The 144,179-nt window shown below is 41.7% G+C and overlaps 3 protein-coding genes across 3 annotated transcripts; 2 read left to right on the top strand and 1 right to left on the bottom strand.

The window, feature by feature from the left end:
• The first annotated feature begins 39,686 nt into the window (after positions 1-39,686).
• FAM180A (family with sequence similarity 180 member A) lies at positions 39,687-71,787 on the top strand. Its single transcript, XM_054197493.1, has 3 exons — positions 39,687-39,926; positions 67,598-67,698; positions 68,703-71,787. The coding sequence occupies exons 1-3, from the start codon at positions 39,851-39,853 to the stop codon at positions 69,042-69,044; spliced, it is 519 nt and encodes a 172-aa protein (XP_054053468.1). The 5' UTR covers positions 39,687-39,850; the 3' UTR covers positions 69,045-71,787.
• Positions 71,788-73,835: 2,048 nt separating this feature from the next.
• On the top strand, positions 73,836-100,097 carry SLC13A4 (solute carrier family 13 member 4). The gene is made up of 16 exons (XM_054197488.1): positions 73,836-73,934; positions 79,976-80,104; positions 82,701-82,837; positions 83,378-83,559; positions 84,305-84,359; positions 86,027-86,066; positions 86,714-86,791; positions 88,278-88,468; positions 89,766-89,885; positions 92,341-92,442; positions 93,585-93,686; positions 94,742-94,839; positions 95,971-96,101; positions 96,923-97,084; positions 98,611-98,748; positions 99,381-100,097. The coding sequence occupies exons 1-16, from the start codon at positions 73,836-73,838 to the stop codon at positions 99,516-99,518; spliced, it is 1,902 nt and encodes a 633-aa protein (XP_054053463.1). The 3' UTR covers positions 99,519-100,097.
• An 8,590-nt stretch (positions 100,098-108,687) lies between these two features.
• Positions 108,688-115,325, bottom strand: STMP1 (short transmembrane mitochondrial protein 1). The gene is made up of 3 exons (XM_054197495.1): positions 115,170-115,325; positions 111,522-111,575; positions 108,688-109,150 (listed from the first exon to the last, which is right to left on the bottom strand). The coding sequence occupies exons 1-3, from the start codon at positions 115,182-115,184 to the stop codon at positions 109,070-109,072; spliced, it is 150 nt and encodes a 49-aa protein (XP_054053470.1). The 5' UTR covers positions 115,185-115,325; the 3' UTR covers positions 108,688-109,069.
• Between the last annotated feature and the right edge of the window lie 28,854 nt (positions 115,326-144,179).

Here is a 144,179-nt window from a genome sequence, read left to right as displayed (position 1 = left end):
GATGTCTGCAAGAATTGAAGCCCCTGCTACCCACCGTGTTGGTTGAACAGCCCAGCTCTTCTTCCCTGGCCCTGGTGTGAAGCAGCCCTGTGAGCTGATGCAACCTCTCAGGTGGAGTTGAGGGGCTGCCTCTTGCAGTCACCTTTGATGGCTAAAGGTCCACTGGAAAGGCAGGTTGGTAACCAGGGAAAAGGTGCTATGGAAAAGTGTGTTTCTTCACACGAGCGAGTGCTGCCTACTGCAAAGGCCAGTCTTGCTGCTGGCCTTCCTGTTGTATCACCTGTGTCCTACACAGTCTTTCTTTCCTTGGGCTTGGGTAGGTACAGAAGAAAATCGGAAAGGAGAATGCAGTGCCCCAGCATGGGGAAATGACAGGGACTAGCGGTGTGTGCAGAGCTGGAGTCCAAGGGTGATGGGAACACAGGAGCTTTCAGTGTGCCTGACAGGTCCCCCGTGCAAGAAAATGAAATCTCTCCCTATCTATCTTTCCCCACCCTGAAAATAATAACCTTGCTGAGGAGGAAGCTCGCTTCTTGTGCTTGAGAGACAGGAGACACAATATTACAATCACATTCATTCTTTTATCTCTCCATGACTTGAATACATTTAAATCCCAAGTGATTAGAATGAAGAAGAGCAGGAAGGAAAGACTGTTTGAGATGACTTAAAAAAAACCCCAACAACCTCTCTTAAATTCAGGTACTGTGAAGAAAAGTTTAAAATGGCATCTTATTCTCTCCATAGCCACCATTCTTCTCCAGAGCTTGCTGGCAAAAATCATGTGGTAGCAGGAAAGTACCTACTGATCCACATGACCTTGACGCAGGTTCAAAGCAGGAGGTCATAAACTGTTTCACTGATGCCTGTATTAAAAGTTTGATCCCACTATTTATTTCCATTTCATTACTCAGAGGAAAAAATAGGTGTCCATAACTTCACATGCTCTTTTCTCTGGTTTCCATGACACGTCACTGTTTATTGATATGCTTCTTTCTCCTGGGTCTAGAAAGCAAGTGAGATAGAAACAGTAGGTGAGGGATGAAAGTATTCCTGAAATGATATGTGCAAGGTTCAAAACCATCTTCTGAATGTCCTTTTTTTTTTTAACTGGTAGCCGAAAGTTTTAAATGGACCTTCTCTCATCCCCACCTCTCTCATCTTGTCAATGAAGACTGGAAAAAGGAAGAAGTAGTCTGAGGTCTATGACCTCAGATCTGTTTTGAATACCTGGCTCTGAATAAGAGTCTCTAGGGATATGTCCACAGTGTTTCATCAGAGGATCCTCGTTCTCTGTTTTTCCATACTGCGTACAAGCTTGTTCACCCCCTGGTTGACAGACTGAGTCAATTTGTTTCCTTCAGAAGAAAGGTAGGGTGCAATTGGCAGGATCATTTTCTTCAGGTCCTTTCCTGTTAGAAAGATGAGTGTGAGCCAGAACAAGTTTGGTTTCATCTTCCAGCACCCTCCTGTAGATATGTGTGACCTCACAAGTGCCCTGCCATACATCAAGATACACAATGCACCTTTAGCATGCTGTGAAGAGAACCCGTTGGGTGCATCACCACCTTTTAATCACTTTGGACACAGGACTGAGAGCTTACATGCATACAAGGCCAACACGGGCAAACAAACAGAGGGACAATGTAGGCCAAAGCTTAGGCAGCATCATATAGCCAGTGTGCTCTAGAAGCCATGAACTCCTATTCTTCAAGAGCTTGGGCATAAGCCAGTCCAGTGTTGCTTTAGGGGCTGTGGTTTTCCTTGCCAATGGAGAGACAGGGCCTAGTTTGGTGAGGGTCTTTTGTCTGTGAAGTTGTCTCAGCTCTCCTCAGCTCTCCTGAAGAAAAAAGTCATGATTGGTCTGGAAGTAAATGCGTAAGCCAAAGCCGTGCAACAGAAGAACGGCTGGAACAGAGACAGACATGGAATTATTCAGTCATTTATAGCCACCCAAAGACTTAAGACAAAAACATCAACAAGAAAATCTATATCTATAAAATCCCAAGAAAACGCAAGCAGTGAGTCAGAAGATGACAATTTGGCAAGATCAAGGATTAGACAGTTCTATGGAACAATGAATAAAGGCCAAAACTTCCCTTTTCCACTGACTTCTGCCTGGCTGGCAGACTAGTGAGGGAGGGATGTTGCATCTCTCTTAGGCTGCTCAACAGTTATCACTCACCTCAAAAAAATATTCAGGGTGTTGTATGGCAGTGGCTCATGCCTATATAAATGCCAGAGACTATTAAAACCTGGACTGCTGACATCATCTTATCATGTGGGATTATGCACAATCAGTTGGTGGCTTTGATACTGTTTTCCATATTTGACCCTCAGTAGTCGAGGGCTTGAACAACGGGGCTCTTTAGTATTCCTTCCCGTGATTTTCCTCAGAAGGTCTTTTTCTATCTCATTCATATACTGATTCCCTTTGCATATAGATAGGCTAGACTGTGAATCACAATTACCATTCCAAAGCAATTGCTGATATTTTATCATTTTTTTCAAAACAATATTTTGGAAAGTTGACATATTTTTTTTTAACATTTTTGACTGAAATGAATAGCGTTGGTGTTCCCAAATTAGAATGTTTGGTTTGCTGAAGTCAGCCAAAACTTTATTTGAAGTCAATTCAAAGTGAACATACCTCTGCCAACGGTGCTGCAGGTCCCTGGCTTGCCACTTGCTTTGAGGTGAAGCTGCAGTGACCCAGGGGAAATACAGGGTGGGATAAAGGAGCTGGGCCTGTAATGGAGCATAAGAAATAAGTCACATGAATTCTGACATAATCGGATTTGAAGCGTTCAAGTAGAGCGTATTGCTGAATAGATGATTATGCCCTATAGTCATTCTGTCTGGGAGACAGGATCCACTGGCATGACAGGGGCAAAGGAATGGGATGTTCCCACGCGGGGAGGAGCAGCGCTGAGTCTCTGACAGTGAAACTTGCTGCAGCCAGTCGGCGTTGTTCCAAAAGGCATCCGTAGCAAACTTTAAGGAAGAAAAGACAAGTTCATGGTGTGCAAGAAAAAAAAAAACAAAAAAAGAAAAGAAAAGAAAAGAAAAACAATGCTACAAGTAGCACTGACAGTGAGCCTGCTTTTCAAAGTCTGTTATCAGTTCTGAGGGAAAAAAGACTTGCAGACAGTAGGAGGGTAGCTGATTAGCTGGCTGCTTCTCCCAGGTCCTTCTTCTCCAGCTACTGAACGTATTGATTCACCGTACCTATGCCCTGGGTAGGGTGATGAAGCATTAACTCCCTCTTTCTCTCTCTCTCTCTCCTTCCACCTGATTTGGTTACTATAATGCTACGTAGGAATGACATAGATTTATTAGTATGTTTATGATGCTGCAAGCATATCATAGAAAATATTACAGCTGCGTTAAAAAGGTAGGCTAGCGCAGCTTATTTTATGATTATTTCTATTAAATTGGTATCAGTGAGGTCTGTCTTTATTTTCTCTGTGCAACCGAATGAAACTGTAGTGCTGTTTGCCACATATTACAAACAGAGATATATGCCCAGCATTTAAGGAGTGTCTGCAGTAGAAGCATACCTTGCATTATGTTTAATTACATAATATAGAGACAGAGCTAAGCAGGGAAAAAAGGTTGAAGCATGCTGGTTGGCCACCTCTGTTACATAAAAAAACTAAAGAAAGCAACCAAACCAACCCTTCACCCAAGCATTTTCAGATAGATAGACTTTAAGACCTAAGATAGTTCTTTCTCACGCGACGTAATCGACTGTTTTTGAGAGGAGAAGAGGAGGGGAGAAACGCAATAGACTGTTTATGTAAGCGGAGGGGTTGGGGGATGTAACAGCACACTCTTGAGGACTGACACTCTTGCGGTGTTCTGTATTTGCTTTAACAGGACTACTCAATGTGCATGACTTTGATTAATAAGTTGTCCAGAACAGCATCAAATATTCACTATCCTATGAAACGTTCAGACTATTTTTCTCCCATTCCAAAGAGGAAAATGGTTTCTGAAAGTTCCTGTAGGGATTTTCGTGGCACTAGCACAATGCTTATTTTTTAAATTTTTAAAACTAAGCTGAGCCAGGGATTTTGCACTGTGAAGTTCCTTCCTTGGCCACAACCCCTGGGACATCTAAGTTGCCTAGCACACAGTCCAAAAGCTTATCTATGATGATACATTCTAAATTTTGTTCATGGGCTGGTTCAGAGTATTAAGGCAGAAAGAAACAACTCCAATGCATGCTTCATAACACAAACTAAAATTGCAAATCTATTTTTGTTTAAAGTAGAGCATACCTCCAAAAAAAAAAAAAAAATCCAGTGCTGTCAACCAAACCGTGCATAGATCATTTGTAAAAATATTGGATGACAGCACCTTCCTGTGCAGATTGTAACTAGTTTGTCAGTGAGCCTGGAGTAAGTCAAGTGCATTGCCAAAAATGGGAAATAAGAGATAACTGGTGGCATGCTTTGCACCAAACCAAACCCACCCCAACACCAAAAAAACCTAGAAACTAACTCCAAGTTTTCTACACGTGTTTTCATGAGAAACTCTCTTGTCTCTGCCCTTCTCCCTGTGCTCAGCATGGAGGTCAAAGTAGTCGCTTCATTGGACACCACGAATCCTTTTCACCTACAAGATGAAGCGGTCACCAAGCTAAAGGGCAAAATGTGTTCTTCAAGGATCACACAGTGCAGTTCAAGCCTGTGGGAAGCCTACCTTGTCATGGCATGGACACAGGTCCTCTGAGGGCTGGGAAAGGAAGCGATGGGAGAACAGGAACTTAGGAGAGAAGGCAAGTTTCTCTAAGGCAACTAGCCAGGGTAAATCAACTATGAGCAAAATAAAACAATGGACCTCTTCAAAGTGGGTTAATTTGCTGTATTACTGTCATACTCAGAAAGCATTACTCTATGAGTTTTATCATAGTACAGTTATCATAAGAAAAGTGTGCCATCTTGTGGGAAAATGCAGAAAATATCAAACCATGCCTTCACATATATTTTGCATACATTATGCAAAATGAAGGGCAGGTGCCTCCGTGAACAAATGTTTAGGGGAATATTCAGGAGGTCACTATCCAAAGGTAAGTCTCCAGCCAGAACACTGAAGATCCAAAACCTCCAATGGACAAGTTTGACTTTCTGATCTAAAGACTTACGTGGGCTTTGTAGTTCTAAGATTGAGAAGATACACTCAGCCAGGAGATTTATTACTGAAAAATGCCAGAGGGGAAAATTCTCACAGCCAGCTGCAGACTTGACAGCAGGCTAACTCTTACCCCAAATAAATCAGCGTGGCCCAGCTAACTCATGCCATCCTAACCTGTGATGTTTTTAAGGAAAGAATATGCAGGTTGATCAGAAGAGATGGAAATGAAAATCAAGGGAAAAAGAGAAAATCAGAACTTGCAGGACAAAACTTGTATCACCAAAGCCTCAGTCTCTGTGATTCTTGGCAAAGAGCAAGTCAGCAAGACTTCATATCCAAGAGGATCCAGTTATATTAGCAATATAAAATGAAAACTAGACAATAGCAACAAATGTCTTGGTCAAAGATCAAATGCTCTACAGCTAATCCTTGGCTTATGTATATAGTTCGGAAAAACGATGCTTTTCAAACAGACATTTGGACATAAGTATTACTGGGCTGCTGTTGCTCAGGCATCCTGCTGCGAGAGGTATCACAAGGCAGAGAAGATGAGAGAAGAGCAACATGCATCTGTGGGGTCAGGGCATAGTGTCAGAGAAGATAGATGGGGCAAGTTGTCCTCTGCCAAAGAAAAGACTAGGTAGTAGAAGTTTTGGGGGAAAAAAAAGCTGTGCTGCATCCTTTCCCTCCCTAGCAGCTGGAGTGAGTGCTATCTCCTCTGATGCAGCCCCCTCAAAGTCACCTCTTAGCCCCCTGTTCACAGCTGATTCAATAACTGTGGCACACAACTTCTAAAGTATGAGGTTAATGAGCTCTTTACAGCCGAAGCTGCTCAAGCTTCACAGCTGGACTTACCCTTTGACAGGAAGAAGTGTCAGATGAGTCTCATTAGGTGCTCTGCTTTCCCATGGCCATTTAAATAACGCAAAATATGGAAGAAAATTAGAAAATTCTACTGAGTGACATACAAAAGAAAAAAAAAAAACAAAAAACCAAAAACACAGGTTAGGACAAGATGCCTTGCCATAAAATCATATTTGGGACACACATGCTTTAAATTTAAAAATGACTGAGAGATGCTAGACAGTGGAAGGAAAAAGGATATTAATAATAAAAAGAAAAAAGACTGTCGGAAGTCTTAATAAGCAACAAAAAAGAAAGTCTGAAAAAAATTTTTTCTTTGGCTGCTTGTAAATCTTCCTTTGTTATTAACAGTCCCTTCAAATATAACAGTGTCCAATGTAGTGGGGAGAGAATTTTTAGTCTGGTTATTTGTTATTTGTTATTTTTACATCAAGAATGTTAGTTACAAAATAAGGAGAAGGTCAAGCATCAAAACAAACACCAAGTTCATGTGATATGTCCAGAGTGTTGGCAGAACCTATTTTGAGTGAGTGTAGGTCAATGGGAGTGGGGCAAGATTCACACCACTGAACTTGAAGCTCAGGGGCCCAAGTATGGAGCTTGATTGCGTTCTGTTCCCTGGAAGTCAAAAGAGAGGGACTCCAGAGAGAGAAATTAAGGACTTCTGTTCAAAGTCTGAAGATTGTCAGGTTGAATCAGGAATTTGCTGCGGCCATATTCACTTTAGAGATGTTTGGTTCAGGACACCAGACTATACCTGGTCCAAAGTAAAACTGCATGTAGTATAGTTAAGAGTGCCCCCAGCAGTGTATTCTTCAACCTATTGATCTGCCTTGATTGAGCCAAACTGTTGCTCGTGTGGACATTAGTGTGTGTCAGCAGAGAAAGTCAGCCTAGACAGAGTGCTGAGCAGACACTTACTGTCCCCATGCAGAGATAGCTCAGAAGATATTTTTTGTGGAGCTTCCCCTTTGCCTGGGATTGCTAGGAAGAGGAGGTAATGCCAAACATCAGTTACACTGTCCCTTTAACTTAACCAAAGCAGTTGTCCAACATGCTGCCTTGTGGCATGCAGGCTTACACACTTGTTGCCGTGCAGGAAAAGCAGGGCCAGTGTTGGCAACAAGGGGACCCACAGCTGCAGCCCTAATACTCAGGGCAAGCGTGAAGGCTGTTGCTTTTGATGGTCGGCCTCTAGTGGCAACAAGTCCTTCACGGCAGAGCGCAGCAGGGCTTTGGTAAAGCTGATGGAAGGGAAAGTGAGCCACAAAGGTGGGATCTGGCCTTCATATTGGGAAGAGAGAGAGAGAGAAGTAGTAAGGAGTCAACACCAGCATCATGTTCCTGTAGGCTTTTTTGCATGTAAAGATGGATTATGTAAACATATGCTGATCGCCTCGTCTGTTGGTGAGTGTCGCTTAGAAAGGCTCAGGCTTCTAGTTATATTAATTGGGGCTTCCTATGATGACAGCATCTTGTCCAGTGAAGGAAAGGGGACTGTATTTGAATAAAGGACTAATCAGGCCAGTCGCAACTTCATATTTGCACTGCTGAATGGCCTCCTTGTCAACTCAGCACAGATGTTTAATTGTGTCCTGGTCTCTTGGTTTCGTTTTTATGCATAGCCGGACGGGTGTCATAAAAAAAATTGCAGTAACATTCTTGCGTATTTACTCTGAATTCATCCCAGTTGTTTTTGACCTTTCTAAAAATATAACTTCCATCTGAGTTTTGACTAAGGAACATGTTTAATTCCTGCAGTCCCTGACTAGAACAGGACATTGTGATCATTCGTTGAACTTAGGGAGCCTGTGACAAGTTCTGTCAGTGCTAGGGAGCAGACAGAAAGCTCTTTGGAGGAAAAAGGATATTTGCAGGATGGGAATCCATCCTTCCTTCCATTAAGAGAAGCTGCCATGGGCCAGTAGGTGATATGCACCAGCTACACCACGTACCTCTTGTTCTTTGTTTCTCCTGGCAGTAGACATTCTACTGGCCCCTTTCCCTGTCCAAGCTATTCAACTTGAGACGGCTCCAAACCACAAAATTGGATCCAATTTTAATTTCTCAAAGCTTGGGATCAGGTTTTCATCCCATATGTAGTTAGAAGGTTGCTTCTCATAACAAAATAATTTCTTTCAAATATCTAGAATATACAAAATATTGCTGACAAGTCCATATATGACAGTATTTCAATGATTTTTCTTTGGTTTTTTAGTCTAGCCCAGACTCCCAAGAAGAACTGGCATATAACTCCACTGATATTTGTCTCCTCCGATTTTCAGCTGGATTTATTGCTTAATTTCCTCAGGAGCCTTGGAAACTTCCAGCCATCTGATTTTTAACAGGCTCACTTCTAAGGCAGATCATCTCTCCTCCCTGCCCCATCTCTCTAGGAAATCTCCCCTCTACCCTTTCTAGTGACAAGTTCTGCCTGCATAACAGGTTGCTTAAAAAAAACCCCAAAACAGCAGCAGCTGTTCTGCATGGGATGTACTGTATTTTCCTCCTTGCACACCCACACGATGAGGTGGAAGAGGAGGATATAAGGCCCTCATAGCCTTGCTCACAGTGCAGGGGAGCCAATTAAGGCCCCAGAAAGTAAAGGTGTGTTACTAATCGCCTTGGGCCAGAATGAGCCTAGAGCAACCACCAGCAGATGAAAGAAAGAAGTTATTGTATGGTTTAAAACCAGTCCCTGGAGGTTTTGGGTCAGAACTCCAAAACTCTGGCTGGCAATTTTTCATCATTTTTATTATTTTCCAGGAAGAAAAAGTAGGTGACCTGATTTCAGCACCTGAAAGTTTTAGCAAGCCACAGCACACTGTGTAAGAAAGCTTTTCCTTGCTCCGCACTGATGACAGCATCTGTTTTCTGAACCTGGATCTAGTTGGTGCTAGGCTATGTTATGGATGAATTACACAGGCAGTTTTCTGTCTCTGTCCTTAAAACCACATCGTTTTTAACAAGTATTTTTTTTGGCTGGAGTTTGCCAGACTGTCTTGAGATTTTGAGATATTTTTTTTTTTTGCCAGATATTGCTATCATGATCAGTGAAATTTTTCACTGCACTTATTTCCCTCCGTAAAGAAAGCAAACTCAGGGTCCGTGCATTTCTAAAGACCTAATGTTATGTAGGATTTGTGCTCAAAAATCTATGCTGGATTTATATGTCGTATGGACACTTTTATGATGCCACATGTCCACACTTAAACCTTTGCGCTATTAAGTGCTGTTCTATGCCATGCCCCAGACCTCCTCCGAGATCATGGATTATAGTATTTCCTTTATGTTCTCCTACCAAGAGATACACTCGCTGCCAAATTTCTTGCTTTCTGTCTAGATCTTTTTCCTATGGAGCCATATTTCTTCCACATGATGGTTCTTTGAGCCATATCCATCTATAGATGAGTAGAGGAAAGAAAAAAAGCTGTACAGCAGTGCTGCAACTGTTCCCCTACAAAGCCCCAAGACAATTAAAGCTAGTGGGAGAGCATTGTCTCCCTTCGTCTCATCACCCCAGTGAATGTGGGTGCTCTCAAGTTTCCCCTTTACATATCCATAACTTTGCTAGAGGCTGAGGTTTGGCCAGGAGTTGGCGTCTCAGGTATGGTTGAGCTCTGAGCCTCTTTGAGGGAGCCAGCAAAGAAAGATGCTGAGGACCAACAAAGAAGAAGCTACTAAAGGCATTGCTCTGAAGCACACGCTGCAAAGCTCTAAGGAGTGGGGGCACAAACAGGGAAACTCTGTGACCAGACACTTAGCAAAGTCACTGATGGACAACTGTCCTTTAAAACCAGGCCAGTCGCGTTATAGCTCCTCATTCATTACTCTTCCCATGCTTCCCGAGTGTTCAGGTCAGTCTGACTTATAAGAATAAATGCATTCAACTGTGCCTTCAGTACCACATATATAGGAAGGAGAGAAATGTCATAAAAATCCTCCTGCTAACTAATGACAAGAGTCAGAAATATTGAACGTCAACAGCCAGTCCAGATCAGGAGCTGGCGTAAGGGATGAATCTGACAGAAAGCTGCAAATAAGCTACACATTTAAACTGGAACTTACTTCAGAGGGAGTCTAGCCCAAGGAAGAGCTTCTGAATTCGGCCCAAGCAATTTAAATAATGCAAGACAGCTTTGTCAGTTTCTCAACTTGTAGCTAGACAATCTCTTTAGATTTAACCCAACTTCATCAAAAAACCTTTCTCAGCCTACTGAAAGGCCTGGTATTGGGAAATGGGATAGCAAAAAAATGCTTTGGGGATGTCCTCTCATCAAAATGACCAGTGATGTGATTCTGATTAACAAATCTCTAACAGACACTGGAAGAAGTGTCCATCCTTGTTTAGAGAAGACCCTGAGTCACCTGCTCTTGTAGCTGTCACCACTTTGAGCAGGTTGAACTAGGTGATCTCCAAGGATCTCCAAACTTAATTTTTCTGCAATTCTATGAATCTAGTGTTACAAGAAGGCTCTAGCACACTATTAGTCATTCTTTAAGTATTATTCATAAATTTTGAAAAATGATGACTACGCCATTTGAGAGCCTGTTCCAGGCTTCAGTACTTATGTGACTTCAGGAATTTCTGGAGAATCACTGAGTACATGAGGTACCTGCTCAAACTTCAGTGGGATGAAAGAATAGGCCAAGTGTATAGGTTACTAAACACTAGTTTCACATAACCATTTTTAATTTAACTAACATGGCCATATATAAAACATATGATTCAAAGAATATGGTCACATTTAAATGCCTTTCTGAGGCTTACCTGGCTTAAGCTCTTCTGGATACTTCATTAGTTATGAGAAACAGATGACAATAATAGTAATTTCCATGTTGCTTATTGACTTGACTCACTGTCCCTTTCACCAAAAATGAGACAATAAAAATTATTTTTTTCACATAGAAATGACATTATATCTTCTCACCCTAAGACACCCCTAAGCAAGTGATCTTATAAATGTTCCTTAACATTTTCACACGTGTAATTCCCCAATTTCAGTTGCAATGCCAATGTGCTGGATGTTTAATCTGCAGGATCAAAGACTTGAGAGTCATGAGTTGTGTGACAAATGAGAAAGAGCTCAAAACTGTTTACATGACTTCAGGCTGAACTTACTAAGTTATTCAGATATGTAAACATGCAGAGGAAGACCAAAGATAATTTTTGAAAGCCCCTCTATTGGTTAGGAACAAGAACCCGGGTTTTTAAAGATTCAAGTCCGCAAAAGGCTGTTGACGTATAAAGTGAAATTTAGGTACCTAAGTCCAAAACTTATGGCCAGATCAGCTGCTACCTGTTTGAAGAAGATCTAACAGAGTTTCCTGACAAGTAGGTGCTAAGGTACATACTGCACAATACATTTAGTCTTTTCTTTGTGTTGAAGGTGTGATTTTGCTTGGAATAACTGAACTATCCCAGGACTAGAGAACGACAGCAAACATTATTCCCCCACTGAGTTAAAGGGGGCAAAGTGAGCCCACTGAGGAAAAAACCAGATTTCCTGCCTAAAAGAGTGAATGCTGAATCCTTTTTGCTACTTTATAAAGGAATAACTACCTCATCAAATTTTCCTTAGGATCAGTGTGAAAGTACAAGCAGTCAGCTGGAAGAGATGAGGCTCCAGTTCCTAACCCCAGGATTGTTTCTGCTTCTTTTAACAGATTAAAGTCATGATGCCCACCCCTCGGTTTTTGGCTGAGTGAGCCGAGGTAAGGCTCTTCTGCCTGTGTGAGGGGAAGGGCACATGCCATCCATCTTCCTGTATCACTGGACGGCTGTCATGCCTGGCACACAATGGGGCTTTGCACCCAGGCCCAGAATAAGTGCCCAGCTCATATGCAAGGGAGCTGACTCTTCCCAGAAGTGTTGCTCTTGGACATGCATGCAATAAATCATCAGTCCCCGTGTTGAGGTTTTATTTATGGAAATGTTAACAAGCATATTTTTATTGGGTTTGCAGTTTAATTATTTACTGGTTTTCTGTTCAGTTCCTGGGGGAGCGGGGTTGTTTATTTTCTCACAGCTTAGTGTCACTGAGAAACTGCTGTTGTTGAAAACCTTATTAAAAGTCTTTTCTTATCTTTCTGTCTTTACTTATAACAATACTGACTGTAACAGTTAATAAGACAATACCCAATTAATGTTAAGGGCTGCTTTTTATTGTTGCTTCTTATACTACAGCCAGGCTAGCAATCCACATTTAATATCCAGTCCCTATTGTCTTCATTTCAGTAGTGAGAGTGAGTGAGAAACACCTGCCTTGGAGAACTGAGGTCTTTCACCTTATTTACAGTCTTACACAGACTTAGTAATGAGCAGTTGTAACAGTGAGGGGAAGCTGGGTTTTTTTTTCGGTAATTGTTGTTGAGGTACTATAAAGAAAGGAGCAAGGGCTTTTTATCAGTGAGCATTCACAAGGCAGGCTGCTGAGAAATGTGTGCGGGTTGGGGATTTTTTGTTTAAGAGGAAGCAGATGGAAAGTTCAAATATTAATTTCCAGCTTAATCCATGTCTGGCAGAGAGGTTTCAGGCTCCTGGCCTGGCTTATCGCCCTGCTGGATGAAACCTCACTGTTGCTCTTGTTCCTGGGAAAAGCAGGGCGGTGCTGCCATCCTGCATGGCCAACAGCACAGTAACTGGCACTGAGTTTGGCAGCTCAGGAACAGGAACTCTTGGGACGGGGGCCCTTGGAGGCACCACATTAAATCCTGTTAATGCTGCTGCTTGAGGAGCAGAGCGAGCTAAGCTCTCCTGTCCTGCTGCAGTTTAGACCAGTAATCATATGCTGCAGGTGGGAGGGATGCTTGTGTAATCACGTGAAAACCCAACAGTAGGAAGGGAAAATGTGACAAAGAATAATCCTCTGCTAAGGAGCTTGCAATTTAAATACAAGCACATTGTTTCAGGATTTAAAGAGATTAGTGCAATGTAACATGGACACCGGGCTGGCTAACTCCGGCCTTCCCAGCTCACCCTTCCTAGCCATCGCCTCACTTAAATGACCATGTGTGGAGGGGAGGCACCACAATTTTCTTGTGCTCTCTGACAGGTCTGTGCATTGCAGTCCTTGTATTATCAGCTACAGTTATCTCAGCAGGTCCAGCACAGGCTGAGCAATGCATTGCTACTCCCTCCAACAGCACTGAGAGAGATTTTCAGTAAGCAAATGGCCTCCCCAAACCAACATGTTCAGAATGAATCCCTTCAAACTAGTCAGTCTACGTGCTTAGATGACATCTGAGGACTTACACGTTCTTGCTTTTTGGAGAACTCAGCCTCTTCAGGCTACCTCTGGGTCACAACAGACCACTGCAAATCCTGTGCTCGCCTACCCCTCTCAGAAGACCCCTCAGCTTCATGGCCTTTTTGATGACTGATATCAGTACTGGCAGAGCAGATGTCACACTGTGTTTTGGTACGTGAAAATAGACTGTCATCCTGCAATTATCCACACACACTCCCTCCACCATTGCTGAGAGAGAACGTTTCTGTAACACCACATTTTTCCAGCTTATGTCTTTCTCACCCTCCATTAAGGCATAACGGCATATTCACACAAAAGTCTTTCAGTCTTTTATAACTTTATCAACCAAAACTGATGTACAGTATTAAAAATTGTCACACTTGAGTTACTTCATAGCAACTCCACGTCTGTGACGGTAAAAGTAGATATTTTTGCTTTTATAAAAAGATCACATCAGTCTGTTGACTGTTGACAAATGTTGTCCTGTTTACAGGAGGGCTCTGCTTAGGTAGGTGCTTCAGTCACTCATACTATCCAAGAAGCTACTCTTATGTGGAGCATCATGTACCATTTCTATGTGAAGCGTGGAAGTATTCCTTTCAGAATGTGAAAATGAGAATATTTATTTGTTCAGTTACATTTACAACTCTATGGAAAAAATCAAATCTTGCAAGAGTCGTTCTGTTCTTCATTTCTTCCCTCAATGTACATGTACATACTATTGTTTTGTATCTTTTTATATGAAGCAGTTATGGGTTATGTTTTCTGGATTGATTGTCTCAGCCAAAATAAATAATCTTCTTAAGTTCTTGTTCAAGTCTTTCCAGCATTCTTTTTCCAGATACTGGGCTTTCAGAATTTGTTTGCTCTCTAACAGGTGGAGTTAGTGCTCTGTAGTTATCTCCCCATGAAATTAGTTTGAATTGGAGTGACCACCCAGGAAAATACAGCAATTTTTATTAATAGTACTTCAATTAAAAGAATGACTATGTTCACTACTTAATGACTTTTTGTAACTTAATTACCAGCATGTGTATCAGCAGCACTTGTATGTCAGCTCATACCCTCAAGCAGGTGAGCAAGTCCTAGGAAGAAGCCCCTCAGAGCTCAGGTCCCCACCTGAGGTTCACTGCAAATTTGTACTGCAGCAAAGACAACTTTTCCATAAGACATCAGTGCAAAGAAACTTGTCCAGCCCATTAATTTCAGTGGATTTCTCTGTGTCACACAAGGCACTGATTATGACCTAATAAATAATTACTAAATGACTAAGTATATTCATGTATAGCACGAACACTTGCAATACATTGATGACACGTATATAGCAATTTATGTAACAATTAATACAGTGAATTACTTCTATATGTATAAAATAAATTACTAAGTATTAAAAGGTAACAACCAAGATTAGGCTTCGGTTCTTCCATGCAGGGTATGGAGATGTTATATCTAGTTTCATGCAAAAAGCTCATGTTGGACTTCCCAGTGTAAAAGTCAAAAGGTAATTGCAGAGTAGGACTCTATGTATGCTTGTATAATTACTTGAAATCAAGGACCTGTAAAGAACACAGTTATTTCCAGCTTTGTACTGCCTTCGCTTTCAGTGCTGATTGAAGACGACAGGCACAACATGTAAACATTTTGATAGCCACTTCAGGATCACAAGAAGGGGTGCCCTATGCTATTGTTGCAATGAGGCTTATGCATGCTTGACATCGCATAGCAGATATTTTATCTTCTTTCATTTTATTGCTTCATTTACTCAAACAAGAGTTTTATGAGAATTTGATATTGTTGTAATTGACCTTTCCTCCTGAAAACATTTACTACCACATTCACCATCGCTATGCCTTTCAGTGGCACCTAAATATAAGGAAAAATATATCTTTTATTTACGCTCTTTATATATTGATCTTTTTTTCCTGTTATATTTTGACTTAATAACAGGCTCTTTGAAGTGATCAGTAAACTACCCCTGTGAAAGTTACCATCTGGGAGAAGAAACAGACCTGGAATGAAGATGAGTCTTAAAAGAGGGGAAAAAAATGAGCATTTTACAAAACAGACCAACCAAACAAAAAAATATATTTTGTTTTGAATCACGTTTTTTTCATTCTACCACATCAAATACGAAAACGGCAGGCCTGGGGCAGTGGTAGCTGCTTTCCATTAAATGACAGAAAGGAGGGAGAACTGGAGAAGACACTACAATAGTGAAAGACAGCCACCTCCCTGTCACAGGAACATCATTTTCAGATTATTTGCCATACTGCCTCTGTGTTTTGTTCTAAATTTGTTGTGGAGTTTGTGTCAGCAAAATTTTCCCACTAAGACAGCTTTTTAAGACAGCATTGTCTGGGGACTTGAATCACTTCAAGAAGCAATAAGATGTTTTTCAACAAATGGTTTACAGGCTAAAATAAGAGTGGTTTTGAGGATAAAATTACACTTAGAGCTTAAGCTGATCTAATGACTCCCTACCACTGAGGTGGGAAGCTCTCCCTTTCCTTCCCCTGCCTCCTAAGCTGCAGCCCCCAGTTTCAGCTGCATAGTCTCAACCCCAGGCCACACCAGGGAGGTTTGCATGCCTGCTGGTGATGCAGAAGACCAGAGACCTCCTTTGGCTCAACAAAGGGTCCAGCAGGTGCCAAAGTGGTGGAAGAAGGGCAGCAAAGTCACTCACTCAGAAGCAGCAGTAGCAGGAGTCGGCCCTCCCCTCATTTCAGCCTGGAGTGAACTGTTGGCCTGACACAGCTATTCATACTGCATAATTTACGCTCGGGATTGTGATGCAGGAAATACTTATGCCTGCTGTGATTCAAGGTGATATGAAAACAAGCAAACTCTCTGATTTAAAAAGAAATAAATCACTTTAATCCTAGGCTACCCACTGCATCATTCTGGGAACAGTCTCTTTTTGTTTCTGAGTTTATGATGTTTCTTTTACATCACTGTAAAAGAAATGTTAGGCTGTCAACATGACAGTATGTGGTAGGCAACAAAAATAATCTTGGAACACTGAAGGACTATAGGGAAAAAATGGCCTCACTTGAAACTGGCTATACATCCTGGATTTCTGTCCAATTCGGTGGCATCTGAGACAACCCTTAGGAGGGACCACACTTAATGCTTTGTCATAACCTACCCCTGTTACAATCTGAGAGCCCTGACAATGCTCTTCACCCCTTTGTTTTCAGCAATTACTGCTATCACTAAAAGGCAGCCATCCCTGACATAAAGCACTAAGGCCTGTCTGTGCCGTAAAAAAAAGCATCTGCTGAGTGGTGGGAAAGGACAGTAAATGTTTGCTGTCGTGTAATAGCCCTACACAGCACAGTTATCCTAGGAATGATTGTAATTAAAAGCAACTGATTTACCCTGTGGAAAATTATTAAAAACATTTGTGCTTACCTTCAGCCTTATGAATGCTGTCATGCACTGTCATGATGAGAGTGCCTTTAAATATCTCACGAGGTTTCCTGTGTTTGTGGCTATTTCCCATTTTTCAGAAGCCATATTTCCCATGTTTCACAAGGATTCTTCTCAGAAACATAATGTGAATCATTAGTTATTCAAGGCGTATCTTGATAAAATGGGCATTTCCCAGGCAGGAAGCATTTAACTAGGAAATGCAGTCATTTGTTCTTCTTTGTGCTCATGTGATTCCCCTATAATACAAAAGTGTGTACAATCAAAAGATTTACCAAGTACATTAATGGCTAAAAAGTCAGAAAAATGGATATGTAATCTGACAGTTTAGACACTCTAAGTTGGATGTCTCCACATCCCTTGCCAAAAAAATGAGGTTGTAGAATCATGGAAAAATTCAGGCTGGAAGGGACCTTGGGACATCATCTAGTCCAATCTCCTGTTAAAAACAGGGATCCTTTCAAAGCTGACCCCAAGGGCTCATTTATTTAAGTTTTAAATATCACCACAAAGGGAGATTCCCGGCTTTTCTGGGCAGCTCTTCCAGTACTGTGCAATCCTTGGGGGAAAACCTTCTTCCTCATTTCCTACCAGAATTCCCTTTGCTGCAATTTGTGTCTGTGGCTGCTTTGAGGCCTCTCACTGAGCATCTCTAAGAGGTTGGCTCCATCTTCCCCATAACTTCCTTCTAGGGGCTTTAGAAGCCATTTAGGTTTCTCTAGATCCCCATTTAGGTTTCTCTTGACCAAGTGGAAATAGCCCAGTTTCACCAGCCTTCCCTCATATCTCATGTCCTTCAGGCCCCTGGCCCTCCTTTGGATTCTCTCCAATTTACTGGTTTCTCTTGTACTGGCATGCCCTGAAATTGGACACACATTAGATGTGGCCACACTGGTACTGAGAAGGAAATAACCACTTCCCTCTACTTGCTAGCTACTCTTCTGCTAATGCAGACCAATGCATCTCGTGTTTTTATTTCATACCATCTAAATTGGAGATCTCCTATTTGTGTTGAAGGCTGGTAATTCAGGCTTCTTTATACTGCCGTGAAGACTGCAGAAATGGTGTGAATTGATTTTGTTTTATTTTCGCAGTAAGGGATGCTGGATTCTCATGAGAACATTAGACCCTGGCAGCTTGTGGATTAGGGGAAGGCATTAAACATCTCAGATATAACTATCAGAGCTGGCACCAAGAAACACCTGCTGCTGTAGACCTCGTAAAAGGGAAAAACAAAAAGCACCTTGGAAGGAAAATGAAGTTATATATGTGGTTTGAAAGGTGTCGTTCAGCCACTGGGAAGGCCATTTGATCCAAAACAATATTGTCCCCTGATATGCTGGCCAGTCAAGCTGTTCCATGCGGGAGTGACTGTGTCTCTGGATCCTGACACAACTTCCCCTTGCTGGGAAACCAAAGAACATAACGAGTCTCTAACTTTAAAAATTCTTTTCACCCATTCTTTAGCCCTTAAGTGATGTTTCCTTTACTGGGAACTGCATCAAAGTGCCAGTACTCATCAGGAAGAATGAACTAACAAATGGAAAGCATAATATGAGGCTTGGTCTTCAGCCTAGCATAACAAAAGCTCTTCTTATCAATATAATGTCGCTTTTTCCTAGCTCAGAAGTGAACCATCTCATTTTTTACACAGGCAGCTTTACTGCCACTTACAAAGTATTTCAGAGCCTCAAAGGCAGTAATAATATAGTTTCACAATGACGCTTATGATGTAAATCAATACTGGAGCATCTGTTCAATGGAGGCACAAAAGGATGAATCCTTGTCCTCCTCTTACCTACCAGTATGCCACCTTTTCCATGCTCTAGCATACCTGCAGATCATAGAATCATAGAATGTGTTGGGTTGGAAGGGACCCTTAAAGGTCATGGAGTCCAACCCCCCTGCAGTAAGCAGGGACATCTTTAATTAGATCAGGTTGCTCAGAGCCTCATCAAGCCTGGCTTTGAATGTCTCCAGGGATGGGGGCTCCACCACCTCTCTGGGCAACCTGTGCCAGTGTCCCACCACCCTCATTGTAAAGAACTTCATCTTAATGTCTAATCTAAACCTACCCTGCTCTAGTTTAAAACCATTGTCCCTCATCCTATCGCTACATGCCCTTGCAAACAGCCCCTCGCAGCTTTCCTGTAGGCCCCCTTCAGGTACTGGAAGGCCGCTGTAAGGTCTCCCCAGAGCCTTCTCTTCTCCAGGCTGAACAACTCCAACTCTCTCAGCCTGTCTTCATAGGAGAGGTGCCACAGCCCTCGTATCATCTTTGTGGCCCTCCTCTGGACCCACTCCAACAGGTCCACGTCCTTCTTGTGCTGAGGGCTCCAGAGCTAGACGCAGTACTCCAGGTAGGGTCCCACGAGAGCAGAGTAGAGGGGGAGAATCACCTCTCTCAATCTGCTGTCAAGGTCTTCAGGCCGGGTGGTTTTCCATAGTGGTCATAGCTCTATCCTGTGGCTGTATTCATCCTGTCTTGCTGAAGAGTCCCAGGATAATAATGTATTAAAGGTAGGGTAATGTCATCTCTATGGTCCCAGTCCAGAACCTCTATTGCCGTAAAATAACTATTCTTCCCCCAACTTGATAGGTAACCTCAGTACAGTTTATCTGTGTTAAATCTACACCTTCTTCAGTGAGGATAGATTGCTACTAAGTTTCCTTAGCACATTTTTTGCCTTTCAGTTAAACTTTTTACTTTTTACTTATTGCAAAACACAAACTATAATTGCCACAGAAGTCCCAGTATACCAGAAACGCATGGTAAATTATCTCTCTGCTTAAATTGCCTTAGTAATTACAATGCAATAAGTAAAAACAAAATGCAGGCTCTTTTTGTGTATATGTTACCTAATTACAAGAACAGTTAATCAACTTGAGAGATTAAGTATTAAGCATTTACTAATTAAACAATGTATGTGGAAAGGCTAAAAGCACCAAGTGCAATGCTTGCTGACATTTCTGTACTGAACCATTTCTACTTTTAATTTGCCTGTATTTGGGTCAGCAATCAAAGCAGACATTTACACATTCCACAGCTAAATCATCCAATAAACCAACATGAATTCAACCTTTTGCACATCTACAGGAGCTTGTGATTAAGACAAACCCCATAAGAGTTGCTTACTGGAACAGCCCTGGGAGTCTTCATTTAGATGTCCGCTTTCTAGGAAACCTCAGCAATCTTGGGTTAAAAGATAATGGACAAAAGTGAGAATGGTCTTTCTAAAAAAGTAAGTCATTGTTTATCATTTTGTTCTTTCCTGTGTGGCTTCAGATTAAAGCACCGCAGTCTTGATAATGAGACAGTTTTATGAGGTCAATTAATCTCAGCTGCACCATCTGAAAGTACAGTAGTTGTGGTTAAGGCTCGGTTTGCTTTGCGTAGCCATAAAAACAGTACAAAGCTGGTGTAAGATATTATCCATATGCAGTGGCAAAGCCAAAGGCAAGAGTATGAATTCCTGTGAACTCAGCAGGTTTTGTGGTATTGAGCTCATCCATCCACTGCACTACTGTGAAGAGCACCTTACCTGTGCCCGTTAGCTGATGTGACTATGCTCTGCATCTTGGTGTCTTCAGACTTTTGTTTCAAATTAACATCCATAGGCCTATTTAAGTTCCTTTTAAGCAGTGATTTTGCTCATTTTCGAAAGGTTGAAAACTTTTTCATGGTGACACCTGTTTGGGTTGTATGAGATTCGATATGGCTAGAGATATTCTGGTAGAGGACACGTTCCTGTTATCTCTAGAGATGCTTCATTTTGGCAAGAATTTTTAGTTACCTGGAGAATGTACAGGGCAGCTGTAACAATGAGGACAATGAACTTTGGAACAAATTTAGAAAAGACTTGGAAAATTCACCATAAATTTGCATAATTTTACCAAGATAAGACTGCTTCCCAAACGTGTAAGTCAAACACGTCTTTGCTCAACGGAGCAAACGTGGAAATTACTGGATCCACATTTGTGACTGGTGCTTTTCCATAGCTCAGTTTTCATGACTTCCACAGTTCCTTTTGATGTTTTGCTAGAATGATTAAATCCCAGAATAAAGATGGACGTTGTAACACTTTTATTTCAGATCCTCATCCAAAGCTGTCTTCCCCTGCCACTCAGTAGTTTTGTCAGCCTCTGCGGAGAGATACAGCAGGAGGAATACAGCAGTAATGTTGTGTGGATGTGTTAAGTTTACACACCGACATTTCATACAGCGGCTATACCTAAGACACCCAACACCTGGTTGCACAACAGTATAGAGGGCATCCGAGAATATTTAGCGTTGCAGCAAAGGGCATGTTTGATCCAACTGCAAAGTGTCATGAGCCGTCTGGAAATGCAATGCTAGTCAATTAAGAATGGAAACAATTCAGTATTATTTAAAGTTTAGTTTTCTTTGTAATGACTGTCTTTTTAGCTAGTTTTCAGATGATGTTTATTATTTCCTTTTATTTCAGAACACACTAAATCTTCAAAAGCCTTAACGAGTCTTGTCTATAGCCAAATCCACACTTTTTTTTTTCTGTTTTCGTGTGACCACAAGGAATGTAGGGTAATTTCTTGTCTCCTTTAAATGTTTATAAAAGAAATCATACAAATCTGCAAATTTAGCAGAACAGATTTTTTGTGGTTCAAATGTCCAGAATGTATATCCAGATCTCATGACTGAGAAAGTATTTCAGATTAAGTCATTTTACATGTTAATTATGATATTTATTAGAAAGACTATTTGTAAAGTTTTTTCATGTTTTCAGAAAGTGTGCTTATGGTGGTGTCCCAAAGAATAATTCAAATAGCTTTTCTTCTTTGCTCTTTTTCTTTCCCTGTAGCTTCAAACAGATGTCTTAAAGCTTACTTAAACTTTGAAATAGGAAAACCAAAACTTGTTCCTCCTATTTCAAGAAAAAGCTAGAAACAAACTTTAAGGAAGTCCTAAAGTCCGTCACTATCAGAAGCTGGGAAATGCAGCATTCAAACGAAATGTGAACCTCAGCCTTGTCATCTGCACTTAAATTCGAAGTCCAGCCTCTTTCTTCAATTTCATCAGGCTTTGAAAACTTCAGAAAAAAAGTGAACAAAATATTAATGATTTTTTTTCTCCATTTTTGGGTAATTGGAAAGCAGATCTCTTTCTGGCACTGCAGAGACTTTGTTGACCAGACCCAGCTGTCCAGCAGTCCATGTCCCTCAGCCCTGTGCTGGGTTGGTGGAGACAGGAGCAGCCACAGACTCATGGCCACCAGGCAGGCCCCAGGGCCAGCTGGAAGGTCTGCCCATCTGTGGGCAATCTCCAGTCCCATGCCCCATATCATTCCTTGGATACAGACAGCACAAGCTCTAGGAGGGAGAGGAAGAAGTTGCAAAGGCTGTGGGTTCCTGTGTGATGTTTCCTCCTCCGCTGGTGTCACAAGATTCAGGTCTCTACTGACCAAGGTCAGACCTGAACTCTTAGAAGCGGGCGGTACCCAGGTAGCAACAGCAGCATTTCACCCTTTTTTGGTAGAACCCATTCTTCCTAGCGAGGCGTTCAGGAAATATTTTCCTAGTGCAGTGCCTGCGCACTTGCGTTGCACTATTTTCTTTCAACAACACAATTTGAGATCTGCTTTTATGATTTTTTCACAGTGTGTGTTGATTTCTTATTTTTTAACCTTTTGATTGCTTCTCCAAATATTGATCTGTACTCAGCAAATATTTTCTTTTTCTTCTGATTATCTGTAGCCCTCATGTATTTACAGAGACTGTCAGAAGGGCTTTCACCCTGTGGGAAGAATTTCAGTCTTGCAATCAGTCATATGTTGAAATTTTTCTTTCAGAAAACAGGAATTCTTTGCCTGCAATTGTGGGACAAGGCATTTTAAATCCAGGAATAAATGTTTATGTAAAAAAAAATAAATTAACAGCTGGCTTAAAAATAGACCTTCCAAATGTATTACAGAGATGTTTTCCTTGTCGTGTCTTTGAACATGCTTTATAACCATCTACACAGAAATAGATCCAGGCCCAGGCTAATGTTAATAAGGCTCTAAAGAACATGACATTATTTTTCTCAAGATAATTTAAACCAAGTGCAATTCATATCAAACAGCAACATACCTTCCTAGCTAGCACAGACACCAAACATCAATGGTCTAATTTTCTCACCACAAACCGCCAATTAACAGAAATAAAAAAATCTATGTAATGCTCCCTCATTAAGAACAAACAGTTCATTTAAATAAGACTCATGGCTTTCAGGCCAAGTTTAAGATCCTGAAAATTTAATTTCTGTGTGGGAGGAAGAAGTGTGTTTTCTTTCTTTGTGTAAATACAACTTTCCTCATTTTAAAAAGGGGCCTCCAAACCACAGTGGAACTTCTTCCTGTGGTGTCCCAGATGACCAACTGTGGTGACAGCAGGAACAGGTGCCATGTGTTCCCTTTCCAGGTATTACTGCGCTGCAGAGCACCTGTGCACAGCTAGCTCCTGCAGAGAGCTTCTCTCCCTCCCATACAGACTGTTTCTGCTACTGAAGGTTACACCCCTCCTTCCACCTTTGTATACCTCAGTTGCACCGTCAGAGGTGGGCCATGGTGTACAAGGACACAGCAAATGCTGAGCGGTTTGTTTTGACCCCCGGGTGTGCAATTCTCTGTTAGCCTACTACAGGTGTCAGCACCCCTCAGCAGCGCCCGTGGTCCTAACTCCATGTCTCTTACAGGGGGTGGTCTAGAGCGCTTTCCCAGCCAACTGCAGGAAAACTATTCTGCTCTTTGTGGGGACGGGAGTAGGGAAAGTGAACTGCTGGGAAAAGGCTGCAGATGTCCTTCTGCACTCATATAGGTTGGTCTGTCTCCTCAGAGCAAAGAGAAGGGATGCCAGCCCAAGCCCAGGCAGATCCCAGCGTGTGACCACTAGACATAGAAATCCGCTAATCCAGGACAGAGGCTGCTCCATGTGGGAGCCTGGTTTAACTGTGCAGAGAAGATTCAGGCTAAGACACAGCCACAAGCTAAATGAAACACGTTTTTCCTTTCCCTGTCACATTGATGAACACTAATTTTAAAAGTATGTGCACATCACGAGCCTGACAAAGAGCCCATTGGGCGTCTTCCTAATTACTTCAGTTGCCTTGGGTGGGGTCTTGGATATTTTGGTTACCTTTTTCTGCCAATGGGGTCAGCAGCTTCCTCTGTGGTGATGTGTGTGCACGTGGGAGACAGAGCGAGCGATGGGAAGGCATTGGCATGTACATCTTCTCTGCCTCTCCTGGAATTCAATAATGCCTCAGCAGACTATTTAGCAAGCCACAGGGAACCACAGAGGGTAGGCACTTGTGGATGTTATAATTAGGAGTAAACTAATGAGAGCATTTGGACAAAGAGGGAGGCAGAGTAAACAACCACAGGTAAACTGTTCAAAGCCACAAACTTGGCATGTAGCGCCTGGCTCCCAGCTCTCCTCTGCTCCTGCCATTCCCCCTACCCCAGGGGCTGATACCAGGAGGAAGCAAGACACTGGGTCACTGTAAGAGGAGACTGTGGAACAAGGAGGTAGAAAGAGGTAAGAACAACAGGCAGAGCAACCATGGCTGCTGGAGAGAATATAAATCTTCCCCACTTTGTGGCTGCTACTGGATCAACCCACTGGGGGAAGCTGTCTCTGCTTCAGCATCTGCATATCCTGTCTCCTTTCTGGCAGTCAGACACCAAATATAAAGTTCCTCCCCATTCAGCTGTCCATAATGACCTAACAGCTCTGTTGCAAATATTCTGTGATTAAAATGGGACTCCTGACATATGTACGGGCCCTCGCCTAAGAGGGTGTTTTAGGACCAAGCCCTAGTTTAGTAGGAGAAAATTAGAATAACGTCAGAGCTATTATCTCCCTGGGACACATGCTTGAACCCATTTATCTGCTAAGTTTCTTTCTGCTTTCCAAGTAAAGACAGCAGGACATGCACATCCCCAGAGGGAGGGGGTGGAGGGAATAAAAGGGGTTATTGTCACAGAGGCAGTAACCTGCAAAATCTGCAGAGCTGCCTTCATCTTTTCCCTTTGCTGTCCAATGTTTCAGAAACTTAGCTCAGCTGTTGGTGGTTTCTGTAAGGCTTACTGTCAAAATAAAAATAAAAAATGAAGATAGTGGCAGAAAGAGGGGGGGGGGAGAAGAGAAAGGATCAACCATCTTTATTTTATAATTTCAAAAAAGATTATGTTAAATGCCTTTTTTTTCTGCTTCCCCAGTTTGCTAACGTTCATGTTTAATCTCACTTTGATACTAACCAGCATCTGCTTCAGCATAATCTGTTTCCTTCCCTTATTCTCCCATTTTGACTAAAATGTGGCATAACCCTTAGATCCAGCTCTTAAAGGTACAGGGCCACATTTTACTTTTCCATCAGTTATGCTTGCAATGGCCAGAATTATGTGAGGAGACAGAGGGACCTTTTAGAAAGGAATTGTACATAATTTTGTAACACTCTGAGCATCTGGTCCTCTTGTTTTAGTTTAATGGCCAAGAAGTCATACAGATCACAAAAGGGTGTTACTTAATAACGACTTTAATAGTGATATAGACTCTACATTCACTGGGGCATAGAATTGGTCTGAAGAGGACTGTGTCTGGACATTTTTTCCTACCCTTTTTTTGCAAGTGCTGTTTGGTTCCTAAACCACCAGCTGGCACACACCATGCACAACACCGTTGTTATCTCTGTAGTTGTGCCCAGCTGTTTTCAGATAAAATTTATTGCACTTGCTTTCCGTATCCAACCAGCCCTGCATTCCCTTGTTAGCACAAGGCATGAGATCTGCCCTGGAGTGGAACCAGCTCCAGACCAGTGAGGCCAAGCTCTTCCCAGCTGCACCAGTGAAATGACCAGGAAGACAGACCAGTTAGGGGCCCAGAGTTGTAAGGAGGCTACAGGAGTGAACCATGCTGGCCATGCTGTCTTGGCATGGGAGCAGGGGAACCTCTCCTCATCCCCCAGCATAGCCTTCTCCTGGTGTCTAGGAAGGATGGGGATGTTCATGGCCCAATAAGTTCCTCAGTAAATCAGCTCCTGTAATAATCAGTGGAAACATCAGGCTGGGAATTCCCAGTATCCTGAGGTTATAAAGCTCCTGAGTCATGTTGTGACTAAATCCTCAGAACATCATTGTGCTAAAAAGGATTTTCTGTAATTTTTTTTTCTCATCTCCAGCCATGCTCTGCAGTTTGGCTCAAACCTTTGCTTCCATGCTACAACTGCACATGCATTTGTCAGGATTTTGCCTCTTCCATGTTTCTCCTCTTGTTTCCACATTTCTCCTCCTGTGCTCTCTTCTTCTTTTTGCTGTCTGCCCTGCAGCACCGCAGCAGTGGGGTTATTCCTTATCTCCCATTACACCTCTGCATGCTCTCCTGACCACCTCGTTTCTACATGAGAGCACTGTAAGAGCTTTCCAGCCTCTGCAGCAACAGTTAATCCCACCACACCAGTAGAGTTGCATAGCTGTCCTACTGTGGGATCCTACAACTGGGCACCTAGTACAAACAGTTGGATGGGTCTGCTGTGATTTTTCCCAGCTCCCATCATACCTTCGTCCGGCTCTGTCGATGGCACCTACCTTCTTGCAGCCTGTAGGCCAGATGCACTTGTCTTTCCTGCACTCCAGATAGCAATACCGATGCACCCTCTTGATGCTGAACTCTTCCAGGCAGATCCACATTATTAGAGACGTAAATTCTGCTTGATGAAACCTAATATCTGAAGCCTGGTTTAAAGACAGGATGTCACAGCCGTGTGAACACAGATGTATGAAAGGGAGACATATAGATAGGCATCTGGCTTTGTATTAGGCATTTGCATGTTTCTCCAAAGTGGATATTCATAAAACCTGTATCTGTAGATAAAATCCTACCGCTGCTTTCTGTGGAGCCTGACATAATGATTTGGCTCCAAGAGAAGCCAAACTGGAAACATTTCTTCAACTGTTTACATAATCCTTTTGAGCTTTGTGAGCTCAACTAAAAGAAGTACTAAATCCAAGCCATTCTTGGTTTGGATTTTAGTACCCAAACCTCATTTAATGAGGTTCATTAAGCCTAGTTCTGCTTATCATATCTCCTATTACAGAGGCAATTAATACTGAGTGGAAACCAGGCTTCCTGCCCTGCAAAAGTTTTTTCCGTTGTCAAAAATGGTCTTTCTGTGTTAAGACAAATCCAGCACCTTTCAGAGAAAGACAGAGGTTTGAATTCACCACTTCTTTTTTTAAAGTGTTTTCACGTTGTGTAAGTAATTAATTGTTAAGAAGAAGAGAGAGGAAGGCTGTAACCAGGGTTACAACATTCTCATGGGATGTGGAGGAGCCGAGTTGGGATCCCTGCCTCAGTTAATATTGGTTTGCTTGAAGGAAATGGAGTGCTTACAATGGAGGAGCCTGAAGGACTCTCTCCTCATGTAGTCAATAGACAGATAAGGCTCTTGTCTCAGATGTGGGAGTTACAAGGACTTGAATACAAGTTTTCCATACCTTGTAGCAATGCACTGTAAGATTTCATTCATCCACTGAGGACTGAATGCTCTCTCAAGTTTGACCAAGAGTTCCCTCTGGGGCTGAGAATTGTTTCCTCCCAGAATTGGTACACACATTTTCCCATACCTCAGCAAATTCCAGTTTCATTCAACTGATGTTTTCCGAGAAGAAGCTTACTTATCATACAGCTCCCTACCACCTCTAGATTACCCGAATATCATTGATTTTACTGCTTAGAAAAGGGAGACAGTCTCTTGTTTTAGCCACAGGTGCCGTAAAAGAAATGGGGTCGGTGTGGCCTGCATTACAGTTTTTTTCTATTGTGTGCTACACAAAATGTTGGAAACAATGCTAAGGGTTCAAACTCCTCTGAACTAAAGCAGCTTAGCAACAGGGAATTGTTCAGCTTACAGATAAAAGCTAGGTCTCTCTCGCTGCGGCCGTCACCATTAGTTCACTGCGGGTTTGGTGCAAGTTTGGAGCTAAGGAGACTTTTCTCTGGATCTTTTGGCACTAGATAGCACAGCCCAGGATGCAAAGAGCAGCTGCTACAGCTTCTGACGAATGACAAGTGCAAGCATCAGAGAGGTAAGGTCACTGCAATGCAAATGATTCCGTACTGCCATGCTTCACAAGTAAAAAAGACAGCTTTCCCTCTCACTAAGGGAACTGCTCTAAGCAGTACACTCTTTCCCTCCGTATGAATACACACACACATGCATATACACTTATATGTATAGTTCTTCAAGGAAAAAAAAAAAGAAGGTGAGAATTTGCTGGTTTTTCCATTACGTTTGCTTTCAAGCTTTTGTGCCAAGCTGAGGAAGGAAGAAAGCGAGACCACTTCAGAAAGAAACCAGCCCACACCCTTCTCAGCAATGAGAAAGGTAATTTCATTCTGTTGTCACCCATGCACTGTGCCATACACAATCAAGAAGTCTTGGCAGATAAGAACACTACGCTATTAACTTTGGTGGTTTGTGGGTGCTAGACACAAGAGAGGCAGCCTTTTCTGTAAGAGATCAGAGAAAAGTAGCAGGCAGCAGCACCACAAGCTAGATTTTCCCCTGAGGGAACACGTCTGACACAACTGGCAGCTCATTTCTTCTGCCCTTGGATGTGAGCTGCTTCTGAATGCCTCCCTTGTGCTAGGGCTGGTACTGAGCTAAATGTGGGCCTGGTGCCAATGATTACAATTCCCATTAGCTGGAATATACATTAACTTGAGAGGTTGTGGACATCTCCAGCAAGGGAATAGCCTGCTGTATGCATCCATTATTTGTCTGGAGGAGAAGGAACTCTGTTGTGTGCCTGTTATTCACTCTCACAATCTGATTGTTTGGTTTTCTTTAGTTTTTTTTTTAGGAAACTGACACTATTGAAAACAGTTTTATAAAGGCGCTGGGCCAGTTTCATCACCACACTGTAGCGTTTTAGGTTGTCAAGCGACGTGGCACTGGGCGGCCGCAGCCAGCTGGGGATGAGGACATACCACAGCAACAGGCGGTTCCTCGAGCCTGGCAGGACAGTTGGGAAGTTTGCATCTACCTCTGCCCTGCCACGTATGTACACACAAGGTGAGAGGATGCCCTGTGAGCTTGAGCAGAGAGAGAGGGATCACAGCTGGGAAGAAAGTCTCTTGAAAGCTGCAATGGTTCAAAGCAGCTGTGAGCGCTCTTTTGAATCCAGGGCATTACCCATGGTTTACGCTCACCTTTGCTCCTTTATCCTTGAATGCATCTGCCATCCTGGACAGATTTTAGCTATAAGCATGAGTTGTTAAATCAATGAAGTGTCTCTCCTCCTGAAGCCTAAGATACAGTCTAGGGCTTTAAGATGCTAATCGCTTTACAGCTGTTTATCAAGAAAAATCCTGGTTCACAAGTGGGAGAAGTTGTCTTGAACAATCATCCAACACTTCATGTGTTCAGAGTATTGAGTGCTCCTTTAGTCTGTGCAGCCTAGGAGATTTAATTGGTTCTGACCTTTTCCTCTCCAACCTCTGTGTTATTTTCCGTGCAGTCTGTAAAGCTGTGTGTCTCAGCTCTTATCATTATGACCAAGTTGCTGTTTCATAAAAGGGAGCTGAGGAAAGGCCTGGAGAAGTGAGGAGCTGGTATCTGCTGCCGCTCTTGGGTGTCCTCACACCCTCCCACCGCTGCAACAGATGTCTTGACTTTAAACTTGGAGAAGCTGGTCATTTTTTCGTCCCCTAAGGCTGCTAAACAAATCTGTATGCTAAATATCTCTGTTGGGTAGGTCATTTGGGAATGAATCTGGATGTGACCTGTTTGAATAAAAAAAAGGGAAAATTTCTTTCTATGTTCCCTTGTCTTTGGGGCTCAGTACAATCAGAGACACAGTATGGCGGATTGATTGAACCAGGTTCTCAGCAGAGGTGAAGGCTCATGTGTGCCTGGTATGGCACAGACAGTCTCTGGCCAAAAGATTTTACAGTCTAAAGAGATAAACAGGAGAGGAACAAAGGCAGCATTGTCTTCCCTTTTTTGCACACATGGAATCAAGGCAGAGAAAAGTCAACGGTTTACTCAGTTTTTTGCCTGAAGCCTTCATGACACAGAGAAAGAAATGGAAGCGTTCTTGAATTCCTCTCGAAGACCTTTGCCACAAAGTTTGTTTCATATTTGAAAACTTTACTGCTTCAGAAAATGATGAATTGCTTCTCTGGAGGTCTGACAGCCAAACATACTGGTAGCATGGAAAAGTAACTCTTGCATCTGTGAAGATCTGCACATTCTCAGTGGATCTGAGGGGTCAGGCACACATCAGGCCTCCCACTTTTTGAGGATGTTTTGACTCCCTGCATCCTCCCTACCTGCAAACTGGTTTAAGGGGCTTATTTAGGCAACTAGAAACTAGCAATATTTAATTTTGCAGCAAAAATGCAATTGCTTTGTGAATTCTCAATGTAAAAATGCTTGATGGGGTGAGGAATGCTCATTTTGCAGAGGGGAATGTTCAGTCTACAGACAAGAGTATTTTAAGGCTCAGACTTTGCTTTGCAGGTCACCTCTTTCATCTCTCATTGCTTTGCCCACGTGGCTGCCCAAAGAGAAAGGAAAAGCAGGACTACTCTTCTGCTTCCACCTGGAGGGGATGGGTTGAGTTGTCCTCTCATCTCACTCTTTTTTTAAATCACCCGCACTCCCCTGATGAGGCCCACCAGTGCTACACTGGACTAAGCAAGTGGGAATGTCAGTGTGATAACTGGCAGAAGCAATAGGCGGAAGAAGTTTTCAGGGCAGGAACAAGTGAGATCTAACTTCCATGCTGTGATTCCCATTGACTCAAGTTTTATCTCATGCCTTTTAAAAAAGAGCCCAGCTCCGTTCAGTTCCTGTGCCTGTATGCTGATGCCATAACCTCATCCGCATCTGGTCCTCATTCTTAATCCCTCCCCTCTTCTGTCATCCTCTTTGTAAGATCCAGCCTCATCCCATTCCCGGCTGACTCTTTACGTAATGCCACTGCATTACACCCCACCTCTAATACTATCACCACATAATCCATCTTTACCACGTCTCTAATCTCTCAGTTTTATAATTATTAGCCAGAGCCTTTGCCTCCCTCTTCACCCCAGGACAATTTTCTTCCATGATTTCAACAAACTGATGAATATAGGGTCATGTTGTAAACTAAAGCATAAAATCTGTAGAAAGCTATTGTCTGGCTGTTCTTGGTAACAATTTGTTATATAAGCTTATGTTTGTCATTTGGTGTTTCTCTGCTCCAGAGATGGCATCAGTTATTGGTTTTGTATTGTCAAGCTTTGGTTTTGTTTTGTTTTGGATTTAATATTTCATGGCTATATTTTTTTTTCTGCTGAGGATTTTATCATAAAACTCCCCCTATGAACGTTCACTGCTGTCATTATTGACTTTCTAGACTGAAGGGCAGGAAATTCTCTGCATAGCTGACCTTTCTTTATGATATTAGCAGTGATTTGTGACAGAAAATTTTTGTCTGCTTCATTTCAGACCTCATCCTACAGTAGCACTGTTAACAGCATTTTCTGTTCCTTAACTGCAAGTCATGGCCTTGGTGTTTACATTGGCTTCATGCCACTGGAGCTTACATTGGCGGCCAACAGGTTGCAAAAGCAAAACTGATGGAATCTTGGAAAAATTTAATTTTCCAAAAGGCTTATGCTGCATTACCTGGCAAGGACTACATGCTTATAAGCTGGTATAAATCCGCACGGATTCTCTAAGGTAGGTGTAGCTTTAGTGATTTACATCAGCAACTGCCCTAGCAGCCGCAAGGAAAATTAACAGTCCGTATTTTATAAGGTGCAGCAGGAGAAAGAAGTCAGAGTCCCATCAGTGACTTTCCAAGCTAGCTTCTGCTGACTACTGTATCTCAGTGCTCCTTCAGGAGGTGAGTAGCACCACCTTGACTGGTGGAACTTGAGGCACTGAACAAAGTACCCCTTGTGTATTTTCTTGAAAAAGTTGGGAAAAAAAGTGGCATCCTTAATGTATCCTTATATAGTGCGACACACATTTGACCAACGCAGCCTTACTAGCCCATTAGTTTTATGAAGTCTTGATTTAGGAGAGACCCTGGCTCAACATTGCTGGGCTTAACTATGAACATGCTTAACTTCGCCCTGAGCTGTATTCACAGCCCTAGTTTCAGTATCTAGGCTATCATCTGTACAATGCCTGGGGAGAAAGCCTGATGTCTGAGAATGATTCACACAATCCAGGCTAAAACAAAGAGACTATCTAAGCTAGTCAAGAGGAAATACCAAGGAGAAAGGGGCATATTAAATGTTGTCTCTTTGGAGCTTAAAGCTAGTGAATTTGTCTCTGCTCAGGTTTTCATTGTAAACATGAATGCTTTCCTGAATTTTTATATCTATAATAGGAGAGGGATCTCTTCTTATCTAACTAGTGTACTCAACTAGGATCCAAGAACCTGGATTCAATACCTCTTCTTCCTTAGACAACTTGAACTTTCATCTTCTATGTAAGTCTGATGAATAATGAAATATCAATGGAATGTATTCTGCTTCCAAAAAAAATAAAATGGGTAGGTATTAAGACCTGCATCTCATGTGTGAGTGCTGTGATCATGGCAAAAGAGTCATCCTCATATTCCTTCTCTCTGCCACAACGAATATTTAATTACCTCCTGCAGATAGTAACAGATTCAGCAACAGAGTTGAAAAACTCCATCCCAGAAGATCCTGTAATTCAGATCTTAGAGTCATCCCTTATGTTATGTATTCACATCTCTTCAGGAGGAGAAAGGATCTGAGCTAGGACACCTGATAAAGCAGGTGACTTCTCAAAAAAATCAAGTCACAGAGTAAAATATGTGCTCCACCTGCTTCCTGGTTAAGTGGAAAAAAACTGAAATGTGCAACATAGGACCTGAGGAGGGACATTTGCAGCCATATACTTTTGTAAAAATTAAGGCAAGTTTCAATATTTTGTTGGAAATATGAAATAGCATGTGAGTGACTCAGTGTTTTCAAGGCAGACACAGCGAAACAAGCATTTAGGCACACAAGGAATTCAAATATCTGCAAAGCTGCATGGGCAGAATTTAAATTTTTGTTATTTAAATGTAGATCTGTAAAGTATCAGCTCAGCATCTAAGTGCTCCTGTGAATGTGAGCTCTGGCAGCTAGGTCAAGGTAGCAAGGGAGCTCTGAGGCAGAAGGACAACTAAAAGATGCCTCAAAGTCCCTTTCAAATTACAACTCCATTACACTGTATAGCTATGTAAGGTTCATCCTGCCTGCTGTTGCTTTGAGGCTTGGTGAGATTCTGCCATCCAAACTGCAGCTGCAGGAAGCTGCAACCTCAGCTGAGGGGCCAGCAAGAGTCATTATGGATAATGAGGTTCAAATGCCAGTAGTCCAGTTTCAAAATAACTTCTTTTATTCTCCTGGGAGCTTGTGTACAGCTTTTTTTTTTTTTTCTTCTCTCTTTGTGCTCCTAGTTATAAGGGTATTGCTTGGCCTCTTGTGGAAGCTGCTTTCTCCTTTTTGCTGATGAGCTGCTGTTGTGCCAGATCGGGGCCTTATATTTTGGGCAAAGGAATGGATCATCTCTTCATTTCTAGCCACAGTCTACCATCAAGTCATTCAGTGAATGATTCACTTTGTGTCTATGCCTCCATTTATCCGACTCTATGGTGGGAAGGAGACCAAAGCCTGTGTCATGCATCAATATTGTTCCACTGTGCTGACATACTAGCAGGCAGATGCTGCATGGCCTACAGAGCAGGGCAGGGCTCTGGCTGTGGAACAGAGTTTCTGGTGCAGAGGAACTTCCTCCACACACACACTCTATTTTCAGATTAAACCAGGGCAAAACTAAAAAATATCTGTCTGTTTCACAGAAGATTTGCAAGGGACTCTCACAATGACTGAGGCATCAGGGCAGACTGAAACCCCGCCTTGGATTTGGCAGAAGCTCATCAAAGCCAAAGCTGAACTGACATCATGAGCTGGTATTCTCCTGTGAAAAAGAAATTAGTTTTCTTGAAAGATGCACAGGGTGCTGATCTTGGATCACCCGTTGCCTTGTTTGCCCTTCTATTCTCTTTTTAGATTATAAGTTATTTCCCACAATGAGCTACTAAAGAGGACATTGAGGCGCCTCACCTGAAGCACTGGTCACTCCAGAGCGCCACTTGGGAAATACGGGGTTTCCACACTCCCAGCCTGCTGAAGCTGTCCTTTCACCATGACAGCATCTGTGATGGGAAGGAAGGACAGCTTTGGAGTACCACTACAAGCCCTCTGCTCTCACTGTGCATGGGCTGCAAAAAGGCAGCTGGCAGCTTCCCTGTTTGGTCTTCACCTACTTCTTTCCTCCCTGCCTTATTTCCAGGTTTCTTAAAAAGACCGTGTGGGAGTAGCAGTGTACAGATGCTCACTGACAGCATCAGGATGGAGGAATCAAGTGGAAAAGCTGCTGCCTAAGTATCTAGTCACATCACTGAGAGTTGCATAAATGTCCATTTTCACCTCAAACAGCCTGCCAGAGGCGGCAGTCAGTCACACTTTTCCTGTGCCTGAAAGGTCTTGCAGATACTGGGAGCACTGGAGGACTTGCAGCTCCAACACCTAAATTTATGAGAACTGGCAAAACATAACTGCGACAGTGTCTAGCACTACACTGATTTAGGACCTGAATATCGACCAGCCATCAGAACAGCGCTCAGCCTCCTGGCTTCAGCAGCATGGTACCCTCTCCTGCCAGATGCACCTTCAGGATGAATTCTTCACCATAAAGCTCTTCTGCTTGATACTTCCAAAGCAATCTAGGGGCATTTAATATTTATAAATAGAGAGAATTTCTACCCAACTTCAGCATTCATTATCGTTGCAGTGATTCAAACCTCCAGCATAGGCATAGACTGCCTTGAGCTGAAACTGAGCAACTATCTAATAAAATATAGTCATGAGATGAATAGAAGCTGTATAGTTGAAGTGCCCTGAGCATGTTTGAAAGATTTATTTCCTGGCTTCATCTGGAGGGCTTTTTAATAGGGAGGATATAACTTTCTGTGTATATATATCTATATGGGAGAGAAAAAGTTCTACAGTTTTAAGGGGGAAAAGGGGCATTTACACTTCTTGAGGAGATGCCACGGGGAAAGCATTATTTATTTTACATGGACCTGCTATATTTACAGCTGCATTTCCTGCAAGAAAACAGATGTGAGTGCATCATTCACCGTCTTAAAGGTCAAATTTGCCCTACAGTTGCAGTACACACAGAGAGGCAGCCGAAGTTGAAACATCTGAAGACTGCGCTGTGGGGCCTTGAACCACAGATGGGGAGAGTTTGTATTTGAGCTTAGATAAGGAAAAGGCTGCTAGAGAGGACTCTGTAGCCAGACTCAGATCAAGGAGAAATAAATAATAATTTAAAAAATCACATATAATGTAGCTTCACATCAACATCCCCAGGGTTTGGAAAAGAAGAGTAATCAGCAATCATTTCATGCCCTCATATCGCTTTGACTTGTGTGCCAGTCTTACCACGAATCTCCTCTGTCTCTCTCAGCTGCCACTCCTCTGCTGTTCCCAGGGTGCTTGCTCCAGAGGCTGGAGGTGGAGAGGAAGATTAGGGAAGGAATCATAGAATCATAGAATCATAGAATCTTCATGGTTGGGGAGGACCTTTGAGATCATCAAGTACAACCATACACACGCAAAAAAAAAAAAAACCAAAAAAGAAAAAAAAGAAAAAAAACACCAAACAAACCACCCCAAACAAACAACCTACAATCTCTGCCACTAGAGCATGCCCTGAGTGCCAAATCTAGACGTTTCTTAAACACCTCTAGGGATGGTGACTCAACCACCTCCCTGGGCAGGCTGTTCCAGTGCCCAACCACTCTTTCAGTAAAGTAATTCTTCCTAATATCTAATCTAAACCTCCCCTGCCACAGCTTCAGACCATTTCCTCTGGTCCTGTCATTATTCACCTGGGAGAAGAGGCCAACACCCACCTCTCTACAACCTCCTTTCAGGTAGCTGTAGAGGGCAATGAGGTCTCCCCTCAGCCTCCTCTTCTCCAAGCTAAACATGCCCAGCTCCCTCAGCCTCTCCTAATATGACCTGGTCTCCAGACCCCTCACCAGCCTGGTAGCTCTCCTCTGGACACGCTCCAGAACTTCAATGTCCCTCTTGTACAGAGGGGCCCAGAACTGAACACAGCACTCGAGGTGAGGCCTCACCAGTGCCGAGTACAGAGGCACCATCACTTCCCTGCTCCTGCTGGCCACGCTATTCCTGATACAAACCAGGATGCTGTTGGCCTTCTTGGCCACCTGGGCACACTACTGGCTCATGTTAAGCTGGCCGTCCACCAGCACCCACAGGTCCTTTTCTGCCGGGCAGTTTTCCAGCCACTCTTCCCCAAGCCTGTAGCGTTGCTTGGGATTGTTGTGACCGAAATGCAGGACCCGGCACTTGGCCTTATTAAACCTCATACAGTTGGCCTTGGCCCGTCGATCCAGCCTGTCCAGGTCCCTCTGTAGAGCTTTTCTACCCTCAAGCAGATCAACACTCCCACCTAGTTTGGTGTCATCTGCAAACTTACTGAGGGTGCACTCAATCCCCTCATCCAGATCATTGATAAAGATATTAAACAAAAGTGGCCCCAAAAATGAGCCCTGAGGGACACCACTGGTGACGGGCCGCCAAGAGGATTTCACCCCATTAATCACAACTCTCTGGGCACAGCCATATAGCCAGTTTTTAACCCAGCGAAGAGTACACTTGTCTATGCCATGATTCGCCAGCTTCTCCAGGAGAATGCTGTGGGGGACAGTGTCAAAGGCCTTACTAAAGTCCAGATAGACAACGACCACAGCCTTCCCCGCATCCAGAAGGTGGGTCACATGGTCATAGAAAGAGATCAGGTTGGTTAATCAGGACCTCCCTTTCCTAAACCCATGCTGGCTGGCCCTGATCCCTTGGCTGCCCTGCACTTGCCGTGAGAGCTCACTCAAGATGATCCTCTCCATGATCTTTCCTGGTACCGAGGCCAGGCTGAAAGGCCTGTAGTTCCCCGGATCCTCCTTCTGACCCTTCTTGTAGATGGGCGTCACATTAGCCAACCTCCAGTCATCTGGTACCTCCCCTGTTGACCAGGATTGTTGATAAATGATGGAGAGAGGCTTGGTGAGCTCTCCCGCCAGCTCCCTGAGTACTCTTGGATGAATCCCATCCGGCCCCACAGACTTATGTACGTCTAGGTGCAGAAACAGATCATTGACTACCTCCTCCTGGATTATGGGTGGGTTGTTCTGCTCTCCATCCTTATCTTCCCGCTCAGGAGGCTGAACACCCTGGCAATAACTGGTCTGACTATTGAAGACGGAGGCAAAGAAGGCATTAAGCATCTCAGCCTTCTCCTCGTCATTGGTTGCAACTTTCCCCCCCACATCCAGTAAGGGATGGAGATTCTCCCTGGCTCTCTTTTTGTTGATGTATTTATAAAAACTTTTTTTGTTGTCCTTAATGTTAGTGGCCAAGTTGAGCTCCAGTTGGGCTTTTGCCTGTCTAATTTTCTCTCTGTATAACCTAACGAGATCTCTGTACTCCTCCTGAGTTGCCTGTCCCTTCTTCCAAAGGTAGTAAACGCTCCTTTTATTCCTAAGTCCCATCAGAAGTTCCTTATTCATCCAGACTGGCCATTTTCCCCGCCCTTTAGACTTGCGAGAAAGTTCCTGGCGTTCTTCTCCTTTCCATTTCTAGGCTGGATATATAAAGCAGTGACAATGAACGAGCAGAGGAAGTGTCCTGTTGCTGGCAGCCAGGAGGCAGAGCCATCTTTCTGCAAAATAGTTCCAATTCTGGTTTAGAGGGAGACAGAGCCTGTCTGGCATCCTTCATCCTCTCTTATCAGCGGCTATTTCTTCAGATGTAAACAATGAAATGATACAGCACCTCAGAAGAGCTTCCACCACTGAAAATGCATTCCTTTGTTACCCCACAGGATTTTAAGTTTTCTCATAATTTTCTTTCATTTTTCAAGCCTGGGATGCACATCCTAAGTGCTGCGTGTCCCTTGCCTACCTCTCATTGAAACATCTTGTTCATAGACCCTGCTGACATTAAGATTGTCATGCCAGGGTAGCTAGGCTGATGCAGTTAAGTTAGTGAAGCCATCTATACCCACTGTGTTCTCTTGCTAGAAGGTTTTCACTAAGCTGGTTTACTAAATTAAAGTGTATTTCCTCAAGCCATACCTACTGGTTGAAGTCTCTCTTGTAGGAAAAAACATACCACAATGTTTTTTCCTTAGTGGTTGGCAGATCATTACTCCCTTAATATGGTGCAACTTGCACCTTCTTGATGCAAATCATCTTGATGCACAACGTCTCAGAATTGTCCACGCTGACGACCGGATCCACCTCCTCCAGAGAGCAACTCATCCTGTCCTAAGTGACTTATCTGAGCTTGGTAGGAATAATCATCCTCTTGTGTTACCCCTCTTTCTCTCTCCCCTTCTCTAGGGAACGTAAAACTGGTTTACTCCAGTTCCATAATTTCCAGACAGACACATATGAGTGAACCCACTCCTAGCTTTAACCTGGCATCCAGGCCCATCCCTAATATGTTATGGTAAAAAGAAGAGTATATAGTGAGCGAGTTAGCCACCCTCTGCTTGAATTATATCTTTTGTCATCTCCTTGGCATGTAAAATACTGTCTTACATTCATGTGCTGTTCATATGGGAGTAACCTGACGGAGTATGAGCATAGGAAAATTTGTACGTGTAGGAAAAGAAGTGGAGTTGCCTTAAGCAAGACAACCTTATTTGACCCTCCTCCTTCCTTTACAGCTGGTGTTACTTGAAGCTGGGACAGAAAAGAATGAAGGGACTGAGGCTAAGGCCAGACTTTGGCATGAGGCAGACAGGAGTTGAACAGGTTTTCTCCACGCCTTCCTGCCAGTGCCCATTAATCCTGAGCCACAGTGCCCTCTGTCATTCCAGCTCTTGGTCCTTTCCCTTAATTCTTCTATTTATACTTTCTGAGCTGGAGTCTCCTTTCTTATGTGCCAGTTTTACACCAGTGTAAATTCATGGATGTCTGTGGGTTTGTTCCTGGCTATAAAAGAAGAAAATTAGACAGATGACTTCTAGGCACCAAATGGACTATGTCCTATCCCTCGATTCTGCTAAATACTTCTTGTGTTCCTATTTTTCATTGTTCTTTTCCAACACACAGCAACCTGCTGTTATTCCAGTGCTGTATTCCCACAAAGCACCTCACAGTGGTCCCCAGCCCTGTCCTGACACTGCTGTTGAAGCTGTGCCAGGGACAGTACATACCTGCAGCCTCCTCCATGCTAGGATAAACGCTTCCAATGTCAGCAAGGAGATGCCAATCAGTAGCCTTTTTGTTTAGCATCACCGCTCCACATTCAGCCTGGCTATTGTAGATTGTCCTTAGGATTACTTCGCGTTCCCCACAGTACTGTTGAAGAGAGCCAGTTAAGGATTTGGACCTTCCTGTTCTCTGCATTGGCCAAATGGAGGAAAAGGCCAGGACTTGTCTTGCAGAACTGAAGTCTAAGCGCGGCATTATATGTTCTTAATAAAGGAGTGATTATATGAATCACAGTAGCAAAATGTTCTTGCAGAACACATGCCCCACTCCCTGACTTAAGCGTCCAAGGGCAGCTGTACATCATTCCAGAGGAGGCTTTCGCCTTAGACATGAGTTAGCGTATAGCCCACTGCATTACAAAGGAGTAGCTACAGAGCTGGGATTCAAGTGTGTCCTTTAATGAAGTTACTTGTGGCTGTTTATTGGGCAAAAATAAATTCCAATTGGCCCATATAACAAATGAAACTCAACTACAAAAATGTAATGATATTTATTCACACAGCTGCCAGCAAACTCACATGCACCATGAGTCATTCCAGATGTGGATAAAAACAAAGTCTGTCTGTGAAAGTAAGTTTCCTGATCCCGAGGAGACTTGGTTTGGGAGAGGAGCCGCACACTGACTTCAGCTGTACCCAGAAGGACAGACAGGTTCTCCTTCAAAGGGGGAGGGGGAGAGGAAAAGCCATTTATTTATTCCTGAAAAGAAAGCAGGTAGGAAATTGAAAAGCTAATATACAGCTAGACATACTTATTTTAAAGAAAAGGATGCTTTGGAAGACTTTGCTGCTGCTGCTGTTCTATTACAGTGCTCATGCCACTGTGACCCACAGATGGAGCAGAGGTAAGATTTAAACATGAAAAACTATTTAAGAGAAAACTTTGAGTTGTTAGATTTGGTCTGAAATTATGTTGTATTATACATATATGTACATATATATACAGTTTCTCCCTCCAAACTCTGGAATTTTTTTTCTGCATTAAACAGGAGGTCAACTAAATAATTATATAGACTAATAGAAAAATACACATGCATAAATGCATAAAGGTAAAATTATATATTTATTCTATTATAATACAAATATATATACATATATAAAAAATATCCCAAGAAACAAAACTACATTCTTTTCTCACTTTTTCCTTTCTCTCTCCTTCTCCTTTTTCTCCCACATTAACAAAAATGACAGGTCATGAAACCTTAAAGCAAAATCCTTTGCAGTCACACGTGGCATATTCTTCTGCTCCACCAAGCAGATACCTGGTAATAGTAAACACAACAATGCCTGGAATGTGTGTGAGGTGCCTAGGAGTGCCTAAGACCCTACCCTGACAGACTGGTACATACAACATAGAGCAAGCTACGTGAGGTGTTATCAGGCTTCAGCTGCCAATATGGCAATATATAGTTGTGACATATTTGTATTCAAGCGTGTGACAGTAACATATGAAATGGTTTGGGACTATTGGATTGCATAGGAGATAGTTGCTTAAAAGCTAGTGATGATGCCCTTTCCCTTTTTTGTTTTATTCTCTCCTCCGGTATTTGGCACGGGTTCGGTAGCTGCTGGAAATGGAGAAAGGAAACACCTCCCAAAAGATTTCTTTGGTTCTGAAATTGAGATTCATAGATATTTAAAGGAACCGGAGTCTGCTAAAAAAATCAAGCATTCAGATGCTCCCCTCCCCACCCCAAACTCCCATGTCTTCTTCATTATAGCTGGTTTCTTTCTATTGTGCTGTTTGGGTTTAGTTTTGATTTTGTAGGGGATGCAATGGCTAAATGAAGCAATGAAGAGCTATGCAATTCTGTTAAAGCTGTATGAATGTTCAACTGTTCCTTACAGTTAGTGGGGACTCACTGACAGGGCATTGACCTGGGACTCAGAATGGCAGGTTCTTTCCCCACCTTTTCCATCAGCCTCTTGGATCATACTGGATGGAGTCATTATACCTGTCTGTACCTTACTTTTCTCGTACTGTATAATAGAGGTAATGACAGCAGTTGTCATCACAAAATCCCTTAATTCAGTAGATAAGTGTTTGTCTTTCCAGGGATGACACATAAAAAAGTGAGGAAATCAGTACTAGATCTGCATATATGAAAAGAAAAGCAACCCTACCTTTTGGAAGAATATCATCTTACCTATGAAATGGAAAAAGCAAAAGGAAAGGGGTTCATTTCCATGGAATAATCACTATGCAATTTACAGATGTTATTCACTTCTGCTAACATGCTAATTTTAATTAAACAACACCACCACAACCATAAAAGGAATCCATGCAACTATTAACGTCCAATTTTAATCACCATGAATATTTAAAGGAAAACATCAGAACTCTATTGTGCCTTTTGGGAAAGCAGATTGTTTTCAAGCTGGAAGCTCTAGAGCTATTTTTTTGATACTTCTGAGGGAAGAGAAGATACATTCCCTGTTGTGATAAGGAGTTCAGTTCTCACAAATACTGTATACAGACAGCTGCTGAGGAGGAAACCAGATTTCTTCTCTGCAGCTGCTGGGACTATTCAATGCCAAATATGTTTTAAAGGCATGACTCCTTCAATGATAGCTACTTCAGAGACCCCCGAGTCCCCTAAACTATCTATGTGTCAGCCCAACCAATCCCATCCTAATCTGCAGTATCTAGAGGGCCAAAGCACTGTCCTAATTTTTGAATTGCTTAGAAACCTAAGAAGAAATTTGAGTACCGAGGCTCGACACACCCTTTTGCAGACTCAGAGCTCTTCCCTCTCTCCACAAACGACAACTGACTCTTGTCTGGGTTAAACCTCAGTCACTTAAGTCTTATCCAACTCCTGATCTGAATTTTGCAACAGAAAAGCAAAGACAGATCAGCATCTGGTCTGATGGAAATGGAAGACAGATCTGCATATCATCTCCATGTTGACTAGTAGACCAGACTGTTTACAAAACAGTAGGATAAAGGATCCTGTTTTAGTTACCAACAGTTGTTGTTTGCAATAGAAATGAGCAGTCAACATTGGATAAAACAAGGTCTAGCTTTACCATTTTTTCCCTCGGGGGCACTGGGGCAGCCTTGGATGCCCAGCCCTTGTAACCAAGTATTTAAGCTTTGGCTCAAGAAAAAAGTCAGATGTGAGGAAAGATGAACATACTTGTGCTGACTGGTGAGTGGGAACTCCAGATTGCCACCTCCCTTTTCCCTTTGTTTTTTTTTTTTGCTTTTACAAGCACCAGTGAATGAGGAGGAAAAAAAAAAAAAAAAAAGCAGCAGTTCTGGCAGGAAAACTGATTGGGTCTTTTGTTTGTTTTCTTTTTTTTTTTTACTTCCTCAGCCATTTGCATTAAAAGTCTCACACACTCCTCATCCTGCTTAGATCCAGCTGTGGACATTGGTTCAGAAGTCACAGGCAAATCTTGGTCCCTAGGATGGACATGTTCAGAATAACACAGAAAAGATCCTTACTGGTGATGAAATAATTTACTTATCATGACCTCAGGTTTCCTTGAGCCTCTTGTAGGCTTAGCTGTATGGTATTACCCTCTCAGATTTTACGAAGCACCTGTCTAGGGAGAAAAGGTAGTTGGGTCTTTACTGACGGATATTCCCTATGTGATGTTAGAGATGGGGTCGTAATAATTTCTGAAGGTCCCAAATAAGAATCCCAGATCTTAAGAGAAGTTTTTGCTGGAGAAATCAAGGAACAAATCATGTTCTTTCACAACAAAGATAAAAAAACCCAAACATGCAGCTGAGGTAACCGGAGATGGTGCCACCACTTGACACTCAGTTGTTTTCATCAAACCGCTCTAACAAGTACCGATACATTGGAGAGCAGAAGTTAGCTTCAGATCTGCATTATAAGAATTTCCTGTTCCCTGAGGAAACCTTATTATCTCGTTTCATCTCAGCTGGCTGTAGTTTGTTTTCTGTAAGGCCTTCCTGATTCAAATAAACAGCACACAAACAGTAGCATGCTTGCTATGTGCTCGCTCAGGGAGTGAAGATGCAGTATGATCTCTTGTGGTTGTGGTTTCTTGGACAGTGGGGAAGCAGATGCAATGGTAAGTTTGCCCCTTAGTGGAGGGTGGAAAAGGAGATGTTGAAAAACACAAAATAAGAAGGTAAAACTCTCTTCACCCATAGGAGAGAAAAGGATATATTAGTTATATTAGCACCATCAAGGTTTCACATGTTTGGGGAATGGCTGTGCTGTGCCTTCTAGGCCTCAAAAGCAGTATTACAGTTACATCCAGGTCTATTTGGTCCATATGCATTATTTTGCACTCAGTCCGTAGTGCTTGGTGAAAGTCAAATGTTTTTTCCATAACAGCAAGGGAACAGTTTGTTCTCCTTAGAGGCTTTCTGCAGAAGGAATTACCTGGGAGAACAGCAGGCCTGTCCCCCTTGATTTTCCCACAACAGTGCAAACTTTTACTATTTGCTCTAGTGTTGTGGCAACTGAGTTGGTGAGTTTGATGGAGCAGCTGCTACATGAGCAACTTTTGCGGGCTGCTTCTGCTTGTGGGCTTAGCTGCAGGAGGCTGGCAGCTCTCCAGTGCCAGGAGAGGGAGGACTGTGTAGAAGAGAAAGAGATACTGGCTGTTGCTAGAAAGCCAGCCAGTCCTTTTATAAGGAAGCAGTGTTTGACATATTCTGTACTCTGTGATCATTTGCTATGTACCAGGTTGCTGTTGGTCTTGCCATGTGGGCAAAGGCTGAGTGCATGGGAGATCAGGGCATCCCCATGTCTTTTGACCTTATTTGCCTTTCTTCCCTCCCACCCCTCATATTGCATCCTTACAGCCAGGCGCTCCCTTCTTGAGCAACTTCTGGGATTCCACCGCTGACAGCAACATTTGTTTGACATGTTTTACTTGGACAGCACAAGCAAAGTGAATGTGGCCTGAACACAGCATGTAATTAGAACACAAATGGTCCAACACATATACATAGATATGCTCAGCAGGCCTTGAGTATACCAGGTTATGGTCTTATTTAGGACATGCTGAGATTTCCAAAGGTCTGGTCCAAGGGTAAAAAGAAGTTACACCAGATGGACCAGCCACAAGAATTTTTTAAAATGCAACATCTATTCAACTTCCTCTGATTTCCATAAAGCCATTGTTATCCAATTCTTAAAATATATATTCCACGTAAAACAATGACATATGAAATGTTATAAAACACAGCCAAGTCTGTCTAAGCCTGGATGTGTAAGGAATGTTTCTTCTTACAGAGAAAATGCAATATTTCCCTTTTCTCTGGTTCCCAACTGATCACTTGGAAAATTGCCTCAACTGTCCTAACTTACTTGCTTGCTGGACCCATTCCAGTGACCTGCCTGGAGCTGCAAAAGGCTTGATCAATCTTCTGCAGAGGTTTTTACCACTTGCCCCGAGTCTGTTCCATAAGTCTGTATCAGTTGCTGGGAATGCAAGTTTGTAGGACGGAGTCTCCTGATCTGAGGGTTTATTTGCCTGATGCGAATTATTGCCACACCAAATATCACAACTGTACCCGTAAAGAGAGGGAGGTACTGTCTGAAGGGCAGTCTGGGATTAAAATTCAGAGGAATTAGCTTTGCAGCTGGATGACCTGAAGAAGACAATTTATATATGTATGTTTTTACTTTCTGAATTCCTTTGCAAAGAGCTGTATAAAAAATGAGTATAAATGTACTTCATAGACCTAAAAATAGATCCTTAAAAAACAAATTGTCCTACATTGTAAGTAGTAGGAAAGAAGCATTAGAAGAATAATTTCTGCCTTTTAAGAATTAGAAGAAAGCAAAGACAAAAACAGATTTTCAAGCAGGTCTGGAAAATATTTGACAATTAATGAAGTAAGGAGGCAACTAGGATATCTGCATGGCACAATGGTGTGTGGAGCAGAGTTCACAGACCCAGGTCCGAGGCAAGCTGCCTGCCTTGCACAACACAGGACAGTGCAGGGACTGTAGCTGGTGTCCCAGCAGGGTGGTAGTCACTAGCATGGCGTGGGCCCAAGGGAAGGAGCTCTGCCTTTCAACAGGGATCACCTGGTTGGACCCAGTGCCGCACTGATATGGCCACACTGCTGCTGGGTCTGACATCTCCGCCCTGTGCTTTGCTGTGTAGCGCAGACGTGGCCATCCCATTCCTTGTGGCAGATCCCTTGGACATCAGCTGTGGTGACCGTGTGAAATATTAAACAAAGCACTATTGCAGGAAGAGAAGGGAGAGGACTGAAGAAGGGGCTGAAAAGGGATTAGTTATTACTACCCAGGAAAGCTGCGCAGTGTTGCGAAAGGTAGCTAGAATATAACGGTCTCCGAATGGATTTAACCTGCATAGGATAAATATCCAATAGGGTAGGGCTGTGACAGTAATCAAAATCCTTTCTAGCATGTCCCGATTCCCCAAATGCTCCTTTAGGGGAAGACTTAATTAATTTAACCTTCATGGAGGATGATCCCTGAATCAGAATTCACAGTGGATACTTGAAACTGAAAGACGTACAAAGGATGCTTAAAAAAATCAAAGTTTATAATCTCTTCTAGGGCAATGATGTGATGAGGTCAGAAGGAGGATAGATTATAGAAGCTTCCACATTTTAGTTTAGATCACAGATGGATATTGTACTCTATAAAAACAGTCATGCTGTTAGCAAGGAAGGATCTAAGTGATTCTGAGGTTCTTTTCACCACAGGAAGCAGCCAAAAAATGGCTAAAGCTTACAGCTCATACAGTTGTAAACTGGTTGACACAATCAAAAGTTAAGAGAAAGGAGCTAGGCAATTTTGAGGAAATCTGGGTAAGGAACAAGAGGAAGACACATGAGGTGAAGTTGTTTTCTCTTTGGTATGTACTAGACAAAGTGAGAACTATGAGCTAAAATTAACACCAGTAGAATTTTCTCACTGATCCCAGTGATTTTCTCACTGATTCCAGTACCGAGGACTAGCAAGTCAGTAAGACATTTGCTGACAGTTTAGTCATTTTTTTTTCAGCTTCCTGCATGCTGTAGTGTCCCATCTATTTGCCTCAGTCCCAGGTATAGAACCGTCATGGGACCCAGATCAGTTTGCACAAGGGTCCTCATGTCCAAACCAAAGTCCAGTTCTGAAGAACCTCCTGCCATTCAAATCCCTCCTTACACTGTCACATGGAAATAGCTCCCTTGACCTTACCTTTAACCTCCGCCTCACTGATCTTGTTGCATGCTGTTAAGCCAATGTTCCCTTCTATAGGTGAAGCAGCTCCGTTACGAATGAAATAACTCATGTACACATGCAAAGACTGTAGAGCACTCTGAGTCCCATCCTGATTATCTTATACTCGACTGCTGGTACCTGGCATTATGCAAACACACAGAGTAAAAAAAATAAAATTAAAAAAAAAAAAAAATCTTTCCTCCTCCAAAGAACTTCCAGTGTAATTAAGGAGAGGAAACGTTAGCATCCCTTTTCGTTGTGAGGCACAGAGTAATTAAATCATTTGCCCCATGTCTCTTCAGGATGATTGTGTGTGCGTAGTCTTGTATGTTGTTAACAGGAGTGATATTTTTATTTATTCTGTTTCTGGATCATAAAGTGCTTTTCTTGTTTTCTTGGGGTAGAGCATGCCAAATTCTGCAAGAGCGTAATGACTTCTCAGGCAGAAAGAAATCCTGTCAGAAGCATTGAATAGTACAATGTCATTGAAAGGAAAGTCAGCAGGTCTTAATGAACATCATCAGGCTGCAGAGGCTCTGATTACTCAAATGGTGACAGGCGAGATGTAAATTGCTGAGGTAAAGCACTGAGTGGTAGAGCAATTAACTTTGCACGCAGTGCTTGTGCTCGGGTTCAAGGCAGGGCAGGACCCATAGGGCCGGCCCAGGATGCTGGAGACAAACACTGGTGCTTGCCCGCACGCACAGCCTGCACCCACCTTGAACCGGGGCTCTGCAAAATCATCCGCTCTCCCTCTGCTCCCCAGTGGCTCTGCTGAAGGGAGATGAGTCCATCCAAGATGCAGAGAAGCTAGCTGCGTACGTGGACCCGGCTGCAGCAAAACAGGGAGCTGTGCACGTGTCTCGGCTTGAAGTGGGCAAACCAGTCGGCTCCTTGCTTTAACTTTTAAAGCACTGCAAACCAGCACCACTGAAGTCAATGGGAGTTTTGCCACTCTCAGGAGTTGTGGCCACAATCTCATTCACTATGTGGAACTGGGTCTCCTGGAGTAAACCTGAGTGTTAAGAGCTTCCAGCCGAAACACATTATTTGTTGGTTAAAGTGTTTTCAGCAAAATGTCACCGGCTTGGGTGAAGCTCATGCAGGTCAGCTACATGGATAGCTGATGGTGGGGAGCAGAGGAGGAAACATATCAAGGCATCACAAAAAGAAGAAAAAAAAAAAAGGCAATTTGAGGACAAGCTGCAAATAACTTGTGGAAATTGTGGAGAGACACATAGACAAAAGTCCCCAAAGGGTCAGTCATCTATGAGGTTTTCTCTCCCACTGGAAAGAAAGCACAGGAAGGGATCCTGTATGCTTCCATTGTCCCTGTGTCTCTCATTACCTTGAAATCCTGTTTTATTTGGCTATTGCTGCCGCAGCTTTATGCTATATCTCCCACAGCATACTTGCTAATACAGAGACATTAAACTAGCCTGAGTCTGCCCCACAAGTCACAGGGCTCCCTTGCCTACTCAGTAGCAACTCTTAGCTGGTAAACTCTTTTTATCCCCCCTGAGGTGCTCCAGGCTGCAGCAATAATGTGTCTCCTCTTGTCTCACTGTCGCAGCGCTGGGCTTGAGACTAAGACGAATGTGAGGAGGAGAGGAGCAGAGTTAAATAAGCTCCACTATTTCCAGTTTCCACAAACATTCCTTTCCTCTGGTGAAAGCGTATGTGGGGCCTTTCCTGGCCCAGTTTGCTGGTTAGATTTGGCAGCTCCCCAGTTCCCTTGAGATCGGCACGCATACCACTCGTCCTCTGGAAATTCCTCCCCAGCCACAGGGAAACAAGTCACCAGCCAGAAGCCGGGCTCCAAACTCACTGAGTCTCTCTCCGCTCAGGAGGAGCCAGGTGGGTAGCTGAAAAAAAGCCGCTGAGAAAGGGAAAAATAAGTCGTTCAAAGCTCAGAGGTTATTTGGGAGGAAATGAGACAGTGGAAGGGCAATGCTGCGCTGCAGTCTTGTGTTGGAGACCCATCCAAACGCACAAGGTCTTCTGTGATGCCTGCATCACCCCCCACCCCGGCATGGCTCTGCGGAAGCAGAACACTGTGGCTAGGTTTTGCCTAAATGTGAAGAGAGTAAACTTCACCAGACTGGATGTGGATATCTGCTGTGAACTAGAACATCAGGATTTCATCATCTCCATCTATTTGGCAGGTGGCGGCATGCCCCAAATGGAGCTGATGCTTCTAATCTTTCTCTGTCTTGGAAAGAGTACGGACTTTCCAGTGTGGCAGGGCTTATTTGAACCACAGAGAGGGAGACAAGAGAGACAAAGGCAAAAAGCAGAGATGCCGAGAAAGAATAGAGAAAAAGCTGGAGGCAAAATTGGCAAATGGAAGGAAGTAGTATGAATGAGAGGAAAAGAGGAAGAGAAAGGAAAAGTGGAGAAAATGTGATAAATGCCTATGGGAAAGTCTAAAGCACACATACGTTTAAGATTAGGGTAGAATTCACCCCATTGTCAGCATGGTATGCATCCCCATTTGAACCCTCCCTTCAGAAGATGTCCATCTGTCGCAGCTGGTCTTCATCTTATCTGTCTGCTTCTCAGGCTCATGGGATGGTTGCATTTCTCTGGAGCTGGCACTGCCTTTTTCTCGTGTAAGCAGGACTCGTGCTTGCCTCGGCCCCACCAGCCTCTCAGCACACCAGGATACTGAGATACAGTAGTCTGGGCATTTCAGCACCAGTCAGAGTATAAAAGTTAAAGTTACTTCTACCGAATCAACAATATGTCGAGGTATCTGCATATTTCTGTTTTGGTTTGGTTTCTTTTTCCCCTCCCTTTGAGCTTTCTAATCTACGTAGCTATGAAAAAAGTCTCTTCTCTTCCCACTGCCCAAGAAACAGCCTGTTTTATTCCATGGAAGATGCAAGAAATTTGCTCTTTTACAGGGCTATGGGGCTACAGCATTTCCCATTAATACCATCAAGCTTTCCCGTTAACACCAGTCATATTAACAGCGACACAGTTAAAGTCCCTGTTTCTCCCTATCAGTCCCTGGAGGAATGGATCAAGTTCTGCAAGCCCTCAGTTTCCTCCCTGATTTTCATAATGCTCACAGCCATGACATTACATTTTTGTTTATGACTGGCGCTGAAGAAACACAAAGTAATTGTTTATTGAATTTATTTATTAAACACAGATTTTATGTCTGGGGGAACTGTTTGTGTCTTAAGCCCCCTTCTAAAATGGAAGACATTTAAGGCATGCCTCATTTTTATTTACTGCAATTGTTCATGGCTTGGCATTGAACAAACTCCATTTCCAGTTAAACGCTACTTGTAGACGTCCTAATATAGTACAGCATGTGTTAAGTGAAACCATTAATTTGTCATAGTCGCAGCAGCTTCTGGTTTTCTGGATTGCCATGCCAGTTTGGCAGGAAGTTTTGGAAAGTAATAAGTCTAATGATAAAAATGTATATACTGCTTGTTTTGTTGCTTTCTACCACCAGGGTTTTTACTAAACAGCTCAAAGGGGCTGGCCTACCTTGACTTGTGCTTAGCAAAGCTAAAGATCAGTTAGGTCCTTACAGTGATACAAGGATGAAAAAGTACCCAAGGATTTTTCCACAATGAGGTGTCTCATAACAGGAATCAGATACAACCAATAAAGATCAGATACAGTTAGGCTCAAGTGGCAAAGGGCAGTGTGTGACTGCCACGCTGGACTCTCCAGCAGAAGGAAGATGATGATGTGGCCCTGCTTCCACACGGGATGTCTGGGAGAAGCCAGGGTGAAACAAAGAGGCAGCACAGTGTCTGAGCTTAGCTCAGAGGATCTCAATTTTTGTGAATGGACTATAGATACCAGGTCTCCTCTGTCAACCATCAAGAACAGCCAAAATCCACTTTTTGGCCGAGGCTCAGGGGTTTTAGCTGCTTTATCTAACTTTCCTGCCTTCCTGTACCAGGTCCCTGTCTCTCACCGTGCCCCATCTCTCCCCAAAACCAGCCCTGCTGCACAGAGGGAAGACAGCAGCCACTTGGCTGAGGTCTGGGCAATGCTGCATGCTGTGGATGGAGGGAATCCTCCAGGAATGCGGAGAGCTGAGAGGGGGATTTAGATGTTTAGCAACGGGACTGAGAAAGATGAGGCAGTCACAAGCTGGCAATCGCACAGATTAGGGGCTTGTCTCGCCGTGGTGCTGTATTTCTCATGTTCACAGCAGGGAAATGCTGTGGGCTCCAGCTGTTGAAGAGGTCTGTCTTTAAAGACTCTGCCTGGTAAATAGCTAAGTGTTAGGGATACCATAGGAAATTGTCTTTCCCTAGAAAGACACTCCTTTTCTAGCCAGAAATCGTGCTTAGGGAGTGGGCTGTTGGACACGCTGGGAATTTCTGGATGCCCTTCAAACCCTGAATGACTAACTGCATGTGCCACAGACCATCAATCCAGCACGTATCCAATTATGTCAGCCCTAATCTCCGTACATGCTGCGCCCAGCCAGCCTGGTCCAGCTGAGGTGAGCTCCAAAGCTGAACAACACGTGCACGTATATCCTCCAAAGGAACATATGGGGACTCTTAACCAAAATATCACCATCAAGGCAAAGAGCTCAGTTTCTACTTGCACAAATTTGTCAGCGAGGTAAATGTAACCAACTTATCACATGTCTTAAATACCCTATACCCCTCCCTCCTTTCTATTTACGTGATCAAAGATGGAAGTGTGTATCATGTCCAGCTGGCTTTTCAGACCCATCTACGATGTCCCTCAGGAGCTTTTCACTCCTGGTTGAATTCACGCCGCTAAGCAAGACATAAACTGTCAAAGTAGCAAATGTATCTCCCCTGACACCTCTGTATATGAATGTTGCTCAACCCGAGGCTGGACCTCAGCACCCCATGAACGTCTGCCCGCTGACATGGAAAAGAGCGCTAGTCCTTCTCACTGCAATGCAGCTGGGAGCAGATACATGAACGTATTGTGGTTCACTTATCTATTTTCAAAACCCAGTGCATTTCCTTATGGGTGCTTTTGTTGACAAAGTAGTGCATGCATTATTTAAACAAAGTTATAAATCGCCTTCTTGGTATCCCTTTCACAACAAACCGGAGCACTCAGGCCAGCCTCTCTCTGCAGGCCAACGCAATGGGTAACAGCTACTAATCCAGTGTGTCTGAGGAGCTAAGCCACAACAAGCTAGTTTGCATTCTGATTCATCCTTAATACCTGCACACTGCTCAGAGATCAAAACAGAACTTAAAGATTACTGGGGCTAGCTTTTAGAAATACAGATAGGGGGACAAGTAGTTCCCGCCTTATGTTTGGCCATGCTAAATGTCAATCTACACCTATAAATGATTAGATTGTTGTATTAGCATGCTCCAGTATCTCAGACAATGATTACCTCTTACCTATAGGCCAAAGACCAGTAATAAAATTCCCCTAATATAACAAAAGGAAGTCATATGAAGGTGATGTAAGATGAATGCCAATCACATGTTCATAATCAGATGACCTCTATAAGCTTACTTGGGAGATCATCATCACTACCAAGCTGAGGAAGAATTGTCATGCAGAATTATCACACGATGAAGTCTAGCTTTTGCAAGGAGTGCTTCTCCAGGCACAAGACGTTAGATGTCAGATTGACCAAAAGATTTTTCATTAGCAGCCTATAATGACAACCCAGGGAATGTACACATGCTGGCAAAAACTTTTCTAAGTAATTTTCTTATGCAAGCTTCAGAGTGTTCAAATTAGTAAGAAGAAAACCCAAATCCAGGAAAAGACAGGTTGAAGTTCACAATGTATCACAGCTGCTTATCTACAGTGCTTCTCCACAGTAATAATGTCTTCTTTACCAGCCCCCATGCACAGAGGAGTTAAATCAAAGAATAAACCCCCAGCTGCTTTTAGTCAGCAGCATGCTGGAGGTTTTTACTGGAAATCAAGTCTTCCTCCCTTTCTCAAAATTTATTCTTCCTAAGTTTAGAGCATGAGGTCATTAACATTTTTTCCTTAAACATTTACTTAGACTATTTTCCTGTAAGCCAAAATCTATTTTACAATTTCAGCTCAAAAGACTGCAGGAGAAAAGAATGTATGGTAAAGGAAGAATAGCACTGAATCAAATACAAGAGACAAACTGTCAGGGTCCTCTTGGGCTGGGAGCCATTGAGAAATGACATCTGTAGGGACAGGAACTGCAACAGTGAAAGATGCCGAGTTTTGAATTTCCATCAATTTCAGGAGCAACTGTCAGCATTTTGTGCCTTTCAGGTCCCACTACTCAGAAAAGGAGATATTTGGGTTATTTTGTTGGCTGTAAGATTTCTGTAAGCCTGAATTTAACCTTTGTCTCTTCCCTCCGATCCCAAGTGTGCCTTTCACAGCACAGGACTCTCTGTGACCTGGCTGCCCACAGAGCAGCATCACAGGGCTGGTGGTGCCAGCTCAGGTCATCTGAGGACCTTGTCCCCAGTGTCCAGCTGCCTTCAGCAATTTGCAGTACTCAAGGTTCTGGGCAGGGCTTTCTGTATGTAATGGTGAATCCAGTTGTACATCAGTCTCAGCTTTATTTCAGCTGATTGTGAAACCTGAAAGATCTAGGAATAGTCAGATTTCAGGAGAGCATGAAATAACAAGGAACAGGGAAAAAATGACAGCTTCGTAAAATGTAAATCCCATATGCATGTTTGTGAGGTGCGGAAGGCAGTTCTAAAAATAATCCATTTTGCATTCATCCTTCAGATTTCTTTGCTATGTTTCTGGCAATATCACAAAGATTGTCTTGGCCCACCATTGCATCTGCACACACTGAAATCCACCAATTAGGTTTTGTGGATACTTATATTTGAGTTCCATTAATTTTTCAATATTATTTTCATGCAGATGCAGAAATTAACATAATGGGGCCCAGACATTCGTGCAGGTGTGAACTTAACCGAAGAGATGCCTTCGCACGGTGACCCTCACTCACCACTCCAGGAGAGACATGTGGTTCCCACGCCTCTTAGCCAGGGATGCAGCACAGCTTTCACCCTTCATGTTCTGCTCAGGTGGCAAAACAGCTGTGACAGTCCAGTTCAGAAACATACCTGAATCCATCTGTAGCTCTGAGTTACTTTCTCAGGCTTCTTGTCTTTATCATCACTACTAGAAAACACACAATGTTTTGGAAAGGCATTGTCTCCAGAAATAACTCATTTCCTCACAAAAAGGACCAATATCCTCCTGCTTTTTGTTTATCGGGCAAGGCTGATTTATACTCTTTCTCCATCCAGAACATATTCGTGTCATTAAGAAAACCAGCAGGTGCACTGACATTTGGAGCTCAATGAACAGCTGGGAAGGCAGCTGGGGTTTCCCTGTTTTTGAAGAACAAGTGAAATCCCACAGCAGAGGAAGCAGAAAACTGTGATTTATGTATTCTCCTCCGAACAATTTATTTCAACTCAGACAGGAATTTGAAGGAAAGAGGAAGACAATGCTGGTTATTTCTAATCTGAGGGGGAAGAAATGGTCAATATAATGTTTTTTCCTCCCCAGTTTTGAGCTGCGATATTGATACCCAGTGAGTTTAAGGAATAGCTTGTTGTTTCATGTGTGTCTTACTGTATGTGGGTGAGCAATTAATACATGAATAATATAATAAATAGTTTGTTATCAGTTCAATAGCCATTCCCAGATCCACCATCAAACACTTGCATTTACTTGCTAGTTTAAACTATTCACATATGACTTAAGTGAATAATTACAGGGTCTAGGGTGTTTTTCTTCACCTCAACTAACAGCTCCATGATCTCAGTGGAAGAGTTCCCACAGGATAATTTAGCACAGGAAAATTAATCAACAATAACAAGAAACCGTCACTGTTTTCTCAATGTGCAGATTATATGGCTATAGATTTTAAAGTCAGAACGACCACGTATTTTTTCAGTTTGGCCACTTGCACAGAATTTCATGTGATCCAATGCATTGTGTTTCATTAATGCATATTTTCTGAAAAGGCAGACAGTTTGAACTGGAAGACATCACAATATGGAAATCTAATTCCTTTGTTAGCATGTAGTAGGGCATTGCCATTCTCCCAGATAAAAAGGCAAGGTAATTTCAAAGAGAGCTCCTAAATCTACATAGTATTGGTTGTTTAGATAAAGCACATGATATTGTTCCTAATCTCTGAATATACCTTTTACAGAACTAGTCAATGACAACAGTTAATACCTGGACTGAAAAATCTGAGCTGTCATTTGCGATAGTGAAATAAAATTCATACTGCCTCTGCTAGGTCTGTGGTTCAAACTGAACCTTTGATTCCTTTCTCACCATCCAGTCTTGGAATAAATTTTAGATATTCTTTGTGCCATTGAATTTACCCTGTTAAATGTTCAGGGGGGGTGTAAGAATAGAAGGGAAAGAAGTGTTTGGCAACTAGCAGTCCTGCAACGAATCCTCACCTCTAGCAGGAGCAATGACTACAGTAGTTGAGGTGGCCATCCACAGAAATGAGACCATGAGCCTGATGATTTGATCAAGGGTGTGCAGGCATGAGGAAGGGCTTCTGCTTTTCCTCTCCAGGGCTGACATCCATCCTTGTGTCATCTGAAAACTGGAGTCATCACCAAATATCCTAAGAGCAGCTGGACCACACTTGCATGGGAGTTTCTCACATGTAGGAGCGCTGCTGGCATAGCAACTGTGATGGGGAGTGAGACAGATAAAATCTACTATTCTTTTTTTTATTTGCTTTTTCCCTTCATTCATGACCAGACAGATCCCTGGCTTGGCTCACTGTGTGGCCGCACAAAGCGGCGTCAGCACAAAGGGAAGGAGGGAGAGCCGACGTGGGGCAGGCGCGCCGGACTGCCCCTTGCAGCTGCAGCTGTGATTAGGTCAGCCTCAGCAAAACCCTAGCTACTGAATCGACTTTGCCTGCCAGGAAACCAAGGAATCCCGACAGAAAAAGAAAGTACAACAGAGTGTAAAAAGGCCATTCTTAACTACTGGACATGTCTCCTCTGTGCTCAATGTCTCAGCCCTGCATAAATACATACCTGTGATGTGGTGCAGGGCTTGAGCCCACCTCTTTGGGCTCTATGAAGCTAATATAAAAAGGGCAGAGAATCGAAGAGAGAGATTCGGTTTCGAAGGGCTTTCCTTTCAGAGCAGTAATAGCATGATGCTTAGAGCTCTTGGAACTGCTGCAGCTCTGTCTTCTCCCATGAAGCAGAGCTCTGATTTCCATTCCTGTCGTTCCGTTGTTCAAGAGGAGAGTCATCCACTTCGCTCGGCTCCTAAGGTCCTTCCCCACAGCTCAACACCAAAACACCAACCTCCAGCTGTATGTCTCCCCTCTCTCATTCCTTCCCATCTCTGCTCCCTTCTGGGGGAAATGGAAGTAGATTGGATCATCATTATAGCCCTTCACTTGTTCATTTCTAAGAAACATTTTCAAGTGTGTTTAATTTAGACTTTTTTGTGCCTTCCCCTTGTATAAGGGCTGCTGTGAGCAACTCAGATAGTGAAGGAGATGTGACCCTGCAATGAAGACAGGGATATAAAGCACTGTTTCATTTCCCAACTCTGCCTGAAATTTCCTGTGTGAGGCTTATTGCTCCTGTGTTAAACCTGTGGAACAGGGTTGGTATTTCCTTCTTTTATTGCTGCCCTTCACTCATATAGTGTTCACCATAGCCTGTCCCAAGCTCCTGGTAATATGGCAGCAAACTGAAGGATAACAATATATTTCTCTTCTTCCTTCCTTCAGTTTCTCTGTGTGCATTTTTTCTCTCTCCACACCTTCTGCCGCATCTTTACTCCAACATGTAAAAGACCTCTCTTGGCTGACTGCATCTTTTTTGTGAGCATAAATAATTCCGGGTGGGGACCCCGTCCTTATGACCAAGGGAAGAGAAAACACAGCATACATTGCTTCTGTCTGGGAACATGTGAAAATGTGTCATAATGGAAATTCCACCTGAGGGACTAAATTCTCAGACTATTTCAGTTGGTTGATGCTAGTCATATCTTTGAAACAATTTCACTTAAATCATAAAAGAAAAAAATATCCTCTGCCTTTCACAAACACAGGCTCAGATGCACCATTTCCTTCTCTAGCAATATCCATTTCTGTAAACAGAAGATTTTTTTGGTCCTTCTAATACACCTTTACATGTCTTACTCATGTCAAGAAGCTAGAAAGGCTATTACCACTCTAGTTTTTATATAGAAACTCTGTTGCACAGTAATCTAATCTAACACCTCTCAGGACGTTTATGAAGATTTGAATGTGTTCTGTTTTATGGAACTGAGATACCCTTTCAGAATATGTGTGTTTCTTAAAAAGGAGATAAATTAGTAAAAGGTAACTTTGAAAAAACTAATTATGTGATGAACTAAGGAATTGAATACAATCTGTTATTAATTCTAAGTGGTTTCAACTGATTTTTTTTTCAAAGGAAAATGTTGCTTGTTGCCAGCTCTTGTAGGGAGATCTACTTTCTACATTCTTATTGACAAACTTAGATTTTCAAGAAAGAGGTTTTTTCTTTTAATCAGCCAACTGAGAGCCTATGAGACAGCATTAAAAAGAGGGCAGGGAGAGGTGACATTACAGTGGAGGTCTGCTGCAGGCCACCAGACCAGGAAGACTGAGTGGATGAGGCCCTCTATAGACAGATAGGAGCAGCCTCGCATTCACAAGCCCTGGTCCTCATAGGACACTTCAACACCCCGTTATCTGTTGGAGGGACAACATAGCAGGGCATAAGCAATCCAGGAGATTCCTGGAATGCGTAGATGATAACTTCCTTCTCCAAGTGATAGAGGAGCCAATGAGGAGATGTGCTATGCTGGAACCTGTTCTCACCAACAAGAAGGGGCTGGTGGGCAATGCGAAGCTCAAGGGCAGCCTTGGCTGCAGTGACCATGAAATAGTGGAATTCAGGAGCCTTGGGGGAGAGAGGAGGGTGCACAGTAAGCTCGCTACCCTGGACTTCAGGAGAGCAGACTTTGGCCTCATCAGAGATCTGTTTCATAGAGTATTGTGGGATAAAGCCCTGGAGGGAAGAGGGGCCCAAGAAAGCTGGTTATTATTCAAGGATCACTTCCTCCAAGCTCAGGAGCAATGCATCCCAACAAAGAGGAAGTCAGGATGAACAAGGAGGTCTTGGGCAAACTCAAACAGAAAAAGGAAGCCTACAGAGGGTGGAAGCAAGGACAGGTAGCCTGGGAGGAATACAGAGAAATTGTCCGAGCAGCCAGGGACGAGGTTAGGAAAGCTAAAGCCCAGAGAGAATTAAATCTTTACAGGAATGTCAAGGGTAATAAGAAAAGCTTCTACAGGTACATCAGTGATAGAAGGAAAACTAGGGAAAATGTGGGCCCTCTCCAGAAGGAAACAGGAGAACTGGTCCCCCTGGATATGGAGAAGGCTGAGGTGCTCAACAAAAAGGAAGACCCAGGGAACTACAGACCAGTCATTCTCACCTCTGTGCCCAGCAAGATCATGGAGCAGATCCTCCTGGAAACTATGCTAAGGCACATGGAAAATAAGGTTATTTGCGACAGCCAACATTCCATCACTAAGGGCAAATCTGTCTGAGAAATTTGGTGGCCTTCTATGACAGGGTTACAGCATTGGTGGATAAAGGAAGAGCAACTGACATCATCTACCTGGACTTGTGCAAAGCATTTGACACTGTCCTGCACGACACCCTTGTGTCTAAATTGGAGCGACATGGATTTGACAGATAGGCCACTCTGGAAGGAATTGGCTGGATGGCCATACTCAAAGAGTTGTTGTCAACAACTTGATGTCCAAGTGGAGACCAGTGACAAGTGGTGTTCCTCAGGGGTTGGTATCAGGACTGGTGCTGTTTAATGTCTTTGTCAGTGACATGGACAGTGGGACTGAGTGCACCCTCAGCAAGTTTGCTGATGCCACCAAGCTGTGTGGCACGATCGACACACTAGAGGGAAGGGATGCCATCCAGAGGGACCTGGACAGGCTTGAGAGAGGCGGGCCCATGCAAACCTCATAAAGTTCAACACGGCTGAGTGCAAGGTCCTGTACCTGGGTCAGGGCAATCCTAAGCACAAATACAGGCTGGGTGGAGAATGGATTGAGAGCAGCCCTGAGGAGAAGGACTTGGGGGTGTTGGTGGATGAGAAGCTCAACATGACCTGGCAATGTGCACTGGCACCTTAGAAAGCCAACTGCATCCTGGGCTGCATCAAAACAAGCATGGCCAGAAGGTTCAGGGAAGTGAGTCTGCCCCTCTGCTCTGCTCTCATGAGACTGCACCTGGAGTATTGCGTCCAGCTCTGAAGCCTCCAACATAAGAAGGACATGGACCTGTTGGAATGAGTCCAGTGGAGGGCCACAAAGATGATGAGAGGGCTGGAGCACCTCTCCTATGAAGACACCCTGAGAGAGTCGTGGTTGTTCAGCCTGAAGAAGAGAAGGCTCCAGGGAGACATTATAGTGGCCTTCCAGTACCTAAAGGGGGCCTACAGGAAAGATGGGGAGGGACTTTTTATCAGGGAGTGTAGTGATAGGATGATGGGTAATGGTTTTAAACTGAAAGAGGGGAGATTTAGATTAGATATTATTAAATATATTGGATGGGGCTTTGAGTAGCCTGGTCTAGTGGAAAGTGTCCCTGCCCATGGCAAGGGGTTTGGAACAAGATGATCTTTAAGGTCCCTTCCAACCCAACCATTCTATAATTCTATTCCTTTTATAACTAAAGAAGAAACAAATATCTATTTTCACTTTTAGCCAGCAGGCAGGAATAAAGAGAGACCATTGCCGCTATTAATTTTAGCCTTAGGAGCTAAGAGAGTAAGGATATGGAGCTGAAAGTAAAAAGAGGTGAATTCTCTTGGTAGCTGCTTTTAAAAATGTGCTAGTTCACGTTAGTTTGTAATTAAAATGTCTTCTCCACCCCACTGCTGTGTTCTCCTAAGGGGCATTGGGATTTAATATCCCAATAATGGAGATTTGAATGTATTAAAGTTGGAATGCACAAGCCTTTGCATTGCTCTTGTTGTCATGGGAGCTACTTATGTAAGTAACTGCAATTCCAGATACAAGTTTCAGAAGCTAGCCTATAGCACTGCAGTGTTTTTTCCTTGTCTTTCTAGGTTTTTGTATGTGTTTCCCTTATTTCATTCCTCTTAGTCTTTCTCCAGCTTCTTGCTCTTTTCATTTCTCCTGTGCTAGGCAAAGTGATCAATCATTTCTAATATAGCAGTTTTGATACAGAAAAGCAAAATGTCAGGAAGCATAGAGGAGCTATGCCTGAGCACACTGTGTTGCAGGGCTGGCCAGCCAAAGCTCAGGTTCTGCCCTGGCCACAATTGCAGGCCCAGGGCAGTATAAACACATTGCAGATGGTGAACACACATCTTTCTGGGGATAAGGCAAGGGCAGGACAAGAAGTAAAGAAGGATGGCATTACTGGGCATGAAACCTGTTCATCACTTATTAACACTGCACCTTTTGTGATTTACGTTCCTACTTTCACTGCCCACCACACACCTCTCATAGGTCAACACCACTTCACTCTGGAGGAAGCAATGCTTCTGGTGCCAAGATCTGCTGCAGGCAGAAAGCAGGTAGTTGCTCAGGGCAGCAAAATATTTAATGACTTTGACTGACTGTAGGATGGTAAGGAGAGATCTTTCACAGTTAGCCTGAGGCAGTAAACTGGTGATAGTGAATTGTTACTCCAGCAGTGGAGCATCTCAGCTTAACGATCCAACAAAGACTCGCCTGACAGAAATAAAACTTTAGGTATAAAATATACTTCTGGTCTGGTTGTAAACCCTCACAAGCAAGGTGATCAAAGAGGAATATGAAACAAAAAGCCTTTATCAAGGCTTTGATATGCAAACTTTGACACTCATGTCCTCTTCTCTTTTGCAGTGCATGGTCAAGGAGAAGTGTAGAGTCTGAGTTCAAAACGATGCTTCCTGTACACTATTAAAGAAAATCCTCTTGTGAGCTTTTCAGGCATTTGCCCTGAGATCCAAAGCAACAATGATTTCTAGGAACTTCCCAGCAGTCTCTGCAACAAAATAGGTTCAGCCAGCCTAGATCACTTATAATTTTTGCATGGCATTATAATGGTTGCTGCATCTGCCTATACAATCATCTTGTGGAAAATGCTGAGTTCATTTGCTTTGCAAAATGCTTGAATTCATCTTGAAGAATCATCTGGAGAGAGGAAGATTTTCCCTTAGTTGAGGAGGACCGGGTCAGAGACCACTTGGCCAAGCTGGACATTCATAAATCCATGGGCCCTGATGGGATGCACCCACGAGTGCTGAGAGAGCTGGCAGATGTTATCGCTAGACCACTCTCCATTGTCTTTGCAAGGTCATGGGGAACAGGAGAGGTGCCTGAGGACTGGAGGAAGGTTAACGTCACTCCAATCTTCAAAAAAGGCAAGAAGGAGGACCCAGGGAACTACAGGCCGGTTAGTCTCACCTCTGTCCCTGGGAAGGTAATGGAGCGACTCATTCTGGATGTTGTCTCCAAACACATAGAGGAACAGGAAGTTATTGGAAGTGGTCAGCATGGATTTACCAAGGGCAAATCATGCCTGACCAATCTGATAGCCTTCTATGATGTTATAACGGGTTGGCTGGATGAGGGGAGAGCCGTAGATGTCATCTACCTTGACCTTAGCAAGGCTTTTGACACTGTCTCCCATAACATCCTCATTAGGAAGCTGAGGAAGTATGGGCTAGACGAGGTGACAGTGAGGTGGATCGAGAGCTGGCTGAGTGACAGAACCCAGAGGGTTGTGATCAGCGGCACAGAGTCCAGTTGGAGGCCTGTAACGAGTGGTGTCCCTCAGGGGTCAATACTTGGACCAATTTTGTTCAATATATTCATTAATGACCTAGATGAGGGGACAGAGTGTATCCTCAGCAAGTTTGCTGATGATACCAAGCTGGGAGGGGTGGCCGACACTCCAGAGGGCCGTGCTGCCATCCAGCGTGACCTGGACAGGCTGGAGAGCTGGGCAGAGAAGAACCTAATGAGGTTCAACAAAAGCAAGTGTAGGGTCCTGCACCTGGGAAGGAAGAATGCCAAACACCAGTATAGGTTAGGGGCGGACATGCTGGGAAGCAGCTCTGAGGAGAAGGACCTGGGGGTCCTGGTAGACAGCAAATTATCCATGAGCCAGCAGTGCGCCCTTGTCGCCAAGAAGGCCAATGGCATCCTGGGCTGCATAGGGAAGACTGTGGCCAGTAGGTCGAGGGAGGTCATTCTTCCCCTCTACTCTGCACTGGTGAGGCCACAACTGGAGTACTGTGTCCAGTTCTGGGCTCCCCAGTTCAAGAGGGACAGGGAACTACTGGAGCGAGTCCAGCGAAGGGCAACCAAGATGATTGTGGGACTGGAGCACCTCCCTTATGAGGAAAGGCTGAAAGAGCTGGGACTCTTTAGCATGGAGAAGAGAAGGTTGAGGGGGGACCTGATTAATGTTTACAAGTATCTAAAGGGTGGATTTAAGGAGGACGGAGCCAGGCTCTTTTCAATGGTTCCCAGCGACAGGACAAGGGGCAATGGGCACAAGCTAGAACATAGGAAGTTCCGTTCAAATACACGGAAAAACTTCTTTACAGTGAGGGTGACAGAGCACTGGAACAGGCTGCCCAGGGAGGTTGTGGAGTCCCCTTCTCTGGAGATTTTCAAGACCCGCCTGGATGCAGCCCTGAGGGATGTGCTTTAGGCAACCCTGCTCTAGCAGGGGAGTTGGACTAGATGATGTCTAGAGGTCCCTTCCAACTCTGAAGATTCCGTGATTCCGTGATTCCGTGATCTTCCTCTTTCAGAGAAGTCAGTGCTAGTGAGAAAATCTGTTTTCAGGTAATCAACAATTTTTTTCTCTTGACAGGAGCCTCTGGGTGTGCTGAGATCCATTTAGTGCAAATTCCAGGCAGGTTAGAGAAAAATGTCATGACACAAGGAAAATTTCCAGCTCACTAGTGGAATCAGCATATGCGCCAGGCTGACTAACAGCAACTTAAAAGGGTAATGCATCTGGCCCAGGAGATGGCTTTTTTGACTGTTGCAGAAGCTGGAATTAAAAAAAAAAAAAAAAAAGGCTGAGCATGGCCACGGATTTTTTTATTTATTTCCTTTTCTAGTCATGTGATGTTTAGACTAGGAAAAAATTCACACCACTGGAGTATAAATCAAATGCTCTGTTTCTCTGGGCTTGTTATAGGACAGAATAAAACAACAATAGCCAATGAATTTATAAAAAAATGCTTTCCATACTTTAACCATGCCTTCATAAACAGTAACCTATAAAGTTTTACATTTTCGTTTTCCTTTCCTTTCATTTAGGGAGCAGCATGCACATTTGTTTCCATGCAGAAATGCACCCAGAACACTGAAAAACTGAACAACGCTTTTATTCCCTGCTTTGCCAATGAGATAAAGCCAAATAGGGAGAAATTGCTGTCATCATAATTTGGGATCTATTAACTTCTTTCTATTGAGGTCTAGGAGTCCTGACTTCAAAAGGTTTGAGCAGGAAAAGGAAACTTTTGCTGTGAGGGATCAAGCTGGATGTACTGCTGATCTGGTGGCAGTTTCTCACTACTAAGGGGTGGCTGTGAGCTTGCAGTAAAAAGGCCATTGTGGTGGTTTGAGAGGATATGGTTTTGCAGACGCTATTAATGCCTGCTACAACTGCTGGCGAACACATAAAGGAGTTCCAGGGATTGGTTTTCCTTCCTAGGTCCATCACTGAACAGGATCTGCTGCTACCTGTGCAACTGCTCCCTGCCTTATACTCCCAGAAATAGGGGGCTGGTCCCAGAAAGCCAGCGGTGCCCAAAGAAATGATTTCCATGAGTTTCTTTAGAGTCAGGCCCTAGTAATCTAAGACAGGAGGACACAACTGGCAGCCTACTGACTGAATTTAGCTTATAGGACAACTCCAGCTGGGCCACTGCCTTTCACTGTGACAATAGGTGTCTCTGCTTTGCCTTGCTTGCATGGGGTCAGGAGTTTTGGCCCACAAGTCCTTCTTGTTCCTCTGCTCCTCCTGTCCTTCATGAAAGAAGTCCCACTGACACAATGAGATAGCTCTTTTCCATGCCTCTGAAGTCAATCAAAATAATTCCTACTGAGTCATGACCCCAGTTAAATTATGTTCATGTCCTGGAGCCCCAGGGAGCTGTACGTGCTTTGGAGCGATGGCCTGCGCAGGGCCTGATTCATGCTCTTGGCTTCATATCTTTTTGTAGGAGAAGACAAGGGTATTGACGATGCACAAATAATTGAGCACTCCTGCAGCTACACTCTGTACTTACTGAGCAAACACATCACAGGCAGCAATTGGGAAATCATGAGCAGGAGCATGGACTGGAAAGCAAAACCAGGCATCTCTACCCTCACCAGTGAATCCGCATGGAAAACCTGTGAGAGGATCACAAGTGTTTATCATGTGGCTAATGGGGTCCTCCAGAAAATTCTGGCACAGTTCTTAACAAAGATGAAAGCATCTTTAAAATAAAGCTATTGTCAGCCTCAGCTGTGATGTTATGTTTCAACCGTAAAGAAATTTCTAAGCTGTCATGAGCTAAATAGTTAGAAGCAGGCCAACGAGTTAGCAAACACTGCTGCATCTTTTGGTTAAAACCCAGAGTAGCCCTTAAGGAGAAGCAGAGTTGAGTCTACAGAGCTGTAGGAGACCGGATGGACTCCTGCAGTGAGCAGTGCAGAAAACTCCTGAGCACATTTTGATGGGCATTTTTAGCCACCCTTAGGACTAGACTTGTTGGCTGCCTGCCATCTTCAGGCACAAGCAGCAATGCACTCCAGGGCACAGGAGGAGGCTGTTCAGGGTCAGGCAGGTCGGCTGGGAGTGGGTGGCTTGGCTAAGGCAGGCTTCTCCCATCCACCACCAGCCCTGAGGCCTCAGTGGGCAGCGAGGGAGGTCAGATCAGGGAGCATTCCTAAGGCCCCTCTGAAGAAGGGATTTGAAAGAGGATGAGTCTGATAGTACACAGACATATAATAGAAAGTGTTTTCAGTAAAGATAATCAAAACCTTACTTTTCCTACCTCACCTCAGTGGATCATAAGCTTTTTGTTATGTGACTGTTCACCCTTAGGACAGAAGCACCCACATGTCCCTTGGAGATGTCTTGACGCATTTGTAAGAGAAGTAAAAGCAATAAATCAATAGGTGTCTCTCCACTGATTTCAGAGATCATTGCATTGGGCTTTCTCCATCAACACTGGTTATGGATCTTTGCTCCTCAGACATTTATGGCTACCACCATTGAAATGAATTATCTGCAATATCACCGTAAAATGTGCACATTGCTCTGCATCTTTCTATGAAATAATTGCTTTATAGCCTTACAGAGAACTCCCTTGGGGAAGAAAATAGTAATGAGATGTAAGTCAGAGTGATACTCCTCTGATGTTCTTTACTACTGCCCAGCTAACTCATGTCAGAAATGGAAGTAAATGCAGGAAGAAGCAAAGTCAGCAGAAAAGTTTCAAGTGGAATTTGGAATCACTAAATGCAGAAACTGGCTGTAAATCTCCCTCTACCTCAGCTTTTGTGCCTAACTTACACGTGTGTTAAATCAGGGTAATGAAAATCAAAGAATGCTTGCTCTAAATGCTCATACAATCTCAGAGGAACTCATGAACTCATGGAGAGGACTGTGGAGGGAGTGACAGTGGAAGGATTTGACTTGTGCAGGAAGAGAGAGAAAGGGAAGGACCGAAATAAAATGTGGATTGGGAAAATCAGATCACCATGACAAATGAGCTCTGAACGAGTAGAGTCTGTAAGAACTGTAACAAAGTTTGATATGTTTTGGGAACAAGATAATGAGATCAGGGAACCAGTGCTAGCCTGGTCCCTAAAGAGCATGGCATGCTTCTGATACGCAGGCAAAGTCCTTTCTCACAATATAGCAGCTCAGGTTCTTGTCCCTTTGAATCTCCTGATCTAATCCCTGTCATCCGGGGAAGAGCTGGGTAGAAAAACCCAGCTGCTTTCTGAGCTGTTACCTGTGATTCAACAAATGGGTCAGTACTAAATCAATAATGCGGCATTCATTTTTGTGTGAGCCCTTCACTGAGGCTTTTCTGGGTGAGTGGTGATGGGCTGAATCTCCTAACTCAGCTCCTTGGTAGGAATCTGCACTTGGCCTGAAAGATAAATCGAACAGTGTGATGACAATAAGCGTGACAGCACTGAAGCAAGATGCCATAGACACCTTTTCCATGGCTCAGGGAATATTTGAGATGTAAACCATCTGCATATGTAGAGGTATTCCGCACTCTGAGGCCATTTCCACTGAAAGGGCATCTAAAAGAGATAAAAATGAATGGTCATCGTTATGGACTGGATTTCTGCCAGCTGCCTAGTAATTAGACTTTTAATTGCCCGGTAATAAAAGTTTTAATTACTCAGCAATTAGTGCTTGAAGTTTCAAGTGCTTCACATGCACTTGATTGCATTCTCGAATTGCCAGAGCGAAAGATGGATAGCTCCAATGTGTCTCAGCAAAGCTCTGAGCAAGAGGGGTGAACATCAGTAACGGAGCAGCAGGAGAAAATGGGTATAGCCCCAGTTGCCTGGGGTCAGCCAGGCAAACTCTCACAGAGCAGAACCTGCAGGCAGCCTGTGGTCTTTCACAAACTCACCACCTCCTCAGCTGGGCCAGGCAAGATGCTCGGGTCATAAAGTCTTCATGCTGGGGAAAGGCTAATGCAGAGACCAAATAATTTTCAACACCTCTGTTCTTTTACTTCGTGCATTCAATCCTTCAGGCTTTTAGTCATATAACCTGCAAGTACTACTTGGTTATTTAAACAAGTTTTAATCTAAACTCTCATGGATTCAAGGAGAAACACTTAGCTCTGTAGGTGGCTTACCAAAATACTGAAACCCATCCCTGCAGGATGCATTTGGAATTAGTAGTACCCAGCTGCAGTATGTTTATTGCAATTCAACAAAATATTTTACCTATACTATATTCACTAGCTAATTCAAGGCCGAAACATCCTTTGTTGGGTCAAGCATTAATTACTTCATAGCTGGTATTATCCCAGTTAATTTTCTTCATGCTAGATAGTAAAGGTCCTAATTAACATGGTGTCTGAGGGCCTGGTTTCTTTTTCCTTGCATTACTTGAACTTAAATATCATTGACAAGTCAAACTTTAACAAAGTCTAAACTGTTTGCCAAGTTTATCTATTGGTAAATAACAGCTACAGTTGAGAAGTGAAGTTTATGAGGAAAGGTACCAATAGTCACATAAATACAGCTTTAAAAAAACACTTCCTGTTCCTGATTATTAGAAAAAATCCAACAAAGCTAAACTATGGTTCCCTAAACATCAACATCTGAATCATATACCTTTAACATGAAACAAAACAGGGTTTTTCCTCTCTGCTCTGAAAGGAACCTACACCTTTTAATAGTACCTAGTTATCTGGGTAGTAACCTAATTAGTAACTCAAAGCACTTAGGTGGTCTGTAATGTAGCATCAGATGTTTTCTATACTCCGGACTGTACAGGTCATTGATTCCACAGATGATCTACCTCACTGGGGTGTTGAGTTCAGGGCCTATACTTGTGTTTTCTGTCTCATTTCCCTGAGACAATATCTGTAGTGCACTTCACAGTGGTGAATAAATACCTGATCATAGCACACTTTGTTGTTTCTAGCTATAACACTGTGAAGTATTAAAGTCATAATAAATTCAGATTCACCTTATTGAATGCAGCTGTCTTGTCTAAGCTGGTAACAGGCTCAACAAGTACACATAGGCGTCTCCAAAGGGTGGGTCACTCCTTCCAGACATATATGCCCAGGACAGCTGAGGTGATCTACTCTCTGGAGGAGTTGTTTCTACCAACTAAGCAGAGAGACAGCTGAAATCAGGAGAAATGCAGGGTCTTAGACGCGTGTCAGTAGGTGAATGGCCTGAAGAAAGTAGTCTGTGTTGAGGGTCAGTATTGATTTCCCCCTGCACAGACAGGAGAAGAACATGTATTTCAGGCAATGTTGATGTTGCTGTTATCATTACTATTCCTTACACTGTGGCTGCACCTCAGAGTCCCAGGCTTGGATTATAAAGCATTCTCTGTTAGATATTGTATAGATACAGACAAACAGCTAACCTCCATCCCTAGTAGATTATGGTCAAAGCAGTCCATGCTGCCCATTTTATTTACAGTGAGAAGTCACTCTGTACAGTAAGTCTTTGCAACAGGTAGTTCTTTGGTTGAATCTAGTATTGAAACGTGCTTCCTCTTTTCTCTGCTGCCTTATGGAACTCCTCTTTTCCCATTATTATTTTCCAGCCATGCTTTTCCCAGCTGCTCAGCGATTCAAGAGGTCCTCAGCTGCCTTCCTTAACCCAGTGCTACAGAACTCGCTGGAAGATGTGGTCCTGCTTTATGAGGTTCAGTATTTGGGAGAAGATGGTACCTTAAGCCCTAACCAAGACAGGGGTTATTGTCCATGTTGGGGCTAACCATTATGTGTCTTTTACTCATCCCAGCAGTAAACCCATTGCTGACCGTGTAAAAGCTCAGCAGAAGGGAGGGAACAGGCATATATATATGACAAACTCGGCTCTTTCAGCACTTAAGCAGGCAGCAGTTGCTTGCAGTACCTCAAATGTGGGTTCTAGCTCATTGACAGGCAAAGTGAAAAGCAGAGCAAATGGCATTCCACTGAAAGCAACTTTCTTCCAGAACAGTTATGTATTAACAACACAATGCATTTAAATTCTTTGGTCTAAGTCTCAGTTGCAAATTATTTGTTCAAATCATTAAGGCCACAAGTATCAGTCATTGCAAAGTAATGAGAAGGGCATGACTGTTTCACTTGAAAATGATTCCGGTCCTCTCTTTCACAGCAGTGGAGACTGCAGATGTAATGCACAGTCTGGAACAGTGTCATAAAGGAAAGTGTCCCACCTGAAGAAGGTGCGTGGGTCAAATCTATCTATCCCACGCCTTCCAAAACTGGGATTGGATATCCAAGCAGGGGAGATGGGCTGGGAAGCCACTGCTGTGCTCTCTCACACAGGGCTACGCCACCACCGCTATCCCTAGCAGGGTAAACGACCTTTCCCAGATGTGCTGCTGCCTCCATCTCTCTAATCCCCATGTGGCACCAGCAGGAACCCCTACTTGTTTTGGACAACAGAAGACTACCTGCTTTTTCCTTTGCCTCCCTCCTTTCCCCATAGCCTGTCTCTAATTTTCCCAGGTAGGTAACACAGGAGTCCAGCGTTCACATAGAGGCTTTCTGGTCTGCCTCAACTCCAGCCAGTGCAATGAGTTTTGTCGCCATTTGACCTAAAGTAAAGACCTAAGGACATGTTGTTAATTCACATTTACTCTGCCTAGAGTCTCTTGGAGAAGATAAATAGCTTTCTGTGTTCTGATTTTGTACCAGTTTCTTTTAGCTGAGCTTGACATTGACAAACATCAGAGGATCTCCATCAAAGACGAGGAGCTCGCTTCACTGAGGAAGGCTGCTGAGTTTGACACCATCTGCAATGAGATTATCCCCAAGAGCATCACAGAGATCCGCAGGCTGAGTAGCAGGCTGTCTTCCTACCCAAGGGTCCTCAAGAAAGAAGACTTTGAAAGGACAGTGCTGACCATGGTCTACACGGCCTACAGGGCTGCTCAGTCCCAGGGGCACCAAAAAGACGCTTGGGCTGAATCCTTTGTCAGTCTTTACAAAGCCCTGAAGCACGACTTGATGTTCCCATACAACGAAGAGCCATCATAGTGGGAGACTTGATGCAACGGCAACTCAGCCACCTTTTCTGGTCGATAAGGGACACATGTAGCACGTCCTCCACTTTCTTCTGTAAAGATTTTAATAGCCTGCTTCATGAAAGATTATTTGAGATTATTTGTTTTCTAGCTCCCTCTTGTGGAATCCACTTTATAGTTCCATGTTAAATGGGGAAAAATGTTATCTTTGGTCCTGGGAATTCGATTTTTGTGCTGGCTTGGAGGCACATTCTGTGGCAGGCAAAGAAGGGAGTCTGATGTACACCCCAGACAGACATGCCCTTGTTTCATCCTGTGGGTTTCCAATAAGCAATACATAAGTATACTATGCTTATGCTCACATACCTATGAGTATGTGCTGGAGAATGCTGCTTTCCTAGCTGAATCAAGTTCATATTTTGGCTGGCCAGTAAAAGAATATAAATAATAGAGAGATGCAAAGGCCTTCTGTAAAAGGAAGAGGTTTCATAACTGTCAGCCTTCAGAAATTATGCCAAATATTATTCATTCCAAATATTCTTGTAACTAGGCACTGTCTGATTCACTTCATTTGGCTGAGCCAGATTTTAATTGCAATAACATTTGCAGAAGACAAAGGGCATTGTGAACACTAGCAGCAAACAATGCCTGTGAATATATTCCCCATTTACCTAGAGACACCCTCCCAAACAGTCTGCAATGATTCTTTCATTATTTGCACATGACTCTGTTTCTGCTCCTTGTTCTTGTGAAGGGAACATGGATTTGTCCTCAGCAGAGTCAAAGGCAAGACAAAGGCCCTGTTTAATTTAACAATGACACATTTTTCCTGGTTCTATCACTTGAACATCGGTCATCTAAACCCATGCTTCAGAATCCCCCTGAGGCAAAGGAGGAAGGTGCATTAAAACATACCTGGTGCTGAATTCAGCGGTGTGCCTCATTTTTGGTGGTAAATTATATATTCACTTGTGTATATGTATGTATATGTTCATGCATGTGTGTCCACGTAGATGCTGAGTACATGGAAGAATCCTAAATTGTTCAGTCAGGGAGCAATTACACCCGACCACTTAGCAGAAAAGGCCATTCACCAATCCAGTGGTGGGAATTATGAATTTGGGAGCAGTGCAAAAGCAGTACTTGTTTACAGCAACAATTTATTTTTTTTCTTCAGAAACAGTGCAACTGATCGTTATAAACTGCAAAAATACCATGGACAGAAAAAGGAGATATATCTTGTCAAACAGATGACTAGCAATGAAAAATCCAAACTCTTCTAAACCAAATCCCCTAATTTTTGTGAACAAGTTATATGAACTTTGTTTCTCTGTTAATATTAGAGGTGCTTCTACTTCCAGAGCATGGGAAAAGAGATGAACATTTATTTAATCCTTTCATACCAGGACTCCCTATCTCTCTATTTGCATAATATCTTGAGCAGACAGGCCCAAATCACAAATCCCTGAGGCTGTAAAAGAGAATTCAAGATTCCATCCCCAGTTCTGAATCATGTTTAACTGCTTTTGCATCACTTGGGCAAAAGGAATGAACTCTTCGGTGTCCCTTAACAGGGATACTCCAAGGACTGGAGCTGAAAAGATCCATCCAGCAGCACCTTGTTGCAGGACATAGCAAATAGTGCAAGCAGACAGAGCGCGCTGGGTTTGGCAATCACCCGTGGGAATGCGGAACCACAGCAGCCTTAGGGGCAGGCTGGTAACGCCATAAGCAGCTGGACAAAGGGCTTAAAAAGGACAGAGTCAGTCTTGTTTCCCTCAGCAGTTTCTGTATGTGTATGCATGAGTGTGCATGTTCGTGTTTAGACGCGCATATGTGTAGGTGCACTTTTATACCTGAAGATCTTTGTTGGCCATCTTCGAAGCCTGGCTGGCATATGGCCAAGGAAACTCAAAACCTCAACCACAAAGCTATAAGCCACAAGTATCTCCGTCTCCTCTACTGGCACACAGAGCTCAGTGTCCACAAAGCAGCTTTGGCTACAGACCACATACCCTTGAAGCCTTCAGCATAAACACTGACGACCCGTTTGTGTGTTCTTCCCACGCTACACTTTATAAACACATGCAGGGGAAATGCGAAGGAGTGCACTCCTGCCTTTCGAGCTCTGCTTCTTCTTGGCTCCCTGAAGCACCACTTGCTGGAAGAGCCTGGAACCAGGGCAACTCATAAATCCCTTACAGTCAATGACTCCAAGTTTGCAAAGATAACAAGAAAGAGCACCACAGCAAGTATTAATTACTAGCAGTTGCCATCCAGACAAATACCTCCCAGTCACTCTTCTCAACCCACAACAGGCCTGTCCAGCAGTCAGAGTTTACTCAACAGTAAGTATCCCATGGAAAAGAATTACAGATAGTTTTGAATATCCAATCATTGCCTATGGCATACATACCTTCCTGTACCTTACAAATTGGTAATTGAAACCTTTACCTCCCCAACAGAAAACAAAGTCTTTCTGAGTTTCTTCCCCTCCTCCCATTACTGTGTGTAGTGTAGGAAAAGAGATTTATTCCTTGGGAATGTGCTTGGACTGCCCAGGTTAATTTAACAGAGACTGTCAATGTAATAATAAAAATATTCTACATAAAACTAATTGCACTGTATTGATTTCAGCAGCAGCAGATTTACTATTTAGCAACTTGCAGCCTGGGTAATTGGTTATCTTGCTCTGCAAAACTCTTCAAAGGAACAACAGTACAGGAGAGAAGGGGGGACAGCCCTTCCCTCTAACAGGGAGGAGGAGGAGGTAATAAACAGGAACAAGTGTGCCTCCTTTTTCCAGAGTTCAAGTGGGAAAGAGCACTTTGCATCAGGACATCTCTTTGGGCTTAGGGCAGCTTCCCTCCTTCAGTACTGCTTAAGACACAGGCGTAGGTTGCCTGCTCCTAAAGGAGGGAGAGAGGAAAGACTGTTAGCTCTCCCTAGCTCTGTTTCTGTCTCATTCCTCCAGACTGAGTCACGTTTATAGACAGTTCTCTCATGGTGTAAAGAGACATTGCCTCTAAATAGTACTTTTTATCCACCCTTTGATTTTACAGATCATAAAAAGATGAAATAAAACGTAGATTTTTTTTCATTTAGAAGAAAATATATTTTAATTTTGTTAGGTTTAGTTTCTTTGACATACTTTTAGTTTCTGTGAAACAACTGACAAAACAGATATGAATTGGGATTGTACTGGCCAACATAAAATCTTCACATTAGCTATATTTTTGCTTCCAGAACTAATTGCTAAAGAAGATGCTGTTGTTTGATGGAAATTTCAAGGTATAGAAATGTTACACAGTCTTAGATACAATTACTAATTTCAGGAAGAATTCATGCTGTACATCAACTTCCTCTGCACATCTGCCTTTGCCAGTTCTTCAGGACTCAGTGTCCCAGAGGCATCCCAGTTCAGTCTGGGAAGCTCAGTTTGTGTCTGACCAGCAGAGTGTGGGTAGATGATAGACAAGCAAGGTTTGGGAGCATGGAGAACCCTAGGTGTGTATCTTCCTACGAGATACAGGGCAAATGGATGTCTATCTACAGGTCGTGCATGCAAGCAACCAATAGATTCAGTCCTAAATCTCCAGAAGTTTCTGCCCTACAAAGAGCATTAATAATGGCAGAGTTGTAGAAATGTTTCTCCCCTAGAAGACTAGAGTGAAAGCCTAAAAATTCTCAATTTCAGTCTGAATCCTACTGTTACTGAAGGCACATGAATCAGCACAGAGATCAGCCCATGCCTTATGAATAAGTGATGTTCATGGATCAGGATGGAAGAAACATGAAAGACAAAAGACACTGTTTAGAAAACAATGATTATTTGTTTACCATCAGTACTGGGACCCTGAAACAACAACACTGTTCAGCAACTAAAAAAGATCTTTTTGTCTGTTTGTGTGTGTGTCAGAAAGAGGAGGCTGCTGATTTTCTCAAATGTTCTGACTGGGTTTTGGATAATGGGTGGAGCAACTACTACCTTCCACAGTCCTCATTGGTGAATTAGAGTTGCATGGAGCTTTTTAACAAGTTTTTATCTTGAGACCAAGTATAATCTGTGTTGGAATTGCTGCCTTGTGAATTCCAAGCTCAGGGCAAAAGTAGGGTAAAGGTAGATACAAAGTAGAAGCTGAAACTATAGAAAAGAGACAATATCTGGAGAAGTTGTAGATGGTTTAATTTTTTTTTTTTTTTTAAAGACGGAATACCTGCAAGTTTGTTTCTCTGCACTGAACAAGAGATTTTTGGTTTTAATAATTTTCCATCAGAAAAGAAATTTGTATTTGAGACATTCAGACCATCAAACAGGAGGAAAAGAAGCAGCCTGAAACATATCTTACCCAGTTAACAAAAACAGGAATTACATTGCTGGATGATGGAAGAAAAAAACCCTTCTAAAACATGGGGATAAGAATGCAACATATCTATACCTGTGATTCTGAATTAAAAAGAACAATTGTCAAAAGATCACTATGCTCCAACTTGCAAACCTCTGTGTGTTATGGTGTGATAATAACTTGGATGTGCTGGTGAGCCCTACTTAAACTGAGAGTCTTTTTAATTGAAAAATCATTAAGGTTTCTTTTCAAAACAACAGATTGAAGAATAAACAAATTAAGAAAGCTACTTCAGGTGACTTGGGTTGGGGGTGGGGGGAGGATAGGAAATGAGGCAGTGAGACACCTTTCAGGGAAATCTGAGTATAGGTGAAGGAAAACGTGGAGTGGAAGTCGGAGTATCTGAGGAACTGGAGAAGCAACCCAAGGAGAAGAAAGCCACCAGAAAATAAAGGAGTATGGCAGTGATGAAGGAAATTCTCAGATCCAGAAACCTCTTGCTCGTTGTTCTCATTCCGCTTCTGCTGCTTCCTCTGCCACTTTTATATCCCAGCAGCGTAAGTACATTTTTATTTTCTATTTAACAAAGCCTCTGTGTGCAATAGGTAGTCATGCTGGATAAGTATGCAAAAAGAAGTGTTAAGACCTAAATATGCATTGGTCTTAGAAAAATCAAGGACTTGAATTTGAAGGACTGGGAAGGTCACTGAGAAGTCATCACAGTAAGAACCAGAGATACCTTGAGTCTTGTCACAAGCAGAGCTGAAGTACCAGGCGAAGCTACTAAAGCACTACTTTAAAGCAGAAATACTGTACCTCTTCTTTTTCTACAACGATGTGTGTGTGTAAGGGGGAACAGAACAAACATATCCAATAAAATTTTCTTTAAAGATAAGCCTTTAAAACGAATACTTGTAGTATCTTTAGGTTTTAATAATAAGTATACATGGAGGAACTTTCAGTTTAGTCTGGGTTTAAAGGATAGCAATTCAAGTGAGGCAGGAGCTAAGACTCAGTGACAGACATGTAGGACCCCATATGGCATCCACTATTCTAAAGCAGGTGTAGGCATCTCTACTGAAACATTGCAGCTCTGGCAGTGGCTAATAAATGATGGCTCAGAGACATACACAACAATACAAAGGAGGGAATAGTCGGTGCTTTAACAGGAAGACCAAGGGATGGGAATGAATGCAGCTGATTCCTGACGCTGTTTTGGAGCTACTGAGTACCCTTGGCCATGTGATTATCTCTTCTCTATGCATGCCTCTGCAGTTGTAAACCATAAAATAACGTTTTCCTAACTTACAGAGATGGTGATGTTTACCTTATCAAAATTTGCAATGTATCAAAAATTCTGCAGCTGGTGCTTCCATAGCACCAGACATAAATCTGGCCAAATGGTGCAGCAATTTCCATTTCTTCCTCTACCCTGCTAAGATTAATTCTTCCTTCTAGTACCAGAGGATTTATGAATACTACTACTTTATCAAATAGAAATGCAAAGGATTAGAAAATGTGTAGCAGTTTTCAAAAATAAAACTCCAGTTTTTTGTTTGGAAAGAAAAACAGGTTCATAGAAAGGAAATGTTCCTACACCACTGAACTGTATGTTGCACTTTGAATGAGTTTTCCTTCTCTGAACTTAAATGTATATCTTGACTGTCCTCTTATAGTAGTTTTCCGTCTCTCTCAGGAGGGAATGAATGACAGACAACTATGCTCTTCTTCAGAGAACAGCAAGGCTCACCATTTCGCAGAGGCTTGTTTTAAAAAAGGGTTTAATCTCCCCCAATGTCACTGGAAGGGCAACATAAGAACAGATACTCCCTGACATTCCCCTATGGCACTGTAACTGCAGCATGCTCTATGTCCCTTGAGAAACTCTCCTAGGAAACATGAGATTCACTGCACTAAAATTTGTCACTCATGTTTGTTCCCTACCAGATTCAGAGGCACAGGATGCAATAAGGAAACTCTAATAACCAAGAGAATTGTAATAGCATCATATGGGTGCTAAAACAGATGTTCACTGTCAGTGTAGCTGCAAGAATTGCTATTATACAGTACAAGCTCCTCTGCGCTATTACTCTGCACCTCATGGTGTGGCTTTACTGCAAAGTGATATGAAAAGCCATCAGATGATGTTTTACATCCACTTTATATATACATGAATGACCACAGATGGCAAAGTATGGCCGTGATTCTGACTGAGTTGGACTAATGTTTATAATGCTATTAAGAAAACATCTATACCAAATAAACTCAGTTGACAGTACACTATTCAAGTGGTTTAGTGTAGTATTTACTTTGTTACAACCCATTGACTATGATTACTTCTTAAACCTGAAGATTAAATTTTTCACCTGCTGATTTACTTATATTTTCATTTATCAGACAACTATATTAGTTTTCTGTCTGTCTTATAAAGCTCAGAATTACCAGGTGGTTTACTTTTGCATTTCTGCAGAACATCAGCTTGCAGCTTCTTTGATGATATTGGCACAACTCTGGAAATGTCAAAGGAGCATTACATGTGTAGTGGCAAGAGTGATGAAAGGGAGCACAAGGACTCAGAAATTTTTTGTAGATAGAGCTTATGGGAATAATGTCCATGTCTTCTTTTCTATTATTTTATGACAAGAAAAGTTTGGGTAAAAAATAAACCTGAGAAAATATGCTTGAATTCTTCTTCCCTTTCTGGAGTTTATATCTGAACTATGATTTGTACAACAAGTTTGGGACACACATATGTGCCTTTCAGGTCATGACATGTACAGAAAAAACCATTGTGTCCTTTACAAAGTGTGGATCTTTTTCTTCCTTTCCTTATTTCCCTCATAGTTAACAGTGATATGGGAGCAGTTTGCCTCTTTTTTTTTTTCCCCACCTTTTTCCATAAAGCCACCAGTGACACCATAAAGCATCCACGTGAATCCAGTCAGTTGTGGCCAGGGTCTCCTTTGACTGCTGATCCTGCGGCCACACTGAACCCAATGAAGGACACAGGGATGACTCCTCAAAAGTCAGTAAGGGTTGCTGTAAACTGTGAGACCTGCAGCGCCAGGTGATGTTGACACATTGACACGCCAAGTCAGCAGAATGGACCTTAAAGCACAGAACATGCCCTGAATAGCCACGGATGGCATACTTCCATTAACCTTTGGTTTTATTTACACAAGCTGAAGGGAGGGAATTATAGTGTGATCCCACCAGCTCAAAGATGATAGTCCAGAGGCCAGACTACCTCTTCCTTGCACAGCTTATCCACATGCTTGCAAAGCAAGGTATACAATGGACATCCATAAGTGGGAAAATCTCCAACACAGTTTATTCTTTTTAATCATTCTGAGATCCTCAGATGTTTTAGTTACAAAAGTTTTATGCATGACCCTTACTGTGGAATTTTTGAGCCACAGCTTCCTTTTAGCTCCTTTTTTCTTTTCCCCAAGGGAATGACTGAAGGTAGGTGTCAGTCCCTCCCACCTTCACATGTTTTCCTGTTCCTGCTTCAAGCCCCGAGGTGGGCTTAACAGTAACGTTCAGCTGTACAACATGAAGTGAGAAGGGTGAAACAGTTAAAATAGTACAGCTGCTACTTCAGTACAGTACTTAGTAGCTCTGGTAACCATTAATTAAATATATAAATTCAGTTCAATTAAATAGAAGAGATTAATATGGTTTGTCTTGGAAACAAGCTTGTTTAAAGCACTGAGAAAATGAAGAAAGTTGCTAGACAAGCTGATTAAGTTTTTAGTAGAGATTATCAAACTTGGCTTTCCTAGTACTTGTGACCCAGTTTTATACGATTTAAAAGTGTACTTTATTTGAGTTTTGTTTGTAAACTGATTACAGCCTAGAGTATAGGAAACACAAAGGCTCAGTGCCCATCCCAAGCTAGGTTTTGATAGAGATGCAACTTGCCTTTGCTCTATTCCATTTCCACTATCAGTCTACTTTATCGCTACACACAGAGGAGCAATAGAAAATAACGATCGATGCTCAAAGAAATTACAGAGAAGTATGTTTTTGGAGTGAGAACGTGGTTTGGAATCAGGTTCAGATGAAATTAATTTTATGAATTTTGGCAAAATATATGTCTTGGATCTTACATATGCACTGCTTTAAAATAAAAATCAATGTTTTTTCATTAAAAGGCATTTTTATTTTTCTCCTCAGACAACTGCTGGATATCATAGAGAGCCCATGCAAACTAGTAGTTTGTTAAAAGAAATTAATAAGTTAAAAAAAAAATAAATATCTCAAATAGTCGCTAGGTCACAAAAATGATCGTATGCTCTGTTCTCTGTGTAATGTTAACCATGAAGTATAATGTAGTTAAAGATGACTGAGCAGCAAGTTGGCTAATGTTTATGAGCCAATCCATCAGCAATGTGACTCTCATCTAAAATAGTTTTGTCTTCCTAATACAGATTACTAAAAATCTCTAATGTCTGTCATCTCAGTTTTTAAATTATTTCCATCTTTAAGTCAAAATTATTTGTTTCATTTTTTTACTGAGTGATCACTTGAAGTTGTTTCAAACTGAACACCAGTCTTTGGAGTTACAAACAGCATAGCAATTCCATTTTGTACAATGCCTGCATCATAATCCATGAATATTAAAACTCCACCTCTGATCTCATCCATTCTAAGCCAACCTTCTATAGCCTCTCTTATAATTTTTTTCTTGGCAGCAATGAAGCTACAACTGCAATACAACCTTCTATTGTAATATTTTGCTGAAGGACCTGATCACAGAGTACAGTGAAACCTGTACTGGAGAGCTAAAAACCTAAACCACTCTTCTATAATAGTTAAGCAAGAGAAACAAATACGCACATTTCTGTGTGGTTCAGAGTACTTGTCCATCCATAAAGGATGCTAAATTTCTCTGACAGCACTTCAGATACTCTTTATCATCTCTAAAATAATTGGAGTTTATCTGATTCAAGAAAATTATTTTTACTGGTAACCTTATTTCGGGTATTTGGGTGGCCCTGCTTACTTGAATCAAAACTGTTTAATGTTATGCTTTTCTGAAATAGGAGTCAGAGCAAGGTCTGGCAGTTAATTTAAACCCAAGCTTGGCTGCAATTTTTAAGCAAGCAATGGAAATGGCACATAGCGATCTATCTTAACTTTTTCTCTGGGCTGTGTTCTGCCTGTTATTACTATAAGCTGTACTAAAAAAGAGGAACAGCTGATTGTGGCTCTTTGTTAGGGTAATGTAAAAAGGACACGTATGAATATGAATTTAAATAGAAGCTATTGATTCATTCCATTGAACCCACATTCCCATATAGTCTTACATTAGACTTTACCACCTTGTTCACAAAACTGAAGTGTAATACACGCTCGTTGATTTGCCCAAGGATCTGTGGGAATTCCTTGTGTGACTTCTTGAAAGCTGCTTAATCTGTGAGTCATCCAATGAGGAAACAAAAACAATGAAATTATATTTTAACAAAGTCAAATAGCATTTGTGAACAGTGAATTTTCTAAACAATAGCCATTGTGACCTGTGAATCCATATGGCTCAATAAATTCATACAGAACATCCAGTGAATAATGAAGAACAGGTAGATTTATAGCTGGTGTAAATCATATTTTCGATATAACTGCCAGTTAGACCCAGAACAGGAGCTGGTTTCAAATTTGAGAGAAGGAAAGGAAAAACCTTTTCCTGAAGATAATTTCCGCAATTGTTTGCAGGAAATATCCCCATGTTTCTAAGCATAACAAACTAAACCTAAGGAGAACTCCACTGAATGCCACAAATAAAGACATACCTACCTAAAAAAAATGAACCAGAAGACTTCTGTGGACTCGCTGGGTTTTCCTGTAAAAATATTTGGCAAATAGCACCTTTCTCCATCATATACCAGCTCTCCATGAATGCTGAGCATGGGGTTGACATGGCTTTCTCTACCAGAACCTTGGACACCAGCAAATGTGTTTGATTATCTCTGTTAATCGATTGCCTCTAAGCCCTTCGGGTCTGTGGCCTTCTCCCAAGGGTCTGTAGAAATCACCTGAGAAAATAAAATCAGCTGACAAAAAATGTAGGTTTGCATGCTGTTTAAAAAACCGGATCTTTCAGAACATCTCCCAAAAGAGCCACAATGTGGCTTTGTCCATGCTACGGCAAAAGTGAACATTCTCATCTGATCCTGAAAATTATGAGCTCCTGTTCTTGTCCAATACTGTAGAGATAGCTGTGTAGAAATATCAGCTCCATAGGCCCAATCTGAGGAGTCATAGTTGAATGTTTGGTAAATAGTGGATTATGAAATTCTAGCAAAACTGTAAATGCACTTGGAACCATTATTTTGGTGATAAATACATTTATGCCATTGTTTTGCCCTAGCTAATGTGCAAAAGCTTTCATTAGCATCATCTTCTGGAACTGGCCTTTTTGATCATAGCCTAGATTCAGACCCAAACAGCTGTGCCTTAGGAGGTCCTCATGCAGTCCTTGTTGAGTTTTTCAAGTCCAGGCACCCACAGTCTGATGAGTCCTATGAACGTGTTCACAAAGGGTTCCACAGCAGATGGTGTGACCGTAACGTGTAACCTCCATGCTTTCTGCCTACAGGAAGCCTCATGTGCCTACGTGCTGATCGTGACGGCTGTATACTGGGTCTCTGAAGCGGTACCTCTTGGTGCAGCAGCCTTAGTTCCTGCTTTCCTATACCCGCTATTTGGAGTCATGAAGTCCAGTGAGGTCAGTATGCACTTTTTTTGTCATTTAATCTTCTCAGTCTCAGTTAATTATTTGAATAAAACTAAACTTAGTGGAACAGAAAGACTAAGAAGTGTGTGAGGAAGAAGCGTACACCTTGTAATGTGTAACTTGGGCCGACCAGCTCTTTCTTTTGCTGAAGACACATATAGAAATGGCTATATTAGTCAAGAAGGGTGTCCATCCTGTCAGCTATGACATCACCAACAATTTCCAAAACCTGTTGGGTTAAAGGATCCCACCTTTCCCCTCCTCCAAAAGCATGTAAACAGCAGTTATAGGATAAACTGCGAAGTTTCCTTCCAATTATATTTATTATAGATGAGGTATAAGGCATGAGGCAAGATATTCTAAAAAGAATTACCATATACTGTATAAGGCTGGGTAATTTTGTTATCCATGTGAATGTCTAGACCTTTTTCCAAGCTGTAACCTTAGTGCTGCCTTGTAGCCATGAGTTCTAAGGCAAAGGAGTAGCTGTAGAAAAAAGTCTCTTTGGTCAGTTCTGAATTTGCTTACTTGAGGTTTTGGTGAATGTTACTTTCTTTCATGATATGCCAAGAATTTATTTTATTTCACCAACAGCTTCTTTTTTTTCTTGATTTTTTTTCTATTTTTTTGGGGGGGGCGGGGGGTGAGAGGGCATCACACTTGATTTATAAGGGCCAGAAATTCATACAGGAACACAGAAGAATATATCACAACCATAAAATTGTTGAATTTCTGACACAATCTGGCACTGGGCATGCCCATAAACGGATGGAGTGAAGCACAAACCAAGAGTTTTATGACCTGCCTTATTTCTCCCAATGGTGTAACAACTGTGGAATATAATCAGGTCCATTTCCATACCAATACATTTAAATATTTTCAGGATTTTTTTTTTTTTTCCTAAAATAAAGGTAAAGTAGTTACTCATTTTCATTACAAAATTCTGCAGCATATTGAAGAAGGAAAATTTAAGGGTAGGCTGACAGAAATTCAATACAATATCAAATGAAATGGCAGTGGGACTATTGCAGAGAATTTATTATTTGCTTTAGGAACAGAAAGAAACCCCTGCATTTTAAAATAAACAACTCTGATGCTGCTGCAGTATTTCCAGTCTGCTGTTCTGGAGCACCATAGAAACCCAGGGCTCTTGCCTAGCAGTTTAAGCTACAAATAACTCACAGGGGCTTAAGAACATGAGCCAGCGTGTGGTATATGTGTACGTGCGTATTAATAAGAATATTAGTATTCACTTGTTTCTCCAAAATGACTGTGAAAGGAATAAAGGAAAAAAACAGATTATTCGTGCTCCTAGCTTGATGGATTTCTTTTATTCAGTTCAAGATCTTTTTTTAACAAGGTAGCAGGAAAATAAAGTTAATGAGAAAGAAGGCAGTGGAAGAAAGCCAAAAAAAGTGATATTTAAAAGTTCTGGCACACAACTATGATGGCCAAGTCTATTTAGGTCACCACAGGGATTTGTTAAATAAATATAATTAAATACTTGCTGCAGTTTTCACAAAATAACATTAGTGTCATTCTTGCACTTATATGGAGGAGCGTTAGCATAACTAAAGACAATGGAAAAAGTACTGCTTGTACTGATTTTAATTGTTTTAAAATGCTGACGCCTACATTTGGTTAGAGGAATAGCTTTAAACTGAAGAAACTATGGTTTTGGAAAAATATTCCAGCAATGGTTTGGGAAGGATTGCATCAGACTGAAATGAAAAATTTAGTCAGACTTCAAGCATTTGTTTATAACTTCTCTTTTCTCCCATTTTGTATGCTTTCACATGAGACAGAGAGAATGTTTTGGTTTGCTTCATTCGTTATTTTTGCAGTCACTTCACAGAACATCTTCTCATATCTTAGCAAGCCACACATTCAAGAATGCCATTTTGGAGGACCGTGCATGGTCTCTGAATTTTTTCCTGAGCCAGCTGATGATTTTTGCTCATCCCCTTAAATTAAAGTTCACTTTTCTGAAACTTTGCCCTATTTTCATGGTACAATGGAGATGGATTTCCATTGTGAAAAGTTCTGGCACAGGGTTTGTGGATCATCACAGCTATACCCCAACCTTTCTTTATTGCATGCAGACAGCACGTCCCAAAGGACTTTTCCTGTAGGTTCTAGGGATGCCACATTTTGCCCAACAGTTGAGCAAGACATAAGAAAAACAAACAAGACAGACAATAACGTCTCCAGAAAGCAGATGAAGCACATATATTAGCTACCTTCAGTGCAGAGGTTTGTCTGCGGCAGTTTCAGTCTGGGTTTAGCTGAGCATCATCAACTGCAGGCAGTGAAAATCCTTCTCGAAGTAAAATTTCTCTTGATCTCTTCAAAGCTGAGGAAACTTACAAACAAGTGCATATAGAAATTTGTTATTTGTAAATACAACATGAAAGAGATTAAAGAGAACATTTTGACTTATGAATTCTTCATGTTCTCCAGCTCCCTGTCATTCTTTCTCTAGGGGGAAAAAGTCCACAGTACCATATGTCTTCTCAGTCAGCATGCTCTCTGTTTAGGGTAGTTACTGCTTTTTTAACTGACTGTTTCCCCGTTGCCCTTGATGCAGGTGGCTGCTGAGTATTTCAAGAACACAACTTTGCTCCTCATGGGTGTGATCTGTGTGGCAGCTTCTGTAGAAAAGTGGAATCTCCACAAGCGAATCGCCCTGCGTATGGTCATGATGGCTGGAGCAAAGCCAGGCATGTGAGTGAACCTTTGACTTCAGGGCAGTCTGAGGCTGATAGCAGCATCTTGAAAGAGCAAATAACAACTCCAACTTTCCCATCCAGGGACAAAAGCTAGCTTGGTTTGGGTCTCTTTTCCTACCCACCTTTCGTTTCAGAGTTTGAAAGCTTACAAATTTTCCCATCCTCTTTTTGCCACCTCCTACTCCTTGGCTTGTTGTCCCTTTGCTTTCTCTTTTTTAGTGATACTGATTTTCATCTCTCTGTTCCTTCTTTGCCTGTTGCTTAGCAAACACAAAAGGATGTTTAAATCCTGGATATGCTCTTATGTCACATGCTGATCTCTAGGTGGGGCAGCAAATAACTTCCAATTATACATTGTCTTATGACAGTTCTCAGCACAAGGCAGCATTTTATCTGTGCACAGCATGGTATTTTGGCACCCACAAAAAGGAAAAGCCCCCATGTAGTTATCAGTTGACTAATGAAAACGTCAGGCAAGGAGGCCTTGAATATTTCTGAAAGTGCCTCAAGAAGGTTTCCCTGTGTTGTACTCCAGGTTGCTTCTCTGCTTTATGTGTTGCACCACGGTGCTCTCCATGTGGCTTTCCAACACATCCACCACAGCCATGGTGATGCCAATCGTGGAGGCAGTGCTCCAGGAGCTAGTGAATGCTGAGGAGGAGCACGAGGTCATCAGTACTGCAGGCAGCACAATTGTTGAAGAAAACGAGCCAATAGGTATTTGTCAATATTGGCCATTCTTTCCTCATTTGTTTATCAGTGATAAGACTTGTTGATACACATGGTTCTAATTCTATCGAGGTCAGAACCATCTGACTTGAACTGCCAAAGATGCTGATCTGTAGTCTGTCTTTGTGTATTCTGATATTTCTTTTGAAAAATGAAAGTTACAAGGTGTGATGGGAGAGCTGGAGTTGGGAAACTATTTATATTGAATTAGGGCATGTACTGGAGTTTGTGTGTGATGAGCTCTTAGATCATAGGACTTTACAGGGTTGTAAGGAAACATCTGAGAAAAAAGTCAAAGAAATATAGAAGAGGCCCAAAAGTGTGCTCTTTGACAATCCTACGTTTGCTCATTCTACCCCTGCCCTTTGAGGCTGCCCAGGTCAGAGCAGGTGCCACAAAAAAAATAATTATAAGACCTCTAAGGTTTGTTTTGTTCATTCCTTCCCAGAAAGAAAGGATTTGGGAAGAAAAGAATCTCTCTTTTGTTTCAATTTACAGTTTCCAGGCTGAAAATGATGTCATCTAACCTTTCCTATTATACATAGTCTTCTAATTGCCAGAGGCATGTGATCAGGACAATATGACACAATAAAACGCTTCATAAGGGCCACAGGGTACTTGAGGCGGTTTGGACAAGCTTTTGTTTGCAATAGCTCCTCCACATTCAGTGGTGTGGCCCAGGGGCTCAGGTCAGTTCTTACCCCAAGGTCTGCTTTCTCTTCCTTTGTCGCAGGTCTCAGCGAAAAGCATGGCCAGCCTTCACTGGAGCTTATCTTCATCAATGAGGAGTAAGAATGAACCCTGTACATCACGACTGGAGATTTGAGCCCTACACAGGTTGCAATGAAATGAACCTAGGAGTAGAGACAGGAAGGGCAAGCAGAAGCTTACAAGTTAATGTTTTAGACATGACTGACAAGGAAGGCTTATATGAGAAATGGGGTTAATGTAATGGACTGGATCTCATTAAAGCTTCTCAGGGTTCACGTATTTTTTAACACTATAGCCATTTTAGAGAGAAGGAAAACATTTCTCAGGGTTTGAAAGATCTTCTTTTGAAGTCTGTGTTTGTGCTGTATAAAAGAGTGCTGTCCACAGATTTTTATTTCTGTTCTCTGAAAGAACAGTAATAGAGAGGATCCAAGCACAGTATGGAGTGCCCACAGGAGATATCCAGAGGGAAAAAAATTACAGAGGATTCCTAAGGAAAGCCTGAACTGTCAAGACCATTCAAGAGAGAGAGGAGAGAGGGGCAGGGGGGGAGGGAGGGAGACCAATAAAACACACCCCTCCCCCCCCCCCCCCAATATGTACAGTATTTCCTTTAATATAGACAAAGTTCTTCAGAAGTCTGAAACATTAAGAGTTTAAACCAGGTTTCTATTTGGGGTAAAATCTAGTAAACTGAAAAGGGAAAATCAAGGAAAGGATTAATTCCTTTGTCAAATTATCTAATTAACCATCATTTCAAGACACTCAGGAGAATACGCAAAGTCATTGTCCTAAAACTATGTTATAGGCTAAATACCGAGGAGCATCTTTTCACAAGGTGTGAGAATAAATTGCATAATCCCTTCTTGAACTCCTATTTTGTTCACAATTATTCAAAATAAAAGAGAAACAAGTTCTTGTTACACCTTTAAAAATTTACTTTACAACAAACATTATCATTCAAACAGCACATGTTGATGACTTTAAGTTAACTTGCAAGATCAAAATAGCTTTCTCATTAGTCGGGAGACTAATGGGTTCTCCAATATTCCCTCTGCTGCTATCCCTTTTTATCCCTGCCATATTTTCTGTGCAGTATAGAATCAAATTTTCAGTCTGGCATTGTGCCATTAATCCCTTTAAGCCTTATTGAAGAGTATGTGTGGGATATTTCATAACAGAACAATTATTAAAATAGCATTACTTGAAAAAGAGCTTGAAATTTGATGGGAAAAATAGCACATCTGGCATTAAATATATTTTCAATGTCAAAGCAAAATTTCAGTGGATTGTTTGCATGGTCCACGTACCACAGAGGACAGATTTTGGTGAAGGTTTTAATGTGGTACAGGTAGGTGCTCAGAAACAGCATTGGAGAGGCTGGTGGAGGAAGAACTTGAGTAGAACAAGATAGCAGTAACACTGTATTGCCCAATGATTCACTCCACTGTGAATTGAGTCCATTCCTAGAATGGGGTATATACTACCTAGAATACATATTTTTTCTTTCATGGAGGTGGAACCTCATTGCTCTACAGCTAGAGACAGAGCTGTGAAACATAATGAAGACTTATATATCTGGTCAAGACACCACATAGTAGGTACAAATAAACGGTATTCTTCACCATTTCAGTAGGCACTAGTTCTCCTGCAGATGTTGCCCCTCCTACCCATGATGTGTGCCTTTTGAGGGAGCTGGGTAAAAAGGCATTTTTAAAGTATATTTTCCTTTCTTTGTTTTTAGTGCTACTACTACTGACTTCAGCTCCTTGATGCACTCGAAGGTATTGTCATAGGTAGTATCTTCTGAGCTACACTGTCTTCTAATGCAGGAACCGTCAGAGCAGAGTCCACAGAGCTCTGCAACAAACTGCTGTTTCCTTTATTTCAAACAAGCAGTGGTTGTTGGCAGACAATGTTGTATTGCCGAATGTTCTGCTTGGTATTTAACCTATTAGACCAAATCAAGTTGGGAAACACTAACTCTGTAGTGTTTGTTGTACTTATTACTGGAGATCCTGAGATGAAGTCAGCAAACTAACAATTCCATATGGTTTCTAGCAAGTTCAGATATGATCTTTTATTTGCAGTTTTTATTGCAGGTGAGACACCTCAGTTACTAGAACAACCTACACATACCACAAAGTCATAGCCTCTAGCAAAGGATCTGTTAGATTCTCCTACATGGCAGAAGGAGAATACCTAAATTTATTATAATCTGACTTTTAAGATCACTTTGAATCAGGTTGTTGGGTTTCTTCAATTTTTTTTTTTCCAGTGTAAAGTTTACAGCTGAAATTTTAGTCGGTTGTTTTGGTGTTTTTTTTCAAAAGCCCACTTCCCATGATTTTTACAAAGTATCATTAATTGTAATCTAAGTCCCCCTAGGAACAGAAGAAAGGCTAATCCAAAGGCATTTGCTTCCCCACAGAGTATGAACGGTGTGCACATGATAGCCAACCCTATTGGAACGATGAATCCTAAGAGCAATGGGCAGCACCTACCTCAGGTAAGCAGATTGTTAGATCCAGGGGATGAATGAAAAGGGAGACGTGAACATCACCCGCTTCCCACTGTCTAGTACTTGTTCCTTGTGAGCTGCGTTACATGGAATCATTCTCCATCATCTTACAGCAGTCATTGCCCTTTGCTAGTTCTTACTCACATTTAGATGCCCCCAGCACAGGCATTTTCAGAAGACCCTCTCCCAATGGCTAGTACATTTAGCTTTACATTGTGATCACAAGTTTCCTTTCTTATTCAGCTGTCCTACCCACTTCATTTTTGCAAAGCCTCCTTGGAAAATAGCCCAACTCAAAAATAACAATCCCTGACACACAATATCCTACTCAGAACTAAATCAGCAGTGGGCATGGACCCTTCAACTGTTCAGCCAGTTCATTAGGTAGTCTTAGTATCTACCTCCTTTTTGTCTTGCCAAATATCCACCTCAAAAATCTCCATTACATCAGTCCATTGCAGTATTTCTACTTCTCTTAAGTGGATCCAAGAAGTGATTGCTTTTCGGACGACAGTTATGTAGTATCTTAATGGCATAAATTGATGTCCAGGAAAGATTAGGCTAAAATCAACACAAATTCACATTCACAGTTCAAAAGAATCTGAGCGTATGTTTCCAAAAAAGGCTAATGCACTGCTCCTGATACTTAATTTCTTCTAATACCCATTTCCCATACACTTTCCGTGGTTATTTTATAACAAATATACACACGTCACTTTTAAACTACAGAGATTTTAGCCAGGGTATCCTCATGATGATGATGAGCCTATAGCATAACTGATTTTACTACATAAACCCAAATCCAAATTCATGCATTTTGAAAATCTATCCGAACTGCTTTCTGCCTTTTTCCTGATCCTAAATTACAGCCTTGAGTTGCATGTGAAGTGCTTTGAAGTACTGTACCTCTTTTTTCCAGTACAAGAATTTGATTTACCAACATGGAGACTTTCCTGCTAAGAAAGTTTCTTTTGCAGCAATATTTTCCTGTAACTTTTTGTTCCGTATTCCCATTGCCCAGACTTTTTCATGTCATTTCTGAGACACCTAGGACTCAGCTCCTAATTAGAGGCCCTGAGCTAGTATAAGTGCAAAAAGTCCACTAAGCATTTGTCTGGTGTCTGCTCATAAGCCTCAAGTATTATGGGTTCCTACTGCTGCAGTGCTGGCATGCCACCCCTGCAGACCACAAAGGTTTTTGGTATCCCACTGAGATTCCAGCCAGAACTGGAGCTGGCCCAAACCATAGCCAGAATTCCGATTACTGTTTGTCCTACATTTCTGCCACAGACCAGGCAATTTCAGGCCACTGGACAGGTTTCAAGTTTTGATCCCAGTTAATCCCTGTGAAAAAAACCTGCCCCTTCTTATGCAAACCTGTTGTTTCTCTGGGACCAGTATCACCATGGCATTAGAGCAAGCTGGGCTGCTGTTCTGATCACCTGCTTTCTTTGGTGAATGTATCCCCTCACAGGCTCAGATACTGGTCCTGCCTCCTAAGCCCTCAGAACTCGGCTTGAGCACTAAGTATCGGTATCAGACAAGACATGACCACATGGTCTGTAAATGCCTCTCACTGAGTATCTCCTACGCGGCAACCATTGGAGGACTGACAACCATCATAGGGACCTCCACTAGCCTCATATTCTTAGAGCACTTCAACAAGTAAGTGATATTGTGGTTGTGTGAAAGTGGTTGTTGGGTCACTATCATCTCTGTGGCTTTCCCCATTTTCCCCATGGGTTATTTACTACCTCAAGGACAGTACAAGGACTTACAAGTACCTTGTAAGACAGTCTCCCTGAAGGCAATTTTGTTTCGTCCTTGACTGTAATGTTATTACTAATGGTTAGTGCTTGAAAAGGGGAGCTTAAGTTAATACACATCCCTGTCTTTCTCCCATGCAAAATAAAAATTCCTCAGCAACATTTAAGTTTCTTCAGAAACTTCTTTTGGTTTAACAAACTGATTATCATGAAGGCAGCAGACACCCTGGAAAAGTAAACATTAAAGCCATGAAGATATAGCAAAGAAGACAAAAGAAATACTCACAAAAGAAGAAATGTCATAAAATCAGCTTCAAGTTGTTCTGTGGATTCTTAGAAAGTGAGTTTTTATGGTGAACCTAGAGGCATCACTAGTGGTACTTGGGCTGTTCAACGCATAATGCAAAAATAAATAAACGTAGAAGTGTGGCCTTACACCTTTGCTTCAGAGAAGATGGGAAACAGCTCTCTGATCAGCTAAGAATTTCATTTATCATATATGCCTAGGGTTCTCAAAGACATGAATGTTACTGCTGTCAGAAGACTGGTGGTACTTTTCACGCACAGGTATGCGTCCAAGCTCAAACCTGATTCTGATCATCTGCTGCCATGGTATACTTCATTTCTCTCTCTGGAATGGTGGTAGCAAAGAAAACTAATTTCAGAAGCCATCCTTAACCCAAGGATTTGGATTTTACAGAATTTCCAAAGATCTTGCTGTTACAACAGTTCCATCAAATGCACATATCAGACACATTGTCAGAGCCCAACAGACTATAGTCATTATTTGCGTTGTCCACAATAAGACATACAAAGATACTCCAGGTGAAATCATGCTTAAGTCTGCTGACACTAAAAAGAGTTTTAACAAAAAAACACAGGTAGGGCCAGAATTTCACTCCTGGTAACTCTATGGGTTTTTGAAGCTGGCTAGGCAATCCAGACCATCTGGTCTTAATGGTGTGAAGTGCTATATGCCTCATCTGGTGGTCAAGCGTGGTCAGTGATCGACATTCTTTGGCAATTGGTTTCACTATGCACATGCGAAGCAGCTGTTGCAAATACATACTGATGTAATTTTTCTTTCATGCCATGACAAATACATATACACATATGTGTGTGTGCATCTATGCATATTGGAGGTGCCTGTCCTTTTACCATACTAACTTCCCTTGCATCCTTTCTTTCCTTTGCAGCCACTACCCAAATGCTGAAGTGGTGAATTTTGGAACCTGGTTTTTGTTCAGTTTCCCCATCTCCCTCATCATGTTGGTCCTGACTTGGTTCTGGATGCATTGGCTGTTCTTGGGTTGCAAGTGAGTGCAGGTTGTTCAAGGTGCATGGATTATGAAAGCAGGGCAACTGTGGCTCCTCTAGAACACGTCTCATAAAGGCGTTTCCAGTTGCAAATGACAAAAACTAAGGCACAACTTCCTTCTTCTTGCCAGAACAATTACCAGAGGAAATCTTATTGCTTAGCTGTGCTGCATAGACAGCACTGTACAGTATCGCGGCTTGAGAGTGAAGTGCCTAGGTATTGCTGGTGGAAATCCTTATGGTGCATTCAACTGATTTTTGACTCTCACGACCATGAGGAGTGGTGTATCTAAAATCTTGTTAAAAGTCCTTTTGGAAAAGTACAGCTTAAAAGATGAATAGAAAAATAGCTGCAAGTGAACAAGTCACTTTTCAGATCTGCCCTCAGCTCAATGAGCTCAATGATGTAAGACCAGCTAAAATTAAAGGTAAACAGACTCCATATATATTTATTTTTAAAGTGGAAAGGACTCACAGCCTAAGAGATGAATACCTTTTGATACCAGTAAGTCCCTTAGCCTCAAAATAAGAACAGGGCTCAGTCTCCTGTTCATTTGTATCACATATTCTCTTTGCAGAGGCATTCAGCAAAGTTAATGCAAATTGACTAAATGTGTGCACTTAGAGTGGATTAGTTAATCTGCATTAAATTGTGGTGCAGACACATTTACTCAGAATTAAAGTGGCTTTAATTTGATTTAGTTTACTCTTAAAAGTAAGATGAACTGACATCACTAATTTATTTTACCTAAGACAATGAATAAATGATAATGACTTCTGCTTGCTGTTGACCTTGACTAGATTTGAAGAGGTAATTTAGAGGTGAACAGCTCGGTGTCCTTCTCTCAGTCAGTCTCCTGATCCTTGTAGTTTCAAATTAAAAGGCTAAAACAATTCCTTTTTTTCTTTTTAATCTTGAGAGGAAACAAGCCCCAACATGACCCTCAATTACCTTTTTTTTTTTTTAAATAAAATATAATTGAAATTCCACATTACATCCAAGACCTCATGCTGATTAATGTTGTTCTAAATAATACCAGAAACTGAAGCATTATGGACTTTTTGAGAAGTACTGGTTGATTCTGAGCCTCCTTAATCTCTGACTCCTATTCACTGCAGCTCATTAAAGAACATATTATGTTAGGAGCTTTGCTACAACACTCTGCCTTCACATCTTCCTAAGCCTGGAAACACTTACAACATGTTGAAACAGCTGCCTCTGCATAAGTGTTTACCGAATTCGCATAACGTTCATGTTCTTTTCCTAGGAATCATAGTGTCGTCAATCTGGTTTTACTTGGCCCAGTTGGAATAACATGTCAGACTTGCTTTTTAGGCTCTTGACTAGGTCAAAGGGGAAGGATAACGGACCCACCAAACGATTTTTGCCAGCAAAGCACAGCTAAGGGTAAAACTCTTCCTATAGAACTGGCCATTATAAATCATACAGCTCTTCTCTTCCAGCAGCTGCATTACTGCTGGTGAATTTTACTGGAGTCTAACAGCAAGGATTGCAAGGAAATTTAAATACTTATAGGTGCAGGGCAGTGCTAAGTGTGCTAAAAACAAGTGTCACATAGATGCCCATTTACGAGTTAAATGAAAAGCCTGTTGAAGACTTCTTGTTTAAATATATTCAGTTATGAAATGGGCTTGTGCTTGTACATCCCTGGCAGAAGTACAGACATTTTTCACCAGGACAAAACACTAGGATGATTGCCTTGGCCTCTGTGGCAGAGGCGATTTGATGCTACACTGATCACGTCTGGTTTAGAAACAGCTACTATTAGTAGAAGCAGACCAGTCATGGAAGGTATTGGGATCCTCAGCACAGCTTTCCCCCTTTACTTACAGTGAATCCTGAATATTCAGGTCAAACCTGGGCTCAAAAGCCAGACTGGGCCCCATATGTGTTGGATACCCCTAATCTGACTGGATGGAAAAGCATATGGAAAAGAAAAGATGGAAAAGAAAAACATGTATGGAAAGCATACACTTCCCCCATTAAAAAACCCTATTGATAGCTCGCCTCTGTCACGGTCTTTCCATGTGATGATAGAAATTAGCCATAGTGGAAATGAAAGGTTTGGAGGTTTCTAGCACCAGAAAAATCTGGCCGCCACCAGCTCTTTGAGGAAGCCTACACAAAGGGAGCCCAGCCACAGCTCGGGATGGCTCAGTGATACCAGTCAGTATTCGTCTGAGCACCCTGAGGACATTCCTACTATGTCTAGGATTGATTCTCAGAAGATCTGGAAATTCGACTATGCATAGATCACACGTAATAATTTCCCTTCCCACTGCCATGAAGCCTTGCCCCAGTCACATCTTCTCACAAGTCTAGGAGCCTTTGGCAACTCTTATTTTCAGTTTGCCTCATTGCTATCACTTTTTATTATTTATTTTTTTAATATTTGATACCCTTGTCTAATTTTACTGTGCTATCTACCTCAGTTTTAGAGAGACCTGTTCTGTGAGCAAGAAGAAGAAAACCAAACGGGAAGAAATGTCAGAGAGAAGAATTCAAGAAGAATATAAGAAACTGGGAAATGTTAGGTAAAATGGAGCTGCCTTCCTCAGGAATTTGCCTTTCTAGGCAGGACCATCCTCTCTTCTTGCCCTCCACGTTGCCTTTGGCTTATGAAGATTATGCTTAAACTGTCAAGCCTTCCTCTTCCTTCCCAGAATAGGAATAGAACTAAATGCAAAAATGAACTAAAATCAAAGATTTTGTTACAAGCATGCATTTATTTAGTCATTTATTTATTTCTAAAGAAAAGGGAAATAAAAGGAAGGGTTCAGGTTTATACCAGGGTCCAAACACCATCTGAGTCAAGGTTTGTCTCTGCCTTTGAACTAAATCATTAAACAACCCCCTTCCCAGTTCAGGCACGTACTTATTTTGGTGGATAGAGGTTCACTGTTAGCAATGGCTTTGCAGCAACCTCCCACATTGTGAGATGTCCACCCTCTCAGTTGCCCATAATCTTTATTTATGGTGGCAAGAAATCTCTCTTGAAAAGATTATTTTGCAAGATTTTTAATTTTCAAAAGGGATGATACCTCATAAAACCCATTCTTCCCAAGACATTTTTGTGCTGTTCAACTGAAATTTTGACAGACCAACTTGCTGTGATCAACTCTGAATCTAGACTGTTGTTCAGACTGTGCTTAAATATGAAACTATACTTAATTTAAATCTATCCTGAATTAAAATTCAGTATCCCCAAGTCACTTTTAATCTTATATTTATTTCACGTGCTTAAAATATTTGTGCTAATCTACATTGCCATTTGCTCTTATGCTTTCTACACTTTTAAAACATGCCATAGAAAGTGTTTACAGTGGAATAGTGACATAAGCTCTACCTTGTTACCACACTTTTAATCAGATAATAATGCAAATACAAAACAAGCATTTATAAATATTTTCATTCAGGTCTTGCCCGTGAATGATTGAATTGCAAATACAGGCTGAGATTTTTAGCTTATTTTTTAGTAAGTTTAGATGGTCCTCAGCTGGGAGCCAAATGTAGAATTCTTTAGTTCAAACTAATCTTCTTTTCTAATTTGCATACGTTTTTTACCCTTTTTGTTGAAACCAGTTTCTACTTTCTTACTTCTTCTGGCATTTGCTCTCAGGTTTTCAGACCGATGTTGGATGGAATTCCTAGCTTTTTTGTTTGTTTTTATTTCTAGCTATCCTGAGATGGTGACTGGATTTTTCTTCGTTCTGATGACCTTGCTTTGGTTTACTCGTGAGCCTGGCTTTGTACCAGGATGGTCATCTTTTTTTGAGAAGTAAGTGAAATTCCCTAAACAACTGCACAGGAATATGGCCTTGCATCCTCTGACTTTCTGCAATAATTTTTGACCATAAAATGTCATCAGCTGCTTTTAACAAGGTGGTGAAAAATGAATTAGGATTTTTTGCTTTTAAAACTACATCTGTTCACAGGGTGGCAAATTGTATTCTTTCTTAGTAAGCAGAGTGAGTTAACTAGAGAAAGTAAAATAAACATTTCAAATGTAAAAAATAGGAGGGTCAGATTCTGAAATTAAAACATTTTAGTGCATTCATAGAGAAGCTACCACTGGAACAGATGGCAACTACAATTCAAATTAAAACTTAAGGGTTATTTTCAATTTTATTTTGAAGATAAATTTTGTCAAGAAAATTATCATCTCAATTAAATACTACTCAGAATGGTGACTGAAGCAAATAATTTTTCTTTTATTTTTAATAATTTTGAAACAAAGTATATTAAAAGAAACTATAAACCACAATGTATATCAAAGAATAAGTGATTTAAACTTAAATTTTCTTGAAGTTTCTGCTGCATAAATTTTTTTTCAGCCTGATTTTGACAGAAAACCAATTTCTAATACTGGGATTTCCTGAGGATCTTGAATTCAGCACTCCTCAAAATACTTTTTCAGTCTGAGTTTTAAACATTTTATTTAAAATCAATCTACAGTTCATTTCTGAAGGATCACTTGGGTTTGACTTTCCCCAGAATGTGTTTACTGTTTCTCACTTCTGATAAACACACTGCTTTTCCGTACTTCTGAGTTAATAGATTTGTAAACCAAAAGGAATTTCTTTTTTTTCAACTGTATTGTTAAAAATTGCTGAGCAGTGATTGAAGTTGGCTATTGGAGTCAGTTTAATAAATGGGAAAAAAAATCAAATCTGTACCCTTGATATGCAGACATAATTTTCTAGTGGATTGTTAGTAAGGTTTCAGATGTGGAAATAGAACTTCACCTACAACAACGTGCCTGGAGCCATGCAGCTTCTTTGGAAATGTTTCTGTTTATGTGTTCTTGTAATAACTCCACTGTTCCTTTCCTAGGAAAGGTTACCGGACTGATGCCACTGTGTCTGTATTTCTTGGTTTTCTCCTTTTCCTCATTCCAGCAAAAAAGCCACATTTTGGAAAAAGGGAAAAAGGTAAGGAGGATGTAGGAAGAAAGAGACCTGGCACATTTTCCAATGCTTTAATGATACTTTTCTGTTCTCTGTAAAACTTTCCCAAAAGAGATTTTCATTGTGGAAGGTCAGAGTTCAGTTTCTTCTCTGATACCAGCCATTTTTACACCAAACCCCTGGGATTTTGTTGCTTTAGTTCATATTGTCTCATCCAGCAGATTACAAACAGACCTTGTACCTGAGGCCACCATCTCTTCTGTGTTTACAGAGTTATCAAAATTTAGGACTGAGTTTTAGGAAAGGTTGGGATGAAGTTCCATATGGAGAACTATAATGCAGATGTTTGCAAAATCGGCTGAAGATAAGCTCTAGTAAATAACTTTGTCATCACTTATACATCAGAAATCATTGATCGAGTAAACATGAAAGAGGTCAGTAAATGTCAGACAAAGTTCCAAGTTTGGGCAATGCTTCTCTCACGGTCTTCTTGATAATAATAATGATTGTTATTTCACATTCTGGTTTGGGTAGCACTCAGAGATATTGATTAGTTTGCTGTGATAGGCTTTCAGCAGTCACGTATGAAAACAGAGATTTTCATATTTAGAGATTACAAATGTACATAGATATGTTTATTTTTCTTACTGACATATATGCAGCATTTAGGAAAAATAACACTCTCTAACTCCTACTTCAAGAAAATACTCAGGCATCTAAAAAAATAATGTCCTAAGATAAAAACTAGGGACATAAATGCACTTTATGAAGCTTCATGGCCTACCAGAGAGAGAAAATGTCCTTCTTTGAGAAAATAATCACGTCGTAACTCCATCTTTCTAGTCTACAGATGATTTGCATACGTGTATACGCAACAGAGTACAGTCCCTCAAAAAGCTACAGAATGAAACACAGGGGTTTATAACTATTCACATCAACAGAGCAGCCAAGGGGAAGTCAGGACATTTGGAATTATTATGCTGCATTTTCTGAGGCCAAGCTAACCAGAGAAATAGGTTCTTCACCTCTTTCACACATACTTCTCAAGATAACTCCCATGGATATTATATTATTCCTACGAGTGTGAAAAATGTGAAGATTTTTGCAAAAAGGCCAACGTAATAGTGGTCACACATTTGCTTTATTTTGATATAGGAGATGGTGAAAAGTCAGCAGACATTAATGCATTGGATCCCATCATTACCTGGAAGGACTTCCAGAAGACCATGCCTTGGGAGATTGTAGTATTGGTTGGAGGAGGTTATGCCTTAGCAGCTGGATGCAAGGTACTGATTGAGATTTATCCTCCTTTCTAAAAAAAAATTATAAACCTGGACTTTTATCCCTTTGTATGCTCCCCACTTTGGATATACAATGTGGATACTTTCGAGTTTGTATATAAGCTAGTCCCTGCTCCCTGCACTTAATTGAGAGCTTTCTAGAGAATAAAAAGATGGTTAGGGCTCAAGTCAATTGTGTAAGCATCCGCCATTTCTGATGCTTTAGAGTATCTAGATATTCCTTCAAGGCTGGCAGACACAACACAGGATCAGAGGAAAACCTCACACTTTCTCAACTAACAGTTAACCAGACAGAGGGGGAACTTCTCAGCTGCCACTGGATGCTCCTCTTTTGGCAACTGAGTCAAGCTCCTAGTGCTGACTAGACAAATCATACTCTAGGCTCTGCTGACTATATCTACACTCAGTATAATTCGTCAATACACATCTATGTCTCCTATAGACTCCTATGTGTAGAAGATTAAATTTGTGTATTTTAATCTCAGAATGAATTCTACCCAGACTGTGCAATCCTTCATCACCAATTTGCAATACTCTAGTTCACATGCTGAAGAAAGAGGGATCAGCCTTGGTGCGTTTTAAATGTTATTAACTGCCAAATGTATCTCTTTGTTACTATGGACAGCTATTAATTAGGCACTGCAGTGAAATCCAGTTTACTGAACAAAAGGAAATGCAGAAAGCATTGACCTAAACTCTGTTTATTTGCTGGTGGGATTCTCTGACGCAAACTGCCTCAAAGAGAAGAATCTGCTTTACAAGCCTACTAAGCATTAGTTATTCTTGTGCTTCTGTCCTTTCCCCAGACCTCTGGCCTCTCTACATGGATTGGACGCCAAATGCTCTCCCTGAGCAGCCTTCCCTACTGGGCTGTAACTCTGCTGGCCTGCATTTTGGTGTCCCTGGTAACAGAGTTTGTTAGTAATCCAGCAACCATAACCATCTTTCTGCCTATTTTATGCAGCATGGTGAGTAAAACCAATGACATTTTCAGTCCGTTGTTTCCTGACAGCCTCGTGGGAATGTTTCAGGATGTCAGGGTATTGGCACTCTGACTGCATGAAACCCAGCCTTGTTTCCCAAGCTACTGTCTGTAGCAGATCTGCAGTCTTGGATTCAGGAAAAACAACAAACTCAGGCAGCTAAAAGTATATTTTAGCACCTCTCAGACAAAGTGAAAACATTGCTCCTGCACTGGAGGACTCACAGTCTAAGGACAAGAAAAGGTAACGATGCAATCAACAAGATAGGTGAGGTCCACATAAAGCTTGAGATACTCTTATTGTTATTTCACATGTGCTGTTCATTAGTTAGTAGTCACCTGGTCACTACTTGTAAAAAAAGACTGTAGCAGTTAATTTTATATCAGATTTAAATGTGTTCAAGGGGGTCATTTGGTAAGCATACTATCATCCAGCATGGAAAGCAGAGATATTTGTAATGGGTAGAAAAAAATTAGGAGATTGGTGACAAAGGCAGAGAAAAGAGATACGAATTTCATTCTACATTGGAACAGCAGTTACAGAAAACTGTCTTATTTCTTTTCTTTTATGTAATGTGAAGCTTTTCTTACCAAGAATGCAAGTCATTAATCGAGTTTCCCTATTATATCAACTTTATGGGATTGTCCCAAAGTACATTTTGTGATGAGCTCTGAGGTAATATGAAGATATGGTCAGATGAGAATAAGTTAATTATGTTAGTATGGTTATGAGTTCAGATTTACCTCTGCTCCATGCAGAGAGGCTCTCCTAAAGAGAAATTTAGAGCAGTAATCCACTTTTAGTAGTCTGAACCGCCATCTTAAGGTAGTCTCTCTTTTTTGACTATAAAAGTAACTTGTAGACACTTCTCTCTCCATAATGAAGTTAGTCTTGTAGCCTTTCCCTTTCCCTCTGACATAAAACTAGGCCATAGAAATGTAAATGAAAATGCAAAATTTCACCACCACTGAAGGCTGCAATGGAAGAACAATTCTTTAGACCACTGTAAAGAATATTGCATCATCACTGTCTTCTCGCCATACGAGTTTGGACCATGAACAATTAGTTTTCTTAACCACTGTTCAGGAGGACTTTATTTAAGGCTCTCAGTAGCTTCAGCAACTGAAAGAAGTCAGTTCTTCATGTCAACCTGTTGTGACTTCTATTGGATGAAGTCTGAAGTGGCAGTCAGTGTTAAGATCCAGAAGACACAACACAGAATGACACAGAGAACAAGTGGGAGAAAGAGCAAAGGAGGCCTAATAGTAGCAATCTCCACCCTCCCTCAGTGTGAAATATCTCAAGAGAAATCCCTCAAGCATGACCAGCTCCAAATTATAGCACTACTCAAAAAAAAAAACAACCAACAAACAAAACACCAAAAACCAAAAAACACTTCCACAATTAAGTTTAGAAACCAAGGAGATTTCACATAAAGCAGACAGGGTCTTTTAATCCTAATTGTGAGCAGTGGCTTTTATTGGTTAAGTGAAACACCTCTCTCCTTCCAGTCAGAAACGCTGCTTATCAACCCTTTATACACCCTGATTCCTGTCACCATGTGTATCTCATTTGCGGTGATGCTACCAGTGGGTAATCCTCCAAATGCCATTGTCTTCAGCTATGGGCACTGCCAGATTAAAGATATGGTGAGTCTTGAGATCGGGTATATCCTCCCATGCTTCATGCAACTTCGACACCTTGTCCCCACATCCAGCAGCCAATAATAATAATGATGATGTTGGTGTAATATAAAGTCATATTGATCTGTACTGCTGTTAAGCAACCGAGCTGTCAGGTTAAGAACATCCACATATCTGCTGTAGGATACGCACATTTCTCATCTTTATTTTTTATGAATGCAATGGTCTAAAGAGGTATCAAAGAACAGGAGTATACAATCCTTTGCACTGACCTGTTAAGACAAGCCCAGGAGAGTATGAGAAATTAGATTTATCACGTAGCTCCCCACTAAGCCATGTAGTTATCACCCTGCTATGTGTGGTATAACACCCCAATCTGACTACATGATTGAGAAGTTCAAGTGATAAACTGAGCAGTTTTCCAATGAGCTGCATCACTCCTGAATACTCCTACAATGTATGCTCTAATAGATAACACTCATTGTGCTTTTTTTGGCTCTAGAAATCAGTATACATAATTTATCACTATATATGTCAGTATACGTACATACATATATCCTACTGCCTTCTGTTTTCCATGTTAACTGTTTTTGATCAAATTGTCATGGATCATACCCTGATGCATTTTGCTTTTGTAGGTGAAAGCTGGCCTGGGCGTAAACCTGATTGGCCTGGCTGTTGTCATGGTGGCAATCAACACTTGGGGAATTAGACTTTTCCAGCTGAATACTTTTCCAGAATGGGCAGCAGTTGGCAACATCACTAGCCAAACATAATCTCTAATGAAAAAAAAAAAAAAGAAAAAAAAGAAAAAAAAAGAAAAAAGAAAAAAGTGCAAGACCAAAGCGAGTTGGGACAAAATATTAAACTTACATTGCACATATGAAAGAAAGGAGAAAACTTGTGTATACATAGAACCAGGATCCATAGCAAAACCATGAAGAAAATCCACAGGGAGGTCTTCCGTGTAAGCTCTTCAGTTGTGAAAATCAGCATGAGTTAAAAGGCGAGATTAGCTTTGCTCTATTGTTTCGTTTCCTGGGATATCATAACTCTGAAAAAAACCCTCTCCTCCAAATTCTCTGCCTATGGCTCTTTCATGCCCTAGAACAATTATGTAAGACTTGTAAAATAGGGGATATAGGACTCCAGTGACAGAAGACAAGTATACATACACCGGCGTACTCCGTAGTAGGATATCCAGTCCTAGCATTGACTCCTAGAATGAATGAAGGGTGAGTCTAATTCCCAAACCCAGAGCTTTACAAGCCTACTACTTTTAAAGGCAAATTATTATTCCTCTTTTGAGGTCACCCATCACTGTATTGGAAAAAAACACTTTCCCACCTAGCCCATATGGCCTGGACAGAAATACAGCTACCAGCTACAGCACTTCAAAGGGATAATAGAAACCACCAAACAGATAGGAAGAAGTCTCCTGGGAAGAAGAATATTTTTTTTTTCCCCACAGCACTAGTATAAAATTTCCAGTATTGCAATACTTGCGATCTCTACTTTGGAAGGAAGAAGTTCAGAAACAGACAGAAAGTTTTGTTCAATGCCTTCTTTCCTTATCATTGTCCTGCACTGGGAGTTTTTTCAACAGGGGAAGCTGTGACCAGCAAAACCTTGCCAGGTCGACAGACCCATTGCTCTCCTCTCTCTTTGGCTGCTGTTTAGATAGTTACACAGTTACGATTCCCCTGAGAGAGAAAGTACAAGATGGCACTCAGTGCTGCTCCATGAGTAAGAAGGGAGAGGGCTGAAGTGGAGTGGTGCTGGTCTATCTCCTCATCACGTGCGTTCACTTGAACATCACACCCACCTGCTCTCTAGCAGCCCAGAGAACAGGAACTTCAAATTTAGGAAACTGTGACATACAGCAGATAACTACCAAACCAAAAGGCCAATCTCTTTATCACCTGCAAAGTGAATGCCCTGTTTTTCTGACTGGATCCCTGCGGTACTCAGTAAACCTTCTCTTGTATTATGTCCTGTTTTTAATCATTTCTTTAACGTCAATGCATTTAAGCTGTACATTAGGATGATTGGATCTCATGTAATCACACTCTTTATATATATACTTTAATGAATTTTTATGCTTTCCATTTATAATCTAGACTCTCTAGCTGTTAGTGCGAATGTCTATTCTGCAAAAATAAAATGTCAATAAAATAAATTATTCACTACTGCATATTCTGGTGCTCTATGAGAATATAAATAGGATTTATTTCACCTCATAACCCACCAAGCCCTTAGAGAAGTAGTGTTGAGACAGTAGGAGGTGTTGGTTTACTGCTTCTGTCAAAACAGAGGGATCCCACAGACTTGTTTTGGAAATAAACAGATACAGTAAGAGGTCATAGGTTTGCAGAGGGCGAGCAAAATGGGAAAATCACAAAAGCATGTCTTAGCCCTTGTACCAAAAGCAGAAGGCAGCATCCTTTAGCAAAACAATTCATATTCATAGTTGTTCCTGTAAATTTGGTTTTGAAAAATGAAATGTTCCTGTGAACCAATGGCTCAGTGCATCCCCATGCCCTCCTAATCCACGAAACACGATCTCAGCCTCATTTTTTCAACTTTTCTCACCTCCCCAGTTCCTGTGCTCCCCCTGTCATAGCTTGCTGCTCTGCTGCACCCCAGCATAAAACCTCACAGCTGCCTCTGGGATCCAGATCCTCCACACCACTCCAGCTCCCCTCCCTGGGTCTCTTCCTGCTCCCCAGCAAGCGGCTGCTGCTGGGCACAGATCCTGACATGGTGCTCAAAGCAGAGGTGCCCCGGCCTCCTGCCCGGCATGAGCTGCAGTCCCCCAGCAAGCTGCACCCAGCACCGAAGCCGCTGAAGCAGGAGAGAGGGGCTGCAACACCCGTCCACCATGGGCAACTTTCTCCAGGAACAAGCACTTCAGTGGGTGGTGGTATCTGCAGTACCAAGGGTCCTGTCCCCCTGCACATCAAGCAGGACATCTCTTTCTTTACAGCCCTCAAAGTTAGTTTCAACCATTCTCCCACTGCCAAGAAGCTCTCTTTCTGGCTTGCTCTCTTCCCAAGGCTTTAGCCATGCTGTGCCTTTTACTGAGCACTCATCTTCTAAACCTTTTTGCTTCACACTTCATGCACCACCATCATCATCACCACCTTCAAATTGCCTAGCTGCTCAGCAGCAAAGCTACCCTCCTAATACTTATTTCTCAGCTCAGCTCCCATCAGGCCTTGCTATCCCACACCTTTCCCAGGGGATATGAACCCAGGATAGTCTCATTTGCAAGAGAGACAAGCAGCTGGCACGCCAATCAACTTTAAGGAGATCTAGAATTACTCACAAATCAAACAGGGTGGCCACCAACAGCACTAGGTAAATGGAAATTGCCTGATGCTGTGTTGTACATCTCAAGCAATATTTCTTCAGGAACATTTCCATCAGTACTTCTCTGGCAGAGTTTATATCACACAAGATTAGTGCAGAGAAAATTGGAGTTTTGGGCAAGGAGCTTCCCCAGCAGCCTTCCTTTCTGCTTCAGTGCTCTCAGGACACAGCTGCTGGCACTTGTCACTGCCTTGTCCCACCAGGCATTTTCAGGAAGGCAACATGCTGTACTGGCCCTTTTTCCATATCAGATCAGACAGTGCATGCACCGCAGCCAGATTCTGCCCTTAGAAATACATACATGTTATCCTTCGTTTCACTGAAGTCATAAGAAAGTACATGAAAAAGTATGTAGTAGCAGAATCTGAATATCACAAAGGAAAATTGCAGCAAATGAACTACAGGATTAGGGCTGGGAAGCTGCATGGCTCATAGGGTGACAACAATGAGTGCTGATTACTCCTCTTTTTTTTTTTTAATGAAAATAAATGGCAAAGAGAGACAGAAAAGTGGGAAATTTTCACTGCTAATTTACTGCCACTCAACTTCAGATTTGACTCTACCAATAACCAAAGCTGAAGTCTTTTCTTCAGAGGGGAGATAAGCCTGATTTTAAATTAAGTGATTTCCAGATGCTTTGAATATTTAGCACATATATCAAGTCCTAAAACCAAAAGTTTTACTTTCAGACCAGAATTTAAGATTCCTATCCAAAAAGTATAACCATATTCACTAGTAGCAGTATACTATTTTATCTTACAGTTTTATATTACCTTATACTAGAATCCTACTAAGGCTACATATATTTCTTTTCACAGTGATATAAAACCTGAATAATTTCACTGAAGTAAACTGAGTGATTTATACTGAGAAATTTTTCATTCTGTAGCTGACAGTAATGTTTTATTTCTCAAGAAAAAAAACAGAGCATGATAGATGTACTTAATACTTACACAAGGGTTGTTCAGTTCTCTCTGATAAGCAGAAAATTTGAGTAACATAATTTAAAACAGGCCCTTAATAATTTTTTTTCATACACTGATTAGTATCTTACTACTTGGGTTGCACCTTTGGACCCAAAGGTGCAGCTGACAAAGAAGGGCTCTAATCAGTGTGATAAAAGGTTGCAGAATCCCTGTTTTCACACAGAAAACCAACAGTATGTTCCACTCCAGCATTTGGGCTCACAGGGTAGGAAAGTTACTTGTGTAGTTATGGTTTGAGTCTGTGGTTTACAGGAATGGAGTATTTAGATATTTTCCAGGTGTATTAAAGACTAAAGTCAGAGTCGATTTTGGTGGGAACATCTATTCTGAAGGTAATTTATGAAATTTGTTTTGTTTTTCAAGAGAGTAAATTTGACCATCTGTGATTAATGTATGTTTCAGGTGAAAAAGAAAATAACCTCCACAGCTATTTTTTCTCAGTACAAATTCAAGAAAAATGACCTTGGCTGAGGACTTTGTAAAGTAAAGGTTAGCATATACCACAGAGAAATACAACAAACAGAACTAAGTATCTCTTTTTTATTCCTCTGAGGTAAAAATAAAAAGAGCTGTCCAGGAAATTTCTCTATGGAGTTTACCAGTAACGTAGGCACTCCAACACCTACCATGACTTCCTAATATTGAAAAGAATTCTGCATCACATACAATGGATATTGGTTTTTACATAAAAATACTCATAAATTCTAATTTCTTCCTTTGCAACACTTCGATTTCACCAGTAATCTGAGGGCCATCTGTAATTTGGGCTGACAGTAGTCTGGGCCCTTCAGAGCACGTATCCTGATGCTCGGCACGTATAACAAATCTCTCCAAGAAAACACGCATAGAGGAGTTGTAACAGCTGTCAGTGCACACAGCTGCTAGCACCACAGGACAAAGGAGAACCACAGAGAACCACAGTGGAAAATTTCTTCTTTCACAAAGGCAATAATATTTTTGAGTGATACTATAACTCCCTGCAGTATCACCACTGAGAAATGTCCTGTGCTGCCAGATCACCACTACGTTACTTTGCTCATCAGAAGTCACTGTGAAGAGTGATGCTCTACATTCACAGGAGTCATGTATCTTTACCTAAATTCATAATAAATTTTTCTGATGTAGATGATGCTACCTAATGTAAAACCAAGAAGAAAGAGAGTTGGCTTCATTAAACTTTCCCTGTCACTGAGTAATTCCTCTGCATTATAACTCATTTTTACAGAAGGTGGCTGGAGGTACTGGTGATTTAACTGGCTCAGATGGGGTTAGGAAAGCCAATGCCAGGACCCTGGCTAGGCTCACCTGGGAGGCCTATAGAGGCCCCTCTTGCTACAAAATTGGGAGCCAAGGGCCTCAACAGGCACACCAGACACAAAAGGAAATCCAAAGAAATGCTGAGGGAGCTGGACAAAGGCATTATGAGGCCACTCTCTAGGGTCTTTGAAAGTTTATGGTGATCCAGAGAGGCCTCTGAGGACTGGAAGAAAGTAAATGTCACTCCTGTCTTCAAGGAGGAAGATTTGGGGAACTACAGGCTGGTCAGTCACACATCAATCCTTGGGAAGGTGATGGAGCAAACCCTCCTGGGAGCTGTTATGAAGGACATAGAAGAAACATATGAAGGACAAGAAAATGATTGGGACTAATAAGCATCAGTTAATGAAGGGGAAATGATGCCTGACCAGTCTGACACTTGTACAACAAAATGACTAGCTTGGTGGATGAGGGGGGAGCAACGCATGTTGTTTGGCAAGGCTTTTGACATGGCCTTCCACAACAACCTCAGAGACAAATTGAGGAAGCACGGACTAGGTAAGTGAACAGTAAGGTGGATCAAAAACTGGGTGAAGTGCTAGGCTTAAAGAGTTGTTGTTGGCATCACAAAGTCTACCTGAAGGCCAGTCTCGAGTGGTACACCCCAGGGGAAAACACCATGGCCAATACTGAATTATTGAACGCTGGTGTAGTTATTAATGGCCTGGACAACAGAACAGAGTGCACCCTTGGCAAGTTTGTAGACAACACAAAATTGGGAGGAATGGCTGATGCACAAGATGGCTCTGTTGTCATTCAGAAGGACCTTCACAGGCCAGGGAAACAGACCAACATGTATCTCATGAACATATCAACAAAGGGAGATGCAAAGTCCCGTATTTGGGGAGGAATAATCCCACACACTAGTACAAACTGGAGCCAACTAGCTGGAAAGCAGCTTGTAGAAAAGGACCCAGGGGTCCTGGTAAGCATGCTGAACATGAGCTGCATTAGGCAGAGCATCCTCCACAGGTTGAAGGATGAGGTGACCCTTCCTTTCTTCTTAGCCCTAGTGAAACACATCCGAAATTCCATGTCCAGTTCTGGGCTGCCCAGTACAAAAAGCACATGGGCGTACCGGCACAAGTCCTACCCAAGGGCCAAGAAGATCAAGGGATGGAGCACATATCATGAGACACGGGGCTGTAGTTCTCTGACATAAAATGGCAACGCTGAGCATTCATGTTAGTGAAGTCCCGTGACTAAATCCACTGTCTTTATTTGAACTCTGGTGCCCAGTAAGCTAATAATTACCTTTCCTATGTGGCATTTCATATGTTTTCAGTATTAACTCTTTACTGTATTCAATGGAAGGTAGTCAAGAACATTAGGGCAGCATTTTCCATCACAAGATAACAGTCTCCATCCACAGTAAATATTTTAGAAGTTTGTTAGTAGCTCATAAATTCCTTTCCTCCCCTTTTGCCTTGAACCTTCAGCTCCTAGGACATGTCTCAAAAGAATTAATACATTAAAATGGATACAACTGCATTTATCCTAAGAGCTTTTACCAAAGGAAGGAAAACTGCATGTTTTATCTGGCAACTCCAGTTATCCACATAGGCATTTTGAACATGCAGAAATTCACAGTATGCATGTTAAGGGGGAAACTTGCTCGTAGGTATCTTGAAGGTGCATCCATCCTTTGCAATCTGCTATGACACCACTGCATCCGCAGCCCCCTGGGACCTCAAAAGCAAGACATCCATCAAGCAGTCATCACCTATGTGTACTTTCTGCCCTCTGAAATACAAGGTTAACTTTTAGTATCATCTAGATAGCTTCAGAGTGAATCAGTTAGGTAAAATGTGTTACACAATAGTTGCAAATTTGACACGAAGTGTGTTACAATGTTATCCAGCCCTCCAGTTTACTACCTGCGACAAAAAAAAAGAGACAGCTTGAGCTAAAATGGAAAGTGTTTCAAACAGTGAGAAACACTTAAGAAGTCATGTTTTTCATATTAATGAGCATATATTGTTTCTACAGCACTACAGCTGTAGCTGGATCACTTCATAATCTGATAGGAAAAAAACCATAACATCTACTTGGAATGCTCAGCTGAAACTGTCAGCTCCAAATTACAGTTTTAGAGTAACACAGGCCTGTTTGGCAACAGAGATTTTGAATATTATTTCCCCTCTCATCTCCGTATAAAGAAAGGGAAGAACATAAAGCACGTTTGAGGAAAGAAATAATCCAAACTTAAACACTAGCATAATTTTATATGACAAGCAAAGACATATGAATGGGTTAGAGCCAGTATTTTTCAATACTCTGCTCAAAAATAGGAAAGAGAACGGGGGGGTAGGGGGACAACAAAGGGAAGCTGGGGGAAACTAAGTTCATCACATTCGTGAAAGCATTAAAACAGCTGTGCAGTGCTGTCTTGCTCTATGGAAAAAATTTTGTCTGGAAGACAGTTGCCTTCATTTGAAGTCTGTGAAAGCCAAACTATTACTCCAGTAATAACTAAACATGGCTGTACTTTATTTGTGAATTCCCTTCACCAAGCACCTTACAGAGTTGATAGGACTCTTCTATTTTACAGAAAAAATCTAAATAATTTTTATTTGATAGATTGTTGAATTAATAAAACTTACATCTCTTCAAATTACTGCAATACTTTCTTCAGAATTTACAACAGAACTTTTGTAAAACTATGGTTTCTAAATGCAGAATTTGCTTTCCATTCAAACAGAAGAGGACAGTGCTACATGATGTGTATTCTTTCATATACCAGGGTTTTTAGTGGCAACAATGGGTGAATAGAGTATACTGGACAGACAAAAGGAGGGACAGCAGACAACTGGTTCTAATCCTAAAAAAATACATGGTAGACAACTGAACCAAATGCAAAGGCACTGGACTGAAGACCACGCACAGGAATGAGAAACTACTGGGAATACCACAGAACCGCAGGGGTTGGAAGGGACCTCTGGAGATCATCTAGTCCAACCCCACTGCGAAAGAAGGTTCACCTACACCAGGTTGCACAGGAACACATACAGGCGGGTTTTGAATATCTCCAGAGAAGGAGACTCTACCACCTCTCTGGGCAGCCTGTTCCAGTGCTCTGCCACCCTCAAAGTAAACAAGTTTTTCCTTATGTTCAAATATAATTTCCTGTGTTCCAGTTTGTACCCATTGCTTCTTGTCCTGTTGCTGGGCACCACTGAAAAAAGTCTGGCCCCATCCTCTTGACACCCACCCTTTAGGTATCTATAAGCATTGGTGAGAACCCCTCTCAGCCTTTTCTTCTCCAGGCTAAACAGACCCCGGTTTCTCACAAGAGAGGTGCTCCAGTCCCTTGATCATCTTCATAGCCCTCCGCTGGCCTCTCCAATAGTTCCTTGTCTTTCCTTAACTGGGGAGCCCAGAACTGGGCATGGGGGTAACGGCCCCCGTGATAGGACACAGGGTAACAGCCTCAAACTGAAAGAGGGTTGATTTAGATGGGATATCAGGAAGAAATTATTTACGGTAAGGGTGGTGAGGCACTGGAACAGGTTGCCCAGGGAAGCTGTCAATGCCCCATCCCTGGTAGTGTTCAAGGCCAGGCTGGATGAGGCTTTGCGCAGCCTGGTCTAGTGGGAGGTGTCCCTGCCCATGGCAGGGGAGTTGGAACTAGATGATCTGTAACGTCCCTTCCAACCTGAACCATTCTGTGATTCTGTGTGATTCTGTGACACAGTACTTTAGATGCGGCCTCAGAAGGGCAGAGAGGGAGGATAACCTCCTTTGACCTGCTAACCAAGCTCTTTGATAGACATATTTGACAGAAATACTGAGCTCTAGTCCTTGTTCCATACCAAGAGACAGTAAAAAAGCATATTTAGAACAATTACACAAACTGAAGCATTAAGTAGATAAAGCAAATGGTTTGGATTCACAATGTAACTGCTGACCTCCATATGCCCCTATTACTACTTACGGAAGATAACTCTTCTCTCTCCCATCCTCCCCATCACTCCAGAGACATCCTCAAGCAACCAAGCAGAAGGGAAAGAAGAGGAAGAGACAATAATAGAAGAAAAAATGAATTTGAAGTGTAGGTTAAAGTTGATGGCCTTTTACACTTTTAGAAATCAGCCATATTTGTGCAAATTCTGCACTGCTGGAAGCGATCATTTAACATAACAGAAAAAGCAGGAGCTCCCCGCTTCCCCCCAGGTTCATAGTTTGACAAATGAACTTTCCCACCTCCAATAATGGAATGCAGATCTTAAGGACAGTGAAGTACCGCTGCTCACAACAAATGACAAGAAAGTTACTTCTTGATGCATTTAATGTCTTTTGTAACGTTCTAAGTACTAGGGTATTACAGAGTGTGAGGTATGCATAGTAACAGGACTAACAGGGCTCCAGTTGGATCAGGTAAAAATGGGTTACAAAATATTAGGAAAAGCAGTAACGAAAAATACAAACAATCTTATCCAGTCACATATCAGCTGCAAATTCAAATCCTTAGATCCTTGAAAATCAGTCCCAGGAAAGTTCACGGCTGCTCTTTCAAAAGAAGGACATTCCATTTCTAGGAGACTAAAAATGGAGGAACCTCCCACGCCAACCCTCTACTTGATCTTTGTTGCCTCAAAGATAAATTGCATCCTTGACGCACGCACAGAGGTGACCTGGGTAACATTGCTTTCTTAGGACTTGTCGCTGGGAGGTTTCTTCTTAGCTTCCACATCCTTCTTAAAATCTTCGAGCTTCTTTGCAATGTTAGGAATCTTTAAAGACAAAACCAAAAAACAAACAAAAACCACATAAATGAACAAAAAATCCCAAACTACATGAGCCTCGGCAGGAAAGACAATACCATAAACACAGCAAGAAATTCTATGAAGTTTAAACCAATTTCTAAAAGATAGTTCTTCCAGGATCTGTTACCTTGCACAGAGGTTAAAATCAAAGTAACATCAAGCAAACAGCAGATGAAAGCACCTCACACAAGGCTTCAGGAAATATTTTAGATTATTAAATCAGCCAGTGGTGATGGGAACAGGAGGGAGGAAAAAAGATCATTTTACAGGAAATTTAGTAAGACCAGTCTGGCTTCCTCACTGAAAGAGGACAAACTGCCAAAGAATAAGCCGATTTAAACACTGATGCACAGACTTTAATAATGACTTTGGGAGTGGAAATTAGATTGCACTATACTGGTCACAAACACGGAGAAAAAAGATGTTCAAAGCAGCAAATAGGTTCAAGAAATACATGAAGAAATCCCATCTTGCGGGAACCAAAATTCCCAACAAGGGACTTCTACTGCATTGCAAATTGGCAACCTTTTGCGGTTTCACACTTGAATGAAAATTCAATTTACCGCTTGTGAACTTCAGAACTTCAGCTTTCTCTAGCAAACAAAAGTATTTAGAGAAAGCAATCCAACAGTAAATTTTAACTTCTTTAAAAAAAAAAAAAAAGCGCAGCAACTTTTAAGGGCAGGGAATAGATTGTCTTATGACTCCAGCTAAAACTTGGAATTGACGACATAAGATTTTACAAGCTAACTGATTAAACTGAAACGAAAGCAAAGTTCCCATGATCAGTTGTGAAAAGAATCATGGGCTTTTACTTCATATTTAACCTGACCACAGAGCAGAAGGAAAGTTAATCCAAACAGACTGCAGTTCTCTCATTGGATGGTTTGAGGCTGATAGTACAGGTAATATCATAAGTTCCTCTCTTACCTTCCCTTTCAAAGTTAAGCTCTGTTTGAGCAAACAAAATCGAATGCCCCACCTGTAATGCACCCGACATTTAAGTTAAAACAAGAGAAGTCTGCTGTTGTCAGCAGAACCCTCCATGTAGTTATAACTAAGCACATAGATTCCACAGCTGTGGAATTAGGACCTCATTACAGCAAGTTTTTCTTAGGTGCTATCTAAAACAAATCATCTTTGATACCTGCAATAAAATTACCATGTTATCCTGCAAGGCAGTATTATTACATTCCCAGGGAACTATTTCCAGCAAATCAAAAGCATAAGTCCCCCTCTTGTGGCAATACTTCATTAGTGCTGCCAGACAAACACTACACCATGCTTACAATACATATTGATACACCCAAGTATGTTCTTTTGACCGCATTTTCATAACAAGGCAAAACATATATTGGAAAGAAAAATCTGCCTTTTATTAGTACTCTTACGGGAGTGACTGGACAGGAAGCATCACAAAAGTCTGCACATGAGCAAGGAGCAAAAAATAAGAATTCTTCAAGCAAGATGACTTCAATACTGAAGATGAGAGGAAAGCAAAACATAAATGTCACTAGAGATTTGAGCATCAACAGCTTTTTTTTTTTTAAACTAGGCTAATATAGATTGCATAAGAAAGGAAAAAATATTATGTTAAATTTCATTGATGACTCTAGCCTGTAAACAGCTAAGTGGCACTTCTCTTACAAAGGATTCTGCTGACTACAGAAATTAAAAAAGCTTGTATTGAAGACTCAGCTCTAAATCTACTTCTTCTACTCTAACTCTTACAGTGAAAAGAAATCTCTGTTCACTGCGAGAAACAAGGAGAGAAAGTTCACTTTCTCTTCTTGCTATCAGAAAAGAAGGAAAGAAGACTGAAGTAGTAGTAGGTGCTGAATTTTCAAAAAAAAAAGCTGGCAAAACTTATTTTCATTACTGGTACAGAAGATAGACCTTTCAGATGCCCAGAAGGTTTTTTTAAGTAACAAACAGTGTACTGTTTGTGTACTGAATGAAGAACACTGTAAGCAGGCAGACTATCAGAGTCAGGAAAGCAGTGTTTTAGCGCCAGTACAATCTGTGAGCAGCTGCTAAACTTTTTCTGTTTCTCCTGTCTCGATCTATGTAGATGCCTGTTTACCATGCCTGTGCTCTAGGGCCCCAACACCAGTTAAGGCTCTAAGCATTACTCTCATTAGAGAGAAGATGTCAAAGAGCTAGATGTTTTGGTTCCGTTTACATTCTAGTTCATCCGCACTAAAGTCAGAATGATCTGTATTCTGTTTAAATAAAATAAACCATCAAAATAAAGACTGAATCAGTTCTGATTGAGGGAAAACAGCCTTTTATTTTCATTTCAGAATAGGTTTAACTCTGAGAATACAAGAATACTCACATCATAGTTCTGAGCCAGATACATCCCAACCACATTGCCAAGAGTAAAACCAAGCTAAAGAGGAAGAAAGGGAGAAAAGAACAGTTAACATTCTTCCATCAAAAGCAGATTGGTTAAAATTTAAAAAAAAGGAATTTTGCAGTCATGTGAAGACTAAAGAGTTTCAATTCCATTCCTACTTAATTTCTCACCTTTCTTCCAGACAGGTGTAATTTTACCCATCTTCCTTACCAGAAAAACCTTACCATGATTTCCAAAATACAGCACAGTTGTGTTTTCAACACACATCTCCAAGACTAATTGGATCAGTCTATGATCATCTTTGCAAAATTCCTTGCGCACCCACAAAGGCAATAACTCCTATAAAAACAAGGGAGTGAGCAGCGGGGGCCTACACATCACAGAGCTCTTGGTCCAAGCCAGGAAAGCCTAAAGCAACATCCCACTAAAACGGTGCTCAATGCTGGAGAGGGATGCACATATACGAAGAAATAACACAGTAATATACAGTAAAAAAAAAAGTTCACAAGCTTGAAAGTCAGAACAGAGGCTCTGACTGCAAAAACATCCCAGTCTCACCTTAAAAGGTTTAAGAGTAGAGCTCCTCCATCAACTTAAACTGATGTAAACCTCCTACTTCTCTTCCGCAACAGCTAACAACTGTGCACTTTCCAGACCCCTTTGACCTCAAGAGACCAGTTTTCAGCCAAATCCACTCTGACCTAGGGGTTCCTCTAAGGCAGGAAAGCACTGTTGGTTGGAAGCAGGGCACTACCTCTTTTGACAACTGTGCAAACTTGTAATTGCTGAAGGGTGTCTGTGAAAACGCACCCAAGAAGGGGAGCGAGAGCAAAACAGAAGCGCAGTTCCTGGCCCAGACCCTGTTTGCCAGCTGAGGAAAATCCTCAAGCATAACAACATTTCTGGAGTGAAGGAAATTCCTCTCTTCAAAGACAGGTGATGAGATTTTAATTCGGCAGCTCCCCAAGATCAGAGATTTTATTTGTATTGTTACATTTCATAATAGGTACAACCTATATTATGAAGGCTTATTTGACTATTTTGGTAGGGGACACGACTAACATTGTGCCTTCAATCATTGTCAGTAGACAATCCCTCTATATGACAGCTGATGCCAGTTCTATTTAAGAAATTTGTTATTGCTTATGGTCACTGCTGTTAAAATAAGAATATTTTAAGAAAAATAAAACCACTGTCCACAATAACAACTTTGCCATCCCACTGACTAGACATCTTTTCCATGCCCAAAGCAGGATACAGTACAGCTCATCTTTCCAGTGATTCAGACTCCCTAAGCATCACTGGTGAAAAGCTAGTTATAGAAAACTAAAACTGGTTTAAAACTGTCAAATGAACCGTGACTGCAAGTTACTTCAGTATTTTCTTAAAGAGATTTTTGGTCTTAGTCTTTGTTCATTATTACTTTTTAAGGAACTTTAACAATATAAGAAAAAGTAGAGTTCTTTTTGTGAGTACTGCACTGGTTATCATTTGCTCTTGTAGTTTCAACTATCAGTTACAGAAGTACTCTGGGAGATATTAACAAATATTGCACGGATGTAAACGAGACTTGTGATTCCTTTTAATGCGGAGCATCGTTCTAGCAGAGGAAAATTTCCTGTATCTTTAGCACTGTCTGAGAACTAACTTGAAAGCACAAGCCTGGTCCTTGTTTATTAGCAGTTTTCTAGGCTTTATCATAGAACGTTTCCAAAGATGGGACAACTATCATATTCTGCTGTGTGATAAGACTTATTCGGTACAGACAGTACTGACATCAGTACTCCCTTTAAGTGTACTCCTTTATTGAAAGGTCTAGCACCACATTCAATAGCAATCCACTCAGTTACATTTACTTTTATGGTTGACAATTAAAGCAGCAGGAAACATTTCACTATTTAGACTTTGATTATGTGGCTATCAAAACATATAGCCAATTAAAATGTGCATGTTGACTAAGGACAACAGAGCCGATGAGAGTTCAGGGTCTTCCAATATGTACCCAGCATTTCAAGTTGCATTTTAAACAAGTGTTTATTTTATGCTTAACTCTGGATAGCAAAAATACATGGTTTGCAAGATTATCCCTTTATCTCCTTGTTACAGCCCTAAGAAGGGAAAGCAAGAGTCAAATACACAAACTACACCCAAAAAGGGAAGAAACCCAGAATTAGCATATCTTTTTTCTAACTTTCAGGGGCTAATCAAGAAATCATAAGAGGTTTTCATTTAGCAACTGAAATGAAAAACATTAGCAGCAAGCAGGAGAGTTGATAAACACAGAAACTTTGAGAGTGGCTAAGAGTATTTACTGAATGTTTTCAGTGGAGTGGACAGAGACAACAAAAGACAGCTACAGAAATGACTGAGGCTTTCATACTTGTTATTGCGTTTTATTTTGAAGCTGAGATAAGAAACAGGCTTCATTTATTCATTTCATAAAAACACGCAAGACTCTCCCAACTTATAATAGGCTATCTCTTCTTGCTCTGTATCAACACTTGGTATGAAGCTGATTAGCCAGCTAAATAAAAGATGAAAGAATATCACTTACTGTTTGTACTTACAGGGACATATCTGAACACAGCTAAAACCCTAGAGCAGCCTTCACATCACTAGAATGAAAAATGGGGCAACTGTTTCTATGCTTTGCTACAGCCGAAACTAACATCTTTTTTGGTCAGGCAATTTATTTCTGCACTTGGCAGTAAAAATACCAGCGTCCATTAAGCCTTTAATGAAGGGTAGCCAGGCGCTTAACTTCAGACACCCAGAAGAGTTTAGGGGAACATGCAGAAAGGAATATTAAAACGAGAAAAGTGCAAAAACGTTTAGTCTATTAATTCAGCTGCTGTTAAGGGGATATAACGAAAGGCAGTAGTGAAACATGACCCCTTGCCTTAACTTCTATATATAAAAATCTATGGCTGCAGATGGGGGGTATCTAAAGGCGAGCAAACCGGCAAGGACCGAAGACCTCTGCTCTCACAGGAGGAGGGAGGTACATAGGCTAACACAAATGTGGACAGCAGGAGGGCATCACCATGAGCAAGCGAAATCTGCTGAACTTCCAAGGCAAATTAAGGGCACGACTTGGGAGGAAGAAAAAAAAAAAAAAAAGAGAAAAAAAAAAAACACAACAAAACCTGCGGGAACTTCAGAGCAGTTTTAAGGCCCCATCTCCTAGGGGAGCAGGGACAAACCCGGCCGCACACCGGGCTGGAGAAGCCCCGAGGCGACTCAAAGGCCCGGGGTGGGTCTGAGGGAAGCCGACGAAGGGAGCGGGCCTGGCGCCGCACCCACCAGGATGCTGCGCTGCCGGAGAGCCAAAACTGGGTGCAGTCACCCCGTTTAAGCAGCTTCGAGGCCAGGGGAGGGCGAGTCACGCCACCGGGCGGGGGCACCCAGCGGGGGGCTGAGGGGGGAGGCCGCCGCCAGCTCCTCAGGTAGGGGAAGGCCGGCCGCCCGCCCGCCGGGCCCCCCCAGAGCCGCCCGCGGGGCGCGGGTGCGGGCGGGGACGGCACACAGCCGCTTTCCGCCCTTCGCCGAGGAGCGGTCCCCGCCCGTCTCGCTCCGCCCCACCCCGCCGCGAAATGGCGGCGCCGCCGGCGCCCCGCGGAGCCTTACCAAGAACTGCAGCATGGCGCCCGCCTGCTTCCTTGCTTCCCTGCCTGCCAGGGAAGTCAGGCGGGCGGCGGCGGCTCCTCTTCCGGGTGCTGGCCCGCCCTCGCTGCCGCCCCCGCGGGGAGGGGTGCGCCCAGCACCGCCCGCCCGCGCCCCCTTGGGCGGCCCCGCGGCCTGTGCCCCGCCAAACCCCCCGGAGGGACACGCTTGGGGTGGCCGCTCCCGCCCGCTCTCTGGGATGAGGAACCGCGCTAAGAGGGCAACGGGCCATCTCCGAATGCCTCCCTCCCTCCGCACAGCGAGGCGTCTGGTGACAGCAGTCGAGCCTGCTGCTCCCGAGGGGCTGCGCAGGGTTCCCAAAATGTTAAATGAGAGTTTGGGTTTTTACAGAAGGAGTAGCTTCAAGCCGGGGCCTTCAAGGAAGGGTCAGGGGAAGCAGACACCTAGATGTGGGCAAAATCCTGTGTGATTTGGGTGTGTCCCCTGCCTCAGTGCTTGGGAAATCTCAGCCTCCCATATCGGAGAAGGCTGAAGGAAAAGTTTTCCTTCTTTTGTTTCCCAGCCTTCTCCACTCAGTGCTCATCTAGGGTGCCCATGGCCTGGTTTGGATCCCCAGCGTAGGAAAGACTTAGGTAAACTGGAGGAAGCTGAGCAGAGGGCCTAGAGCCGATCAGGGCTGCAGACCTCCCTGGGAGGAGAGGCTGGAGGAGCAAGACTTGTTCAGCCGTGCGGGGGGACCTACCGGCAACCCTCCAAGGCCTACCGGGGGGTACTGGTCAGGTGGAGCCAGCCTCTTCATAACTGTGCACAATGAGAGGTTGGGAGACAGCAGGGAGAGGATGAAATGAGCGGTCTGGGATGGATTTAAGGGCAGTGTGTTTTGTCACTTTTGGGAGACAGTTGGCGCAGATTGCTCACAGAGACTGTGCCATCTCCACCTTTGGAGGTTTTCAAGACCCAGCTGGGTTAAACCCTGAGCAACCCGTTCTAAGCTCAGAGCTGCCCCTGCCCTGAGTAGGAGATTGGACTAGGGACTTTCTAAGTCCCCCTCACACCTGAATCATCCTATGGTCTCACAAGAGCTTTCAGAAAACCTGTATTCCCTTTTTTCTTTTTTTCTTTTTTTTTTCTTTTTTTTTCTTTTACTACCACAATTAGAAAATGAAGAGTAGTTGTCATTCGTGAAACACTGAGTTTAGTTTCTTTTCATGGCTACATTTAACTAATTGAGAATTGGGCAGTAGATATCAGCTGGGGAGATTTCTCCTGCAGACAATGAGTAAGAGATTGGAGACTTTATTGCAGTATATTACAAATCTCTTTTTCACATACCATTTCAGATTAAAACAAAACATGTGGCTATTGTGAAACTATTAGGCAACTCTACCCTGAAACCAAGTTAACTCAAACTAAGCCCCTGTTCCCAGAAAGCTCAGATGCTCCATCTAATAGAAAACATGTAACTCCCTGCCTTTGTGGAGCAGGTACCGTGGTGAAGTAAGGAAGTATCTTTTACCTGTTTTAGGAAGGGAAGCACAGAAAGATACTAAGTGACTTCAGTTCTGATCCTGGTGATGCTGTAGTGAGGAGCTGGGCTTGAGATAACTTTCTCCTGAATTTCAGGCTGTCCCAAAGCTGCTGTATTGTGCTTCCCTCCCTGGGCCAGAGGAAATGGCATGCAAAGGTTTGGATGGATGTGGCACTAGAGATAGTGTTGGCATTCCTTGCCATCTGGCGTTCCCGGGAATCTTGGAAATGAGCTTGGTTCTGAAAACAGGAAGAAAACATCTGGTGTTTTCCTAATGCTGAGGCCTTCAATACGTGTGCAGGATCAGAGTACTGAGATAATATTAGACTCCAGTGTGAGCACATCAGGAATCATAAGGAGGAAACAAGGCTTTTGGTAATAATAATGCCTCCACAGTATCACCACAAGGAGATACGGCTTTTCCTGTTTTCTGCTCATTGAAAATGTTGTTATTATGCTTAGACTATAATGAGTACAACATCTGTTAGACAGTCTTGACTCAACAGTACTGCATGCAGTTGTTTTCCTACATGCCATGAATTTCCTCTGTGACATTTAATGGGCAGCCAAAAATAATTTTTTCATTTAAAGTAAATCCATTCCGTTTACATCAGCCAACGCTGAATCATTTTGAGTTAGAGACTGTAGAGGGTGGGTATGGTGGATGGCATTTGTTATTGGAAAGAAGAGCTATACATGACAGCTACAAATGCAACAATCGTGTTTTTATAGCTGGGGGGGAAAAAAAAAAAGAAAAAAGAAACAACGATTCTTTTTTTGAGCTCCCCCAGATATGCCTTCTCCTCTCATAAGCAGGCAGCACTTACTCCAGCCTGGGTTTTGGCTGTAAGTCGGTTGGAGTGCATTTATTTGATCTTGAAGAAGAGAAGGAGCCAGGAAGAGGCACACAAGACTCCCTGTCTCCACCATCACTCATGGTACTCTGGGCAATGTTCAGGGGGTGGAAGGAGTCCCTTGTGCTACATGGCACCAGTTTTGTTTTGCCTGCTAGGGGATGAGTCTGTTACACGGCCTGTTTTTCCTTTGCTTTGCTGTTTTCATTCCCTGCTTGTCCTGCCAGAGGATGATACAAGTCATAATCCTTCACAGACCAGGGGCTCAAGGCTGTCTGGGTCTTGTTTCAGGTAGCTCTTGCAGCTTCTTCTCTTGTAGCTACTAGCTGTTACCATAGAGATTGGTAACAGTGTGTGGAGAATAAGGATGGGATGAGGAGCAGTAGCCCAAATGGGTGTGCATTGACATTGTGCGGTACTGAGCTGTATGCACTCGGCTGACTGCCCCAGGAAAACTTGGTCTCAGTGAGACTGACAACTGATGTACAGCATCTTTGCTTTAGCTCCTTCCACCTTGCCATCACACACGCATGTTTTGGGAAATGGAGTCTTTCGTGTGGGAAAACAACAGGTCTGAATCCAGGAGTACGAATATCTGCAGTGTAAAGGAGAATGTAAAAGTCATGGAGCACCAGTGAGATCCCAGGAGCTACTGCATGCATTCAATCAAAACCAAAGCTGAAAAGCTGAATATCAAGTACAGTGAGTTCTTCAGTCACCTGCAGATGAGACATACAGATAGTCTGATAATTTTGAACAATGAGTATGTGCAGGCAAGTTGTAAAGGCCACAGTAATATCCATACGTATAATGAACAACATCTTTGAAAACAGATTGTCCCTTGTAACCAAGAATCTTGAAGAATAAGCTACTTAAAATGAGTAAGGTTGGAAAACTCATTTTTCTAACTGAGATAGGGACAAAAAAGGTGTAATTTTTAATACATTTACTGCTAGTGAAGACTTTCTCAATGCTATCTACTTTAGTCAGGTCCTCTACAAGTATAGTCAAGCCTGTGAGGTATGCAAAAAGCTTGTTTGTCAGGAAGTACTGGCTATTCTACATTATTCTCAATTGCCAAATCATATTTGAAAATGCATTCATGTTGATTTAACATTGTGTTTAAAATGCACGTGCAGGTATATATATACTACACCCCGTTGAAAGTGAGAATCCCTTTCTTAAAGGATAATATTTAATTTACCCTTCTTTTTTACAGTAAGTTTGCTGGTGTATGAACATACCAGGACAAAACAGTTTTGTATGTTAGGCCCGGTAGAAAAAGAAGGGTGTTATTGCCATTATATTATGAGAAGTGCTAACAAAGAACAGCTTATACTCATACCAACACAAATCTATGGGCCCGGATGGAATCCACCCCAGGGTGTTAAGAGAAGTGGCTGACATCATTGCAGGGCCACTGTCTATAATTGAAAAGTCATGGAGATCAGGGGATATCCTTGATAACTGGAAGAGGGCAAATGTCATATCCATCTACAAGAAGGGCCCAAAAGAGGGTCCAGTAAACTACAGACCCGTTAGTCTTACTTCAGTCCCTGGGAAAGTATTGGAATGAGACCCCCTAGAAAATATTACAAACCAAATGAAGCAGGTGATTGTGAAAAGCCAGCATGGATTTACCAAAGGCAAATCCGGCCTGACAAACCTGATCACCTTCTACAACAAAATAGCATTTTTCTGTCAACATCATGAGAGCAGTGGATGTTGTTTACCTGGACTTCAGCAAAGCATTTGGCAGTCTTTCCCACAGCCGCCTTCTGGACAAACTGTCAAGATACAAAATGGATGGGTGATCTGTGAGATGGGTAGGAAACTGGCTCACAGGCCTCACTCAGAGGGTCGTGATCAATGTTTTTCTGCAGGAAAGACTGAAGGAGTTAGGTCTTTTCTTGCTGAAGAACAGAAGGCTCAAGGGGTACCTCATCGCAGTATTACAGCCCTTAATGGGCAGCTACAAAGAGGATGGAGATTCTCTCTTCACATGGAACCACATGGAAAAGACGAGAGACAATGGGTACAAGTTGGACCAGGAGAGGTTTCATCTTGATATACGAAAGAAATTTTTTACAGTGAGAGCAATCAGTGACAGGAACAACCTTCCCAAGGACCTGGTAGAGCCCCCATCAGTAGAGGTTTTCAAGATGCAATTGGACAGGGTACTAGGTAATCTCATCTAGGCTCCCTTTCCCTCAAAATATTGGACCACATGATCTTTTGAGGTCCTTTCCAACCTGGACTGTTTTATGATTCTGTGATACTAAGTGATTTATGTCCCAGGCTGTGTAGGTACTTTTTCCACAAACATTTGACCCAGTGAGTGGTCAAGTGGTGATCTTCTCACTCTTCCTTCCAACTTGCTTTTTCTGTGCAGTCAGTAAATATGTTATTATCTGACCTGAAAGCAGCAACAATAAAACATTTGATGTGAATACTTGTGATAGTCGTGTTGCAAGTGTTTGAAAGTTAATTTGAATAAAGCAGTAGTATTGATGATTTAGCCATGATGAGGATGTAAGCAAGGCAAAGTTAGTAGGGAGGAACAGTATTTTAGCAATCTAACTTACATCATGAGGGAAAATGATAAGTTATAGGCCATAGAAACCCTTTCTCAGATCTGAATATGATTTAAGTCTTAGGATATAAACATTGATTAAAGAAAAAAAAAGTGTTATTCTTGTATCTTCACATTAGCTAATATACAACTTTGAGTGTAAGCCCTTAGGATGCATAAATTTAAGTGTCTTTTTAATACTACTCCTCATTTCCAATGTATAGCTGAAAAGGGGAGTGGAAAACAGATTTTCTTGAGCTAGAAATTCTGTAAAATAAACACCAGATGGAGCCAGAAAACCATATATTAAAACTTCTATTTACTTTTTATTATGTTTAATCCTTTTATTTTGTTTTCAGTTCTACCCATTTTCTTTTCTTTGCCTTAGTAAAGTATCTTTTATATAATCTGTAATATAGTTGAACAATTTCTGAGGAGCTGTAATTATCCAGGACTTCTTTTGTCTTGCCGTGGAGACATGCACCATTTTAGTACACAATAGATACAGAATGTATTATACACATAATATGTACAGAACAATATGAAATAAGAAATTAGAATTGTAGGGCAATCAGCTTATGAAAACTTATCAGAACTTACCACCTTTAAATATACCAAGTATAATTGCTGACCTGAAAAAAAATTAAATAGCCTTTCAGTTTGCATCTCCTCAAATCTTTTCCAGTGGAGAGGCAGTTATTGTTAATTTAAACTTGTTGAAAACATCTTTTTCAAAATAACTTCTTTCTCCTCTTAGATACTGTAACCCAAGGATCCTCTGGAGTTCTCCAATCAATAGCCTAGTATATTTTTCACAGAAAACCAGAAGGTATCACTGACTTATCACATGAGCCTGAAGTTGTTTAAGGCCAAGTTTTCAAATGTAGTTACTGATTAGAAGAGATAGATAGATAGATGTTTTATGGTGGTTCATACTGACTCTTTTAAAGTCTAATTTTTACAGAGACCACTATGAGATTCAAAGATAATTCCTGACACCACAAAACAGAAAAACAAACAAACAAACAAAAAACCAAAAAAGTAAAATGAAAGTGGCAAACCATTTACTTTATAAAAATACTGCTTTTTTAGAAAAAAGAAATTGCATTTTCCCCATAGTGTATGTGAGAGTATTAAAGTCTTCCTTATGTTAACTGCACACTTGAGTCTGCCCAGCTTTGTGTCAGGGGCAGAGAGCGCAGCTGAGCTTTTCCTATCAGCCCTCAGACAACCTGCAAGTGTTTGCTCCTCTCTGCTGTCCTGGTGGCAATGGGCCATCACCAGAGACACAGCTGGAACAGGCATATTCTGTCAGAAATCACCTGGCCCAGGGGTCTTCAGAATGAACTCCAGAGCTTTCCCTTGTCCTAAAAGTACTCTTTTCCAGAAAAAGGGAAACTTTAGAGCATAAGGAGCATGAGCCCCAGGAGAAACAGAAGAGATACCCTACGGAAGGTCCCTGAGCAGCAGGTCTGAAGGGCAGCGTGACTCACAAGTTGGAGTTGAGGGGTCTGTCACAGTCCTGGGGTGACACAACAATGCTGGAGCCTGGCCTAGCTTCATTGAAAATTGTTTCTGCATTTTCCAATAAAAAAATGAGAAATTTGTCCTTATTCTCATGGCATGGTCTGATGTTGGATATCCTAATTCAATCTATGAACCTAAAAATCTAAGACTCGCTCCTCTTTAGAGTAAAACCCTAAGTTGCTTGGCACAAAGGGAGAGACTCAGAGGGACTTGAGAAATAGCTAGAAAACCCAAAATACCAGCTGAATTTATGTGCAAAGTAATAATAATGAGATGCTCCTAAAGCAAACCAACAACATGAATTACAAAGAAATATTTTGAATGGGAAAAAAAAAAGATAATTCAACCTCACTTTTTTTTTCTTGTAGATGCCTGAAAATGCATTTTCTGACCAGTTCAGCCATGCCTTCCACTTCAGCATTGCAACTTAATCCTGCATTTCCACAAAAGGACACCTGCAAACTCTATCTATGAATTTATCAGATACATTATCCAGTGATATGCATAGCTTACAGATGGTTCTAACCTACCTGCTTAATATCTGACTGCGCACCTCAGTGGCTCTGGTTTTCCGCATGTAAATGGTTCTACTTTATCCTTTTCTCTCCATTCCTTCAACATATACATATGTATAGGCAACTTATATTTTAACTTGGACTCACTTAGCTTTCAGCTCTTTCACCATGAGGTCAGCCAGGCAGTGGAGCATGTTGCTGAGAGAGGCTATGCCGTCTCCATCCTCAGATGTTTTCAAGACTCAACTGCGTAAAGCCCTGAGTGACCTGGTCTAAGCTCAGAGCTGCTGCTTGGAAGTGGAGGTTGGACTAGAGACCTTCTGAGGACATTTCCCACTTGAATTATCCTAACCTATGATTTTACTATGCTTTCTGTTTATGTCCACTCATTCATTTTTTCTTCCTTTTAATGGAGGAAACAGATTTTTCAGTCTTACCAAGCCTTGCATCCAAAAATCACGAAATAACCATCTACCCCTGCCTGTCCAGTAAAAGTTCCAGTGTATAAAGAAAGAAAAACTTCAGACCCAAAAGACTGATAATTTTATATTTAGGCAGGGTAATGGAGTATCTTGAATGCAAAGGAGTCATAGTTTTAAGTTTTCACCCTGAAGCCACAAGATTTAGAAATGTTCTCTAAACAACTCCTCCTCTGGCCAACCGAGATGTTCCCATGATCGCATACCCCTGGGACAAGGAATTCAAGAACACTGAAGGCTGAGTCAAGCAAGAAATGATTGAGCAATTCTGCCTTTCAACTCTAGACCTGCAGAGGGCATGAGTGCCAGTCATGGAGATTTAGCTGGCAGTTTCAAGCTGTAGCTGTGCATGCAGCTGTGGGAGCTCCTGGTTCAGGTCCTCACGTTCTGCTTTAGAGACAACTGTCACAATCACATCAGATGTGAGACACTGGGAAAATAGCCCTGTCACTCATAGGATGACAGCAATCACCAGCACATCAATTTTCTGAAGTCGCTTTTCAGAACAGCACTAGAGCTTTTTAAGAATTCAGGTCCTATTGAATGTGCAGGAAAATGAGCAAAGAAAAAAAATGCTACTTGTGGCTAGGCTTGCTTGCTGCTGTTAGGCCCTGAGAGCAGCAGCAGGCTCTGCAGTCTCCACTGCCACCCCTGGGGTTGTGAGACAGAGCTGGGAGAAACCTCACTAGGGCCCTCCATGCCTTGGGTCAGAGGCTACACGGGCTCTCCAGTCCTCAGTTCTGTCCAAGGCAAGGCTGCAGCTATGCTTGTCACTCTCACAGCCTTGCTGCCTGGTCAGCCAGATTTCTGCCCCGCTAGGACCTGCTGGACCACCACCCTCAGTGCCCAGCATCCTCCCCACCCCCACTGGGCAGCCCGCCCCGCTGGTCCTGGAGCACTACTTTGTTCAAACTAGCTGGAGTGTAATAATTTATTCCTGAGACAAAGAAAATAAAGAAAAGAACTTGCCTGAGCAACCTTTGTGGAAGAAAAGTCAGTGCCTTCAGAGCAGCTATAAAAAGAAGACATATGCGATGTAATTAAAAGAATATAATTAGAATGTGTCTGGCAGAACACCTGAGTAATGACCTGAGATTTAAGTATAGCTGCTGCTTCTGGGTGTGAGTGGGGAGAGTGTTTATGGCATTGGATGAATTTTGCGCTCTCTGGTGAATACTCAGTGTGGTGTTCTTTGTCACAGCTGGTTCTCTGGCAGAAAAGCAAGCTCAAGAAAGGCTTCGGAGGTGAACTCAAGAACTCACTATTCTCTTTAGTGCAGAAAGGCTGCATGTTTTTTTAATGCAATCTTAAACAATGCTGTAATTTGGCATAAATCATTGCTGGGACTGAAAAGGGTAGTCCTTGTCCTTTTCCCCTTGGGGCAGCTGAAAAGCAGGTCCTACTTAAAAAAACATTTCTCTTGTTTAGGTTAGTTCTTCACATAACTAAAAAGTGCCAGCAAGAAATAGGTATCTGTAACAAGCAACTGTACTAGGAAGAATGTACCATCCTTTTAGTGATAATGTGGGTTTATTTCATATCACCATAGGTTCTGAAGTTCTTAAGCATGCTTTCTGCTGCTAAGGTGTTGCTGGTTACTAAAACAATAAAACATCACAGTGATATCAGCTGGTAGCTGAAGAGACATAAGCATTCTTTCACACATGTTGAAGAGTTATCCAGAGCTTCTGGAATTAAGATCGTGATATTGTATATAAGTAAAACCCATGTAAATGAAACATCATACTGGAATTTCAGAGTGACGATCAGTAGATGGTGCTCTTTTCCTAAGTAAGAATTTACGAAGTATTCTCAAAATATGGAAAATATTATCAACATCTTTTAATCTTTTTATCCCACAGTTAGATAATATTTATTAAAAATTAAGTTTCAAACACTTATTTTCTTCCAAAAGTCACTCCGGATTTCCACCATATTTCATGAGGCAGAGAGACACTAGTTTAACTGACCCACTTCGTTAAACTTAGTGGAATAATCTAATTATAGTGTTGCACTTTACCAAACAGCTTTTCAAAAAGAATGAGATTATCTGACCAGATTTTAATTAGCTCTCCTCTTTCTTTGATAAGGTTGTTTGTTGTGTTTTTTATAAAAAAAAACAATAATAAAAAACCAAAAACCAAACCAAAACCAACCCCCAAACAAAAATCCCTCATACTGTCTGGTTTATTTTCTTAGACATCATTTCTTCAGTTTATTAAAATAATCTGAATGAATCTAGAGATCAACTGTAGGGTCAGAATATTTTACCACCTGTTTTCCTTACAGTAGAAATGTCAAAAAGAAGAGATTTTTTTAAAAGTCCTCTCAAAGTCAATCAAAAACTCTTGTCTTGGAAAGGCTTCCAGGTTTGCACTGGGAGAAGTTCAGGTGACTTCACGGGACGAGTCACAGAGGTCATGCCTTTGCAGGACTGTGGGTCTAAATATTCAATTAATCTCTGATGCAAGAAAATCAACAGTGATGCTTTCTGATGAGCCCTGTTTGTATTTCTTTTTAGTCTTCAATGGAAATGAAAAACCTGCAGACATCACATAGAACTGAGAAACTCTACTTACTTGATTACAGTTATTTGATATTCACTTTCTTTCTGCCTTTCTTTGATGAGTGTCATGCTCACTGGCAAGCAATCAGAGTTCAAATGCTTCCAGTTACCAAGTTACCAAGAAATTTTGTGCTGGCACTTCCCAAGTTTCCATCCCTGAACAAGACAACCCATTCAACCAAATCTGGGAAGCACAACTTCTATGAATGCTCTTTGGCAGCCCTGCCCCTGCCTGCTGTGCCTGGATGCCTCAGAGTCCTGCTGCCAGGAAATTATAGCCCCACAGCATCCCCAGCCGTCTCCTGGCTTTGGTGTTTGGGCTAAGTATTTTAAAGGACCCCAAGGAGGATTTAGAGTTTCAATTGCTAGTAAAATCCAAAAGACTTCAGATGCTTTTCTGAGGTGCTGGTCTTAACTATAGAAAGGCTTGGGTATTTAGTATAATGGCTAATCTAATTCTCATCACTATAGCGTCTGAGAAAGCAAGCATCTGAGGCTAGCAAAAGAAAGGAAAGTAAAGACTACTTCAAGTGAAAAACTCAGACACTTCTTAAATCTCTGTCAGAAATACTTTTTTCCCCATAGATTTTAATGTTTGATTGATAATCGTTCTTTTTATCCCATGGTATCTTCAAAAGCATCCTAACTATGAGGACATCTTGACCTCTTTTCCATAGCTGTCTAGTGTGTGCCAAGTCTCATGTGACAGCTGCCCTTACAGAATGGAAAATTGACAATAATTTAATAAAAATGAACCAAAAAGTCTGGAACTTATAATACGTACAAATTTTTTCCTACCATGATTTTTTTTTTAATCCTTTGAATGATTCTTGTGTTTAGGCCAATGTGATGTCACAGGGAGTATGCAAATCACTGTGGTTTCAGACAGTTAAAGTCAAGGATATTGTAGGATATTAGACTGTAGCTTAAGGAAAAATATTCATTTTTTTGCCACATTGATCAGTGTGAGATCAACTCTGTGCTGTATACTTGTCTGCAATATGTCATTTAGAACAGGCGATTTAGTTCTGTTTCAGTAACTGAGTGCTTCTGCTTTTGTAGACTCACTTGGATGTGAAGAATGAGATCCTTTGCTTCAATAGCATAATTTTTTAAGATGGGCTGATAGACATGTCTCTGTTACGCTTGGGAGCATTGCGGCTATGTGGGTTGTAAACTCTGTGGATGAGGAAACGCTATAGACTCAAAGGCCTAACTCCAAATTATGGAAAGCATTGGGTGTTTAGGGCCAAGTTTACAAAGGGACTAATGTTATGCCTTGCCTTCTGAAAGGTTACTGAAGTAATGAACTGAGATGATCCAGTTGACTCTGACTTCTCTCTGGTAGCGTTTCAAGAAACAGCAAGGCAAGCTCATGCTTTCCATCAACACACACACAGACACAGACACAGTCACACTGTCATATATGTACACTATTAAAATAACACACCATGTTCATGTCTAAGTGTCATGTAAGCTTTATATAATATTGTGTATATTTTAACATGGAGTTAAAATCTAAATAAAATTAAATAACAGGCTCTGATGATTCTGAATGGGAAGAGTTTTCACTCACAAGGAAGCAATTTAAATATATTTTTTTTGTTTCAGATTGAAGCATCTGTTACTGTTATTAAATTTGTGAATGGGAGAGGAATGAGTAAGCTCAGGGATGAATTACTGTGTGTATTTGATTCTGTGTTCTTGTGGGAGGCTACAAAAAAGTGTCTTAAGAGCTTTGTGAAGTGCTATTGTGTCGTACAATGTGTGCTGGCTCTTGCAAGTCTTTACCATAATGTTCCTGACCTCTGCAAACTATCGTAGGCCAAAACTAGGATATATTTTCTGAACATATTATTCTTGTTTATCACAGCAGAAAAAAATAGGGATACACAAGTGCTCCAGCTTCACCTAAAACACTTCGTATTGGTCATGGTCTTCAACAACACATAGAGTCAGATGCTCTTAGCCTGATCCTGCATAGCAAATCTTATTGGTGCTTAGTATCTAAGGGGGTATTTTGGCCTGGCTTTTTTTGCTATTTTTTTACTGCTTGTTTCAGGAGATCGTGGTAGGTCCTGCTGTTTTCTGGGCAGAGGTCCCTTCAGAATTCTGTTTACAAATGCTTTTTTGACGTTTTATTATGTGGAAGCAAAAGTTGTTCTTCAGATACAAAGATCTGTGCTTCTCAAGAGGCACCGTAATATATTGATAGTAGTCGCATGTTCTTTTCACATTAATTCATGACTTGCTACTTAGGTCAAAGCAAAGAGGTTCTGGCAACATCCATTTTAGAGTGAATATTAATAAACAATGTGATAGTTAATGAGCATGAGGATATAGACTTGAATCACAGGTACCGAATACATGCTCCCGTTGCCTTAGTAACTATTCATTCCCCACTGAGGATTTAACTTAACCCAATATTCAATGTAAATTTAACCCTCAACTGTTCAGCTATTTCCCTATTATAGTAACTGGAAACATTTCCTAAAGCCTGAGTAAAATTGTTAGAAGAAATACCAGCTAATTTGTAACATTATAGCAGATCTTTGGCTCAGTTCACCATTCACCTGTTAAATACCCTAAGTACAGGAAACTTTCCCCTACCCTTTTTGTTTAAGAGCCCTTCACAGAAGGGTCAAAAGCCTAATTAAAAATCAGTTTATATCTGAGGAAGAATTTCTGTGGAAAAACACGGGTAAACAAATGTTGTTCTAAGGTTACTGATGCTTGTTTAGCAAAGTGGTTAGCAAAAACAAAAGATAATATTCTTTTCCCCTTCCTGTCCTTTATTTGCACCAGATAGCTGCTTGCACGTATAGTCCACTTAAACATCATGAAGAAGGATGGCTAGATATATACTTCTTCCCCTTTTTAGCATCTTTCTTCAGCGTAACCTTCAGCAAACACCAGCTATCTGTAGAAGAACAGAAAACTGCAGGTAACTACTGGCAAAAAGCAAAGAGAGTGTTAGCGTTACAGTGAGAAAGTAACTTATGGATCTCCTTCTCCTTTCTGACATTTCCATATGGTGACTGTGGAACCAGGAACACTTTTCAGTTAACGCAACAGCCCCTCCTCTCATTCTCCTCTCAGGCAGATTTCCAGGGAAAGAAAATCCCATCATGCTGGCCAAAAGGGGTCATGCCAGGTCTGGCAGGCTTGGAGACCAGGAGCCCAAGGCTGTGGTAGACACCGTAAAGCACACCAGCCCCTCAGCATAGGCACAGCCTAAGATAACTTAATGGTCCCTCTGTCATCTCTCCATACACAGGGAGCCCAGGCAATTATCCCTGCAGCTCATTCCAAAAGCTAGCTCTAATTATTACAGTTCACGTCTACTGAAGCATGAAGAGAATTAAGTCAAAGCCTAAAGTAAGAAACAAAGGTGGAACCAAAGTGTTAAGCTGCAGTTGAAGCTGCTTCTGTACTTAGGGAATTTTTCACAGTACACTGTAAGTTATATCTTAAAGATATAAAGGGAGAAAGGGAATTAAACTGCTCTCCCTTCATGTCTTCATGAACTAACCCCTAAAAGACCTGATATCAGATCAGGTCCAGAGAAGCCAAATCTACTCTAAAAATTTGTGCTGGCATTGCTCAGGGATATGAGGAGGTGTGATCCCTGAGTGACAGACCTTTGCTAGCAGAGAAACCTTGGTAAGAAGGAGTTATAGATAGGAAAGCCTCACCTCAATGTGTCGCAGGTTGCACTGTATGAAGTGCATCTGCTGGAGCTGTATTACCAATCAGAGCAGTTTCCATTAGTATATCCCAGAGTCAGTGAAGCCTCACTAGACACTGTCCTCTTATTTAGATTTTACCAGATCCATATCTTTTTTTCCTTTCAGAATCCTGTCTTGCTGTTTCAAAAGTTTCATTTTCCTTCTGTCTAAAACACTCAGAAGAGCACAGCTGTGTCGTGCCACATGGCCCTTTTAAGGCTGTTGATGTGCAGCAACATATAAAACAACTTCATTTTGAATGGTCTACTGAGTTGATGGCCTGGACCCCAGGCAGGAATGCTTAAACACAGTCTCCATAGAGCCTTGAGACTTCTTTATAGCGGGAAGAGTGCCTGCTGAGAAAAACAGTATGTAAGCATGAAATGAAAACTTACGTGGCTATACAGGAGCTGAATTGCACAAAGGGAAGCAGCACAGTTGAAAAGGCCTCTTTAATCCTAGTACTCCCTAATTTTTCAGTGTAATATATAATTATTTTGCATGCAGTATATTATTTATCATGTGAATGCCTCAGGACAAGCTGTGCTGGTTTTGGCTGGGTTAGAGTTAATTTTCTTCATAGTAGCTAATATGGGGCTGTGTTTTGGCTTTGTGATGGAAACAGTATTGATAATTCAAGGATGTTTTAGTTATTGCTGAGCCACCATTGAGCCCACCACCCCACCGTTGACTAGGCTGGGGGTGTGCAAAAGTTGGGAGGAGACACATCCAGGACAGCTGACCCCAAATGACCAAAGGGATAGTCCATACCATATGATGTCATGCTCATCAATGAACCTGGGGGAAGGTTGGCCAGAGGGCCACTGGTCAGGGACTGTCTGGGCATTGGTCAGTTCTTGGTGAGCAATTGTTTTCATTTGCATCATTTGTCTTTCTTGGGTTTTATTTCTCTCTCTTCGTTATTTTCCTTTTCATTATTATTATTATTATTATTATTAATAACAACAACAATAACAATAATAATAATAATTATGATTATTTCAATTATTAAACTGTTCTTATCTCAACCCGCAAGTTTTCTCACTTTTACCCTTCCAATTCTCTTTTCCCCATGCTGCTGTGGGGGGAGTGAGCAAGCTCAGTTGCCAGCTGGGGTTAAACCACAACGCAAGCTAAATGATTTTCAAAGTCCCATTCCACCTCAAATAAAAAGGCCCATAGAAACAGCAGAAAAATAAGTGAGTTATGTGAATAAGTCTTATTTGGAAAAACTATTTTGTTGCTGTTTTTCATAAATTATCTTTGACTTTCATTCCAGTTAAGCATTTTTCTCCCATGATTACCTCCATTCCCTCTGCCCGAGGATCCCAGACAGTTTGCCCTGACCATTTCCACCTCCTTTACTCTTTGGCACAGGTTAAAGCCTAAAGTTCAGAAACCCTGAGAAGAAGCTTTGCTGCAAAACCCAGTCTGCAGACTAGGCAAAATAAGCACATTCTTCCCTAGTATTTGGATATATTTCTTCAAAGGAAGATGGTAAACTAGACATAAGAGGCAAGGTGCCATTGCAATGCTTTCTTTGCACAGATGACAGTAATGGCTACGATGCTTTTTATTCTTTTTGTGGTACTTCATCTCTTTCTTCAAGCAGACCCATGTAACATTGCACTTGAAGTGGAAGTAGAAAAGCCCATTCTGAGGAACCCACACAGTTGCAGTCGTGAGCTCTGCAGTCCAACAAAGCTCTTCAACACATGTTTACGTCTAAGACGTGAGCTCAAGAGCTTGTTGTGATCAGGGGCCACTCCTCAGTAGCCTACGAGTTTACAGAGAGAGAGGAGCAGCAATATTTGAATGCTTGGCTTTAGAAGGAGGGCACTCAAGCTGTGGAAGTGCCATGGATCAGGGTGCTGAAGGATGTTCAACTCCTTGTTTAGCCAGAAACAGGTTAGGTAGCAAGGATGCTGAAGAGGCACTACACCTTATCTTAAGCCTGTATTTGCACCCTTTCCTTTGCAACAGCGTCACCATCCATTTGGTCCTGCAGTGAACGGGTTCAAACATTAAACCAGGCAAAACCAAATCAGGCTTTCCTTCCAGGGCTAGTTTTCATTTGATTTCATTCCCTGAACCATTTGTTTTTGTTCCCTGAACGAGGTCATAGGATCAGAAAGGTGGGTGTGCAGCATGCAGCAGGAAGAGAGAGATGGCGCCACATTAGAACGGCCTAAAACTGTTGTGGAACTGCACTGTTAGGTACAGTTGCTCTCACCCTTAGCAGAAAGCTGGTCTATGTCCTGTTTCTTTCATTCTCTGGTAAAATAATGGGATGGAGAGAGTGCAAAACCTACAAAATCAGCCTGATCAGTTCCTGCACCCCTCAGCCACACAGTTACAAGGTGTGACTGATTACTGGGTATAAAAAGCTCTTCATTTCTTGGAAAATTTGAGTATTGAAAAGAAGGTCCCTTTCATGCATGTGTTCTCATCTCACTCTGTTTGCTTTTCATATCTTGCAACAAAGAGAAGTTATGCTGTTGTTAGGTTGGTAGTAGGAGAATTTCAAAACAGTTTTGTGTCTACTGACTGCGCATCTGTTGGCTGTCAGGTATTATTCAGATTCCTTTTTGCTTTGAGAGAGATGGATGGCAACATTTTAAAAGATACCAAATAACCATCCTGCAATAAAGCTTTTGATGAGCGTGAAAATCATTAGGCCAGACAGGCAGGTAGCTGTTCAGGGCCTGCTAGAGTGGGAGTGTGAAAAGGAATTGGAGAATAGGCTCTTAGATCCAGAGGGAGAATTTCTCTTCTCTCGTCTTTCCCCTTGTATTTCTGAGCCTCAGAGGAAAAAAACCACTAACAGCATGAAAGTTAGCAATATTGGAAATGTTTCGGAGAAAGCAATGGTGAAGGGTACAAATGCAGCTGACACGAACGCATTGAAAACTCCTGTCATAGATCCCTGAGTTCTTTGGGGCAATGAAACCTTTATGTGCTCTCTATGCGAGTGCTGTGACCTGATAAGACTTCTAAACTGTAACACAATGCCAATGGAAAGAAAAGATAAGTGCAGCGAAAAGCAGCGTGCTGACTAGGAGGTAAAAACATTGACACTGACACAGGTTTTTCTTTTGAACTCAAGCTCATGGCTATTATTTTACCTAAGTCATACTAGTGAGAAATAGCTGTAAACAAGTTTCAGTCCATTAACATGAAATATTTTTCATCAGCAGATGTCAATACACTTCATGAAGAAGTCAGTATGATTGGCATCATTTTGCAAATGGGGAAACTGAGGCATAGAAAAGTAACAGAGTTTGATTCAAGGTCATTCATCTCTCTGGCAGTACCACAGTGAATACAAACCAGGAATCCAACATTTTCTGCAACATTATCTTATTTAAAGTGTGTGTGTGTATTTGTACATATACATGCACACACATATATACACAAACATGTATACTAGCAGATATTCTAGAAATATTCAGAAGTATAATTCCATACTATTCCATACTAGGAATCACTTTGTCAGGAAGGCATTGAGCACAATTTATTGAAGAGGGTTCAGAATAATCTTATCTCTAATCACTTTCACCTTTGTAATCCATTAAAAGACACATCTCTGTTGTGCCTTCCATCTAATTTTTTTTTCAAGAGACCCTACTGATCTGACATTTATTGATCTGAGCTTGTCTTCCAAATTGCTAATTTGTTTATGTGCTCCTAAATGGCTCTAACCGTCTTTCTGCCAGGCTTCTGGTAGAATATGAAATAGGCTTTTTTTGATAAATGAACATTCAACTTGTATAGTTTTTATATCAATATTTGATTGTTGCTCAACATGTTTTTACAAAATACTTTAATATAGTGAAGGAGAACACCAGCCCGTGGGTACAAAGGCTAGTTTTGTAAATGCTGTAACTTATCCTTTCAGTGAATGCATTTAAGTTAGCTGAAGTTAGCCTGCCTAAAATTGTCCCAAGGGAACAATGTGATCTATTTTTTTATTCCTTAAAAGGTACATTTCCATTATCACAGACCCTGAAAATTAAAGACATATTGGCTGTTATAAAGAAATAATAACTTAGTAAGTATCGAATACAAGCCACCAAGTTACTTTTTTCCTTCAAGATGATCCCATCTCTTCCAGTCATACAGGAATACATTCAAGTATGAAATGGTGGGTGGGGAGGTAGCAAGGATGATACAATGGGACCAAGTGTTTTGTGCCAGCACTGTATACTTCCTTATTAATTTGGAGAGTAACAAATCATATTTGTTTTATTTTTCCTGTTATGCTTGGTCAGGTACTTAATTTGTTGTGATGCTGTTCTGATCTTCTGTTATATTAAGAGGCAGAACTGATTTGAAATTTGCTAGAGGTACTTCCACTTGAAATCACTTTTTTATCCACTTTCTTTGGGTAGTTGTTTATGATTTCATTAGGAAGGTGGTATAATGTTTTCATACTACTGTGGGAGTCAGTCGCACTGTAACTTCTCAGGAAATTCTTTCTTCCTGAGGAGATCACTGTTAATCTTCAAGGGACTTTTCTAGGTGACATGTTACAAAAAGATGCACTGAAATTAAATGCTCAGAGGATAGATTTGATCCTAACATCTGCTGGGGATACTGAAAAGTGAGATCATCAGAAACTCTCATTTTTAAAGCCACCGTTGGGCTATCAGAGGCAGATTGAGGACTTTCAGCCAAGTAAAGTCTGTAGGCTCCTAGCAGTGGAGGTGTTGAAGGTGGCACTCTTCCTTTTGCAGCAGATTCCTAAGTGAGTCTGGGGTATGATATGGATGCAGGCCTGGCAGTAAGAGGCTGAGCCCACTTGAAGCCACTCTGTTTGCCCTCCTTGGCATCCTGTTTTCCTTAGGGATCTGCTAAATCCCAACTCAGTTCATTGCAGTTTGCCTGTGTGTACTTTCAGGACAAAACCCACCTCTTAATTTCCATTCTGAAGCAGTAACTTTTGCAGACTCACTGGCTGGCTGGCTGCAATCCATTTCATTGGCCCTATTACCACCTAGTGGCCAACAGGAAAGAGTTTGCATCTAAGTGTCATGTTTTTAACTAAGAAAAGCCAGGACAAAAAGATCTAGCTCCAGAGAGAGAGGTGAGCGTATTACCAGCAACTTAAATGGACCAGAATTTCCTCTCTTATCCATGCCATCTTTGGATCTGATTGATCGCGACTCCATTTTATCTCTTTGTAACATGTTGTAATGTTACTGCCTGGCATATGTTTTGGGTGCTTCAAAAGCAGAGGGGAGAGATGGCAAACTTGTTAACTATGGAAGTTAAAGTCTCCTCTTAGTAGGAGAGCAGCAAGATAGTCAGGAAAGCACTCGAGCAACTAAAACACCAAGGAACAGGAACGTTCTCTTCTTTCATGCGTAGAGTAAGAGCTGCACTTCTGAGAACTGGAGAAGAACAAAGTCTCTGTACAGAACCTGGGCACAGTAGGAAAGATTCACAGGTTCCTATATCCTACAGCACTGGCTTTGTGAAATTAAATCACATAGTACAAGATGATATATAAGAGATATTTATGGCATTTATGAAATTATTTAAATACTTTCTGTTCCACTCTAGTGTTGTAGTTATTGATTATGAACTAGAAAATTAATTCCGTAACTCTCTCAGCTTGAAGAGAAATGTGAAGATGGGGATACAGCCATGAAGCTTCTTCTCATTTAAGGCTGAGAGACCTGGGTCTGTTTAGCCTGGAGAAGAGAAGACTGAGAGGGAATCACATCAATGCTTATAAATATCTACAGGGCGGGTGTCAAGATGAGGCCAGACTCTTTTCAGTGGTGGTCAGCGACAGGACAAGGGGCAACAAGAGGGTACAAACTGTAACACCAGAAATTCCATCTCAATATGAGGAGAAACTTCTTTACTCTGAGGGTGGCAGAGCACTGGAACAGGCTGCCCAGAGAGGTGGTGGAGTTTCCTTCTCTGGAGATATTCAAAACCTGCCTGGACATGGTCCTGTCCAACCTGCTGTAGGTGAACTTGCTTTGGCAGGGAGGGTGGACTAGATGATCTCTGAAGCTCCCTTCCAGCCCCTACCATTCTGTGATTCTGTGATTTGCTGGTAACTCAGAATTCCCCCAGGAATTGTAATAATGCAAAGGACATCTCAGGCTCAGAAAAACAGAGACCATAAAGGTGTCACCTCCTATGTACACAGTAATATATGCTTATCATGCCTTTGGATGTGACAGACTGACATTTTACCAGGTTTTGCTATGGTCAAAATTTATCTAGACAATGCTTCGTTTGTTCTTATGGATAATCTCAGTATTTACTGAGGCTCCTGGATGTCCAACTGACTGCACATGTGCTTTACCTCCTGCCAATAATGGTTCATCTATAAAGCACGCACCGAGAGCAAATGGATAAAAACAACCAGAGCCAAGAACCTTGACCACAGAAGGGTTCTCCTCATTACAACAAACAGGCTGAAGCCCCCAGCAATTTCATTCATTACAAGTCTCGCCAGTGCAGGCAGACCTTGACTTTATTCTATCAACCTTTTTTGATCCACTCAAAACAGGAGCTGTGGAGTAGTCGGTGTCTTGCACTTTTCATTTAGAGTTGTTTTTCTTTCATGTTTTTTCTAGGTTTTCTCTTAAGACAAAGTTAAAAGGCACATTTCAATCAACTGTGCTCAAGCTCATGCCCTGAATTCCCATGGGGGGAGAAAAAACAACAAAACTTTCTACTGAAAAGTGAAAAACAAAACTCTCTGCTCCAATTATGTTAATAAGGAATCTATCTGGAGGATGGGAGTAAAGGGCTGAGGAGAATTAATGGAGGAGAAAAAAAAAACAATTTAATTATTTATATTTGAGTCAATGCATCTGACATCTTGCGCTCCAGGGGCCTCACTGTCAATAAAAATATACCACCAAATACTATTAAAGAAACTGTACAGCAGCATTTCCTCTTTCATAGGAGGCATAAAATATATTAAAATATACATCAGAATTATACGGTCATAGAAAATAGGACTGGAAGGGACCTCAGTTAATCATCACGATCATGTTGGCACCTCATGCCTAAAATATACTTGGCAGACATCTGGAAAACCTCTAGCAGTGGACATCCCACAGCTTCTTTGAACTGTCTATTCACTATCCTTAGTATTAGTCCCTGGTGAGAAAGCACACGCTTACACTTGAAGCCCTGTCCTGGTGTACCAAAACCCATCCTTTTACAGTGCAGCTGGAAGCTACTGTAGACCACTGGAGTTAGTCCTGTCAGTCTCTCTCTTTCCTTTATATGTAATATTAGCCTAGTCTTATATGCCTGCTGACAGCGGTTGCTAAGCAGTCCCTAAAGAATAAGATATTTTCACAGATTCTTGTCTCAGCTGGGTCTAGATTCTGCCCATTCACAAGTGTGGGTACAAAAAGGACGAACAGAAAATGAAGCTGAGAGAGGAGCAAATACAACACCTGAAAGATGTTATTGTGGCCTTGTATTGGCTGCATAAGTTCTGCCATTTTTCCTCTGAGCTGCATGTCAGGACTAATGAGAAGTGATGGCAAGGGGCACGAGGGTAAATATAGTTGATCAAGTGTAATAGACCATGAAGCTTTCATGCACTGGTAATCAGAAATTTGGTTAAATGCCTGCTTTCCCCTCCTTCTCAGTACACCAGTTGCCACCCTGTGCCCTTACCACCAGCAGGACAGGGACAGGAGTAGGACTCTCCTAGGTGTACATGGCTTCAGTTGTGCCCTGAGGAATTTGTTTTCAAACACAATCAGAAAATACCTGGAATTGTGGATTTAGGTGGTTTTGTCTTTTTTTTCTTTTCTTTTTTTTTTTTTTTTTAATTCTGTTTTACATTACCTATGGAGTACCCTGTCAAGTAGCAGCACACACTTTGGACTTGATGATCTTAAAGGTCTTTTCCAACCTAAAAGATTCTATGTTTCACATCACATTGTTTCCTCCATTTCGTCTGGTACCTGGAGCTTTGTAACTGTGCACTACACAAATCCAGACACTCTCCTTTTGATGCTTAGCTTCACATCATCTTGAAAAAAATTCTTTATTGAAATTGAATGTCTAGCAGCCCCTGCTATTTGAGTGTGATTTTCACAAACAATGGAATTACTTCTGTACTTGTATTCTTGGCACTTGTATCTGCTGTGTATTTTTAGCACAAATTTGTTTTCACCCAAAACCAGTTTAAAATATTTTACTGCTGAATTAAGATAATGATATGGTAGATTTTTAGCAGGAAATGAACCTATTTCTAATTTAAATGTTGTAGGCTTTTCAGAGAACTGATCTCTTTTCATAATGTTTGGAAAACCTACTGTTTTATGTAACTGAAAATTCAGCCACAACTGGTAAAATAATTAAGAATTCCATTTGTGCATAGTGTGCAGCAGGAAACAAGCGACTCCAACCAGTTTGTTTGCTTGACTGAGTAGACAGTTTTAAAAATGACATTGGCGCCTATGAGCACAGAATCACATCCAGATCCAGTGCCCTTCCAAACGCAATCTCTTCTCAGCAAACATGCCCCGCGATGAAGCCCCATCTCATATCAAAATCACCAGGCAAGTCACAGTACATCCCTAGCATCGTGATAAGGACTCTGTTTTGTTCTCTTTGTTTATGTAAAAATTTCCATGAGAGCAGAAGTGGCTTGGTTGTGAGTGCTTTCTGCTTTGCACAGTAGGTAGGTTTGCTGAGGGAGGGGAAGGGATTAAGCCTGCTGTGAGCACTGCTCTGTACGGGATGAAAGCAACGGTTTTGGCTGTGCCCTTGTGCACCAGCCTCCTCACTTCTGCCCCCACCCCTCACAAGCCAGCCGCAGCCAGATTTATTATCCAGCGAGGCTCATTGCCCGGGATGGTGACGCTAACGCCGTATAAATAAGGCAGTAAGAGGTAGAATCAGCAGGCCGAGGGATGGAGAATATCCCCCCTCCTGTTAAAGAGCATCCATGGCTCTCACCTCATCCTCAGTCAGCGGGAAAACATCTCCCCTCCTGTTTCAATCTACTCTTGAACACACTGCATCAGTCAGGGGGAGTTTGGCCTCTTTAAGGGACAGAGAACAGGCAGAGAAATGCCCATTCCCGAATCAATCTTTTGCTGTCGGAGGGTGCAGGGTGCAATCTGAGGCAAACTGGAGAGGTAGGAGGATGATTTTAGACAGCACGCTCCCTGGGGTAATATAGTTATCTATTTATCTTTTTAGGCTTTGTTTATAAAGAAACACACTGGCTATATCTCTAAATATTTTAAATACTTCAGTTGGTGGTAGGCATGGGAAGGGGAACAGGAATTCTGGGCATTTTCCTTGCCGTTCCTTCTGACATGGCAGTTCAGAGCAGTTGGTAACATAGCGACAGGCTGCAGCACTTCATTATCATCACAATCTGCTACCTTTTTAATATAGTATCTGACATTTCAGTCAGACAGAGAGCTTCGTCCTTAGGCTGGCAGGAACTTCGTGCCTTGCACTTGAGAACATCGCCTTGCTGGGTATATGGACCAGGCAGGGCACACGCTGTCTGTGTTCATCTAGATATGTCAAAGCATGGCATTCAGATGAAAGGCAAATATATATGTATATATATATATATATACAAGTGGAAAATTGCAAACAAGAACCAAGCTGTCCTTTGCGGTCTGGCAAAAACATTTCCTTCTTACGCAAGTTTCCAGCAAGGGGTCATGCAAGTATCTTATCTGAGAGGAGAAAATCCAGAGCTCACCTGAACTTTGGTAGCAGAGCTGAGGTACCCATGCGGGCAGGCGTGTGTGTTGCCTGTGCCATCAGGTTGTAGGTGAGGTGCCAACACCGAAAGCCATAGAGTGGTGCGGCTACAGGGACACAGGGCTGTGACTGTGCTAACAAAGCAGGAGGCACAGGCAGGAGCGTACTTTTGGGATTGCAGTAGAGGGAAAAAGAGCTTGGGAAATTCTGATTTGCAGGAAGTATTTCCACACCTAAGTCTTTTCCTTAGGTACATTAGAGATGCATGATTTCAGGCCTGGCTTTACATGGCTTTGCGTGGCTCATCTTTTACATTCAGTTTTGCTCTGCTGACTTCCCCTTATTGGGAGCCAGCAATCAGAAAACCTAACTAAATGGCAGAAATGGGAATGTGAAATAATATCTATAGTTTATTTGAATCTCTGCATCTAAAGATCTTTAAGTATTAGCATAACTTTAGTAAAATCAGACCTGGAATGTGGATGTTACTGATATTAATTTTCCAGATAGGTAAACTGAGGCACAAGCTGTTACTGGCCATGTACAGGTTTTCCTACCTCTACTGGGTACCAGTGTGTCTCCCAGAAGTCCATGAAATTTGTGTATTAAGTGGACAAGATGCCACTCCACGTACACAAAAGTGATAGAATTTAGCTCCAAATAAGTAACCTAATTTCTAGATCAAAAAGGTCTGATTTTGTTTTGCTTTTGCTTTCCCACTTTAACACTGCTGACAAGCCTGATGTTTCCTGTTACCATCAGTTGAGATTTCGGTGTGGGGTACCAGCATGACTGAGAAGAGAAGTCTAGCCTTTCCTGTGTTAGATGCTGATCTGCAGAAGGGCTGCCGTGTTTACCCCAGAAGTAGCTACACAGGAATAATGTGTGAAATCCTCATCGTTTACGATGCCCTCTGTGTTATCCAGCTTGAAAGGCTTTAGTTAATATTTGAGCAAAAATTACATCTTAAAAGAAACAAATCTTCGATCAAAGACTAAAATCACTTTATTTGATCTAAGCTGACTTAACAGATAGAAGTAGAATAAGAGGATGATTTTCAGTACTCTCTGATTTATCTTGGCTGGAATATTTTTCCTCAATAATTCATGTACTACAACATCCATAATCTTTCTTTTATTAAGGCTAGACTATCGGCTTTAATGCTAGGTTTAAAATGCCACATAAGGTAACTCTAGGGGTTCTGTGAACTGAGTTGTTGACAACAGTTTTCTCCTTTGTAATTCACTTAAACCACAGGCTAATTTTGAGAATAAAAGCCTGTAGCCTTTAAGTTATACTGACGCATGATGTTTATAGCAGTGAAAAGAGAAAGGTAAAACCTTTTTCTTATGAAGGAGAAGCAAGCATGTAAAACAATCCTGATCTAATTTGTAAGCAGTATTCCACAACAGTGATTTAGGGGAAATTTATCAAAAGGGCCCCAGTGATTTAGGAACATTTGTCTTAATTTTTGAAAACCACCAGGACCTGTGAAAGCATAATTTTCATTGCAAGTCAGTGAGACTCGGACTCCTAAGTCATTAAGGCTTTTAGAAAAAACATTATTAAATTCTCAGGAGCCTGTTTTTCCCTCTAAAACTCTCAGTTGAAATTCATGTTTTTTTAAATGTACTAAACTGCCTTAATACTAATACAAATTTCCCTCAATCAGCGTTTTGAACTACTGAGCAGGTATATGTGGGAAATATGTAGGATTCTATGTTATATCAAAATATTTTGAATTTATTGGACCTTTGATTACCTTAAAAAAAGAGACAACGGAATTGTTATTTGCTGTTAGAAAAGGTCTGTCCCATGCAGCAAAACTAATCTCTCTGCTTTTATCTCCACCACTGCACAAGACTGTGTATATCTTCAAATGAGCTAACATGTGTAAGCAGCTTGTGCGCTGTGTGCCGAGCTGCAATGCTGTGCAGCTCAGTCTTACAGGAATCAGAGGGGGCTTTAGTCAAATCTTTGTACAATACAGAGTTATTCTATAGGTTTGTCAGCACCATTGAGAGCTCACAAAAATGCTTCAAAATAGCCCAGGAGAGTGAGGCAGGGAGCTAATCCCCTCTCCTTCCTCCGTGCAGTCTCATTTCTGGAGTAGAAGACAATGAAAAGTTGGATTAAGGAGGCAGGGTACCTGGCTAAGGAATCAATCATCTTTTCAAAGCCTAAACTAAGGGCTTCATGAGGAGATGTTATATCCCCAAACAAAACTTTTTTGTAGTCCAACAAGATGCCTGATTACCACTTTAAAGAGTCGCTGTTTTTGAAACACAATTTAAGCAATAGCTTTGGTAATGGGAGTTGACCTTATTCACTATCCTTAGGAAATATCCATCACTGCAGATATGCAGATCTATGTGTTGCCAGCACGCTGACTGATCACTGGAGTACATTAAAGCATGTGATAAGCATCTGATAAAGGCCAAGCAGTATTCTGAAGGTTAAGGCTTGCTTTTAACATAGCACGATAATTTTACTGACTTGGGAAACAGTAAGTTTTATCACACCTGTGACATCATGCTGAGCAGGGTGCTAAGCAGGGTCATCATGCGTCAAGGGGGAAAGACCGAACTTGCTCACTGAGTTTCACTATTTGTGAATTAAGGAGTAAGAAGATATTAAGAGAGGCTGCTGACCATGCATTAATTGATCCAACATACCTCTTGGCCAGTGGAGGGCTATCAAGCACTGATAGACAGCACTTGTAGTCTAAGAAGGGCATCGCACAGTGAGAAGGTACCTGGGAATCATCCTAATACTGTTTCCAGATGTTTTGAACTTCCTTGTCATAGTGACTGGAAGTCACCAGTGTGTTGGTGGTCTGATAAAGCTAGCAGTCAGCTAGGAAACTTGCAGGAGATATCAGACAGCAGGCAAATGAAGAGACGTTGAATTTGTAGCTCACAGTCACTGGACCCACCAGACAGCTCGAGTCTGCTGTGCAAAACCAGGCTCCCAATATTTGTTACATTGCACAACAGAAGCTGGTTGGCAAATAGCATCAAAGGATATGAAACAAACATTTGCTGCTTAAGAAGCCGAGTAGCTTCAGTGCTAAGGCTGTTTTCTACAATTTTGTTTGTTCAGTATGAGGTGGAAGGGATTCTTCACCGTTATAGCACTAGACTGTGCAATACTTGCTGAGACCACACTAGACTTCGCATCTCATTTTGTAACAGCTATTTCCCTGACAATAAGTGCTTGCTGAGGCAATCTGGATCTAAAAATAGTGCTGATCCTAACGGAGGAAAAGAATGGGACCTGAATGAAGAATTTCTTTTAATACGTTATATGGATGTCTCAACTAAAGAGAGAATTCTGACAGTGCTTCTCCTGCAGTTCTGTAAAACAGTACTTCCATTTTATTAACAACGACTGAAAGAAAGAAACAATTGCCTACATTGTTTTTTTCTAAGGCAGCAGTTTCTCCTTCTGAAGTCCTTATAATGAATTGCCATTCTCTCTTCCTCTCCCAAACCAATTTGTTCATAATCACAACCTTTGAAAAAGAACATGTTTGAAGATTTCAATTTTCAACTTCCAAGCCAGGTCTTTAATGTAGGGATGCAAAACAAATAAGCACAAGCTCAAAAGTTCTCCTGTTTTTTTTTTTTTTTAAAAAAAACAAAAACAAAAACAAAAAACAAGTGCTAAAATAACAGAATAGGCCAATGGTCCATGGAGCTCTAAAACTTTGAAAAAGAACCAGAACTTTCCCATCAGGAAACTGCCTAATTGTGAAACATTATGCAGCTTCATAAAAAAAGAATGTCTGCCTAACTCCAAGTACTGATAATTTGTATTCTATAGGGGAAAAGAAAAGACCTGTGCATCTCATAATTTGTTATCTGAGAAAATACAGCCTGTCAGTTAAAGGAAAGGAAACTGCTGTAGGTCATTTCGGGTACCTGGCTGAGTCTATCATTGATTCACAGGACAGCATTGAGCAAGGAATTTGATCTCTTTGCAGTCCAGTTTATACAACTATTTAAAAGATGTAATGAAATCTACCTCACAAGGGTTTTTTAAGCCTTGTTGCTTATAAGATATCAGGACAAGACCAATCGCTAGAGGGATTTCAAAGTATAATTAGTATCCTAGAAGTACTAGAGTGTTTATCGCTTAGGTGGTACTTAAGCAATTAACTGTAGGCTATTTCAAAGTGCCTAAATCCCCAAATTTCAGTCTATCAAACAATGTTGAGTAGTCCCAGTCTACGGTAGCACATAAAACAGATAAAGAAAAATAAAAATACAAAGATAAAGAGATGAAGATAAGGATAAAGATACGAAGATAATGAGATGAAGATGAAGAAAGATAAAGACAAAACTTGCAAGCTTTCTGGTTTGGTTCTTCAAGCTATGTAGTGAGCAGTAAGCAAATGCCATCTCGTCCAAATTAGTAATGATTAATCTGGTTTTCATCTTGACTGTGTTGCTGAGATATTCCTTAATTTGTTCCAGGATGTTGCTATCAGGAGTCTTTCATGTAAAGCAGGCATTTTGACAGTGTATCTGAATTAACTTGCTGTGAAAACAGATGATATTTTAAAAATTTTCTATTGTACATAACTGAAATGGTATTTTACTGGAATATATTCATCGTTGCTGCTAATTATTGGCCTAAGTAAAGCCAATGGATAAACTAAATACTCTCCTTTTGGGGTAAGCTGAAGGAGCAATTAAACATTTGGGTAGCCAGGGATAGATGGAACCTCGCTCTAACGGGAGGCGCTGAGCAGTTCTTCCATATGAGTCAAGAGAGCACACGCCAGAGCAGCTGTCACTAATGGGTCCAGGGAGAGCCCAAACTCATCCAGCCCCATGTAAATTTGCATTTGGTGGTTCAGCTGGTGCCGTGGAGGCCACTGCCAGAAGCGCTGGGAAGCATAAGGCTGAGCAGAAGGTGAACAGTATAGATGAGTGGGTTCTTGGGGGGCTGGCTGCCAGGACAGGCACTGGGGTGCAAACAGATTATGGAAGGTTGTGTGCGTGTTTGTGCATGGCAAAAATAAGAGCAGCAAGCGTTAGCAACACTTGGAGAAAAAGCCAAGAGCCCTTATTTCATTTTGCAAAGCCAGTTTTCTTTCTAAACAAAGATATTTTTTCCTGCTTGTTTTCTGGAAAATTTGACTTAAGGCAAGTAAAAAACTCAGTTTTAAGCAGTTTCTCCTTCTGTCGGTACTTGCATCTCAAAGTTTTAAAGCTCTGCAGCTGTATCTTGATACAATAATTTCTTGTTCTTCCTGGTAAGATTTATTTGAAAAAAATGTTCATTGGATAGAGATTATGCTAATGTTTATATAAGTAATAGAGAAGCTGAACATTTATACTGTTTTTTTCCCTTTGCTGTTTAGGAAATTAGTGACAAATTAAGTCTTCTGGAGAAAATGAAGCATGTCCCAATATATATGAAGCACTCTGAAGAATAAATGCAGGATTGTCATGAAAACCTTTGCTTTTCAAAAGTACAAAATTTGTACTTACTTCAAATTCAGATTGTCTGT

This window comes from Rissa tridactyla, chromosome 1, assembly GCF_028500815.1.
Source record: "Rissa tridactyla isolate bRisTri1 chromosome 1, bRisTri1.patW.cur.20221130, whole genome shotgun sequence".
Classification (NCBI taxonomy): domain Eukaryota; kingdom Metazoa; phylum Chordata; class Aves; order Charadriiformes; family Laridae; genus Rissa; species Rissa tridactyla.
The sequence above is the reverse complement of the archived record's forward strand: the minus strand, read 5'-3'. Positions and strand labels throughout refer to the sequence as shown.

Excerpts from the sequence above, each read along its gene's own strand:
- FAM180A (XM_054197493.1), top strand. The coding sequence starts at position 39,851 with ATGCTTTGGAAGACTTTGCTGCTGCTGCTGTTCTATTACAGTGCTCAT. Across the intron at positions 39,927-67,597 it reads GACCCACAGATGGAGCAGAG|CCATGCTTTTCCCAGCTGCT; the intron begins GTAAGATTTAAA and ends ATTATTTTCCAG. Across the intron at positions 67,699-68,702 it reads ATGTGGTCCTGCTTTATGAG|TTTCTTTTAGCTGAGCTTGA; the intron begins GTTCAGTATTTG and ends ATTTTGTACCAG.
- SLC13A4 (XM_054197488.1), top strand. The coding sequence starts at position 73,836 with ATGGCAGTGATGAAGGAAATTCTCAGATCCAGAAACCTCTTGCTCGTT. Across the intron at positions 83,560-84,304 it reads TGAAGAAAACGAGCCAATAG|GTCTCAGCGAAAAGCATGGC; the intron begins GTATTTGTCAAT and ends CCTTTGTCGCAG. Across the intron at positions 84,360-86,026 it reads CTTATCTTCATCAATGAGGA|TGCTACTACTACTGACTTCA; the intron begins GTAAGAATGAAC and ends CTTTGTTTTTAG.
- STMP1 (XM_054197495.1), bottom strand. Across the intron at positions 109,151-111,521 it reads ATCTGGCTCAGAACTATGAT|ATTCCTAACATTGCAAAGAA; the intron begins GTGAGTATTCTT and ends TTGTCTTTAAAG.